General features: G+C 50.7%; 2 protein-coding genes across 3 annotated transcripts; both read right to left on the bottom strand.

Annotated features, from left to right (window-relative positions):
- Nucleotides 1-39,008: 39,008 nt before the first annotated feature.
- On the bottom strand, nucleotides 39,009-56,130 carry ASB1 (ankyrin repeat and SOCS box containing 1). Its single transcript, XM_081050673.1, has 5 exons — nucleotides 55,951-56,130; nucleotides 53,693-53,834; nucleotides 51,302-51,604; nucleotides 45,121-45,506; nucleotides 39,009-43,878 (listed from the first exon to the last, which is right to left on the bottom strand). The coding sequence occupies exons 1-5, from the start codon at nucleotides 55,997-55,999 to the stop codon at nucleotides 43,751-43,753; spliced, it is 1,008 nt and encodes a 335-aa protein (XP_080906799.1). The 5' UTR covers nucleotides 56,000-56,130; the 3' UTR covers nucleotides 39,009-43,750.
- Nucleotides 56,131-75,669: 19,539 nt separating this feature from the next.
- On the bottom strand, nucleotides 75,670-128,032 carry TRAF3IP1 (TRAF3 interacting protein 1). 2 transcript variants are annotated; one of them, XM_081050657.1, is made up of 16 exons: nucleotides 127,789-128,023; nucleotides 124,893-124,961; nucleotides 124,313-124,474; nucleotides 122,486-122,629; nucleotides 121,978-122,382; nucleotides 119,879-119,950; nucleotides 118,877-118,952; nucleotides 109,701-109,802; nucleotides 107,075-107,095; nucleotides 105,990-106,074; nucleotides 105,530-105,613; nucleotides 103,476-103,599; nucleotides 103,248-103,284; nucleotides 101,023-101,099; nucleotides 79,963-80,186; nucleotides 75,670-77,917 (listed from the first exon to the last, which is right to left on the bottom strand). In XM_081050657.1, exons 1-16 carry the CDS (start codon nucleotides 127,909-127,911, stop codon nucleotides 77,752-77,754), a joined length of 1,971 nt encoding a protein of 656 aa, XP_080906783.1. In that variant the 5' UTR covers nucleotides 127,912-128,023; the 3' UTR covers nucleotides 75,670-77,751. The 2 variants fall into 2 exon arrangements, with proteins under 2 accessions (XP_080906783.1, XP_080906784.1); XM_081050658.1 differs by lacking the exon at nucleotides 109,701-109,802 and having other exon boundaries at nucleotides 127,789-128,032.
- Nucleotides 128,033-143,840: the final 15,808 nt, after the last annotated feature.

Genomic DNA, 143,840 nt, shown 5'->3' with positions numbered 1-143,840 from the left:
CCACGCAGTCAGGTTCACGAGCACCCTGGGACCCTCACCTGCCCTCCAAGGGACCATCTTGTCCATCTCTACCTTTGGGAAACGCACGTGGGCTCTGCTCCTGCACTGACGGGTGCAGCGGTGATGCCCCAGGGCCTTCGGCCCCAGTGTGGAGATGGTTTCAGTGGTGCCCAGGTGATGAAAGCCGCTGGCATAGCAGCCACCTGCCAGCTAAGCACCATGAATCATCCACTTTCAAAGCCTGACGGAAAGACTATGACTCCACATACATACATTCACAAATAACGTAACGCTCTGTGCTCCATCAGCCTCGTGCCACGCCTCTGACACGGCTCCTGCAGCCTGGTGCCCCACGGGGGTCTCTCGGCGCTCCCTTTAGAGCATCTCTGGCTGCTGAGTGCCCGTTCTTCCTGCCTGTGACAGCGACCCTTCTTCGTGGGGAGTACCCTCTCCCCTGTTGCCTGTGGTCTGTGGCAAGTGTGTTGGTCAGAGTTCCCCAGAGAAACAGAACCAACAGGATGTGTACATAGAGATTTATTTTAAAAGATTGGCTCACACAGTTGTGCAGGTGCACAAACTCTGCAGGGCAGACACAGGCCGCACGCCCTGGGAAGTCGCAGCTCAAGTCCAAAGGCTGGCTGCCCACAGACTGTCTTTGTGTGGGGAGCGGGGGTTGGGTGGGAGTCAGTGTTTGTTCTATTCTAACTGTCAACTGATTGGATGAGGCCCATCCACATTACAGAGGGCAATCTGCTTTAGTCAAAAGCCACAGATTTGAATATAAACCTCATCTCAAAGCATCTAAAATACTGTTTGGCCAAATACCTGGGCACTGTGGCCCAACCAGGTTGACACGTAAAATTAACCATCACAGGAAGATAATCCTGGGTGACCAGCTCCCATTACAGAAGTGGCGGGGCCTGAGCACACTCCCACTACAATTGGAAAAACTGGAAGGCAGGGGTGGGCACCGACACCCTCCCCAAGGGCCGTGCGGGGGCGCTTCCTGCCTCCTGCTTCCTGTCTTCCAGAGGCCCCTTCTCGTCTGTTAATTCCACACCTGGCACCCAGCCCCCAGTGGATTCTGGGAGCATATCACCCCTCCCACCACCCTGGACATACACACACTCAATATCCTTCCAATAAATGCACTTGTGATGAGACCCAGTTCTTGAAGGTAATGCTTAGAATCTCTTTCCATTTCTTCCTATGCACTTCTTTCAACCTTTTCTCAGATCAACTGCTAATTTATACTTCCCAAGAAATCATTCATTCCACCTGATGTTTCCATGTTATTAGGATAAAGTTTGCAGCAAGGACAGCAACATTCAGAAATATTCAACCTGCTCCCCACATTGCGCTTGCCCTGGGTCACATGACTGGCTCTGGCCAATGGTCTTTGGGCAGGTGTGACATGTGTTGCTTCTGGGACAAAATACAGAAGAGCTGGTGTGTGACTCCCAGGTGTCTCCTTCCTGCTGTAATATCTCAGACAGCAGAGCAAACACTGGAGTCACTTGGACCGAAAGTGTTCTGAAGAAGATTAAAGGCATTTGCCGAACCCATTCAAGGAACAAAAGTGAGAGCTACCTGATGATGGACACAGAGAGGTGGTGACACGAACGCCTTGGGACCCCAGCGACCCCTGGAGGCCTCAGCTCAGGAGGGAGAAGTAGACTGCTGGAGGTCCCCTTCCTGAGGCCAGGACCACCCCCGCGGTGGAAAACACCCAGTCAGCCCGCTCTGCTCCCAGCGCCCTACCCTCGGTGCTGACTGGGGCCTGGATGAGAACCCCATGGGACCAGGTACAGGAGGAGCAGCTGTGATCACAGCCATGGTTCCTGTATCTGAGACACCACGTCCCGCAGCTCAGCATCGACGACTGACAACCGGGCTCCTCTTTGCAGTGTCTTCTCTTTCTTACGCCACGAATCCTCTGACAAAAGGGGTCTAAGAACCCCTGATGGCAGGAGGCAACAGGAAATGCGGGCATGTAGAGCCAGTTAATGTTTCAAAATATTATTCTGCCACGGTAAGTTTGTCTAAAAGAATCTGCGTTTGCAAGGTTCCTTGACTTTTATCCTCTTTTTCCTGATTTTAAAATTCACTTGACTCCCAGTTCAAAATGGCAGACTAGAGCATGTACATTTCCTACTATAAATCCCATTAAAGCGACAAATGTGGAAACAGGAATAGTCTTCCCGCAGGACTGAAAAGAGGGAATGGTACCGTAATTCCGAAAGACATAAAGAAGCTGGCCTATTTCTCCCCAAGGAGCCGCGGCAAAAGATCATGCTTGGAGACATTTGTGGCTGTGAGCAGGAGAGGGGCATGGGACAGCTGTGGGGGTGGCGCAAGACCTCATAGGACCTCTAGAATGTAATCAGAGCTGGGCTAAGACACCCGTCTCCTTGGCCAGGCTACAGCGAGTGAGAATGGCCTAAGTGATGGGGTGACCTGCCCCAGGGGCCACAAGAGCTTATGGCCACAGTCAGGTACGAGCATTTCCCCGCTGGTCACCAACCTGAGCAGGAAGAAAAAGGAACTAAGGCTCCGGAGGGTGGCAAAGTCACCCAGGATAAGGCGTCCCCAGGACACGCTCATATCCGGGACTTTCCAACAATGTCAGTGAGTAAACCTGACCGAAGAACTGCAGTCCAGGACCCGAGGCCACTCGGGGCCAACCTCCGGCCCGGCACCGCTGAGCTGTTGGCTTGGTAGGTTCGCTAAGCCAACACCCCGTCATTCCAGCCCTTGAGTGGCCGGAAATACACAAAGCTGGACTCTCATGCAGATCCCAAAGCCCCAGACCTTGGAACAGTCAGTGCAAATTCCCACGGTGCTTCCATGCTCCACATCCCCGTTCCCTCCCCAGGACGCCTCCCTTCAGGCCGCTTCCCCCCATGCCCTGAGCCTAGGGGGGCGCGCTTCTTGCTCCTACCACGTGACGGACTCGGCAATCCCACCACGCCCTGGGGTTGCCGCTCCTCGCCGAGTTCCTGGTGACTATTGAGGGGGATGACTGGTCTCCCCCATTCCAACGCCGGCCCCCTCTAGGGGCACCTTGCTCTGCTGTTCCTACGCCTGACCCCAGGCCCAACAGCCTGGGACGGTGTTGCTGAGAGCTGGTGGGAGGCCAGGGCCCCCTCCTCGCCCCGCAGCACCGCTGCAGGTTGGGTTGTCTGGGACAGGACACGCTCATCATTTGCACCCAACTAATCAAAGCGCACCCAGTGGCCTGAGCCCCCAGTCGGCACAGCCAGGAACCTGAACAGCTGGCTGCTTGGGTTCGCCCACCCACTCAGAACCAGAGGACACGCAAGTCCCATCCATCTGCCTCCCTCTGCCACGTAGCCTCCCCCGAGGGCTGGATCCATGAGCAGTCTCAGCGTCCCCAGTCATCTGTCACTCCAGATAGCCAAAAGAACCGCCAAGAAAGGGGAGCCACTGCCAGCGTTTGAGGTGGGAGGTGACGAGATCCAAACTGTATTTCAGGGAAATATGCTCTCTGAGAAAGGATCTGGACCAGCTTGGGTAATTCCTTCGCCGGAGATCTCAGGAGACAAGGGGTTCCAGAAAGTCCAGGCGCTGGTTGCCACGAAGGTTTGCACTCGAATTGCAGCTCTGACGAGCTGCAATCTTGAACAGCTCACCACCCTGCTCCTCAATGCCAGCTTCTCCTGGACAGTAGGGATGACACCCCACCGGGCCGGGCTCCTCCAGGGACGTGACCCCGGTGGGCCACGCCTGGCACATGGGAGACGCTCCGTAAATGGCACCGCATGCGGCATAAGCTGTGCCCAGTCATGGGCGCTTCCTGTAACTCCTCGCGGGGTGCGATTTGGGTAGCTGTAGAGTACAGAAGACAGGAGGCCCCTCTACTCACCCCAGCTTCCCCCCAACTGTACGTCCTGTCACTGATTTTATAAGACTACAGCTCAAAGAATCATGTGCACAAGAAACCAAGAAGCCTCCTGTCTCTGAAGCAAGACGTTACGTGCCCCCGACACACTGACTACGGCCACCATGTGACATGCCCCAGGCTAAGGCTCATCTCGGCTGCCCACGAGGGAAGTCTGCCGTGCTGTGGGGCTGGCTCTCCTCAGCCTCGAGTAATTACAGACATGTGTCAGCACATGACCCCGGCCAGCCTGCCATGACCCTGCTATAGACCCTAATTAACCCGGGGCCTGGGGGACGCAGCGAGAGAGAGCCATACCTCAGGAGGTTGGGCACAGCGGCATAAGAGAGGAGACATGCAAGGTGCCGAGGCCAAGGGCAGGCTGTGGCAGCGCAGATGCGAGAGGCGCCGCCCCCTGCCCTCCGAGGTAACAAAGGAGGGGCCTGCCTCCAGGTGGGCGCCACCTCAGCCGGCACAGACAGGCGCTTGCCTTGGCTATGGGAAGCCATTGAGAAGATCTGGGAATCAGCGCCCACCCGCGCCCCTCCCAACTCCCACCCAGGCACGGCCATTAAAACCCTTCTGGCCTCCAGATGCGCGCCTGCAAGCTATTTCCCTTGTGTTATTTCAAGCTCGGGGCCTTGATCTTCTGCCACTTTGGAAGAAGCAGAGAAACAAAGAGGCCTGTGCTATTGCTTAATAGTGAGGCCGGCTGTCCCGCTCGGGGCCAGCACTCATACGACCCTCCGGCCGATTACCGCACTGTCCCTTTGATGCGCTAGGGCTGGAGACCCGTAGCTCCCTCTCCTCACCCAGCTCACTGGACGAAGCTGGTCAGCCCTCTCTTGTCCTTCCTGCAGTGGCTGCTGGAAAACAAGAGGCAAATAACCATGAGCCTTCTGGTGACAGGGACAGTTCAGAGCAGGGGGTGCCACAGGCAGCGGCACGGCCGGGCCCGACCCCACTTCACTCACTGGAGCTGAGGTGGGGGATGCCCCACGGGGCCGTGTTGGCCCACAACCATCTGCACCTTGCTGGGAAGAGCACTGGACGAGGAGTCCACAGGCCTGCCTTCCAACTCCGGGTGGCAAGGCCTGTGCCTGCCGTGTTGGCTATAGTGGCCCAGGCTCTGGGCTCAGGTGAGAACACAGCAGACACTTCCTTATGGACAGAAATCCCAGCTCTGCCACGGGGAGGCTGTGCCCCCCAACACATCTCACTCATTCATACATTCACTCCCTCATTTATTCACTCCCTCATTTATTCATGCACCCAATCAGCACACAGAGCCGGCTCCGTTGTAATCGGGAGCTTGTAATTGGCTGTAATCGGGAACCAAGGGCTGGGACAGACTCATGGCAGGACGAGGACCGGGAACAGGGTGTGCTGCTTGCATGGAAAGAAGTCTCTCAAGTGAAGGAAAACGGAAGACTAGTCCAAGTGGAGGACAGAGCCTGTGGGTACCTGGAGACTCAAGAGAGTGGGGCCACTTGGGGACCTGTAGGAGTCCCGTGTGTTAGAGCAAAAACTGTGAACAGGCAGAAAGGAAGGGGCTGTTGGTGGAGGGGTGTTGTCCTGAGCCCAAGGACCCACCAGGGCTTACAGCAGGGTGTGACCTGCCTAGAGAATGTGAGGCACAGATTAGGTGGGGTACGGCAGGCTGGTGGCCAGTGCAGAGGTCGCCGTACCCCAGAAGAGTAGCAAGGGGCCCATGGGGAACAGCAGGAGGAGGCAACTCTGAGGACTACTGGGGGAGAATAAACAACAGGACCTGGGATTAGACAAGGAGGAGTGACAGCCACGCCACCAGCTCCCTCTGGAACGAGGTACAGAGCAGGGTGGGAACAGCATGGGCAAGGGGCTCAGCTTGGGGGTGTTCAGAGTAAAGGGACTGAAACAGGTGATAGGACACCAGGCAGAGGGCGGGTAGTGTCGGGAGATCAGGAGGGTGGTCTGGGCTGGAGACTGGGGGGATCTGAAGCCGCCGAAACGTGGGGGAGCAGAGGCTGGGACCGAAGGAATCAGGGGAGCACCCATAACCAAGGCCGGGCTAAGAAATGGAAAGGTAGGCAGACTGCCAGGAGAGGGTCCAGTGGGTGGCTCGGCCCACCTTAGGGAAACACAGCCACCTGTCCAGATGCCCTGTTACTGGACGAGAGGAAGGTCCCGACACGTATGAGCACAGGCTCCACCATCCTCATAGACTGGTCCCCCCATAGAAACACTCCTCGCCTCCGCTGCCTGGTCCCTGCAAACCTGCTCCTCATTGCACGTAGCCCTGGTCCTGGGGGCTCAGGCTGTGGCCATACTCCCTGAGCCTGAGGAAATGTGGTCCTGTGCAGTGAGGCCCACAGAAAATACCGTTCCAGATGCATTTAATTTGCACAAGGTGCCACCACTCTTGGATCAAAGGGGGGAAGAATACTAGGCTGGGAGTGAAAAATCTGGGTCCAGTTTTAGCTCTGCCTCTGGGTCAGCAGTAACATGTCTCAGCCCCATTCACTCTGCTGGGTAATGGCTATAACTCCTGAGGGCGTCTCCAGAGGCTCAGGCAAGTATTAGCTGGTTGTGAAAAGGAACGTTTACACACTGTCAGCATAACATGAACATAAAAGATTATATTGTCACTATCATCACCACCATCATCACCAACAGCAGGACCATCACCATCACCAGGACCATCACCATCATCACCAGCACCAGGATCATCACCATCATCACTAACACCAGGACCATAATCATCATCACCATCACCAGGACCATCACCATCATCACCAACACCAGGACCATAATCATCATCACCATCACCAGGACCATCACCATCATCACCATCACCAGGACCATCACCATCATCACCATCACCAGGACCATCACCATCATCACCAACACCAGGACCATCACCATCATCACCAACACCAGGACCATCACCATCATCACCAACACCAGGACCATCACCATCATCACCAACACCAGGACCATCACCATCATCACCATCACCAGGACCATCACCATCATCACCAACACCAGGACCATCACCATCATCACCAACACCAGGACCATCACCATCATCACCAACACCAGGACCATCACCATCATCACCATCACCAGGACCATAATCATCATCACCAACAGCAGGACCATCACCAACACCAGGAGCATCACCATCATCGGTCCTGCACTTGAAGTCCTGCCTCCACCCCTTCTCACCCCATCTCACCCATCTCCTGTGACAGAGAACACACAACCCTCTGAGTAAGCCATCCCATCTATGGGCAGTTTTGCTAATAGAAAGCTTTTCTTTTTTGTTTGTTTGTTTCAGTTATAATCACCTCTTCTTCCTCATCTGCAAAAAAGAAAAAGTCGATGTCCCTCTTTCATGGGACATTTATTCAGATATTTAAAGACAATCATTGAGTATCCCCAAGTCCTTTTTATTCCAGACCAAATAGTTTCTTCAACTGTTCCATTTTATTTTTAAGTAACATTTTAATTATGAAATTAACACATGCTCATAGTAGAAAGTTTGAAAATAGAGCTAAGCCTCCAAAAAAGAAAAATTACTTGTAAACCCCACCACTTAAATATAAAATTACTCTTACTGTTTTCATTCTTGCATTTCTTCTATTACATATAATCATTATATACGTATTTACCAAACTGTAAGATTCATTGTGACCTGCCTTTTTCATGTAACATATCAGTAACATGCCAAAGTCACTAAACACTCCCCTAAAATAATGTCCTTCTCTCCCAGAAACTAACAGTCCCGCCTGCTCCTGAATCAGCAGTTTCTTAGAAGCCACTGAAAGAGAATTCCCACGCCCTCCACCACCGCACGCTCCCCGTGTCTGTGTCCCCATCCTGGGCCTTCCCACCTGTCCATGCTCTTCCCTAATGCCACCCCACCTGGGCCCAGGAGCGCTCAGCAACCCCAGAGCCAGTGGGGCCTCCTGCAGGATGATGAGAACACCCTGACTTTTCCTTTGCTCCCCCTTTGGATAAGAAAGGCTGTAGGATCCTTGTCCAAACACTGTTGATTGAAGAATAGCTCACAGGGGCCCAGGGTGGAGACTGAAGCAATGAGTTGGCACTGCAGGAGCAGCGCGTGATGGGCCCACTCTCAAAGCCAGACATCTAATTGATGACCCCTCCGTGAAAAAATAAATAGACGACCCAGCTCTGCTTAGTGCCACAGAGGAGGGGAAGGAAGGAATCTGCTTCACACATGGTGAGGCCAGGAATGTGTGTGGGTGTGCGTGCATGCATGCGTATGTATGTGTGTGTGAGAGAGAGACAGCGAGAGAGTAAACACATCGGTGTGTGTGAAACATGCTTTAACATGAAGTGCTAGGAGCCTCCATTTGCCTTGGAGGTGGAGGTGCTCGGAGTGATAATCAGACGCAGCCTCATGGGACGGGAAGTCCAACCTAAACAAAGCAGCTTCCGGCCACCCCTTGTAGGGGATGAGGTGACCCCTGCAGATTTGCAGCCACTTCTGCAGGTTTGGTGTTTTCAGAAGGAGCTAACCATTATCCCATCAAGTACAGACAGTGAGCGCTGCCTGTTTCCATTTAAACCTCCGCAGTCTGAGAGGGTTCTTAATGCCATGAAAACCACTGAAATCCTGCAGGGCTCTGAGGAAACGGTCTGCTGATTCATGTCAGTCCTTCCTGAACCTCTGACAAGGCGGGAATTCTTTTCCGATGACTCTCTGGCTCCAAAGCCGGATGGAAGTTTCGAAGAAGCAAGAGCTTTGATGTGAGAGAAGAGCTGTCATTTGGGCAAACAGATGTGCTGCCCCGTGACTGGACCGAGGAACTTTTCCATGAATTAGCTTCGACAAACTCCAGGAATGAGGCAGGGTTCTGCCCCGTTCTGAATGGCTAAAGAAATAAAAATGGCATGATGATGCACATTTATAAAAATACCATATGTTCTTACACAACTCACGTTCGAAACACCCTCTCTCATCCACTACTACAGGAAAAAAAAAAAAGGAAGAAAAAGATCAAAGATTCTGAAATCAGGAAAAGCTGCAACCTCATGATGGGAGCCCTGGGGGGCTCCTGGGGCCAAAAGAACAGGTAGCAGGACACGGGCATGGAGGACAAAGGTTTGTGTTCTCACTGATTTGGGGCAAGTGGAAAGCCCATATGAAACTGCTGTCTTTCCAAGATGAGTAAACAGAAGAAATCAGCATCCTAACCTATGAAAATATTCAAAATCAAAATTAAGTATAGCAAGTAAGAAAGCAGATGAAGAGAACACTTCAGAGCACTTATTGCAAGAAATTAAAAGTTCAAAAAACACCTGCCTCGTATTCTCAAGTAAATGAAAGAAAATAGCTACCTCTTTTTACAAGCTACCTTTTTAAGTGTTTTATATATAAATCACTGTGCTAAGTAAGCACAGTACATACATCATGTTACTTAATCCTTAAATTAAATATTATTTCCATTTTACAGATAAGGAAACTAGACCCAAAGAAGTTAACTGATAAATATAACAACAATAAATGTAGAGGGACACATTCACTGTTCCAGTTTCTATTTGCTGTGTAACAAATCACCCCGAAACTTAACGGCATAAAAGCCGTCTTATTATACTCGCAATTCTGTAAGTCGGGAACCAGGGCAAGTGCGGTGGGGAAAGCTCATCACTGCCCAATGGTGTCTGTAGCCCCAGCCACTGTGGTTTAAATAGCAGGAGATGGCAGGGACCGTGTTTCTGGGCCTCATCCTCTGATTGTGGTATCTTCTGGGGCTAGAATTACCAAGATGACTTTTTTTTTATCACCTATCTGGTACCTGGGATGGGATGGCTAGGACAGGTTGAAATTTGTTATGGACTGAATGTCTGTCCTCTGCCCCACACCCACCCCACCCCCAAAAAACTCATATGTTGAGGCTTTAACCCCAGTGTGGCTACATTTGAAGATGGGGCTTCTAAGGAAATAATTAAGGTTAAACGAGGTCATAAGAGTGGGGCCCTGGTCCAAAAGGATTAGGTCCTTATAAGAGACAACAAAGATTTTTCTCTCTCTCTCCATACCATGTAAGGACACAGCAAGAAGGCAGCTGTCTACAAGCCAGGAAAAGCACTCTCACCAGAAACCAACCATGCTGACACCCTGACCTCAGACTTCCAGTCTCTAGAACTGTAGACAATAAATGTCCATTGTTTAAGCCGCCCCGCCTGTGGTGGTTTGTTACAGCAGCCCAAGCTGACTAATACAGGCCTGGTTATTTCTTCTCTCTCTTCAAGTGGCTTTTCCACATGGCTAGCTTAGGCTTCACACAGTATGGTGGTCTCAGGAAAGTTGGACCTTTTACATAGCCTCTGTCCACCCTAACCCCCTCCCAGGCAAACATGCCAAAATACTATAGCAAAATCTACCTACTTTCTTCCAACCCAGCCTTAGTAGTCACATGCAGCACCAATTCCAATGCATTTTGTTGGCCCAAACAGTCACAGACCTTCCAGATTCAGAAGAAGGGGAGCCCCACACCCCACCTCTTGATAGGAGGAATGTTAAAGAATCTGTGGCCATCTTTAACCCATGACACTAATCTTTTAAAGGAAAAAAAGTCACTCAGCAGGGAAGGCTGTAACCTCATACTGCATGCTCTAGAGGAAACGAGCTAAAGAAAATAAACAATACATTCCTAAGTAAGGATGAATCAAAGCAAAACCCACAGGGAAATTAGAAAATAACTTTGTGATGAATGAAAACAAAATACAACATACTATAAAGCAGCACCCAGAGGGAAATTTATAGCTGTAAATGCCTACATTAAGAAGAAAGATCTCTGGTGATGGCCAGAGGTGGGGAAGGAGATAAGCAAAACGGGTAAAGATGGTCAAAAAGTACAAACTCCCACTTACAAGACAAGAAAGACCTTGTGATATAATGTACAGCATGGTGACTATAGTTAACAATACTGTATTATATTTGAAACTTGCTAGGAGAGTAAATCTTAAAAATCATCATCACAAAGAAAAGAATTGTAACTATGTTTGGTGATGGATGTTAACTTATTGTGATCATTTTGCAATATACACATATATTGAATTATATTGCACACCTAAAATTAATACAATACTTATTTCAATTATATCTAAATTAAAAAGAAGAAAGATCTCAAATCAATAACCTAACCTTCCATCTTAAGACACTGGAAAAAGAAGAGCAACTTAAACCTAAAACAAGCACAAGGAAGAAAATAGTAAGATTACAGCAGAAATTAGTGACATAGAGACTAGAAAAATAGAGAAAATCAGTAAAAGCAAAGCCCGAATCTGGTTCTTTGAAAAGATCAACAAAATGACAAATCTTTAGCCAGATTAATGGGAGGGAGGTAGGGAGGAAGGGAAGGAAGACTCAAATTACTAGAATCAGAAATGAAACAGAAGACATTACTATTCACCCTGAAAAAATAAATTATTGTATGCCGTGTACTATGCATTATATATAATATGTATATTATGAATAATTATATGCCAATAATTTATATGACTTAGATGAAATAAACAAATTCTTAGAAGGACACAAACTACAAAAACTGACTCGAAAAGAAAGGCAATCTGAATAGGTCTATAGCAGGTGAAGAGATTAAAGTAGTCATCAAAAACTACCCACAAAGAAAAGCCCAGGCCCACATGGCTTCACTGGTGAATGCTACCAAACATTTAAAGAAGAATTACTACCAATAGAATTATATACCATGACTAAGTGGGATTTGTCCCAGGAATTCAAGGTTGGTTCTATATCTGAAAATCAATTAATACATATCAATGGAATAAAAAGCAAAAATCACATTTGTCATCTCAACTGATGCAGAAAAAGCATCCGACAAAATCCAACCCCCTTTCCTGATAAAAACACACAACAAATGAGGAACAAAAGGGAACTTCCTCAACCTGATAAAAAATGCATCTACAAAGAGCCCGCAGCCAAACTCGTACTTGACGGTGAAAGACCAACTGGATGGTTTGCCCCTGAGATCAGGAAGAAGACAAGGCCATCTGCTGCGACTTCTTTTCAACATTGTATGAGAAGGTCTATTCAAGGTCAACTGGGCAGATTAAAGATGGTCACAAATTCTTTGACTTTTTTTTTGTATCATGTCACCTCTATATAGTTTGACTCTTCCTCTCCTATCTGGGAGCCTTTTCTTTACTTACTTCCTGGCTGGCTGTGAGCTGGCGGCTGGTCTCTGCTCGTGAAGGCTGCCTGAATTCCTCCTCACGCTTTCCACGTGGTCCCTTCCAGTCCTTCATGCTTAGGGTTCTCTGACTTTGTGGAAAAGCATAAGACCTGTCAGGAAACAGGGCTTCAGCGCTGCAACCACAGGGACTGCGTTCGGACACCGACTTGGACGCACTTGGGAGCAGGTCGTTCCCAGAAGATCTGGCCTTCTCCTTAACTGCAGACCTTCCTTGAGCAGAGAACCCACTGAGCCAAACCAGACTTACAAACTACAGAACTGTGAGCTCACAGCCTTGGGTTTAAGCTGCTGCGGTTGTGATGGTTTGTTATAGCAGCAACAGAAAACTAATACGCACTGTCCCCCGTGACAGTCCACAGTCCCCTGCAGGACCCTGCCTCCATGGAGGGGGGAGAACAGGTCATGCCGGCCTCTGGAGGTGCATTCCTGCTCCCTTAGGACGACACCTTCCGGGGGCCTGTCTGGCCTCAGGACAGAGCATGGAAGAAAAGCGTGAATACAAAGAAGCAAGAAGTGAATTGGCATGATAAAGTTAGGGAACCGGGGTCCTGGGATGGGAGCTGGACCTTGGATCATTCACTTTGAGGGTATTTCCTCCCCGTGGGTCAGTTGCGCTTACCCCCAAACCTGCTGTAACTTTTGGGACACAGGACAGCCCTATGTTAAATGCATGTTGAGGAGAAGAAGTAGAAGACTGGTTTAAAGGCACAGCAGTACAGGAAATAAACCCGTGAGCAAGGGGATCCAAAGTCGGGACTGACTTTGGACCCGGAGGCTGGAGTCTTTGGGACGCGCAGGAGGCAGATATTTGGGTCATTTTCTCCCCCAGCTTGTTCTTGTTTAAAACTGTTCTTTGTTTAGTAACGTCCTAGTCTGTGGATGTAATATCTTTTAGTTCTCTCTGAGGATACTAATATAATTTTTATCCTAATTTTAATTTTTAAATTTAATTTGGCTTAATTTAAATGTGAATTCTAATTCTAATTTTTAATTACAATTTATTATTTCTGTTCTTCCACGTTTTCACTGAGGTAAAATTGGCGTATAACATCATGATACGTCCAGGTGTGTGACAGGGCGATTTGATGCTTGTGTGTATTTTGCAAGGACCACAACGACTCGTTAACATCGGTCCCCATACAGAGTTTAAGTTTCCTCAGTTATAATTTAAACATTTCTCAACGTTCCCCGAGCTGTGTCCACTTTCCGCAGAGCCAACTGTTCTGTCCCTTTCGGACTGGCTTCGTGCTGTGTGTCCCTCAGCATCGGGTTGTCCTTGGTTTGCGCCGAGAAGTGTGACAACTACTGTGGTGGAAGACGACAGCTGCTGTCGCGGAAGCTGAGAGGTCTCGGACGGTGCTCACAGGCTCCTGGCGTGGGGCAGGCCCCCGCTGCCTCCCGTTCCTTCAGGGTCTGAAGGGAGCTCCAGCCGCCTCACGCTGAACGGTGTCTCCTCTGCTTCCAACGCCCACACTAGGGCCCCTCCGCAAAGACTGAACATGAGACCCCCGTGTCAGGCAGTATGCAAAGGGGCCGTCTCATCTCAGATTTACCCGCGACTGACACCCCCACATCTCTAACCCCCACCTGCGCACAAGTCGCGCCGGATGTGAGAATCCGAAGCTGCTCTGCCCAGCCTCGGCTGGAACAAGGCTGGTCAGAATCCTAGGTGACCTTTCCTGGGATCCTATGGTCACAGGTCATGGCTGAGGATCCCAGAGAGTCACAGAATGGGGGAAGAGGAGGCCTCCTGCGCTCAAGGCCACGGCTGTGGGGAGCTCAGGCAGGTCGTGCATTGCGGCTGTCTCCCGCCCCTGGACACCCCAAGTGCAGCCGCAGCCAAGTCTTCTGAAACCCAGACCCCACAGAGGCACCCCCTTCCTGCACACTGCCCAGAACCTCCAGGAGGCCCACCCAAGCCCGCCCTGCCCCACTAGCGTCCAGAACCAGAATCCAGCCAGCACCCACTGGCCCATCAGCATTCCCCTGCCCAGTCTGCTGCCCCTGAAATTACAGCCACACTGCGTCCGCCCTCACCACTGGCCTGGACGCCAGGATAGAGTCCCGGCCACTTCCCAGGGGGGCCAGCCTGACGTGGCAGACACCGACTGTCCACCCTCTGTCCCTGCCAGAACCCCTCAAGACAGGGGCTGCAGCTGACCCCTCGGGCCGTTCCTTCCCAGGCCCCTCTTCTGCCACTGTCACTCCTGAAGGAGCGCGGGCTTCCTGTACTCTGGGCCTGGGCTCGCTCCAATGCTTCCCACAGGGCGAAGGCCAGAAAAGAAGCAGCTTGGGTTCCCACCTCATTCTTCACGCTGGGAAATGACACTGGCCGTAGTGGGACCCCAGCGTTCGGAGATGAGACCTTCTGATGGAGATCACGGGGCTCCCAGTTAGTGCGTCCCCTGGAATTCGGGGTCATATCTGGTTCCCTGCAGTACGAGTCTGCACTTAATGAAACCTCCTCCTTACACCAAGGCGTCTTTTCACAGCTCCTTGTGTCCCACAGCCCTGGAGAAAATTCCTTAATAAACTATGAGTGTTAATACCCAAGGCGATAAATAAGGCATGATTCAGTTCTACACGAGGGCAAAGAAGTAGGTCCTTCAGAATTGTAAAAACATAGCTTTTCCACAAAACTGTCAGTATTAGATATAAACAGAAGATAAGGGCACTCAGCTTTGCTCAGACGGGTCGCTGCATTTATGCTGAGTGCACACGACACAAAGGTCACCTACTCCGTTTGTAAAACCAGCCTGCTCCATCAGGTGCATGCAAGCTTTAGTTTGGAGAGTTTTGTTTTGGTTGATTTTTTCATTCTCTCCATGTGCTCCACCGAGGACCCAGGAGGAAACTAGCCACGAGGAAAGTGGGGAGCAGGACACTGCCATGCAGCCAAGACAGGGCAGGCGGGCTGTGGGACCGGCCCAGACCACTGCTGCAGCGGGGCCCCAGGCTCCAGGGAGCAGTCTCCCAGGAGACAGAGTCGAGAAATGTTTCTCTGGGAAAGTCTGTGATTCTAGTGGTATCACAGCCATAAAAGCTACGTAATCACTAACCCCAGGGAAAACACGAAGGATACGTAATCTTATCATTCTACATGGCTTAGCTGGGAATAGTAAACAGGACTATTCATCTAAGTGAAGTTATACTGGAAAGTCAGAGGGACAGGAAGAGACAGAGAGGAGAGAGAGAGACGAGAGAGAGAGAAAGAGAGAGAGAGAGACAGAGAGAGACAGAGAGAGAGAGAGCATGCGAGTTGGGGACAGGATATGAGTGAGGGTCAAGGAGAGCTGGAGCTCAACCTGGTGAAAAGCCAGCAGCTTTGCAGAATCAGGAAGAGCCACAGAAACATGTTTGACGACATCCGGGTCCAGACGACAGAAGAGGCTGGAAAGGACACGGTTTGGCTCCCGAGAGGCGCCGTAGCACACAGCCTGCAGAATGCCGGCTGCTCCACCTGTGTGACTAAATTCTGTGTGTGTAACTGACAGAAAGAACAACTAACTCTTTTAAGAAATAAAGTTTTGGTTTTTTTTCTTCTAGGAGAGTCTCAAGCTAGAGCCACAGCAAAGCCTGAGAATTTTCAGCCGTTGCTAATGAACGGGTCCTGCAGACGGGTGGGCTGTGGGTGTGGGGGGCTCAAGCACACACCCTGGATTTCCACCTCCCATGCACACGGCCCAGACCCTGAATTAGTACCAGTTTTAGGCAACAACAGTTCATGTGTTCTGTGCAGGCAGTTGAAACCAAGTCCCTTCACCCCTTTTAACTAAACTGCCCCTATGTTAGTTTCCTATTTCTACTGTAACAAATTACCACAAACTTAGCGGCTTATGACAACACAGACTGACTGTCTTATAGTCTGCAGCTCAGAAGCCCAAGGTCAGCCTCTGGGCTAAAATCCAGGTGTCGGCAGGGCTGAGTTCCTTCTGGGGCTCCAGGGAGATGCCGTCCGTGCCTGTGAGAGGCCACCTGCACTCAGGACAACCCAGGATACTGTCCCCATCCCAAGATCCTCAACTTAATCACACCTGCGAAGGCCCTTTTGCCACGTAGAGTCACATTCACACGTTCTGAGGGTTAGGCCGTGGACACCTTTGGGGGGTATTGTTCAGGCCACCACGGTCTGGTAGGAGATGTGACAGCCCAAGCCGGAGGTTAGGGTGACGTGAGGAGGGGGCCATGAGCCAAGGAGTACAGGCAGCCTCTAGACGCTGCAAGAAGCAAGCAAGGACACGTGTCTTTCCCTCAGAGCCCGGGAAGGGTCCGCTTTGACTTCTGATGTCCAGACTGGAAGAGAATCAGTTCACGCCGCTGCAAGCCCCTAGGATTGTGGCAGTTTGTGTGCTGTGCTTGCGCTCGGCTCTTCATTTATAATGGAGATCAATGCTACAGCGAGGCGATTGCCGTTGAAAGGCGGCTTTGAATCTTCCCAGTCCCCTGCAGGCAGAGGCACAGCAGCCCGCGAGGGCACACAAAGCCTGGCACACAGTGTCACTCACCGCAGACACAGGAACTAGAGCTGTGCCCTAGTGACAATGGTGGACAGAGGAGCCCAGGTGGAAACGGCCCCTATTGGCTCCGTGGTCGGGGGATCATGATAGGCTGCCCGCGGCCCACGAAAGCTAACAGCAGGGAAGCTGTAAACCACCTGGGTGGGTCGTCTGGGCGATGATACAGCAGACACGTGGGAGGCTGGGCTGACAGATAGCAAAGAGCCACCACCGGAGTGGCTGTGACTAACGCCTGAGGAACCCAGCATGTCACGGCAGCCCTAGGGAACTCACACACCCATCCGTCCTGGGAAGCAGCCCACAGGAGACATGACATGAAGAGGAGTCCTGAGAACACAGCAGAAGCCGGGAGGGCGGAGGCCGGATGGGCCCAGTGCCTACGGGGGCTCCTGATTCCTGAGTCCCAGACAATGGGAGCCACCACCATGACCACCATGGGCACTGCCACGCTGCGTCCACCAGGGGTGTCCAGGCGTCCTGGACACCTGGCACCATGCTTGAGACGGGCTCCTCCGAAGTCACAGACCCCCGCGTGGGCGGGGCTCTGCCTGGGAGACGTGTGAGCAGGACTCTGGCTGGACTTGACCTCACGCCAGCCTGCTGTGCTGAATGTCAGGCTCAAACCTGGGTGCCGACCTTGGGCTCTCGGGGCTAGGAGAGAACCCCAGGAAAGCAAAGCCCAGACCGAACCCCCGGAGGCCGGTCCCTCTGTGGGGAGCGTGGCGGTGGATGGTTCCAGGACAGTCCCCGGATTCCCACGCCAGCTCGACGCCGCATTCAGCACTCGACCTGTGACTGGCGGCAGTGGCAGGAAGAGTTACGACTTGTGAACTTGGAAAGCGAGAAGCAGCCCCGGCTCCCCCTGCCCCCATGAGACACTGGGGTGGGAAGTTCAGGATCAGTTTCAACTGCGAAGACCAAGGTGATTTAGAAGGTAAAACATTTGCGTTTGTGTCAGATTTCCACACCTTCCCCTCTAGCTCCCACCGCCAGTGCAGCCAGCACCCAATCGCTCACCCCACGCCCCTGACGACAGCAGGCCCCGGGGGCTCACGTCTGCAGGTTAGAGCCCTGCGGCCCTGCCTTGGCCTCAGCGGAGCCTTCCTGGGTGCTGCCCTGTGATGGCCTGGCGGCCACCCGGGGTGGGCCTCGCCCTCCCGCCTGTGGCCGAGTAGCCGGCAGGGCCCGCAGCACACACTGCCCCATTGTACGCAGCCCGGGCTGGCCCCGGGCCAGGCTCACCCGCTATTACATATTTTTTAAATCCCACCATTTATGCATTTGGTTTGGTAGCTTTAGGCTGATGATGTACTTAATTTCACCACCATATTGACTTTGAATGAACTGAAAGGAAAACACACAGATATAAAACAACGTCTGGCCAGTGTCAGCACGACAGGTGTTTCCTGTCCACAGCCCGGGCTGTGTGTTCCTCGGCCGGCCCCTTGCGGCCCCTTTCCTCCCGAGGAGGGAGCTGTGCCCCAGGCGTGTCTTTAAAAGAGCTTTGCGATATGTGCAGGTCCCCCGCCCAGCTGGACCCCCCTGGGGGCAGCTGTGTCTCGGGTCCTTTAATTGCGGCAATAGGTAGACCATCGGTGCCGGCAGTTCACTGTTTGCGGCCACCAAGCTGCCCTCCGGCTGCAGCTTACAGGGAAGAACGCCCAGGCTGTCGGCGGACAGAGTGAGAGACTGGTACCAAACACCACCCCTGCCACATGCCAGATTGTGCGCTACAGTTTTGCAAAAGTGATTTGAAAGAAAAAGGTAATAAACAGAAGAACAGCAAATAAAACGATCAGCCGGTAAATCCATGTTTTTCCAGGGCGCCACATAAGAGCGGGGCCTGGCTCAGGCCAATGCCGGGTGCCCGCGCGGGTCCTGAGCCTCGGCACACGGCTGTCACCTGCTGCCTGAGCTCCCTGGGCAGGTGACTCGCAAATGCCCACGGCCCCCCACGCTCACAGTGCTCAGCACTCTGCCCTCACGGCCTTGACCTTCTTCACAGCTGTCTTTGAATTTGTGTTTTGTAAATGAAATCCGATGGGACAACTGGAGCCTCCCCGTCTCCCCCACCACGACCTGTGTGGGAGGGCAGGGGGCGGGCAGGGGCAGGGCAGGTGCCAAGTGACAGGGTGGCCGGGGCTCCTCAGGGTCTGCACTTGCACTACGTTAAATAGCAAATAAAAAAACACTGTGACAGGTCAAGAAACCACAGGAAAAGCCTTTTTCCTGCTTTTGAACAAGGAGCCCTGTGTTTTCATTTGGCACTGAGGCCTGCCTGCATATCACACAGCAGGCCTCAGAGACCCGGGGTCCACCCTGGATGGGGAGGAAATGCCCCTCTGCGGGGGCAGGGTGTCAGAGACCAGAAAAGGCCCTGCTGCTGGCCAGTGGGTTGAGAAAGTGAAATGGAGTGGGGGTGGGGGCATCCTCCAGGGAGACCGGGGCAGCGGGGGCCAGGCTCAGGGACAAAGTCTGAAGTGGCCCCAACAATCCGCAGGCTGTGCAGAGAAGCAGCAGGCAGCTGGCACCTCTTCCTGGGAGAGAAGCAGACATGCTGGGGACCCCTGGCCCTCAGGGTGGGGAGAAGCGCCAGCACCTGCTCCTGCAGGACAGACTGCGTGAGTGTGAATGCCACGGGGTGGGGAAGGCTGGAAGAAAATGCAGGAGTCCCAGTGTTTGTCAGAGTGGGGAGAAACGGGGTTTATACTTTCTTCTTTACACTCCCCATGTTTACCGAATTTCCTAGAGTGACTAGGCGCTGAAATCCCTCTCAGAGAATGTATATGTCGATATCTGATGCAAACACACATTTGGAAGGCTAACGTCATGGCATCCTATCCGTCTGCACTGGCACCTGACTGGAGGCTCACATGTCAGTGTTTTACATCGCAGTTGAGATGTCTGGCCTCCTGTGCTTCTTTTTAAGCAGCAACTGCACAACCCCACTCAGGGTTAGGTAGTGAGAAATTCGGGAGAATCCATCTCCGGGAAAGCAGCCAGTGTGGTCTGCACACCTCAGAGCAGCAGTGTCTGTGACAGCCCCACCGCCAGCATCACGGTGACCACACGGACCACGGGCCACCTTCACAAACAGCCTTCTGCCGCTGGGGCTGTGCAGAAGCGTCCGCCATCCTCCCCAGAGTCCCCTGTGCTTGCAAATAACACCCATGGACATCCGGGGTGGCCCCAGCCGCCAGGACACGTTTATAAAACCTAAGACAGCCTCTGCCTCCTACAACCTCCCATCACGGTAGGTTGGGCCGAAGACTAGTAGGAGACCTTCGAGAAATCCCCGTCCCCAGACTGTCCATACCCCTTTCTTTCTCTGAAAGTCACAGCAGTCTGACACACCTTTGCATGGCATCCATTGTGATGAAATGGCCACACTGCAGTGACTTATAAGTCCCAGCTTCTTCTGGGCTCCATCAGTCACTTGCTGTGTGACTACAGGGGAGTATCTTAACCTCTCTGTGCCTTGGTTTCCTCATCTAGATGAAAGGGGAGAGACTCTCAGCTTTCAATGAGATAACGCAGGCGACGATCCTGACCCTGGGGCTGAGCTGACACCTAATGGGGCTCCTTCCGTGACCTGCCCCTCTCCGCACCCACGCGTACGTGTGCCTAGGTGTATGAGCACTCACACCTGCAGAGAGTGTGCAGAGAGGCACAGAGAGGCACAGAGAGCACACCCCAGGTGAGCACGACCCACACCTCATCCACTCACGTTTCCTACGAAGCCCCTGCTCATCACACACAAGCACCAGACATGTGTCATACCAGTACAAGGGTAACACTCGGTACATCACGGTTTTATTCCTCTTAAGCTAAGTCCCTGGGAAGCTGTACTCTTGTCCTGCCCTGTACCTGCATGCTTCACTAATCTAAACGTCCTCACACAGTTTTGTCTTACTTGCAACACACTCCATCTTAACAGACAAGCTGCAGCTAGAAGCATGTGTGACCTTTTACCCCTCCCAGCCCTGAGTGTACAGCAAAGAGGTCATAAAAGTGTGTAAATGAACGAATGAACGAACGACCGGTGTCCTGACGGCCAAGAGGACTCGCCTCCTGACGAGCTGAGCCTCAGCTGGACGCGTCCGAGGCCATATCTGTCCTCCCTGAAGGCGGGACTGCTCATGGACGGTTGGTGTGTCCTGGGCGTGGGAGGTGGTGGTGGCAGTGGGGGCTTCACTCTGGCTTAACAAGCCCTCCCCCTAATTTTACAGATAAGGGAATGGAGGCTGGCCCCAGGCTGGCCCCAGGCTGGTTTGAGTCAGAGAGAGTGAGGAGAACCGCTTCCAGGCAGGTCTCTTGGGAGTGAGGCTTGGCCACTGCTTGGCCGGAGGTGGCGACTGCAGGGAAAGACTCGACGCTACCCCGCGGCCCCCCCGCTGCTACATGCACCTCGAATCTGAGCCCTCGAGGTGCGCCTTTGCCCCGGCCAGGAGTGGTCATATGGCAGAGTGGAGTTTAACAGAGAAAACGATCAATAATTCTTTCAATATCCTCCACCTACTCGGCTGCCAACACAGCAGTGTGCAGAGTATTTTCAATTCTCTTGCCTGACCCCACCCCCCGCCCCACTTACTGGGAAACTATAAATGAGATCTATATAAAGACGTTTTAAAAGCTTGTTTTGCTCTGACTAGGACCCCCATAAATAGACGTATCTGTTAAATAAATCAGCCCCGGAACGTTTCATTAAGCATCTGAGTCCTCTAAATTCCTTGCCAGGCCCAGCCCTGCAAAAAGAACAGAATTTAAGAGCCGCGAGAACGTCCACTTGGCGGGGCCTGCCCCCCGGCCTGTCATAGGGCCCTTTGTCGGACAGAATATTTTTTGGCTTGGGGCAGAGAAAACACATTTGCCAAAAGGTTATTATTGCCTTAGCAGTGATTCATTTAAGCGGTTTCCCGGGAGAGGTGTTTTATTATGATTTCTCGGCTCTCGGCTTGGCCCTTTCCCCGGCTATGGAACTGGGCCTTCTAACACACAAATGGCCCATTCACTGTGCCCTGGGGGCCTCTGCAGGATGCCCCCACCTCCCAGCCAGGCCCCAAGCCATGGCCTCTGCCCTGCCCCCGCCCCAGGTGAGCTGACCCCCAGGTCTCAGAGGTGGGCTGGGCTTGGGAGCATTCCACATCCCGGGAAGGAAAGCCAGGCCACCCTGTCTGTGTTCCCAGGCCTCATGGAGGCCCCCGGGCCGGGTCACACCAGTGCGGTCAGCCCCCCCACCCCCACGGGTCCTGGCTGTCCATTCCTTGCTCTGACCCTGACTACACCAAAGGAAGACGTGGAGGTTGAGAAAAGGGACTGTCCTTGTAGGTAAGGTTTGCAGGAGAGCCAGGCTCACCAATAAATACAAGACATGAGATTCCCAACACTACCAAGTTTGCAGCGAGTCTGTTTCCCGGGTTTGGTAGAAAAAACAGCAAGTTTTGACATGACTATCATATCTGAACAATCGAAAGAGATATTCCGACATCTGCTGGCCCTGCGGGAGCTGGGCCATGTCGGGAGTCAGCAACCTACAAGAGACCAGATGCCCTGACCTGGGGGTGGCACTTCCTCCATCCTGCGGCTGCCTCTGACCCCCAGAACCAAGTCCCTGCCCGGCCCCATCTCCACTGTGAGACCCGCCTGTGCCACCCGGCAGCTGCTGAGACTTGTGTCAGGGATTACAGGGAGACATCACATTCCACAGAGAGTGCTTTACATAAAACAGGATTCAAATGAATGCCACCTGCTCCTTTTTACTGTTAAAATGTGGCATAGGTGTAATGCTAAATTTCCTAGTAGACACATTTTTAAAACGGGAACAGAAGCAGCAAGCTGGCTGACAGAGGCAGCGGCCTGAGTGGCGGGTGTGACGTCCACTGCTTCCTAGACGGGCCATCCCTCTCGATGCTCAGCTCTGTCCTGGCAAGCGGTGGCCTCACCCACCAACTTAATGGAGAACCCCCGCGCTGGCCGGTGGTCTGGTCTGAAAAGCCAGACACCCCCTTAGCTGAAGCCTGGCCGGGGCGGGCTCAGCACCCCTCACCAGGACAGTCGCCCCCGGTCAGCCCCCCTCATGGCTCCTCAGGCCCTGACCCAGCTCTCACCTCCCTCATCTCTTGCCTCCCACTTTATCAGAAACGGGAGCCACCAGGCAGACCCCTCCAGAGTCAGTGGCCTCTTGTACACCCGGGCCCTGCCTGAAGTGTCCCCACACCTTGTAGGGTCGTCCCTTCCCTGGAGCTCAGAGGCCTCCCCAGGCCACACCTTTAAGCAGCACCCCACAGCCTCCATCCCCATCCCCTCGCCCTGCTTCCCAGCTGTAACGCTGCCTGCTTGTCATGTGGTCACCTGTAGTGTCCTTCCTGCCACAAAAATGGAAGCCCTGTGCAGGCCCAGACTGAGGCGGCCGTGTTCACTGGGCCGAGAAGTTGCCAGCACGTCAGACCTAAGGCGTCTGCCGAGTGACAAACTGCTGAGCCCGCCCCCTCCCGCGTGCAGAGGTACCGTCCGTGTCTCAGGCTGAGGGACTTTTCTGATGGATGCGGACCGGAGCTCCCGACACCCCCCAGGCTCCATCAACTGCCCCAGCCTGCTAACTGCCCCCATTTCTTCCTGCATCTCCCCCCAGCTACCTCCTCGCCCATCACCCCGTCTTCTGGGTGAAGCTCTGTAAGTGACGGGGCGCCAGGCCCACTTCACATGCTGCCCCATTATATCGTGGTTTAAATCGCTACTATACTGAGGAGCGTTTAAAGGGGAACAACTCCCTAGGTTTAGGGGGCACAGTGTAGTGACCGTAAGGGACAGGTCTGAGGTCAGCAGGTATTTTGCCCCCTGCCCGCAGCTCCTCCCCCCACCAGTCCTCACTGATGGGCGGGGCCAGCCACACCTCAGGGTCCAAGGACCAAATGCCAGGAGCCCACCCAGGAAGACGCAATGGCAACACCACACCGCAGGACAACAGCGTGTGAGGCAGACAAAGGACATGGGGACAGGCTTGCCACTCCCTTGTCTCCTCCACAGAAAGGAAGGGTTACATGGGGCACCTGCGGGGTCTTCAGAAACCTCCTGGAGACCTTCCTCCCTCCGTCTGGGACTGAGGGGCCTGGAACCTCATCCCAAGGCACAGATAGGTGCTCATAGGTCTGTAACCTCGCCGGCTCTCATGCTGAAACCCCCAGGCCACACGCTGGGCCTGCTGCCTCCCCTCAGGGTCAGGCCTGGCGGGCTGGCTGTGCGCCAGCCGCCCTGGGCCCCCCATCACGTGGTAGAACCAGCACGCATCCTCCGTCGGGCCCCAGCGCTGCTCCTCACCAGAGCCCTGTCTCACTTGTCTGCTTTGTCATCCAGACTAGAAACATTTCATCTTCAAACCCCCAAGCCCTCACTCAGCCAGTCTCCAAGGCCGTAAATATCTCTGGAACCCCAGGCCACCCATCCTGTCCTCGTGTTGCCCTGGCCTGAACCCTCCTAGCGCTCGCCTCCCGTCCCTCCGGGGCCTCCCCCCAGGCTGTCATCACAGAGACCCCTGAAGTAGTAAAGGGCCGGGCAGGTTGGGGGTTACGCCATCCTTGAGGCCCCCATTCACCCATGGGATGAAAGGCCAAGTATAATAAGAAACAAGTCTGTCAATATCTCAGGGTCAGAAACTGATTCTGTCAATAAACCTTGTGTTATTTGAGGGTGCTCCTTGCTGAGAGCACACTGCCCCAGAAATGAGACCTCCATGGGGGACAAGAGACCGGTTCCTGCAGGCACTGGCGAGGAGAACACGCCTGAGGTGCCTGCTCCAGAGCCTTCCGCCAGACGCCTATAGCCCCTGGAGCGCAGGCGGTCCGCTTTGCTGACTCCCACCGTGTCCCTGGGGGGCGGGCCCCCCACTGGTCCCTCAGGAGGACCTCGGGGGACCTCAGCCTGCCCCTCGGGGGGACCCCATGCGTCCCTCGGGAACAAGAGCAGGCAGTGTTCTTAAAACCTGTTGGAAGTGAGTCCTCAGATCAGAAGACATTCTGTGCACAAGGAAAAGTGCTGCTAACTTTTCGGTCTGCATCCTGCGAAAAGAACAAGATGGAGGGATGCCCAGAGTCAGTGCCCTTTTGATGAGCTGCCATAAGGACCCAATCCTTCAACTGTGACAATTAGGAAAGTTCAGGAAGGGGGAGGGACTTTCCCGAGGTGGCACAACTAGCTCGGGGCCGAGCAGAAATGACAGCCAGGATTTGGGCTGATTCACTCTTTTGTCCTCGTGTATTGGGCACCTCATATTACAGGTGCAAAGAAGGACGGAAGAAACCAGAATGCAGTGCTAATCTGGTTTTGTCCAGATGGGAGAGGAGACAGATGCAGAAGGAGCAAGTGGAAAAGGACAGCTTCCGGAGAAAACCATAATCTAGCGCCTCCAGTTATGCAGGTGAGTGTGGGGGGAGGGGGTCCAGGCACATACTCCCCTCGCCCCGCTCACCCGGCCTTTTTACAGCAGCAACCCAGTCTCTCTTTGACCACCAGGCTATGAAAAGCCCCATTGTGTGGCTATTAAGTGGGCAATTACGTGTTTCCCAAGAAGCTATCAGCAGAGGGTGTGGTAAGAGTCTTGTGGAAACTACAGGCCAGGTGCCCAGACTTTGGCTGAGTCAGCACTCGGTGCATGTCTGAGGAGTGAATGAATGAATGGGTGAATGAGTGGGTGAAGTGAGAGTATCCAAGAACCCAACTATATCATTTCCCCGCAGAGCCAGATGGCATTGTCCCTATGACCGTGACAACGAGAAGAGCACGAACAGGAAGGCTTCTCTCCCCAGTGTCCCAGACGAGAGTGGAGGCACCGAGGGTGAGAAGGTGGGAGCATGAAGCACAGGCCAGAGAAGCAGGGACACTGCAGGCCTGCCGCCTTCCTCAGAACACGCCGTCTCCCCACGGCCACCATCGAGGGCTCCAGTGGTCCCCAGCCTCTTCTGAGGCTGAGACCTCATCCCTATCTCCCGTCTAAGGGGGAAACGGTGTGGGTCAGAGAAACAGATAGGACATCTGCCGCCAGGGACAGGCGCCGCAGGCAAGGTGGGTCATGGCGGAAACTGCCCACGCGCCCACGACCTGCTGGAACACTGTGGGACCTTTGGGAAGGCCGTCCGGTATCTTGCCATCCCCATTTCAGCTCCAGCCTGAGCAAAGTAGGGAGGAGGCAGGAGCCGAGCATCTCAGGGACTGACTTTCTGAAGGACAGGGGACGATCTTTCCTTGCATTAGCCTTCCTGTGTCACAGGTGAATGTAAACATATGAAACGTCACTGGAATTCCAGTCAAACTGTTTAACTAGAACAGATCCTGAGCAGAAGCGTGACTTTCGGATTCGGCACTGTGACGACAGCCCCTGCCTGGAGTTTGCACTCAGAAGACCTGCTTCGGCTCCAAGCAGCCTTCTGTCCATTCCCTAATCTTCAACCCAAGGAATGTGCAAACTTGATGAAACACTGCAGTGTTTTCCTTTCTCCTTCTGCTTTTGGGAAGATGAGGCAGACCTGTTCCCTATTTCTCCCACTAAGGACGAATGGAAACCCTGGACATTACATGCAGAACAAACATAAGATACCCTGAAAAATGGAGAGAGGACAGTAGACCAACTAGGGACATCAGGATCCAAGGGACAGCCCAGTGGAGGTTCCCTGGCTTCTCTTTTTGCCTCATCCGAGTATATTCCAGACTTGGGGATGAATGAGGCTGCAACTCAGAAAGGTCAACGGCAAAGACCCCCAAGGTGAGCAAACACCTGCTCCCTCCGGCCAGGGGTCAGCAAAGGAGCGGCCTAGCAGGACTGAAAACGTAGACAGTAACTTTTCTGCTCCAAGCAGACACCACAGAGAAACCCGGCCCCACCTTCACCCAAGGCAGCAAAGGCAGGAGCCCAACTTCTTCCAACCACCGGGCAGCACGCTGGGCAGCATCCGGACAAGGCAGCACCTTCCCCACCAGGCAGCATCACAGGCTTCAGCTGAAAGTCAGCCACCAGAAGGAAGGTCAGTGGCTGCCAGGGTTTTATGGGGAGGATCGCTGATGGGGGAGCACAGAGGGTCTCAAGGCAGGAAATTCCTCTGTGTGACACAGGAGGGGGACACTTTTGTCCAAACCATGAATGTACAACAACCGAATGGCCCCAAATGGCCCCGAATGTACGCTGTGGACTCTGGGTAGTGATGAGGTGTCAGTGTGGGTTCCCCAGTTGTACCAAATGGACCACTCCGGGGAGGGCTGTTTGTGACAGGGAGGCTGTGCATGAGTGAGGACAGGCACATGTGGAAATATCTGTATCTTCCGTTCAGTTTTGCTGTGAACCTGAAACTGCTCTAAAACATGACTGTAAAGTCTGTTAAAACATATATGTACACATGTAGACAAGTTTTATATAAATGAAGTTGCATCATACTTTCTAGTTCATCATGTTTAGAAGATTCCTCCAATGTCGGTTCCTGGATATCATTTCCAGTTGTTTCTCCGATTGCCCACATTAACAATCTAGTATAACAATAATAGTGACTAATAAATAACCTTCACTGAAAACTCAAAAAAACCCACAAATAAACAAAAAACAGGAAAGAAAAGAAAAAGAAAATCACTCACCATACCAAGAACCTGGTGAGTCTCAAACTGAATGGAAAAAGAATAAAATCAATAGATGCCAACAGTGAGATGACAGAGACATTAGAATTATTCAAGAAACATTTTAAAGCAACCAGGATAAGAATGCTTCAACAAGCAATTACAAATATGACTAAAACCAAAACAAATTGAAAGCCTCAGAAAAGAAATAGAAAGTTTCCACTAAGAAAAGGAATGTATTTTCAAATGGAAATTTAAGAACTAAAACGTTCAGTAAATGAGATATAAAGCTCAGCGGATAAGCTCAACAGAAAAATGGGAAATAGAGGACTCTGTGAACAGGAAGTCAACTCTAATTTTAAAAAAAGATTCAGTGAACCAGGAGACAGAACAAAACATCATCCAAACTGAACATGGAGACAAAATGTTCTGAGAAATACTAAGAAAGAGTCTGAGACCTGTGGGAGTATAAGAAAAGATCAAATGTTCATGTCATGAGAGTCCCAGAAAGAGGGGAAAAATAGGGAGGAGCTGAAAATATTCAAAGATATAACGGCTGAAAACTTCACCAATTTGGCAAAAGACATAAACCTCCAGATTCAAGAAGCTGAGCCAACCCCAAACAGGATAAACCCAAAGAAATCTGTGCCAAGACACATCATAAATAAATGTATAAAACTTCAAGAGAAAGAAAAGATCTTGAAAATAGTCAGAAAAAAACAACATCTTACTATAGAGAAAAAACAGTTAGACTGTGGCCAACACCCCCACTGGTCCCCCAGAGGGCCCCCAGACACTGAGAACATGCCAGATAAATGCATACTCGTTACCCAGGGGCTGCATGGCCACTCAATCTCTAAGGTCTGCTGAGAGCTGGCTGGAGTCCAAGGGAGCACCAGGGGCCCTCAATGTAAGCTCCGTGACGAGAGGACCTAGCCTACCTCATTTTCTACTGACCCAAGGGCTTAGCATAGTGCCCAGCAGTACCCAGCATAGAGTTGTGGGTGGAAGGATGGCTGGATGGATGGCTGGATGGATGGATGATGATGGATGGATGAATGGATGGATGGATGATGGATGGATTGATGGATGGATGATGGATGGATGGATGGAGAATGGATGGATGGATGATGGATAGATGATGGATGGATGGATGGATGGATGGATGGATGGATGGATGGATGATGGATTGATAGATGGATGATGGATGGATGGATGGACGGATGGATAGATGGATGACGGATAGATGGAGGCAGGGAGGCAGGGAGGCAGGGAGGAGAGACAGGTACAAGTAACCTCAGGAGAAAAGCATCACGGCACAAGAGAACATTCCTCCCTAAGCTGTATTAAAATGTTACCTGGGATTTTCATTTTACTCAGGTATGGTGAGGCCAACAGATCAGGAAATGATTGCCACTGAAAAAAGATAGTTCATTATTGATGGTTCCCAAGAGAAGGGGGACACACCATGCCACATGGGGCCATAACAGAAAACACTGAGGCCAGTCACAGGCAGAGAGAGTGACGGGAATTGTGGGAATGTCTTCATCAGGGTTGGCAAGGGAAGGAATGGACGAGACAGGGTGAAGGGCTGGGCAGGTTAGGCCCGGCCGGTTTGGGTAGTCTTGGAGGGCTCTGTAGGGGCTGCCCCTAGTTGTCTGATGCCTGCCTGGCCTGGCAGATTGGGGAGGAGACGGAGTTAGTGTCTCACAAGTGTAAGAGCCCAGATAAAGCCGGTGAGCTGGGGGCGTGGCTTCCAGACTGGCTGGTGTGCACTTGAGAGCCCTGCTCACCAGCAAGCAGCTTACTGTCTTTAGGAATTAGCTAACTGGGGAAGGGTGATCTCTCCCAAGTCAACAAGGCCCCAGATGTTGAAATAGCAGAGACAGAAAATATGGTTAATACATAGGCCAAGAGTGGATCTCCCCTACGTGGTCTGTGCCAGGCCCTTTGGAGGCTGGGGAAGCGGAGGGGAGGCCCGGCCTGCTGCTTCACGTGGCAGCACAGGGCGCCTGCAGAGGGGCAACCCAAAGAGAAGAGAGAACCAGGTGGCCTCGGAGGAAGCTGTGCCGTGGGCACTACTGCCCCACGAGGAGGACTGTGGTGCAGAACTGGGCTCGGAACCCCGTCCAAGCGTCTCTGGAGGGTTGGCATGGGCACAGGATGGAGGGAGCCAAGAGAAGGCTGTGCCCTGCCCAGTGTGGGCATGCATTGCACCCAGTGAGACGTCAGCACCTTGTCCAGACCCGGCTCTCACCAGCGTCGTTCTGTGTTGAGGGCCGTCCTGGGCATTGCACGGCATCCCTGACCCCGCACCACCGATGCGACCCCCCAGGTGTAACCAAAACTGCGTGTAGCCATGCTCATTGTCCCCTGGGGGCAGAGTCACCCCGACTGGAAACCACTGTTTCAGAAGCATCTAAGTAATGTTCAGCGTTGTCTTTTAGCTCCTTTCATTTCTCCAAAACCACTTTTGTTTTCTGTATAAACACACACACACATACACACATGCAAATGCACACAGGCACACACCACAGAAAGCCAACTTCCAAGAGGTCCAAATGAACACACATCCTCGAGAGCAGCCCAGGAGGGTCCGCCAGGTGGGCAGACGTGAGTGGGGACAAGACTCGAGGTGATGATGGCCAGCCAGGCCCCGTGAGCGGGTAGAGGGTGGGGTCCGCAGGCTCAGGGACACTGAGACCTTCCCCACCCTGCACCTCTGAGTGGAGCCCTGGGCCCACAGGCTGCTTGGGGAGGCCCTGGGGCGGCTGGGGGCACTCACACAGCCCCTGCAGAGCTCCTGGGGACAGGACTGCCTCCTTTCCGCCACAGACACAAGAAGAGGAGTCGTCCTTGTGGAGAGGGCCACACGTGCGCTCAGGACAGGCTAACAGACCAGAGGTGCTCGTCTACCAACTGCCAGCCCTTTGGAAGAATGGCTACAATGACACAGACATCAGCCACGGGACCACGTTTTCTACCTCAGGGTCCCTGCCCACCTGAGGGTTCCAAGGGCCCTGCCACATCCCCAGGGCCTAGAGCAGAGCCTGGCACACACCAATGCCCATCCAACCATGTACGGTTGGAGAAATGCCCACAAGGGAGGACAAGGCAGAAATGTGGGGGAAATCCTGTGCAAAATAAAGACACCGGGCCTGGGAGCAGGGGTGGGGTGGGAACACATGAGGCCACGAGGCCAGGGCGTCTGCCTTCCTGGCCGCATGCTGCGAGGGCCCAAGACGGACGCCGCAGGTCCAGCTGGTGCTTCGTGCTTCCCGGAGGCTGCAGGCCCAGCCAGCCGCTGCCCAGAGCGCAGCTGAGAGCTGACCTCACCACGTCACTTCCATTTGGTCCCACAAGACAGTACACTTTAAATCTCTGGGTACAGCTGGAGGAGTTGGACACTTGGAGAACTACATTCACAGCAGGGCATCAGGCTGTGGGAATGTGCTTGGGGGCTTAAAACACTGCCCCCCAGCCTGAGTGGGCCCCCAAGCCTCAGTCTCTGAAGAGAATTTTCACGCCCTCTCCCCTCACTCACTCGTCCATTCCTTTACACTCACATCCCTCCTGGTTCCACAGAGGAGCAGAGGCAGGGAAACGAGCAGTAGTACCAGAATCCGGAACATTCCGGGGTCCCGCACCTACCCAGCGCCCCTCTCTGGATCAGCCATCAGAAGGGGTCACACCTCAGGTGGGGCCAACACTGGGGCCGAGGGGCTTCTCGTTTCAAAGTCCTCCTCTAAAACACTGCTGGCAAGCGGTGCGTTTCTCCTTAGAGGAACCAGACCTTCTGTTCCCCCGGGGACAGGCCCTGCCGGGGTCACTGCAAGTGGAAAGCAATATTCTCTTGAAGATGGTTAGTCATCGCTCATGGTCACCAGCACCCCGGTGAGGCCGGACTGGAGCCAGGCTGTGACAGGAGCCACCTGGGCAGGGTCACCAGCCCTGCACCCAGGACTTTCTGAGGGGCGGGCTGGGCCCACTGGCCTGGGGGAGGGAGGGAGCAGACCGGAAGGAGAAGTTGGTCAAGACTGACGATTGCCAGAATGTAGTAACACACTCAAACTATGAGGAAAGGGCGGCCTCTCCCGCTTTTGAATAACTCTAAACACCTGCATAAAAGAATGCGGACTCCACCTCAGATCTCCATCCACGCAGGCCAAAGGTGAGGCGAATTAGAATTATTTTTGGAAAGACAGCGGAATGTGTGGGTGGAGGTGCAACACAGAGGCGCAGCTGGGGTTGGGGGGCCCTCAAATGTAAACGCCCCCCGCCCCCAGCAAGGAGCACCTGGGCAGTGGTCCATTGCCCAGGTGATTCAGGCCATGTCCAGGTTCTGTTGGGAAACTCGGACCGTAAAGCACACCCTTTCGCCGCTCTGGGCCTACGCACAGGCAGCCTTCGGCCCACCCTCCGCCATCCCCAATCTTCTCAGTTGTTCTGGAAAAACCCTCTGCTCATGAGGCTCTGGGACCTATCACCAAGTAACCCGGAATCCTGTGGGCACGTAGCCGAGCCCCCTCCTCTGGGGCCCCCGTGACAGCCAGTGAGACGCTTCCCACTCCACCTCATCACCTTTTTGCAAGTCACCGGGCTGAAAGTCCCAGGAAGGCAGGACCAGGTCTTTCTCCTTCACCAGGAGCCAAGAGCAGTGGCTGCCACTTAGCTGGGCTCATGAAATGCTTATGGAATTGTATTCATGTCCTGAGGCCAGAACCCCAAAATCAAGGCGTCGGCGGGGCTGGTTCCTGCTGGAAGCTGAGGGAGAATTCGGTGCAGGCCTCTCCCAACTCCGGCAGCTGCCGCAGCCCTGGACGTTCCTGACCGCTGCATCCAGCCAATCTCTGGCCACATCCCCACGGGCCTTCTTGCCTGAGTCTCCTTAGAAGAAGCACCTGTGGGGAGGTGCTGGTGCTTCTCTCAGAAAACGAGCACTGCATGGTAGGCATTCTGCTTGTGACAACAGTTTGCCAACCACCAACACCAGTCAAGTCGAACCGTTTAAGTCACCCTGAAATGCTGCCCTTTGCCTTTGAAGAGGCGTCCTCAACAGCCGACCAGCAGAAGGCGCCCCGCAGTCCGGAACCTCAGCGCCTCGCTCACAGAGACTGCTGGGGGCCCGCCCACTGCCCCCGCCGCAGGTTTACTTCTTGCTGGGACTTCCCCACCACTTGCAGTGAAATAACTGCATCCACATGGCATTTGTTTATAGCGAATTTCACTCATGTTTCACTGAGTGTCCTCCCGTCAGCTCAGTGACACCACCACCCACCGGGCTCCTCTGCAGTTACTGTTTCTTATTCCCTGAGCACAGCCTGGATTCCAATGGATGGTGTCAGAAACCATGCAAGTGGATTTCAGTGTTGAGTGAAAGGTTAAAGAAGGTGGTCCGCCACATATTAGCTACAGAAACACCCCCAACCACTGTACCCCTGAGCCTCAGTCACCCCCATCTGTAAAGCTGGGACAATAACTCTGCTAAATACTTTTCAGGACAATTATGAAAATCTAATTTTAAAATCATCTCAAAAAATGCAAACTGCTACTGAAACTAGTGGTGTGGAATTATTTCATATATCTGTTCAGGCATGGCAGAATAGGTTGGATCAACCAAACTCCTTGCCAAAAAAGAAAAAAAAGCTAGATAAAACACAAAGATCTCAGGGAGAAAGGAACTGACTGAGATGAGTCTAACATTAAACGTTGCTTCCATCCTCCAAGTGTCTGAAAATTCCTAAGTAACATGGATTTGAAGGATTAGAAGCCAAGCAGAAAGTGGTTACTATGAGTGAGAAAAGTTAAGCAGAGTTCATCAATCTCACAGGGATGAGGGAATAAAGAAATAACTAAGGCTACCAAATCATCCAAAACTTGAGGACCTTAAGAGACAAGGGAAATGCACAGAAGTGAGGGCAACACTCTGTATTACTTATCTCCTCAAAGTGATTGCTGATTTGCAGACAGTGGGCCAGAGGCTGACAGGCCCCAGAGAAAACAAGGAGTCTGAAAAGCCAAGCAGAGCTTTGGGCACTCTCACTGCGCTGTGGGGTAACTGGAGTTCAGGGGGCACCACGGAGTCATCTGTGAACAAGGATGATCCAGAAATAGACTTGGCCGTACAAAAATGAAAATCACCTCAAATCAGCTCACTACCTGATTGCATAAAATCAGTCTGCCCCTAATCTACCTGCCTTCCCTAAGCAAAAGTAAACCCTATCTAAAAAGAAAATAACACCATTCAGAGCTATATTTTGTGATCACGATGGCTAGCATTCAATCAAAAATTATCGGACACACTGGACACAGGACCAAGAGAAAGGAGTCACAAGAGAATAATATTGTGGAAACAATTCAAAGGTCTATCAACAGAATGAATAAATATATGTGTATAATGTATTGCTACACAGCAATAAAAAAAACTACTGTTACACAAAACAGCATGGATGAATCTCAGACATAATTTTGGGCAAACAAGTCAGATACAAAAGGGTACATACTATGGGACCAATTTATAGGAAATTCAGAAATAGATTAAACTAATCCATGGTGACAGAGGTCAAAAAATTGGTTATCTGTGAGGGAAATAGCAAATGCAAGAAACTTTGGGGAATTAGGAACATAAAACATCCTGATATGGATGATATTTGGATATGGACATGACAATATAGATATAGGTGTGTGTGTGTGTTTATGTATAACAATTCATCAGGCTAAATACACGGAGGATTTGTGCACTTTACAATATATAAATTATATCTTATTGAGAAAAGGAGCGAACCAATCTTCCAAAATAAACAGCGGAATTCAACATGACTTTACAAGCAGATTATACATAGCCGAAGAGAGGGAAATGAAAGATACGTCAGTAGAAAACTAAATACAGAAAGCAAATTACAGATGAGAAATACAGAAAATAATCTTAAGAGAAATCTGGAACAACAAACATTTGACATGTGAACTAAGAAAAAATAAGGTGATAGGTACATGTAAGCCCAAATAGATCAGTAATTGCAATAAATGTAAATTTATTAAATATACCAATTAAAAGATAAATTCTCAGATTGGATAAAAATACAAAGCTCAACTCTATAATACTTACAAGAGATACACCTTAAACATAAGGACACAGAGAATGTGACAGTAAAAGCATTTTCAAAAAAGATACACTATGCAAACACTAACCAAAGGAGTCAGTGAAGATATACTAATACCAAATTAAACTTAAAAGCAAGCATTAATAAAGAGGGATATTTCATAATAATAAAAGGGTCAATCCACCAGGAACACATGACAATTCCAAATTTATATGCACCTAATAATGTAGGATTAAAATATATAAAGCAAACATTTACACAAATAGAAAGAAAAACAGATAGAGCCACAGTCAAAATGGAGTACTTTAACAAATATCTATCCAAAATGGATACACTAAGCACATAAAAATATTAGTAAACACACAGAAGATTTGAGCAACACGTCAAAAATCTCAACAAATTCAAAGAACTGAAAACATACTGATTATATTCTCTATTTTATGACTATAGTGGAATTAAGCTTCAACTGGGAGGAAATTAAAAATTCCAAATACTCTTTTACATAACCTATGAGTCAAAAAATATTTTAAAATGAATAAAATGAAAATACTCATATACCATATGAAAATTTATGAGATTAAAGCTAAAGCCATGCTCAGAGGGAAATTGTGTAAGTTTAAATGCACATAAAAGGATTGGTAAAAATCAATTACCAAAGTTTCCACTTCAAGTATTTTAAAAGACCAGCAAACTAAACCCAAGGAAGGAAGAAACAAAGCTTAAAGGTTTATCTAGAAAAGATCTATGAATGTAGCTTCTGGCTAATGGGGTAAACCCCAATGAGATTCACAAGTGACCCACAAACTTTTTGAGAGATTTATATCAGCAAAAACACCGCCAGCCTAAACCGAAAGGAATAGCACTAAATTAAAGGAGCCAGTTTGATCCCCAAGGAGTAAGGCTGTGAAATCTACTGCACTCTTAATGTGTACTACCTTTCACAAAAAAGGAAGGATGACACAGAGGGTGGAACCAAGAGGCCAAAGGGCATAGCCAGGAAGAACCATTTCTAGAGCCTTGATTGAGACCTAATCAAGGAACTTTCAAAGTCTGCCCAGCTGGGCGTCAGAACTGTTATGGACCAGGGACCGACTTCCTCGCACCTCTCTTCCCCCTTTTTAAAGAGGAATGTCTACAGGGGTTATACCACGCGTGTCCCCCTATTGTATGTAAGGTACAGGGAGCAGGTCATTTTCTCTTCAGTTTCATAGACATAAAGACGGAGAGGAACTAAACTCGAGCAGCTGTAGTTAAGGAACTGTATTTGAAGAGCCTCACGGTGGAGGCAGCAATCTTGGAGGAGTCTGAACCAAGCGTGGGAGGGAAACGATAAAGTGAATACGGCTGGAGGGGGGTGAGGGGTTAAGAAGGATTTGGGTTTTTTTTTAATAGAAGAAGAGTTGAGCCTCTAATTGAGGGTCAGGAAAGTTTAGTCTGCTGTGGGGACAGAACCAGGAGTGCAGTTTCCAGGCTCTCGGCCTCACGTGGAAAGGTGCTGGCTCAGGTAGTAAATGGCCATCAACTGTGATTGCATGGCCATCAGCTGTGGCTAGTTGGCCGTCAGCTGTAACCAGTGAGCCATTGGCCACTAATATAACTGCCGTGGCTACGCTAACAGAAAATGGGGGCTAGCAAGAAGACGGTGGCTGAGCTAACAAGCGGCGGAGTGTGGATTGCAGATTGCAGAGAAGCAGACAGCAAGTAGCAGATCCTGTGGCTCCTACTTCCTGTGTCTCCAACCCAGCCGCCAGCGAGAATACAGTGGTGTGACTCCCCTACCTATGGCTCCGTAGGTGTTCCTTTTTGGCCTCACCATGTCCTGCGTTCTTACGTGGGGAGCGGGAGCTGAGACCCTGCAGGCTGCCCTGCATGACATCTGCCTCTCAAAACAGGAACTGAAAAGCCACATGGCAATTGGTGTGGACAGGAAAGGGTGAAAAACGGGGCCAGAACTCTGAATTGGTACTTCCAAGTAACCTAAACCACACTTTCACGGGGGTGTCTCAAAGGCACCTCAAATTCAACATTTCCAAGACCAAAAGTCAGCCGGTAGCTTCCATCTTGGAACTATTAATACAAGACTCCCTACCCAGGTGTATGAGATAGAAATCGCATTACGGCCTTGATACCGCCCTCTTCCTCACCCCTCATTTTTCCACTAGTCGCCAAGATCAGAAGGTCCTACTTCCTAAACGGCTCTGAGATCAGCCCACTCTCCAGCCTCCTCCATGACCAGCTGCCTGTATCCAAGCTGGCCTCAGGAAGTGGCCTGCCCTGGACACGGAGGCAGGCTCCCACAGCAGGTCCACTCTCCAAAACGCATGGCCCACTGTGACTTTCCCTGCTTAGACCACTGAGGGGCTTCCCCAGGCTCCTGGGCTGGGGATCAAAGCGCGGGCCTGGCCCAACAGACACTCCATGGTGTCCAGCGGCCGGCGCTCCAGCCCCCTTGCCCCTTTCTCCCGGCAGCCTTTCTGGCCTGCCTCCTCGGGTTGCTGGGTGCTCTGCACGAGCTCCCATCCTTCCTCCTGGCTCAGACCTGCCCCCCACTCCGGTAAACTCCTCCAGAGGTCAGACTTGGGCTAAGTGCGCTTCTTACAGGGAGCCCTTTCCCCACCGTCCTTGAATGCTGAGCTCCCCTCAGCATCCCTTGCTTGGGTTCATTTAACCCCAGATACCAGCTACGACGTGGACGACACTCCTGTCTCCCTCTGCCCATATGTCTGTGAAGAGACACAGACCCAGACACCTGAGAGGAAATGGCCAAGGTCACAGCGCCAGAGAACAGGAGGCTCAAGCCACCTCAATTAATGGAGAGGGATAACTACCGGGCAAGTACACCTACTTGGGCAATTCTGATTCTCAGGACAAGCAGAGAGGTAAAATGCTGTGATCAGGGGTTCCAGACTCCTTCCTTTCCTCCTGCATTTCTCTGTCTCCCTTCCCCTCACTGTTTCCGTCTTCCCTGCATTCCATAGCTGACCCATCTCCCCATCTTCCATTCAATACTTCCTAAGGAACAATACTTCTTAAGGAAGCAGCCTGGACAGTCTTTCCCACAGATTTGAAAATACCCTGCAGTTCTGTTCTCAGCCGCCCCCTGCCCCCCTGCGCCACAGTAAAGAGAGCCACCCCCCTCCCCCCATGAAAGGTGGCTTCATCATGTGCACGTGGGCCTTTCCCAGTGTGAACTCTGTGAGGCTGGACAGCAAAGCCCTTGCCTGAAGGTTTTCTCCCACTGGCTGCCCTGCTACAGCCGTTCCCTCTGAAGAACATTCCGGTGCGAAGTGGGAGCCTCTGGCGGAAGGCCTCCCCCATCTCTGAGCTCAGGAGGTCTTCCTCCAGTGGGAGTGTGCCAGGGTGGATGAGGCTGGACGTGCAGCTGAATGCGTTCTCACGCTGGTCACTCACAAGACTTTCACACAGCACAAGCTTGAAGCGTGAACACGTTTTCCCACGTCTGTTGCATCCCTAACACCTTCTGGGCTGTGAACTTCCCAGGGCTAAGCCAGAGCTTCGGCAAAAAGCTTTTGGTGGAACATTCAAAGGGACTTTCTCTAGCGTCAACTTTCTGATGCTGAACAAGCTAGGAGACCTGGCTGAATGTTCTCCCAGGAGGCGGCACACACGAGGCCTTTCAGCCGTGGACCTGCGGGTGCTGACCAAGCATGTGCCCCTCGCTGAAGCCCTTCCCACGCCGGCTCACACACAGGCTTTTTTCCAGCGTGGACTCTGGTGTTGAGTGAGGCCGGAGCTGCGACTGGAGAATTTCCCCCGCTCCCCACGCTCGGACCTTCCTCCTGCGTGGCCGCTGACAGCTCCCGCACCTCTGCTGTCCTCCCAGTGGGGAAGGCCCCCCACTGTGAGCGGCCCGGAGAAAGCTGGCGCGCGTGTGGAGCCAACCCCCCAGCACTAAGGGCTGCTCTGCCACGTGGACTGTGGAGGCCCGCCCTCTCCCCTCTGCAGGGTTTCTCACCTTCTGGTCTTACCTGTCAGGCTGGCGAGATTCGCCGAGAAGTCTTCCTGCTTTGCTTCCTGCCCGGGGGAGACGAGCCTGATTACTAAGCTGAGGAGCCCACTACACACTGGAGATGGGAAGGGGAGCCCAGCACAGCTCCTTAGGTCTCCCACTGGCCCGGGGCATGGGGTGAGCGGAGCTCGCATCCGAAACAGGCTTCCAGCCCGTCCCGGCATCCCCCTTTCCATAGCCCCTTGGAGAGGTGCCTGACTGGGAGCTCTGCGATAAAAGCACTCATGTTCGCGGTTCTCCCTCACAACGCCACCTTCGAGGGTGTTCTGAAGTCAGTTACCGTTCATCGGTTTTCTTGAGAAGTTCTAAAATTTCGTTGCTATTTCTAGTCATTCTAGTGGATGTAAGCTTTTTTAAATAATAAAAATTCGCTGTCATTTTCATGGCATTTCAGGAAATAGAGATGGAAAGCAGCCACATCTGGTTATATAGAAGACCGGGAAATAAAGGCTACTGCAGGTTCTGTCATCCTAGATGGAGACAATGGATACTGAGGGAAAGCCAGTCATCCCAGCCACGCCACTGTAGCTGTGGGGCAGAAAGCGAAACCACCTTTTCAGTAGCAGGAACAGGGAGGTGAGGATGTGAGGAACGAAGGAAATATCTGGAACAGCAGACACAGAGACAGGCTACGGAGTCACAGAGAGATAAATAAATGTCTTTATTTAGCTCATTCATTCCTGGGTTCACCCCCAAGCTTCACACTTCACCCTCCCATTTCGAAATAAGTCACACATAACGAGGGCCCGGAAACAAGACTCTTCCCACAGTCTGTACCCCCCCCCACCCCCAGAGCACTGCAGGGACAATGTCATGTCGCTTTCAAATACTTTCAGGGGCACACTCTCTTCTAACCAAACACCCCACTAAGGCAGACAGGCCCGTGGGGCCGTTGAAGCCTGTGCCACCCTGGGTGCCTCCCTAGAGTGCAGGGCCCCGCAGAGCAGCTCCAAACTCCTGCGTGACACACACCCTCCTCCCCAACTCCTCAGACACAGTCCAGAGCGCCAGTAGCTTCCACCTGAAACGTACACCCATAGACGCCACATGACCGACTTTCCACCCATGGAGATCGACGGCCCGCAGAATTAAGGCATGTGGGAGGGATTACGGGAATAAGCATCTGTTAAAGTTACAATAAATATCAAAGGTGTCCATCGTGCCTTTGAAGGTGCAAGAACAGCGGGTCCCAGCCACGCTCGTTACCAGAGCAGGCGCAGCTGCGGGTCTGTGATGAGCGTGTCCAGGCACAGGCCCAGTGCGGGGCGCACGTCGTGTGCCAACCCCCCGCGGGCTCCATCGCAGCAGCCAACGGGGGCTTTACACACACGAGAGCTGCGTGAACAAACGCCACACTCAAAGCGGATTGTGCACATTCACAGATTACTCTGAAATCAAAGCAACTTTAAAAAGAAAAGGACGCCATGCACTCCAGACACTGAGCAATGACATCTGAAGGCAACGGAAGTCCCCCCTTGTCCCCAGCGCACGTCTCCATGCCGCTACCTGCCCAGAATGGATGGTAGATGTCCCACACATCACAGCACTTCAAAATCGGCCTGTCCCTCGCAGTGAATTTCCCTGGGACAGAAAGCCGCTAACCATTCATGCACACACATTAGTTACGGTATTCCACACCAAGGGTGCCAGGTGGTGGGGGGTGTAGGGCGAGGCCTCAGTGAGCCAGGGAAAGAGAGCAGGTCACGAGGCCAACGGAGGCACTTGCAGGAGGGAGAGCCGAGTGGGCGGGGATCCAGGTCACTCAGCATGGTCAGAGTGCCTGGCAGGTGTCAAGGGGACAGAAGCAGAGGCCGCAGCCCATGCCAGAAAACCCACCACGAACACCGTCAGTGACATTCAGGGGCCAAGTCCCAAGGTCCCAGGCTCTTCCAGCACCATCAGGATCGAGCGCATAGCCACTGAGAAGGGGGACAGCAGTCACAGCAAAGCCAGTTACATGTCCCAGGGCCTGCTCAAGTACAAAGTGCTTTCACATACATTCGGTGTGTGCTCCCACGAGCCCCGTGGGAAAGGCACGGCCGGAGCCCGCCCGGCTGTTACCGGGACCTGCCCAAGGCCACACGCCAGGCAGCAGGCGGCAAAGCACCGCCAGAGCGCTTCTCTGTAAGGCTCACTGTCCTCCACTCTGTCCCGTGCTCGCTGCCGAGCCCTCTTCCTACTTCTGCAGGAACCTTTTATTTGAAGGCTTAATCCCAGGAAGACGGAAAAAAAGCACTTAAAATGCTGGCGCTCAGGCCTGATAACAGAAGCAAGTCAATATTAGGAAACTGCTCACTGTCCTTTCCTTTTTGAATGACCTAAAACAGACCCAAGTTCAAAGCAAAACATCAGACTAAAGCATCGCTGCCTTAAACCCTTTTCTGGAACAAGACGGCATAAATAAATAAATAAATAAACACATAAATACATAAATGACATAAATAATATGAAAAGGCACACCCATGTGACACGGTCAGGTTTGGGAAACACATTCAAAACCCACACCCAGGACGCCAAAGCTGAGCTCTCGGAGGGGACAGCCCTCTGCCCCACCCCCTCGGCCTGGGCCAAGTGTCCACAGCAGCCACAGCCCAGATGCAGGGCTGTGCTCAATAGCCAGCAGGTGCCTGGGAATGGCAACAGTCAGGACACACCAGGGACAGGCTGGGGACACGCGGGCTCCTTCCCATGGGACCACCATGTCCCTCCCTGGGGAAGGCTCGGGGACAGCCAGCTGCAGCCCCGGCAGGTTACATATCTCCTTGCTTCCTGGGACAGTGCCCCGGGGCTTAGGGACATGATTTCATAAAGTGCTCTGATTTCAGGAGAGACTCACTCTTTCCTACTCTATGGGCTCCTCGCCAACAAAAGAGAGCTCGAGTAAAGTATGTGTCACGCAAACCAGCAGGAAGGCCCTAAGAGCCACCTGTCTGCACTGCCTTCAGACTCACCGCTGGCAGCTGCGACGCCGCAGACAGGCTGAACCTCCCGTCCTGGATGGTGACAGCATCGCTGACGGCTGGTGAAGGGAGCCGCCCTGCCGGGAAGGGAGCTAAGGCCCCGCTCGCACAGCACACTGGGCCAAGGGCCTGCCCTCGCCTCAGACCCCTCCCAGATCCAGGAAAGACAGCTCGATGCCCAGAAGTTGCTTCAGTGGCAAATGAGCCTGATGTCCCCTGTGGCCTCTGTGCTGAGCCCTGGCCCCATGCAGCCCGAAGGTCACGCCCACATGTGCGGGGCTCCTGGCCGGCAGCACCCCAGAAGGTCCAGAAGGCAGGGCCGACTCAGAGTGCACATCTGCATGACTCAGCTGGGCCACCAGGACAGCACGAGGGGACTCAGAGCTGGGAGAGCTGAGAAGTAAGGGGAGCTAACCATCCACGCGACACCTCTCTCAATTCTACCAAGGAGGTGACGAGCCATGCTCACCCATGTGCCGTGACATGACGTCCCCTCCGGGGGCCCCGTCCACCCACGGGCAGCCCACCCGGTATCCAGGCAGAGCCCTAGCTCCCCAGCTCCGGCCGCAGCCACGGCCCAGTTGTGGTCCTAGCCCCACAATGAACACAGCTCACCCTGTTCCTGGGCTGATGCCCTGACTGCATGGCCTTCACCAGTCACCCACCACCCACAGCTCTTCTCCTGTCAGAAGGCTCTCCTGATGGCACAGCCGGAGCCCCAACTCTGGAGGAGCCCAGCCAACCAGGCTCCCGGCCCTTCCGGAGCTGCACGCAGCCCAGTGCCAGGCCTCGGGGGCTGCCCCACTTACCCCACGGCCAGAGCTCGTAACTGGGGAGAGACTCCACCGACTGCAGCTCCCCTCCAACTCATCTGATGACGTGCCCCCTCAGACCCAGTCGTGAGATACAGGTTAGAGCGGCTTCCCAGCACACAGCCCATCATGACACGAGGCTTACAATTCTGTCCGCAGGCCACAGAAGACAACGACCAGAACTGCCTGTCTGGTCAGCTAAGACGCATGAGGACATTAATGAAATAAACCCATACCATCAGTTCAATTGTTACAAATTCCATTTCTCTTATTGCAGAAAGTCTAAACTCAGATTTGAAATCTGCTGAGGTCTGAACACTCTGAAGGTCGAACCACCATGTCTCCACACGTGGTCCTGAGGGCTCGAGTCACCAGAACGGTTTCCCTAGAAGCGGCAGCTCCTGGAGTGCCCCCCAAGGCAGCACTGGCACAGCTGGGGGCACCGCCCGCTGGGTGACAGTGAGCCCTGGCCACAGACCCGGACATCACACGATCTCCCGCTCAGCCCTGTCCCCTCCCAGCAGCCCCGCAGGCCAGGGGATGACCTCTGACCTCAGTGCTAGCCACTTTCCTGGCTTCGAGGAGCAACTACCAAGACACGAGGCCCAAAACATGAAGCGCAGTTGCCCAGCCACCAGAGGTGCTGTCCCCTGGGCATCGAACAACGGCAAGCCTGGCCCATCCAGAGGACGCGTGAGTCCCACCTCCTGGCATGTGCGGGGCACAGACGAGAGCGCCACAGGTCTCGCCTGTGAGAACTGGCAGTGAACGCTGTGGGGCAGTCCTGGGTCCAAATGTCGGCAGTCGGTCACTGGTGCGTCCGGCGTGACCTCCTAAAGGCAGTGAATATCCGGAAGCTCCCGAGTGGAGTGGCAGAGAACTCACGGGCGCTGGGCGTGGGGCTGGCACAGCTGGGTAGCAGAACAGCAGGGCGCTGTGGAGCTCAGCGTTACCGTGTCAGACAGACGCTGAGACAACACAGCCAACCCATGCAGCCAGGAAAGCATCTCGAATAAAGACAATTCATATGACACGCCCACCACAAGGAGAGAAGGCTGAACTGGCAAGGAAGCGGTGTGTATGACAAATGCCACATGTCAACCCCAGGAGCCGGGGAAAAAACTAGCAAGCTCATGAACAGCGTTTCTATACTCCACTTTTTTACCAAAACTCCCTTTTCTCTTAAGTATTCAAAGGCTTGACTCAAATAATTAAATTGAGAAGTAAAACTATAAACAGAAGCACAGTTCTGGAAAGCGCTAGACTTCCCTACTGGGAATCTCAGCAGGCCTCCGACCTCAGCCCGTGCGTGCACTCACGGCAAGGCCCGTTGCATTAATGTGCACTGAGAAAATCCCAAATGGAGAGAGTGAGGAAGGACAAGGTGAAGTTCTGCATGAGCCTCTCAGCTGGTAACAACCCCAGCACTGTCCAGTGCCCCAAGTACCTGACGTGGGATCACAATCCATGAGGACAAGGCCCTTGTCGCTGCTTTACTGACAGCCAGACGGGATCCGGTCAGCACAGGTGTGGTGACAGGACACATCGGCCCAGCTCCCGCCACGATCACCTCTTCCTCACCGCCGCCGACCCTGCACTTGGCTTCTTTCTACTCGTACAGCAGGAACTTCTTGATGGGGTCCGGCAGCGGCAGCGAGGGGATCAGATGGAGCCGGTATTTGCCAAGAGCTCTTCTCACGGCCACGCGGCACAGACTCAGCAAGGCCCTCGGGACACCTGGAATGCATGGGAAGAAGGGAGATGAAGGAAAGGAGGTGAATTCCTTCCCTCCTCAGGACCGAAGGCGGCTCTGGCTGACAGAAACCCCTGCACACACACCACTGCCATCGTCCCAATTCTGGAGCCAGGAGAGCAGGCGAGGAAGGCCTTGTTCTCCGCTCTGCCCGCCTGTGGAAGGAGCAAAACGCTCACGACCTGGGGCACCTGCTCAGTGTGACAGCACCCCCTCGACTGTTTAATTCCCTAGCCAGAGAACGAGGAGTGACCCCCGAAAGCCCCTGCAGGTATGAATGACTGCCTCCTGCCCTCCGTCAGCTTCTTCTCTCGGTCAATCCCGGAAGCCCCCGTGAGCCTGGGAGAGACAGGCGGAGCAATACATGAGGAGGGCAGGTGACAATTTTGCTTTGGATCAGAACAGCCACGCCGCGTCTCTGCCCCGTGAACCAAGCATGAACATGGGCAGCTTCATTGTATCAGTCTGGCTCCAACCAACCACCAACCAGCTCGTTTGGGGAAGGCGCGACAGGAGCCATGTTTTAATGGCTGGTCCAGGGAAATCCAACCACAAAAACACAAGAGACTGAAGTTCTGTGAGATGTAAGTGTTCAGCGAGAGGCTGTCAGTGCAGATGCGGTGAAGACCCCCAGGGAATGGGGCAGGGCCCAGGCACAGCGCCGCCTGCAGAGGGCGCAGCAGAGAAGTCCTGAGTGGGAGGGAGCCTCTGAGGAGACCAAGCCCCTTAACTGCAGACTCTCTGCTTGCCTGCCACGTGACGGAGTCATCGGCACAATGCTTCTTCACCAATAAGCAAACTATGGACTTTATTCCAACAAAAATTAGACTTAACACACAGTCCAAGGTAATGGTGTCACACGACCCTAAAGAAAAGGGGTTGGAAAGTTCTAGAGAGGCTCACAATTCGTTGTAAGGTAAACATTTAAAACTAAATATAAGCAAAAGAATGTGGGGTCACAAAGCAGAGCAAGGGGGTAAACAGAATGTAATCCTAGGAGCTGTGAGGACATGTGCTTTTGTGGGTTTCCTGGTACCAACTCTTGGTGTCTAGGAATTTTAAAAGAGAAGACAGACCTGGAAGACCATTCTGGAAAACCCCTTGCCCTAACTGAAGATTGTGACTGGGTGCCTAGTCGGAGGGTTTATCTTTTTGAATTGGAACGACTTGGTTCATTCAGCTGAGCCGAGCCGATGACAAGCCAGAGCTGCACACAGACCACTCACTTCTGGCTTCTCTGAAGACCTGCAGGGCCTCGGGGTCCACCTTCCTTCTGCCTCTGGACTCTGGGCCCAGGGACTCCCACTTCACCAGGTTCACGTTCGCGCCAAACTCCACAAGCAGGCTCACGAAGGCCGCCTCACAGCCGTGACGCAGGACAGCATCCAGCACGCAGCCGGGGGAGCCCCTGTAGAAGCCCTGCGTGTTGACAGGGCCGTTGCAGTTGAAGTCGGGGTTCGCCCCAGCCTGGAGGAGCAGCCTGAAGCACTGCAGGTTGTGGTAGGCCGCGCTGATGTACAAGGGGCAGACCACCAAGGAGGTGAGGCGCCGCGAGAACGGGGGCTGGGTGTCAGGCGTCATGTGGTGGTTCACATCGACGTCAGCGCCGGACCTACAGGGAGACACAGGGACGGTCAGACCGTGCGGGGGCCTGATGGCACCCCCGGGTGCCCACAACGCCCTGGGCATGGGGAGCCACAGATCACCACAGTCTCAGAACTTCCAGCTGGTTAACCTATAATCCACGCACGAAATTCCTAAAGGAATTCTTTCAAACCTTTAAATACCTGCTAATCCCACGGCTACTTAAACAATTAAAGGAAGGAAAACTTCCCAATTCACCTTATGAAATCAGTAATCCCAAAACCTGACAAAGGCCACACCATAAAGAAAAACTACCAAGGCGTTTCACTTCTGAGTATCAACTTCAGTAAAATGTTAGCAAAGCGAATTCAAAAACATTAAGAAAGCAATATGTCTTGAGCTCAGGAGGGCTATTCCAAGAACACAAGGATAGTTCCAATATTAGAAACTCTAGTAACATAATCCATCACATTCACAGAGGTAAGGGGAAAATCATGATTATCTCTATAGATGCAAAAAAGGCGTATGCGAAAACTCCACACGTATGCCTGTTTAACAATACTCAATAAAAGAGGCAGTGGCAGCCATGTCCTTAACATGATACAAAATATTTCCTCAACCAGAGGCAGCATATTACCTCATGGGGAAATGCTAGCGGCTTTCTTGCTAAATTAGCCAGGAGCAAGACACGCACCCCCACATTCTTGCCCACTATTTCTAAAGGCATGTTAAATAAAGGTATTAGTGCGATTAAACAAGAGAGAGAATTAGCTAAGATCGGAAAGGGATAAAACTTCCTATTGTAGGACATGACTATGTCTGGAAAGCCCTAAATAATGAATGAAAATACAACTAGCAAGCCATGAATTTATTCCAGTGGCAAGCTGTAAAACCAATAGCCTTCATACATACAAACAAAAACAAGTTCAAAGATAAAATGGCAAAGACCTCACTTATGGTAGCAAAACAAATTTTAAAGTGGGATAGCTAAACACAAACTTAAAAGTAAGTGTCCAAAGTCTGCCTGAGGAAAACTATAAAGTTGACCTTTGAACGTGTGTTTGCACTGCGCGGCCCACGCACACACGGTTTTCTTCAGTATACACTTGGATCTCCACATCCCCAGCTGCGCGTCTGCAGATTCAATCCACCGAGGTTTGGAAACGGAGTTTCCAACCCACGGGTGGGACCCTCAGCGGGAGGGTCGGCTGTTCTAGGTCGTTTTATGTACGGGACTTGAGCATCCGTGGATTTGCTATCTGCAGGGACCCTGGAAGCAACCCCCAGAGACACCAAGGGACAGTACTGCTGAGTTCTGGGGATCCCAAAGTTACACGTGCATTTTCTACTGCACAGGGGTTAGCACCCCTTTACCCCAGGGTTGTTCAAATGTCAACTGTACTCTGATTTATAGATTTGACTTTGGTACCATGTAAATATATGTTGTAAAACAAATTAAGTAAAAAGCAATCCCTAAAAACGGAAAGCAAAACGCAGCCCTTTAGCCCAGCTGGGTACCAGTTGGTGCCATCGGGTACACCTACCAGGCCACTCCTCCCAGCGTCAGACCCACCTGGAAGGACACACAGCTGGCCAGCAGGGCCCCGGGGGTGGACTCATGCAGTCCCTGAGCTAATCCCACGCTGTCCGGCTCCTCTCACCCGCAGTGACAGCCCACATGTGAGGAAACGAATCTCACATGGGGCATGTACAGGTGTCACCTGACCTGGAACCTTCATTCTGACCAGAGCCAATCTCTCAATGACTCCACAGGCACAGCCTTCAGGTCCCCACGAGGGACTGGCCCTTGTCACTGTACTCAGGGACACCCAAACCCACAACTTTCTGTTGGCCATTTAGAGTTGTCCCGAGCCAAGCAAACTACCGACCTGGGTGATTTTACTCTAAGAAGGGCCGCTGCCCACAGCAGGGAGAGAGACCAGGCTCGGTGTCAGCGCTGTGGGAAAAGAAGGGGGGCCTGCCAGGAAGCTGCCTGGATGGGGCGTTGGAGCACGTGTGGGAGCGGCCAGCAGGACAGGAGGCTGGTGCTCACGGGGTCTGGGTGACGACATACCGGGTGAGGACCCAGGTCCCTCAGAGAAGGGAAAGAGAAGAAAGAGGAAACTTGGAAAGAAAAGCAGGATACAGCCCGGGGTGCTGGCTGGACAGAGGCTTAGGGCGAATCTGTAACCCTCGACGTACACAGACGCAGGACCGCAGGACCATGTGGACCTCAGCTCTGTCCCGGAGGAGGGGATGCATTCACACCCACAGCGGTGAGCGCTCCTAGGGTCCGGGCTACGCTTCTGAACACATTCTCCACTCAGAACCAGGACTCCTTGGAGAAATGACTAACTCCAGGCCTGACCCGGGGAAGTACAAGAGGAGTGTAGAAGGTCTTGTTGTATGAGACAGTGAGGAACTGCTGGAAGAATGATGGGGCCATGTCAAAGACAGAGCTGGCTTAGGGCTTCCCCACAGCCAAAGCGGAGACAATCTGAGCGGCAAAATAAGTAACAATGATGTGATTAAATAATAACATCGGATAATACAGGAAACCAAGACTCTAACATAAACAGATGAATAAACTAAACATCTGATAAGGAATAGGATACGTGTTTGCAAAGTACCTCTCCACAAAATACTAATAACAGAGGGAAAGGCCTAACTTCACACTGGAGACTCTTGGCAGACACCAGCCACCTTCACCAAAGCATCGGAGAACATCAGCAGTAACAGGAGCCACTGAAACCACGAGCAATCTCGCGGGACATGCCGAGAAGAGCACGGCCTCGTTCCTGAGACTGCTGCCCAGCACACGTTACCTTGCTCAGACCCGCTGGCCTGAGCTGCCAGGGCCCTGGACAGTCCTGTAGTACCTCCCGGCTTTGTCATCGCATGTCTCATTTGAATTAGGGAAGGGCGAGTTGCAGGCAGTACTGCTGACGGGTCCGGGGCAGAGAGAACAGCACCGTTTCCCAGCTTTCATAACAATGGCTGGCCCACGTCATGGCCAGTCATCGCGCTTTATCATCTGCCTTTTCAGCACTATTCCGAGTGTCCAAGGGAATGTCCCTCTAGAACCAGCACTGCTGCTGTCGGGTAGCACAGGCCTGGGAAGGGAGGGGACAGTACGCAGATCGATGTGCTCATGTGACAGTCAGCTTCCCCACTGACACCGTGTAGCAAACATCACCCTGCTCCAAGATAGCCTGCGAGTGACAAGAGAAACATTCCAGAACACGTACCAAAACAGGCAGAAACTGTGTTTCATTTCACACACCCAACCAATTAAGAAAAGGAGAACTAGGTTTCACCCAGTGATTTTATTTCCCCTCCTCATTCTTAAGAGGTTTATTTTCCAAAATGTTTGTAATTTTGGGCAATATGACAATCTAGTGTTAGCTGAGCTGTGGGAAAGACAGCCCTGCATCCACTCATAAAAATATACTGGATGGGATCCAGTTAATTTTAATCCTGAATATTTTCCAAAATTCCCCTACTGCTTTTAATATCACTGGCAAGGAACCACCAGGACAACTCAATAAATCAATATAACTTTTGCACACAGAGAAATACCAATCCTTACCTTTTCTACAAAAAACATCAGCAATATATATCAAGGGAATTTACAAGTAACAAAACAGGTTTACTTGTAGAGGGATAGCAAATTGCGACCGTGACAGAAGCAAGCCCTGCCTGCGAGGGAAAATGACAGGGGAAGGCAGGAGTTGCATTTAGACTGTGTTTAGATTGTGTTATCTGTTCAGTAATTAACCACGTCCCTCCCATTTTCCAAGTCAATTATCAGATAATTTGGAATAGAGGAATAATCCACGTTCGTGATACCTCACTGTAAAAGTCAAGTCCCGTGCTCCAGGGAGGGAATGAGATGTCTTAATAACCTTTTCTCAAGAAGGGCATCTGTGTCTGTACCTCTGAAAGTCAAGCCTGCAGTTAATTCAAAGCAGCTGTGCACCATGAGCTGATGGAAATGCCCAGAGGGGTTTCTGGAGCCGAGATGAAATTTCAGCGATTGATCCCACTCAGAAACATTTCCAAATGAATGACTTACATTCTCCAAGACGCTGAGGTGGATTCAATTATCAGGCCTTAAGGAGCAGAGGAAAGCACCACCGCTTTATTGCTCTTTACTGCGACAGCCACCCCACCCTCTTTATCTTTCCAAAAGCCAGTTTCAGAGCCCGTTAGTACAGAAAAGCTTTTGCCAGACGAAGTATGTTCTCAGCGCCGAGTTTAAACACCATGTTCTGTGCAGGGCAGGGGCAGTGCCAGGTCCCGCTCCTCAGCACCAGCCCACGGCTCTGACACAAGAGAGCCTTTCCCTAATCGTCTTCAACACTGAGAACAGGGGACCAAAATGACACTGGGTCCGCCACAGAAGGAGCTGCCTCCAGAGAAAGGGAGGGAGGAAGCATCTGTGTTAGAAAGAAGTCACTGGAGACACAGAAAATGAGAATGCATCTGGTTGAAATGAGAAGAAAGGTAACCATCAGTACGATTAAAACAAGACCATAAGCCATCTAATAAGAGAAAGGGAAAGCAAAGAAAACAGAGACCATGGAACAAAGAGATCAAATAAAGGAATAGTCAAAAAACAGAAAGGTAACAGACATAGACCTAACATCAGCTACAGCACTAATGGTAATTGTATTAAAAACAAACAAGGCCAGACAGTCAAATACTAAAGGTGAGCACACAAAAAGTTACTTAAACCCAGAAAATGAAAACTAAAAGTTACAGAATGCTGTGTAAACAAGCCTCCAATAAAACCAACAAACTTTTCATTCAAAACAATGTTTTGATAACGAGTATAATCAAAAAGAACTTTTATGAGCTCAATTAGCATCAAAACATAGGAAGCAAAAACGACTAGAAATGTAAGGGGAAACTGACAGGTCACAACAGTGATTAGAGACTAACAGTTGCCTGAATCAGGGGCAGCTCCAATGGTTAAAACGTAGAGAGAGAGATGCGGAGCACCACGGCTGAGGCTGCCCCACTGACTGTGCAAGTGAAACACCGGGCAGAGACTGCTGCATCCACCACAACGAAGTCTGGGGTTACAAACGTAATTAAAAGGGCGGCCGGACGGCTCCGGTGGTCAGAGCGCGAGCCCGCAGCCACAGGGTCGCCTGTTCAATTCCCGCAGGGATGGCGGGCTGCGCCCCCTGCAACTAAGACTGAAAACGGGGACTTGGAGCTGAGCTGCGCCCTCCACAACTAGATGGAAGGACAACGACTTGGAGCTGATGGGCCCTGGAGAGACACGCTGTTCCTCAATATTTTCCAATAAAAATTTTTTAAAAAGTAATTTAAAATAAAAACCTGAAGGAATCCCCAAAATGGAAATCAGATGGTCCTTATTATCTGAGCACAATATAATAAATTAGAAGTCCACAGACGTTTCTATTAAAACTTTGTCCATAAGAACAAAGAGGAAATCAACTTCAGTTATACTACTTAAAAATAAATAAACAGCTTATAGCCAAAGCTATAAGCAAAGGTAAATTAACAGCCTTGAATGTTTACATTATTAATCAAGAAAAACTGAAAAAGCATTCAATTCAAAAAGTTAGGGAGAAAATAAAGGAAAATAGAAAAAAAGATAAAAATAGAAATTAATTAGTAAGAAAAATAAGAAAACCGATCAAGCTAAGAAGTAACTCTTTAAAAAGACTAAACAGAACAGACATATCCTCTAACAAGGCTAATTTTAGAGCGAGAGGAGAGCAAGCAGGGAACCCAGGGAGAGAAGGTGGCTGCAGGACGAGCAGACGCACCGGGCCCCGCAGTACTGACCTGATGAGGGCCTTCAGTATGTCGGCCCTGCCCACACGAGACGCGTGGTAAACTGGGGTGCTCCGGTGGTGCCGGCTTCCGTTGGGGTCGGCTCCGGCCTCCAGGAGGATCTGGGCGCTCTCCAGGTGTCCGTTGACCACGGCCACGTACAGGGCCGTCTGTCCCTTCACATCCACCAGGTCCACCTCGGCGCCCTTCCGGATGAGGAAGTCCACGCAGTTGCCGTGGCCGGCAGTGGCCGCGATGCGCAGGGGCGTGCAGGGCAGCCAGCCGCAGCACCACACAGACTTCTCGTTGATGCGGCTGAGAGAGAGCACAGGGCAGCCAGGCGCTGGGGGCGGCTCCACGGCCGAGCGCTGCTCCACCCCCACCCCACACCCCGAGCCGAGACGGAGGGCAGGCTCCTGAGACAGTCACCCTTCCTTCAGTGACGCTCCCGCGGGCGTTCTGGTGTGTGAAACGCCATCACAAACTCGCTCTGCTGGACCTGTGCACGTGGCAGCACAGGACTGAAGAGCACACTTCACAGAGGAAGACACTCCACTCGGGTTGGGCACTAGCACTGAGATCTTGGGGTTCCTGACTCGCAGGCCAAAGCTCTCTGCTCCACCCCCGAGGGAGTGCCTGCCTCGGGAGGCAGCGCAGGGGGTCGGGGGGAGAACAGGTCAGTGCACTCACTGGGGTGGGGATGGGGCTCCAGGCCCCTCCCCACCAGCCACCACCTCTGAAGGCTGAGGCTGGAGGGCTCTCTGGGCCTCAGTAACCTCCCTGGGACGAGGTGACACTGTGGTCCCTCTGATCTGACACAGCACCAGTGACAGTCTGCAGGGATCACTAAGGCCGCTAAGGCCTACGCTCCTGCAGCAGCAGCAGAGAGAAACTGTCCAGACTCAGCTCTCATCAGAAGTGACAATCAGACCACGACTACCTGTCAAGAAATGCCATGGCTATGCAGTCCACTGACCCACCAAGCCACCAACCGAGGCACAGTTCACCTCAGGCTCCCAAGGCAGCTCTGCACAAAGCTCGGGAATCCAGACCACGGAAGCAGTGACCCAGAAATATTAGTGGGTCAGGGGTTCCTCCTTCAGCTCTGAACTAGCTTCACAAGGAGGCCAGGGAATGCTCCGAGGACTCATCACCAAAGAAATATGTCGCAACAAAATAAATACCGTCAAAAAACAGGAGAGGCCCTGAATTGAGTATAAAAAGAAAGAAAAAAGTACTTGGAAAAGCAATGTGAAAATACTTGGTTGAAGACAGCTGACTTCTAATTTATTCTGTTTTTATTCTATTGTTACATCCGCAAATTTCAGGTTTTCTCTGGGCTTGAGTCATTCACATTAAATACTACTGTATAATCCATCTAACGTCTTTGTATGACAATCCTTTCTGGATATCTGTAGCTTCTTTTTTTATTTTAATACTGATACCTGTTCTGACGGATAATGATAAGACATTAGAAGGAAAAAGAAGAAGAAACCCATTTCTATACTGTTGGAAATCCTTCTCGGGGGACCTATCCACAGAAGGTGGTATTAGCATGCCTTCTACCCACTCCCTGCCATCCTAACCCTTAGAGGGAAGCAGAAACACGAAAAAAGCACGGAGGAGTTTCCGGCAGCAGGTGAGTTTGAATCTAGTTGGGCTCCAGTCTTAGACACACATGCAATCGGAGAACACCCAGAGAGAACACCTGCTCTCCCAGGTGTCCCAGGTGGGGACAGGTAACAGCCAGGCCCTGCGGCTATAAGGGAAGGGCCTGAGCTGGTTTGGAGGAACCGGCAGGATTTGGCACAAACCATCCACAAAGGGAGCAAGAGACTGAGCACCTGGCATTTGCCTGGCTGAGGAGACAGCTGTCCCTAGACCCTGGCAGCTGACGACTGAGGGCCTGAGAAGCCACAGAGCGGAGTACAGCAGGAATGATGTACAACTATGGCACATCAGGAAGTCCAGACACCCAGGGGAATAACCAGATGAAAATAAACAAGGAAGGCGAGTGTATGTGTACCGCTTAGGATAAAGAGCCATGAGAGACTGTCAAGGGGCAGGGCCACCCACTGCTGAAGAGGGTCACAGTGCTGCCTCAGGGGTAACATCGAGGAGCTGACACCCAGAGAGGGCCAGAAATTGCCAGAAAATATACAGCTCAAATGACAGAGCTGGACTTGAACTCAGGTCTCCCTGCCCTCACTCTGGCACCTCCTACAAGTGGGACCATGCTTCCTCAGTCTCCTTTTTCCCCTTGTGCTCTAACACTGCAAGGCCTCAGGCTCCTAGTCTGCAAACCAGAGTGCCATGCCTCCGTCACAGACCATGAGCCTCAGCGGCGTGCAGAGCCCTGGGGGCCCAGGCACTGGGCCAGCCCCCGGCAGCGATGACGCTCACCTCCGGTAGCTCTCCTCTTGCAACAGGCTCCTGAGGGTCTGGAGGTCCCCCACGTAGGCTGCGTCATGGAGCCTGGTGTCCTCACAGTGCTCCAGCGGGTGGTCACAAAACTGCTCCCTCAGCCACTCCTTCAGATTAGGACCTGCACTGAAGAGAGGGGCTCCTGTCAGCTCCGGGAAACTTTGCCACCACCAACCAAAAAGGGGCGCCAATGCAGCGTCCCCTTCCTCTCTAGAAGAAATCATTCCCATGCTCCAGAAACTTCCAGAGCACAGAAAAATACAGAAAGTTTCCCTTAATGAAAGTAGCACATTCCTGACCCCAAAGCTGACAAGAATAAAAACATTATAAATGTTGGTAGGATGGGGGATGGCGAACCAAACCTACCTGAGAACACAGAAGACCCTAAATGAAATACGAGTTTTTCGTAAACATAATTACAGACAGGATCATGAGGAAAGGAATACAGTCTGCCTGTGTTCACGTCCTGTGCACGCACCACACTGTCCCCGCGTGACCCCGTGTGTGACCCCGCGTGTGACCCCGTGTGTGACAGCACACCCGGCCACAGGTAGGCTCCTCCCAATGCGGACGTTGCTTTTTATGTTCAAATCTCTTCTGAGAACCTTCTGTACACAAGGCTCAACCACAGCACAACGGGGGTGCCGACTAGTCCCCTGGCCCTCCAGGCTTTGCTGGTCCATTGGCAGAGGTCAGACATAAAGGCCACAGGCGGGTGGATGGCAGCAGGGGTTCACACACACAGGGGTCACCCCCGCTGATCCCACAACCAGACCTGCAGCAGATCAACAGGCGGGCATCAAGACTCTGCTGGGGCCACCACCCCAATCCCCCTTCAGTTCTTACCCTCCACAGCAGTCACCCCAGAGTTTCATCCCAAGAGTGAAAAAGTTCGAAGCGGGAGTGGATAAGATTCTGGTGCACCGCAAGGCCCGACAGGTAAGCGGGAGTCTGGGCCTCCCTTGCTGGCCTCATTTCAACCTACTGTGTGCTCGAGTCAGTGCAGCTCAGTCCCCTTCCCCAGCTCCAGATCCTCCCAGGTGACTTCAAGTTTGCGTGTTTCTGATCAGCTTCCCCAGTGACAACACAATTACCATGCACGGACCTTAAGCTTTCACTGGAAGTCTCCGTGCCCCCCGTGCCCCTGCCCTCCCAGGCCTGCAACACACTAAGTGACAAGACGGTGCTGCCCGGATACAGGGCTGCGGAATGTAGGGCAGACCGACCCTTGCTTCCCCAAGACTGTTCTCTGTCCTGGGAAGCAGCTGTCCGTCCTCTTTTCCCAACTGAAAACCTGTCATTCCAACGCTCACTCTCGCATGAGGTGACATCCCAGACCTGAAGGTCCTGGCTGTCCCTGGGTTCAAAGTCAATAGCCACCGACCGCAGGATGGGGGGCTTCGTCTGACTGGCTGTTGTTCACTGCGGTGTCTCCTAGCCCAGCACGGTGCAGCCTCCCAGGTCCTCAACGAAAGTCTGCAAACGAGTGGCCCGGTGCAGGGACTGCAGGGACGGAGGGACGGATGCAAAGTGCTACGTGACCGGTCACCAAGCCACCACTGTGCCCTAAATCACGCTCAGCAGAGAGGCAGAGGAATCAACTTCTTAGTTTGTTACTAAAACCTAGTACGCCGTGTGGAAGGCGTCTGTCCCGGAGCGCACGGAGCACGGGGCGCACGGGGACGCTGGGGGCGCGGCAGGGGGGCTGCCCCGCGGGTGGCGGGGGGGGGGGGCTGCCCCGCGGGTGACGGGGGGGGGGGCTGCACCGCGGGTGGCGGGGGGGGGGGCTGCCCCGCGAGTGACGGGGGCTGCACCGCGGGTGGCAGGGCCGCTCCCCGCGAACACGTCCGCGGCGGGACCCGGGACCCTTTCAGGAGGGACCCCCCGCAGGCGGCCCAGCTGCCCGCTGTGCCGGCGGCCGGGGCCCCTGCCGTGTCGCGGGCCGGTCCCGACCGCGCCGGGGACGGCGTCCTCGCGGCCCGCGGGGGCCACGCCGCCTGGAGCTGGCCCTGGGGGCTTTCCCGACGGGCGCGCTCCCCGCTGCAGAGGCCCGTCCCGCTTACACGCGGGCCGCACCGGCTCACGGGGGGCCGTTACAGCGCCAGTTCCACGGGAGGAGAAGCCGCGCGCGGGCTGTGTCCGCGGAGCCGGGGACACAGCGAGCCGCGGGGGCCCGACCCCGCACGAGGACGCCGCCGCCCCGCAGGCCCGCGGCCGGGCGGCTGCGCGCACGTTACCTGCGGGCCCCGGCCCGGCCCGGCCGTCGGGGCCGCCGCCCTCCGCCATGGGGTCCCTCGGCGCCGCCGGAGCGCGGCCCGCAGAGCAGGACCCGCGCGGCCGCCGCCACTTCCGGCGCCGCGAGCAGCTGGGTCGCGTCGGGGGCGCGGCTTCCGGCGGGCGCGCCCCTGCCTCCCGGGCTTCCGGCGGCGGCGCGGGGCGCCGGGCCTTCCCGCCGCCTCACTGCCCGACGTGAGGGCCGAGGGGGCCGGGCCCGTGGCCGGCGCAGGGTTCGGGGCGCGCGCCGCCAGCCCCCACAGGGCCGTGCGTGCTCCACGGGAGAAGCGGAGGAGTCTGGGAAAACGCGTTGACCTGGGGGCGGAGCTCATTTGCATGGCTGTGGGCCCTCGGGTTGGTCGGCCCGGCCCCGCCCACACTGGGGGCGTGGCCAGCTGCCGCGAGAGTGCGGCGGGGCCCCGGGAGGTTCGCGGTGCGGGCCTGACTTTGACCTCAGCCCGGCGGAGCGGGCTTCCCGGGAGTGCGGCTGAGAGGAGGCCGGCACCGGGCGGCAGCGGCCCGGCGCACGGTGTCGCCGCGCTCGGGCGTGGGCCCGGAGCAGCCCCGGCAGGGCGTGCGCGCGAAGGTGCGGAGACTTGCAGCTCTGCTCCGCGCCGCAGGCTCTGCCGGAGGGGCGCCGCGGGGCTGGGCGTACATTGATGTGGTTTTGGACGGACGCTCCCCGAAATTCCTTCCACGAAGGCGAGAGCCGTGTGGGTCAGTAATAGCTCGGTGCCCGACACCAACGCAGCGTTTGTGGAGTGACCGTGCACACGCGCGTGTTGAACTGCTGCCAATCCGTGTGGACCGAGTTTGGGCTCTCAGCACGGATTCCCTTGGCTGCTGCCGTGCTCCCCCCCGGGTTAGAGAGAAGGTTTCTGCAGGCGGAGGAGGAGGAGGGCCTCGGCCGGTGGGCAGGGAGCGGACGCGGGGGACAGGGGGAGGCCCGTCCCGTGGGAGGAGCGGAAGCAGGACACCCAGCAGGGGACAGCCGAGGGGGGGCCCGAGCCCCCACCGCCGTGCCCGCCACCCGCTGGCCGCTCTGCTCTTGTAATAACCGGGCCAGGCTGGGGTGAGGGGAGCCCCGCAGACGGGAACCGGTGCCGCGGGAGGAGTGCGCTGGGGCCCGGGCCGAGACGCGCGGGCTGCTGGGTGGCACGGCCCTGGCGGCAGGCCCTGCGGGCTGCTTGTTGGCGGAAGGGGTTGTCGTGCAGCGCTGTCAGGACTGGATAACGGAGAGAGCACCCTTGGCTCTCCGCCGGGTGACGCCCACGTGCTGCCCGGCTGGGAGCCAGGGCGGCCCAGCCCACTGGGCTCCACCAAAGCGACACAGAAACACCTGCGAGCTTTAAAAACACGGAAGTCTGGGGAGTGCCCATCCCGGGGTGAAGGGATAAGCAGTGTGGTCTGTGTATACGATGGGATACTATTCAGCCTTAAAAAGGAAGCACATTCTGACACATGCACGCGCGCACACACACACACACACACACACACACACGACATGGATGAACTTGAAGACATTATGCTCCGTGAAATAAGCCAGTCACAGAAAGACAAATACCGCGTGATTCCGCTCATATGAGGTTCCAAAGGGAGTGAATTCGTAGAGACAGAGCGGAGCAGGGTGGGTTCCCGGGCTGGGGAGGGAGGACCGGAAGCTGCCTCGTGGACAGAGCTTCAGTCTGGGAAGATGAGGAAGTTCTGGAGCTTGGTTGCACTACAGTCTGAATATACTTAACACTACGGAACGTTATGTTCGAAAAAGATTAAGATGGTAACGTTTATTGTGTATATAATATTGCAATACAACAAAAAGGAAACCTGGTCCCACCCGACCCCCACCCCAGAGGTCTGATGCCGTTGGTCTGGGCTGTGGCCCAGACATGGTGATTTTGAGTCTCCCAGTTGATTCTAACGTGAAGCCAGTTTGAGTGCCCCATCCCGCCAGCTCCTGCAGCCAGCTCCTTTGCCTCGAGGGTTAAGTGGCCTGAGCAGAGGTCCAGGTGCTTGCACCTGGCTCTGAGGTTGCCCTGGGGATCCTGTCTCTCCTGGAGAAGACCAGGGGCACCAGTCGGCCCATGGCATCCCCAGCCCCTCCTGAATGCCCGCCCACCGGCCACGGGGCAGTGCTCCCACACCAGCAGGTGCTGAAGTGCTACTACCCCTCACCCTGTTCTTCAGGACCCTGAGGTCAGGGAGGTTCAGTGCCATGCCCCAAACTCACAGTGGCTGAGATGGGACTCCGACCCAGGATGGTCCAGCCCTGCAGCCGCTCTCTTTAGACCTCACCTTCTGTCCAGGGCCCCCCTTCGTCCAGGTCCTTTGAGCACAAAACACCCACCACAAAGGGAGGCTCAGTAACTGCTGCAGATAGAATTCACTCAGGCCACAAGGTCCACAACCAACAGGAGTTTGCCGGTGCCATCACAGCTGTGGGCACACTGTGCTATCAGCACCAGTGCTGGATGGACCAGGGCCAGTGCCACCTCAAGCAAAGGGGGCTGTCCCTGCGCCCTCTAAGTCCCGGTGGCACCCTCGAGTTTTCCCACCCCTGTCACTTCCTCCCACCCTGAAATCACCCCTCAGTCCTGTTGCGGTCTGACAGCTCAGGCCTCCCCCATAGCAGCCCACTCATCTATGTCCCCAAAATAAAACACCCCGTGTCCCCAAATGATCCCTCCTTGGAGTCTAGCCCAATCTTTCTGGAGGATAGTTTGGCATAAAATGTCTACAATCTGTAATTAGAAATTCCTCTTCTAAGCATTTATTCTAAGGAAATCATCAGATGTGAGAGATTTAGCTCCAGTGGTGTTCAGTGAACATAATTTTATAGCAGAAATGTCCAACAGCAGTTTTCCGGCTCAGGAGCTCTGGGAAGGGCCAGGCCACCCCATACTAACCAGCCTCTCATCCCACCCCGGTTCCCTCCGTACTGCAGGGATCCAGGGCCCCTCCTGGAAACAGCCTCACTGCTGCACGTGGTGAGGCCCCTCACCCCAGATTTCAGGGTGCCAGGGTGCTGGTGATGCTGGCAGTTCCGTCCCCACGGCCCTGCTCTGAGGATGGGGCAGCAAATGGCCACCTGCCTGGTAGGAACCAGGCAGCTCTCCTGGTCCAGGGCCCCTGTGGGCCTGCATGTGGGACAGCCCCTTTCAGGAGGCCTTGAGTCTCCCTCACTTTTTAGAGCTCTCCTTTGTCCCCCAGGGGCCAGGGGCCAGGCCCACCTCCGCCCACACCCCATCCTTAGGCAGGAACCACTCCATTCACAGCCCCCGCTGGGAGAGAAGCAGGGATCAAAGCCAGAGGCGGTGTCCAAGCCAGCCCTCAGCCTGGCGGTGGCCGGTCAGTGTGGCCTGCGGAGCCTCCCACACAATGCTCTCACCAGCCGGAAGCAATGGAGAACAGTGTGGACCCCTGAGCCCATGGACCTACCAGGCTACCATGGGAAGCCCTGGCAAGCGGTGCCCTCTCTGTGTGTCCCTACAGGTGGCTCCATGGGTGTCGGGAGACCACAGAGCTCCATGAGACCAGACGAGACTCCTGTGTGAGCACCAACTGTGTGGCAGTCTCTTGGGGGGTGGGGAGGGGTGTTCAGAGTCAAAGGTGGGAGACGCCTGAACCTGCGTCCCAGGAGCATTGCCTCACAGCAGATTTGGCCAATTCTTAGAGATGAGTCCCGCCCCAGGGTGACCAGACACCCGTTTGCCCCAGGTTGGAGGGGCTCCTGAGTGAGGACTCCCAGTGTTACAGCCAGAGTGAGTTGGGTCCCTGCCCCACCCCTCAGGATAGCCCACCACCCTGCCTCACCCGCCCTCTCACTCTCCTTCATGTCATTCAGCTGGGTTGCTGTCACTCAGGCTGACTGCTCCTGAATGATCTGGAACTCGTCTGTTCCTGAGCCGGCTTCTAGGCCTTCACAATGTACATTCCAGCCTCCTCCCTGCAGCTCCCAAGGCTCCTTCTAGAACCCAGGGTGCACACACCGGGCCCTCAGTCCCTTCCCCCCCACCAGACACCAGCCCCAGAGCGCCAGATGCCTCCGAGTCCCTGGGGACCTGCTGGCACCAGGGCTCCCTGCCAGCCTCCCCTACTGTCTCCAGTCTGCACAAACATCTCCGCTCACCCTGACTTCCTGCTGGCCGGGAGCTGTCTTATCTGTCCTGGCAGATGTCTCCATTCCTCAAAAGCTGCTTCTGGTCACACAGATACTGTGATTCTCTCACCCGAGCTGGTCAGGGCTTGTTATTGACAACGGCCACCCCAGCCACGCGGTGCCTGGTCCAGATGCAGGGCTGAGCCTATGGTCCAGCAAAGGGGGTGAATGGTGGTCCCCCGAAAGATAAGTCCACTTCAGAACCTCTGGAGCCTCATTTGGGAAAAGGGGTTTTGCAGATGTGATTAAGGATCAGTCATCCTGGATTTACGGTGGCCGTATGACGGTGTCTTTATAAGAAAGCAGAGGGAGATGTGAGACTCAGACGCACAGCGAGAGGACGACAGTTAAGCTGGAGGAGAGGAAGGACCACCCCCAGAGCCTCTCAGGCTGTGCGGGACCCCAAGCCTCTATGACTCTTTCTATGTGTCTCTTTGCCCTGCTGTGTGTGCCTGTATTATCTCTGGCTCTCTCTGAAACAGTCTCTTTCCCTTTGTGTCTGCCCCCCAACCCCACCTACTACCAGGTAACAAAATACTTGGTGGCTTCAAATATCAGTTGTCACGTGTGTCTCCCACGGCCTCCGTCCCCAGGAGTTGCAGGGGGCACAGCAGGGCAGGCTCTTCTCTGCTTCACGGCTGAGGCCCCAGCTGGGAGACTCAGGCTGGGGCTGGGGTCAACTGAAGGGACCCTGGTTCCCAGGCGTGTGCAGGCTGTTGGGGGGCCTGGCTGGGCATGTGGGTCAGAACACCGCCACGTGGCCTCCCCACGTGCTCTGGGATCGACACAACATGCTGGCTAGATTCCAAGGGGAGAATGGAGGCAGGAGAAAAGATGGGGGGGAGCGAGGGAGGGAGCAGGGAGAGCCAGGTGGCCGCATAGATGTGACACCTTGGAAGTCATGCATCATCATTTCCATGGCATTCTACTGGTCAAACAAGCTACAAAGGTCTGCCCTGGTCCAAGGAGCAGCACAGACCCCGCCCACCACTCTAAGGAGGAAGGTCAGTGTCGCAGGAAGGAAAGGATGTGGGCTGTGGGATGGGATGTATATTGCTGCAGCTATTTTGGGTGATAGTCTCTCTCTGTCTACCTTTCTCTGTGTTGATCTCTCCCTGTCACTCTGTCCCTGTGCCTCTCTGGCTTCCTGTCTCTCTCAGCTCACCAGTCTCTCCCCTCTGCCCGTCCCTGTGCAGTTAGTTGCCCAGCCCTCGCTCAGATGGAGCTCCTTAGCCCGCCCTGAGCTTCTGCCCATGCCCTGTGACTGGCCCTTGGTCTCACTGAGTCAGAGACTCCAGGCTGATCCTGGGTGACCATGAGGCCAGCCATCACCTCCACCACAAGTCTCCATAGTCACGTTCTGGGTCAGGTCCCTCTGGGCCAGGAGCCCGTGTTTCCAGCCCGGACCCCAGGCTGCACGGCCAGTCTTCATTTTACTGCGTTAAGCGTTATTGCGAAATGCAGTAAAATGCGTTTTCATCCACAAGATGCAACAGACTGCATTTTCGTCCACATCAAGGGAAGGCTCTCCGCCAGCAAAAAGATTATGCCTCGCAGAAGGCTCAGATGATGGTTAGCGTTTTTTAACAATAAAGTGATTTAAAATGAAGGTATTTACAGGCGGACCTTGGCGATAGTGTGGGCTCAGTTCCAGACCACCGCAGTGAAGTGACGGGCACAGAGAAGCCAGTCTCATGAATATTTTACTTCCCAGTGCATACCAAAGTTATGTCTATGCTACACTGTCATGTCTGAAAAAGCAACGTATGTGCCCTAATTAAAGAGATTTATTTTAAGGAATTGGTTCATGTGATGGTGAGGCTGGCAAGTCTGAAATCCAGGTTGACAGGCTGGACACTCGACAAGAGATGACCTTGTAGTCTTGGGTCCAAAATCTGTAGGGCGGGCTAGCAGGCTGGAAACTCGGGCAGGGTTCCTATGCTGCAGTCTTGAGGCAGAAATCTTTTTTCTCAGGGTAACGTCTTATTTTTTTTTTTTTAAGGTTTTATTGTGGAAGAATAGGACTTTAATGGGGAACAATGTATACTTCCAGGACTTTTTCCAAGTCAAGTTGTTGTCCTTCAATCTTAGTTGTGGAGGGCTCAGCTCAGCTCCAGGTCCTGTTGCTGTTGCTAATTGTAGGGGGCACAGCCCACCATCCCTTGTGGGAGTCGAACCAGCAACCCTGTGGTTGAGAGGACGCGCTCCAACCAGCTGAACCATCCGGGAGCTCAGCAGCAGCTCAAGGTGCCGTGTTCAGTCTTAATTGCAGGGGGCGGAGCCCACCATCCCTGTGGGACTTGAGGAACTGAACCGGCAACCTTATGTTTGAGAGCCCACTGGCCCATGTGGGCATCGAACCGGCAGCCTCCGGAGTTAGGAGCACGGAGCTCTAACCACCTGAGCCACCGGGCCGGCCCAAGGGTAACCTCTTTTTGCCTTTCGACTGATTGGACAAGGCCCACCCCAACGATTAAGGGGAACCTCCTTACAGTCATCTGATTGTAGATATTAATCACATTTACAAAATACCTTCACAGCAACACCTGGACTGGTGTCTGAGCAAATAACTGGGCACTGTGACCCATCCAGGCAGCACCATCACACCCGCTAAGATAGCTGAAGAGCAGGGATGTCAGGATGGCATGTTTTCAGGCATAGCTGGTTCCAGAAGCTCAAAGTCTGGCCCGACGTCTCATCCACCTCCAGGCTGGCTTTCTTCTGTGAGCAGTTCCCACTGTGATAGTTTTCTTCTGTGTGGCACCACCACAGGCAGTGACACTCATATCGTGTCTCCCCGAAAATAAGACCTAGCTGGACAATCAGCTCTAATGTGTCTTTTGGAGAAAAAATTAATATAAGACCTAGTATTATATTATATTACATATTATATTATATAAGACCTGGTATTAAACCCGGTATTATATTTATTATATTATATTATACCTGGTATTACATATTATATTATACCTGGTATTCTATATTATATTATATTACATTACGTTACATTACATTACATTATATTATATTATATTATATTATATTATATTATATTACATAAGACTTGATCTTATATTAATTTTTGCTCTAAAAGACACATTAGAGCTGATTGTCCAGCTACGTTTTATTTTTGGGGAAACACGGTAGCTCAGCCACTGCAAGACAAACCACCTCTCAGCCCACATCACATATCGACCCCGGGGAATACTGACCGCCTTGCCCCCCCTGTGCCCATCGCAGGGCCTCCCCCATACACTGGGCTGAGCGAGGGGCCCGAAGAGAACGGGCAGGAAGACGGTCAAAGAAGACGACACCCACATCGCTCCCTCTTAGCCGTGTTACCCAAAAGCAAGTGCTTTGGTAACTTTTCAGAAATTTTTCTGATGTTTGAAAACAAGATGAATTTATTTTATTTTCTCAAAGGTCTTAAGCCAGGAATCACAGGCCATTCAACCGTTGACAGAAGCTGAGACGATTGCCTCCCTCCCGGTGACACTGCCACCTCGCTGCTGTCGCCCTGGGCCAGCGCTGAGGAAAGCCTACTTCTGAACCCATAACGTAACGGAAGAATCCCCGGGTTCCACTTAATAAAGGTCATTGTTACAGACGTGAACAAAGCCAGCCTTCATTTCTCTATTTGGTGGCCCATTTGGTGAAGCACTTAAGCACCCAGGCCAACATACACATATCGTGGTTTTAATTACATCCTGTGAATTTATTTTTCCAGAGAGAAATATTTCTCAGGGAAATGTCCATAAAAGCGACTTTAGCAGCAGTGTGATTGTGCGTGCGTGTTTCCTATAGGAAATCTGTTTAGTTTAAGTCCCAACGTTCAGCACACCTTCTTACAGACAGGGTCCCCAGAAGGCTGCCCACAGCCCCGGAGATGGCGCTGGGGTGGCCTGGGACCGGAAGCACGCTGGGCATGCAGCCCCTCCCGCCAATGGAAGGCAGGCGGGCTGAGGCCACTCGCTCCCACTGCCCACCATCCAGGCGCCCTTTTGTGCGTGTACACGAAGTGGTGATTGCCACCCCAGCCCCCAGCGGCATCATGGGCTCCTGAAAGCACACTCCACAGGGTCCACCTCGGAAAGAAGGAAAGGATCCCAGATGGAAGGTCTGAGACGCAAGAAGGAATGATAAGCAGATACTGCTAAATACGTGAATAAATTTTAACAAAGTTCGGCTGCCTAAACAACAATGAAACATTTGTCAGCTAAAATCAGGATAGAACTAAAACACCAGATAATAAAGCATATAAGTTAAGTGGGTAGTACTTGTGTTATTGCAATAAAGCTAAAGATGTTGATTAATCTTAAACTGTAAACTACCGGTATTAAAGTCACTAAGGTAACCATTAAAATAACAACCATACAATGCATAAATTCCAAACAAGGAAGTTCTAAAAAAAATGAATAAGAAAAATAGGAAAGAAAAAACTTCTCTTCCCAAAACAAGGCCAAAACAAGAAAAAGAAAAAAATGAGGCTGAGAAAAAACAGTGGGAAAAAATAGAGGCTAATCGTAAGATAGTACAATAAATCCAAGTGGAATAAAGTCTCCAAAGGATGAAAAACACATCAAGGAGAAGTCCGTTCGTCTTCCCAGTGGGTGGGAGACTTTAAAACACCTCTCTAAGTGATGAATCAAGTAGAAAAAACACTTCTGCCGACGTGGATTTGGATGTGACAATCAACAAGCTTGAGACGACGAGCGTATACAGAGATCACATGGTACCCAATCATTTGAAAGTAGATTCTTTCAAACTTACATGCAACACGAAAATAACAAGTGTGGAAGGATGTGGGGAAATTGGAACCCTGTGCACTGCTGGAGGGAATATAAAAAGGTCCAGCCGCTGTGCGAAACAGGATGGTAGTTCCTCAAAAAAAATCACACAGAGAAGTACCATGTGACCCAGCAATTCCAATATATATCCCCCAAATGGAAGCAAGTACGCAAACAGATAACGTGTACACCATGTCCACTGCAGCAGCAGTCACAATGGCCAGAAGATGACAGTCACCCCGTGTCCACTGGCAGATGACTGGATACACACGTGGTCTGTCCATACAGCGGGATGTCATTCAGCCTTGAAAAGAAAAGAAATGCTGACACAGGCTGCAACGTGGATGAGTCTTGAGACATTGTGCTGAGTGAAATAAGCCAGTCCCAAAAAAGGACAAATACTGCATTTCACTGAGATGAGATAGGTCCCTAGAGTTGTCACATTCAGGCAGGAAGTAGAAGGGTGGGTGCCAGGGGCTGGGGAGAGGGACGGGAGTGTTTCACGGGGACAGAGTGTCAGTCTGGGAAGATGAGAAAGTTCTGGAGATGATGGTGGGGATGGTTGCACAGCAGTGTGAGTGTACCTAATGCCACTGAGCTGTACACTTATGATGATTCAAATGGTAACTTTTATGTGATGGGTATTTTACCACAATAAGAGGATAATGACATGTCAAAATGTTGCTTGTTAAGCCTAATAAAGTGATACATTGTGAAAAACAATTACATGGAACTTTTATGAAATTGATACATGCTGGGCCGTAAAGGGTTGGGCTTAGGTGACTGGGTCAAACCCGAGATCAAGAACAAAGAGGTAACAGGTAGGGGTGGAGGCCGGGGAGGAGCATGTGTTTGGCAATGGGCCAAAGAATAAACCACATGGAATGAGAAAACATTTGCAACTGGACCAAAACAAGGTATCCATTCCGTGAACTAGCATGCTGCGGTTAAACAGTGGCTAGAGGACTGTGTAAGTATGTGTGCTTATGCGTAGGTGTCGTATATGCAGAAAAATAGGCGAGATTGTGGAAAAATAATTTTTAATATTTGAAAATTTAGGAAGAGACACACCAGCAACCAGCACACCAATCGTGGTTAACTTCTGAAGGTGGGAATACGAGTCTTGTTTGTTTCCTTCTCGGTGTTTCCTAACTGGACAAATTTTAAGTACGTAAGCAGAAGGCTAAAATGATCATGGTCATTGAGTACTGGCGGCGGTCCAGCTGGGCAGAGGGGTGGTGCCAGCAGCCCTGGCAGCCAGTTTGGTCCACTCAGTGATGCTGCCACTCAAGCAGGATCAAGCAAAGGGCATTGTGTGGGCAGGGAAGGGCACCAGAGACCATCCCCCACCTGGCCTCCCCAGGTGAGCGTGCCACCGGGCAGGACCCTGGATGGGCAGCCTGGGACCTGCCCCTGGAGTTGATGAGGCAAGTTCTGCTCCTTCTGCAATGCCTCCCACTCCCCCTCCTCCCTCCACACGCCACCCACAGTCCTCTGGCTCCGGAGTCCCTAGCCAACGGTGCCAGACCCCTGGGAGACCCTCAGTACCTTGGAGCCCGCTAAACAGAGGGGGAGAGGCCACATCCGAACCCCCTAAAAATGTCTGTTTGAGAAAACAGAGTCTGAAGGAGCTGTAACCTCAAGAGGCTGTTTGTCGGGAAGCAGGACAGGTGTAGCGACTTGGAAAGTAATCAGCACCCCTTCCCGCTCTCCCAGCCGCAGCCCTCCCAGACCTGGCACACCTGCCCTTTACAAGGGCCTGGGGACGGCTAGCAGTGTGGCTCCAGGAACCTGTTAAGGAAGGAAATGGGCTTGGAAGGGAGGACACCCCCCCAGTTACACTTCCAGGGGCTGCCTGGAGTGAGAGGAGGGCTTACTTTTTCAGGGGCCCAGGTCCCTCTGCCCGCCCACAGGGGTGAGGCCTTCCTGCCCCAGCTCCCAGTCAGAACCCAGAGCACCAACGCTGGAGACTGTTTCCTCCCCTGGTCTGGGGGAGGAGAATTAGAAATGTTAACAGTGATATAATCTATAACATATTTTTAAATATTAGGGATATAATTTCCAAGTAAGAAAATACACAATGCTCTTTTTTATGAATTCCACGTAGACAGTTGATGCTCATAGAACGCTTTTGCTGATCTTTGCTGAACTCTTGTATCCGTAGCCAACCTATGTTTGCAGCTGAAAAACAAGTGTAGTTCTGACATCAATGTCGGTGAATAGTCTCATTTATTTTAACAAGTTAAAAAGGGAGACCTACAGGGAAATGCCCCTGCTTGGCAGTGACGTAAGTGACTTCTTTGCTGAACTGAGCAGCGTCTTTAAATCCTGGAAAGAATTCCCTCCGTGTTTGTGCTGCTCAGCGTGATGCCTGCAGACACTACACACTTGTAAGTTTAAGGCACACCACTGTCCCTTTCACTCTCGCAGGCGCCAGCTTCTGTGGCGTGACTCCCCCACCTTGGCTGGAGACACTGAACCGGACCCAAGTTAGGAAGCCACAGGCTGAGGCAGCGACGGTATTTCCACCCTAAGACACGAGATCCAATGAAGTGATGACTACCTTTGTTTTTAACATAATTGCTCAAAGCACTCCTGCAAGCGTAACTCCGTAACTCCGGCTGGTCCCGACAGTGCCCACCCTGCCCCTGGACACCTGGCGCTCAGGCCCTCAGTGAGCCAGTGTCGCGCCCAGGGGCTCAGAGGCTGGGAGGGGGAGCCATGTGTGGACTCGAGGGGCCCACAGGCTGGGCTCTGCCAGGCTCATGGCGGGGTGAGGGGGACCCCTTAACACTGACTGTCCAACTCACCCCGGGGACCAATTCACTTTTTATAAATAGTGTCCTGTGCGTTGCTGAGGAGCCCAAGAATTTTAGTGCCACGAATGGTTGTTTTGGCAGGTGTATTGGTAGGGGACTACCGACATGGGTGTGGTTTTACAGGCGACAGGAGGGGCTTTCGGAGGAACCAGGCCTGTGCCCAGGCCCAGCCCCGGAGCCCATGCACTCAGCGGGGCACAGCTCCCACCACAGCCTTTGTGGCACCACAGGCTGCAGGCGCCAAGTCCGGTGCCACTGCAGATTTTGATTTTGCAACTATCCAAATGAGCTTAACACGTAATATCCCTGGTCTAGGAGTTTTTATTTGAAAGTGCTGCTTTTGAATGCCTCTCGGTGTTTGTACTGAAACTGCCCCAAAGACGCTTTCCTTCTGAGCCCCAATCCCTGGAAATGGAAAACCCCACTGGAAGAATGCAGGCTCTGCTCCCCTCCCCGGGCTCCCCTCCCCCGTATGTCCTATGGAGAGCAGAGTGAGGTCACCTTCGAGGTGGGTCTAGCCACACAGGGGACAGATGGGTGTGAGTCCCAGTGACCAACTGAGGCTGCATGACAGACCATGGCATTTGCGCCTTCACGGGCCCTTCCTCCACAGAAAATATTAACCATTACACTTTACAACTGCATTGATATAAAGGCAAATATAGTAAAACATTTCCTTTGACCTAAAAGTTCATTTTTTCCTTCTACTTATAAAAAAATTACACTTTTACAAGCCCCTAAAGTGCCGTGGGCCCTGGCATTGTGCCCACTGGGCCTTTCCTATGTGAGGGCGTTGGCATGTCAGTGGAGTCAGCAGACAGAGCACTGTGAGGGTTGGGGGAGACCTGGGAGAGTGGGATGGTCCCTTCCTTGTTGGGGGTCGACAAGGTCTGGAAGCAGCAGAGGGAGTATCCAGTAGAACCCTCAATAGCGTCCCTGAGAAGCGGTCACCCAGCCTCTGCTTGCACACCTCCTGTGACAGGGAGCTCACTCCCTCCCCAGGTCATCCACCCCACCTTTGGGCCTTTCTGTCTGAATGGAGACGTCTTCCTTAGACAGAGCCAAGTCTCATCTTCCTCTATTTCTCTCCCATGGGTCGGTCCCAGGCCCACCGGAACAGGTTCAACCCCACCTCCTCTACCCACCAGACCTTTCATTTGAAGACACTGGTCAGGTGCCTGCTCCGGCTTTCTCTTCTGTCAGCAAAATATTGTTTTCAATTCTGAGACGTCCTCCTGAAACACCGTCTAAACATACCGGACAATTTCCACCACCACATCCTCAAGCACACTGTGCACTGTTGTCTTTCTAACGTGTGCCAGTGTGAGGTTGACTTACACACAGAGCACAACCAGCCAACACGTCTATCGAGAACACTGTCAATCACTGGCCTGCGTACTTCACAGCGTGACACACTGACCCTGACATGAACTACGAGGTCAGGGCCAAGTGGACGGGGCCAAGTGAAGCTAAGCGTTCAGGCCACTTGTCCAAAGGCACGAGCTAAAGGATGAGCCCTCCAGGGGCTGAGGGCAGGGCCCCCGACCCGGCAGGATTCAAACCCAGGTCTCTCTCTCTCGCGTCTAAATTCCCAAACGCTCGGCCACGTTCTCTCTCTCGGCAACGCAGTCGGATGCGGGTTCACCTACTTCTTCATCACTGGTCTCTTCTATGAGCTGACGACCTATTGATATTTCCTCCCATCATTCAATGGGGCTATAAGTAGTTTTCTTAATTCAAAAGCCTTTGTCTATTATGAATAACTCTTTGTTAGAGATGTTGCAAATATTTCTCCCCATGTGTCATTTTTAACTTTTGGTTGGCTATATAGAAGTTTTTACATTTCTGTAGAGCCAAGTGTTACTGCCTTTCATCTATGCCTTCTGAAAAATCATACCTTTTTTGGGGAAGTCCTTCACCCTAAAATGTATGTAGCATTTCCTATGCTCTCTGCTGCGTGCTTTATTCCTATACACTACATTGCCCCTCGTAACACACAACTATTATAAATCACAGAACTGTATATAGTGTATCATAATACAAACATTACAAACATAAAATGCACTCCCTCCAATTACTTTCTTCAAGTATTCTCATATTTTTTAAACTCTTTAATTTTGGGAAGTTACTCTTGCATGTGGTATTTTTGCCGTAGGGGTAACCACATGTTCCAGTAACATTTGGACAACAATCTGAAACATTTCTGCTTTGAAATACCGCACTTATCAGAAACTAAATTCCCAGTTATGTATCTGGTTGGGGCTGTTTCATTAATTTACATTTTTCTATACCACTTTGCTTTAATTTCTGTACCACTTTGCTTTAATTACCATAGCTCTCTTTATAGTATCTTAGCTTAAATTTATTCAATACTCTCTCATTGAGATATTTTTTACGCTGTTCACTTTACAGATTAATTTCGGGGAGAAGGTCAGCCTGTGTCCAGGAGGTCTGACCCTCCCTGTGCTCCCCCAGCTCTGTGGGGTCTCCAGCACTGGACCTCTCCCATCCTCCTGGGCACCCCTCCTCCATCTCCCTCCAGGGGCAGCTGAGGGTCCTCCAGAACTGGACATAGGGACCAGGCTGTCCTCGCTGGAGTCCTGTCCCAAGTGGGGTATCCTTCACTTTCTCAGCCTCCTGTTCTAGGGGGCCAGCAGCCATCCTTGCCTGCACCCCACTCCTGGCCCGGGACAGCATGACACCCAGGCCCAGCGAGACCTGTTCCCACCGGGCCCCATCGTCCATCCATCGGGCAGGGTGGGCGGCTACCTGAGGAAACCCGCAGTGAGGGTGGCACTGGCTTCTCCCTGCCCAAACCAGAGAGTTTTATGGACTTCATGAAAACAAAACCAACACTTCCCAGAGCTGTCGAGCCCATCAGCTCTGTGGGGCTCCACGCCTGGCTCTGAAACCACAAACCCCAGGCGGGCGTCTCTGAGGGCCACCACCCAGGAGGCCGGAGCTCACCAGCGGCTGATGCCCTGTTTACGGCCAGCAGGCCGAGGCCACCTGCGCCCGCGTGTCTCAGCCCTGTCTCTCCTCAGGCCCGAGGCCTGGGTAAGGCTTCACTATGAGACCTCAGCCCAGGAGGGGCGTTTGTCTTTAACAAGCAAATTCTACCGTGTTTCCCCAAAAATAAGCCCCAGTTAACATCGTCAGCCAGACGGACGCATTTAGTACGTTATGACGATGTTGCAGAAGATGACATGACTGTGTTTGAATAAATGTAGATTGTTGCACATGAAAAAATAAGATAGCCCCAGAAAATACGCCTGAATGCCTCTTTTGGAGTGAAAATTAATATAAGACCCGGTCTTACTTTCGGGGAAACTCGGTAGTAGCAAGCTATCTAAACACAGGAGGAAAATGTTTCTGGACTTAATGTGCATCTGTGAACATTTCAACAGAAGTGTCCCTGTGGTGAGACCTGGAAAAGGGAGCACAACTCCTTCTGGAACCTTCTGCCCTAAGTCCCCAGGGAATAAAAGACACCCTGGGATGGGGGCTGGGGGGCAGCCACAAGCGCTGTCAGCCTCAGGGCATTGCAGGGATGTGCTAGGCCCCGAGCTGCAGCCAAGGGAGGGCGGAGGCCACACTGGGGACAGGTGCCACCAGAAGCCTGGGCTTAACCAAACCAGAGGGCACCCCCACCCCCACCGCCAGGCAACACGCAGCCGTAACAAGGCGCAGCGGACTGATAACTCCTAACAGAATTAATCAGTGAGTGAAAAGAACAATCGACCTCAATCGATCGAGTTGGAGTAACTCTTAGCCAGTAAGAATATGTCGCGTGCCAGGCTAAGGAAAAACGACGCGATCTCCATGACCAACGAGACTAATTCAACGTTCATCCCAGCTGAAAGCTCCCTGTAAGCCAGCAGAGAAGAATGTTTCTAAGGTGACAAAATTACCTCACCACGGGGCGCTGGAGACACCATCCATCGGTCAGTTACAGAAGGACGATGAGAACCATTATTTGTTTAGCATCACTTTGGGGGTGGGGGGAAGCCATACGCAAAGTCAGAAGGCAAAATGGAGTATTTGCAACTCAAACACAAAGAGCTTCCAGAAACAAACCCAAAAGAAAAAGACCGAGTCCAACAGAATAAAGGGCAATGATCTGAACAGTCAGGTCCCAGAAAAGAAAAATGGCCGTGAGCGTAGAGGTGCTGCCACTCACCAAAAACAAGAGAAGTGGAAGTTAAAACCTGAGTCCTTTCTCTCACTCGTCAGAGTGCAAACTGCACAAGTGTGGCCACTTTCAGAGAGAGGAGTCTGGAGGCCACCCAAGGTCAGCCATCGGAGCTGGGCGGGGGCAACAGGGCACGTCGTTGGGGACGTTTGCGTGGCCTCTGCAGAAGGAGGGCCACCTCCGGATGGACACGTGAGGTCTCCCCGACAGTAGGTAAGTTTAAAACAGCAGGGTGCAGGACAGAGTACACACAGAGTACACAGCACGCAGTACACACAGAGACGCTGTGCACAGTGGATGTAAAAATGTGGACTCACACCTCCTGTCTTCCCCTAAAGAGGGACAGAGGGGATTTAGTAAGAGTGGCTGCCCAGAGGGGCAGCAGGCAGACAGGTGTGGGAGGAGGGATGCCACTCGGTGGGGACCTCTCCCGTCACTGATTATCCATCCATGTGAGTATACATTCAAAAGACAGCACTTTAAAAAGTAATGAAAACAGAAGCAATATTTTAAAAATTATGCTTATGCCACATAAAAATCTGGGATGATTAAGGGTACTGACACATAACAGTACGAGTCATTTTCTTTTTTTTAAAGGATAGATTTTTTGTTTTGATTTTTTTTTTTAATTTTATTGGGGAATATTGGGGAACAGTGTGTTTCTCCAGGAACCATGAGCTCCAAGTTGTTGTCCTTCAGTCTAGTTGTGGAGGGCGCAGCTCAGCTCCAAGTCCAGTCACCATTTACAATCTAGTTGCAGGGGGCGCAGCCCACCATCCCATGCAGAATTGAACGGGTACACTTGTTGTTAAGAGCTCGCGCTCTAACCACCTGAGCCATCCGGCCTCCCCTCCGGAAGCTCAGCGGCAGCTCGTTGTCTTCAGTCTAGTTGTGGAGGGTGCAGCTCACTGGCCCATGTGGGAATCGAACCGGCAACCCTGTTGTTCAAAGCTCGCGCTCTAACCAACGCAGCCGCCCCAAGAGTCACTTTCTTAAAAAAAAAACACCACTCGTCAGAGCCCTGCTGGGTGTCACGCAGGCTGTAGCGGGGGTGTCCCAGGCCACCACACACACACCTGTGGCCTCATGTCCACAGCACGTCCTCGGTCTGCAGCGTCAGCCTCATCACACGACACCCACACACTCCATGTGCTCCCACCAGGGGGCCCCCCCACATGGGGGGGGCTGCGTCCCGTCGGCGATGCCCTCAGGCTTATCCCTGCTCTCTCCGAGTCAAGGCCGGCTGGTTTCAAGCTTCCATGTCCTGAGTCACCTCTAGTGTTCGTCCTGCCCTGTCATTCTCATGCCAGCTGCAGATGACGGAGACCCACTTCACGCAGTTTCATTCAAGTCCGTGGGAAAGATGTTCACGGGAAGAGGTCGGAAATTCCCTGCGACATCTGCGAGCAGACAGGCGCCTTTTTGCTCAGGTCCTTCCACCAGGCACGACCCAGACAGGGAAGCAGAGACAGTCACAAGTGTGAGGTTGGGACGCATCTGCACACCCCCGACCTGGCTGCAGTGTCACGGGCTGTGTGACAGTCGTGCTCACACTGGCCCTCGGTGGGCACGTCTTCTCAGAGGGGCCTTCTTGTCCCTTCAGTGACACCACGTGGCAGGTTTCAAATAGGGAGAGGGGCCAGGCCATTTATTGTCCAAATAGGGACCTGCTGGAGATGGGGGAGGGAAACCTCGAGCAAAGGCAGCTGCAGCCATCCTGAGCCCACCCTGCGAGAGGGAGTCACCGCGCACCCGAGTCTTTCAAGAAATGAGCCCCACACACTCGCTGTGACTGCCCAGCAAAATGCAGCTTTGACGAAGACTTTAAATGACAAACTTAAGTGTTTTGGGACCTGTTCCATCGTTGATGGCAATACGCAAAAGCTTTCTCTAACAATAGAATGGGGAATCTGAGAGTGCAGCAAATAACAAAAAGATGTGAATTTAGGGGCGGCCGTTTAGCGCAGCTGGTTAGAGCTCGGTGCTCTTAACAAGGTTGCCGGTTCGATCCCCACATGGGCCACTGTGAGCTGCGCCCTCCACAACTAGACTAAAACTAATACTTGACTTGGAGCTGACGGGTCCTGGAAAAACACACTTAAATAAAAGTTTAAAAAGATGTGAATTTAACTGGTAACCCAGAGTTAAGCTGGGCGTGCAGGCCCAATGTCCTCTGAGCTGGTAACTGGCTGGCAGCTTTGGGACATGGCTGCCGGGAACCTGGGAAGAGGAGTGCGCATTTTTATCACACTCATGTGCAAAGCCCTGGGCCTCCCTGTGATTTATGGACGTTTTCTTCTGAATGCCATTTTCTCACCAGAAAGACCAACTTGCTTGGTTCAAGGAGCGGATAATCAATTTGCAATTCAGCTCTAATCATGGGCTTGAAAACTCCCGTTAAAGTTTAAAAAGCCATTTAGATTTCTTCTCTTGCTGAATTACAAAAGGTCCTTCTGTATCTCCCTTTATGAACACCGTCATGCAGGGTCTCTGGTCACGTTCCCCGCACCAGAACGCAAGATATGGCGAGACCAAAAGGGAACAGCAACAGAGCCATGGATGGGGGGGGGTTCTTACCACTGTATTCTCAATGGCGGCTGGTCGAGACACAAAAGCAAACATCTGCCAGTACCCCAACAAGGGGTCTTCCTGCACCCCAGTCTCTCTGGCGGCCGGGCGAGACCCAGGAAGTAGGAGCCACATGAAGCAGGATCCACATTATCTGCAATCTGCTATCCACGCTTGCTAACCCCACTTGCTAGCTGCATCTGCCACCCCTTCTCTGCCAACTAACCAACCCCTTGCTAACTGCAGTCCACGCTTGCTAGTATAGCCATGGCAGTTATATCAGTGGCCAATGGCTCACTGGTTACCGCTGGCCAACTAGTCACAGCTGATGGCCATCTACTACCCCAGCCAGCACCTTTCCATGGGAGGCCGAGAGCCTGGAAACTGCTCTCTGGGGCTCTGTCCCCACAAGCACACACAAAACAAGCACCAGGGGATTCTCCCAGGGGCTTGGCTTCCACCCTACTGCAGCACCTGTACAATCTCTCCTCACCAAAATGCCGTTTCATTAATAAAGTGCATCGTAGGACAGAGTGAAACTCGGCCCACCTGCCGACCCCAGATGTCCTGCAGTTCTACCCCTCACACGCTTGCTTACCTACATGGCACGTTGCTGGAGCCGCTGAGGGGGGTCGTGGGGGCTCTCAGGAGTAGACGACCTCCGGGACGTGTCGTGCTCTCTGCATCTCTGCGGGTGGCATAAGATTCCACAGCTGGGAGCCGAGTTCTTCAAGGCGGGCACGTGTGAGCACACGATCTGTGTAGGAGGCCTCATTTCCTAGCCATCCTTGTGGAAGCTCGAGCAAACTGGCCATCCTAAGCCTGTGGCCGCTGCCATCAAGCTCTTATTCAAAAGCTGGTAGAGGTCCGTCCGGGCCATCTGTCCTTTCACTCGTGTGCCGTGCCACTGGGCACGTCAGTGGAAGACAAATCTCACTCAGTGCAGCGGCTTAAAAAGAAGTGCAGGCACGTTTCAGGCGCCCTGGCAACAGCCGCCCAGCGGCCAGACCACGCGGAACCCTAAACTGCACGTCGTCACGTAGTGACATCAACTCTTCACAGATTGCAATCATTACTATTTTTCTAAACTGCTTATTGAAAAGAAAAATAAGTATGAATATCAAAGAAGAAAGCTTGAATGTTAGCCTTGAATTATTTTTCCAAAGGTTTGTGTATTTCCTTTGAATATAAATTAGCGTCAGCTCAACCTTTAAATTAAAATTTCTGAAGTATGACTAGTACTTCCTGAAAACTGATAAACCAAAGTAGAGAAAACATTTAATAATCCCATTTGTGTTTTATCAAAATAATAAATAACATCAGGATTTAATTTGTGATAAGATACAGGAAAAATCACATGGAGACTTTCTAAAACCTCACGAATGATCAAATTTCTAATAAATGCCTATCTGTCATATAAACTTTCAATTTATACAGGAGAGATAAGTGTCACAAGAAGAAATAAATTTCCCTGAACTTTCTTCAAAGTGAAACAAAATGCACAAATTTGAAAATAAAAAAATACAAATGCTTATAAATTTTTTCCACGTGTCAACTGAATTGCACAACCGATACATTTATAGAAAAAATATGTGATTATTTTTAATGATTTATGTATAAAAGAAAAAATAAGTTTTATGATACAATTTGATAGACTACTTCATACAAAATTTTACCCACATACAGTGCATGTAATTTTTTGCAACATAAAAATTCTAGTCATACATACAAATTCATAAAAGGCAGATATCTTAACTTGAAGCAAAACAGAGTCCATTGAAGGCTGTGGCTAAGTCATTTGAATTTAGTGGAAGAAAAGATTATAAGTGTATGAAGGGCTAGTAACTAACATACCTCCCCTCCCCCAATAAGTATTAAGTATAATCTGATCAAACAGAATTTTATGGTGTATTTTATGGAGAAGAAGACCAGTGTTTCTAAATGGTATGTCTTAATAATCTGATCTTGTACTTGGCTTAGAAAATCATATAACTACCTGAGTAAAAGATTCATTTTGGAAATCACACTAAGAAAAAACTAAACTGGGCCATTTGTGCTGATCCTTAAAGAAACAAAACCTCCTCAGGCAGTTCTAACACTTAACCTGGCACTCTTGGTTTACATAATAAGCACGAGATGTCAGAACCCAGACCTAAGACCAGTAAACATGTCTCCAAATAGTGAAATCCTTTGAAACCACACTTGAAGACGTATTTACAGAATTATATGTATGTGAAAAACTAAATACAAACCATGTTTTAAAAAAAAACAAACACTTTTGCTTTAAAAAATAATTTCCCCCCCAAAATGGTCCTATCAAAAAATGTTGTAAATCCATGCATCCTTGTAAGTCTTCCTTTTGCCATTTTCCCTAAGCTACCTGTCTCTCAGGTGCACAGGTGCACACACCTGTGCGAAGGAAAGGACATGGCACCAGTTCCTTGGAGAGCAAGCCCTCTTCTTACAGAGAACAGGGACTCCTGCCGAGCCCCAACAGCACCGCCGTGGGGAAAAGCAGGGGCAAATGCTGAAGAAGGAGAGGATGGCCGGGGACAACCTCATGTCCAGACAAGGTCATGAAGGCCACCTCTAATCTCCTTTTGAAATTTATGAACTTTGAGGGCTAGAAACACAAGCAAAAGATAATAGGGACCAATAAGAAAATTACACAAAGAAGCACACGCAATTATAGAGAGGCTAAAAGAAAGTTCACATGTCCCTTTATAAAGGTATAGGCTGAAATGAACGCTTTGCAAGTGGAAATGAACTACAAATACAGTTCGTGCATTTTCAGGCCTCACTCTATTTATAAAATGCCTATCCTCCTTCATTCAGTGCTTGACTTATGGAAGTCCTGTCACTAGACCTGAAACCTGAAGTCAACGACTACGGTTTGCCTTGGTGTGCCAAGGCCACTTACTGCCTGAAAATTCTGGTACAGAACTAAACGCAACAGTCTACTGCAGAAACACACAGGACAGGCTCACAAAGAAACTTCTCACACAGACGTTTTGAAGAGCTATTTATAACTAGCAAGTATTCTAGCTGGAGGAAGGTAGGAACACACACGGTCTTTTCTATACACTAATACATCTACAGTTTTAAAGCTCCGAAAATTAGTTGGATAACATTGGAAACCATTCATTTTCTTAGCAAGCTGACAGTTCAAAAGGAATGACGTTCTAGCCTCCTTTTTATTTTCCAACTGAAGATGACTTCTAGTCTTTGAGATTTCTGAGCTTTCACCTTCTCGAACTCAAATTGATGCTGTACACCATTTTCTGAATTTTCTCCTCGTTCCTCAGGATGTTGGCCTTCACAGCACAGATCTTGTCCTGCTGGTCTTTAATCAGCTGCTCCAGCTCCGCGAGCTGGGCCCGTAAGGGCTCCACGGTGCCGTCTGTGATGCTGCCAGAAACACAACCAGTGGCTGGTAAGTATCCTGGCTCATTTTAGATTTGCTCCTTCATTATACACTGAAAGATGACAAAAGGAAACTACTGATCGCATCCAAAGAAAAAGGGTAAAATCAGAAACATACTACAATAATGATATAAAGAGAAAAACCTCACACCTGGGAGAAATTTAGATTATTTTCCACAACCCCCACAACCCAAAATGAAGTTGAACATGAAATTTAAACAGCGCGGGCTGATATTTCTTCAAGTACTTAAGTCACAGGTGTCACAGAGAGCCGGGGGACGGCAGGGAGGTGAGCAGCGAGACCCATCAACACGTGGACAGCCCAATATGCCCCCCAACCCCCTTCCTTGCTGGAATCCCAACCTCAAGGGGAGGCTCACCCAGCTTCAAAGGCTTCCCAGAGGAAGTCTCCATGATTCACTCGCTCAAGACATGACAGGAGGCCTTTCACTATGGGTTAAGAACTGGGGTGACACTAGAAATACTTGGGAAAGCCAGGTCAGACTTAATCTTTCCCTTTAGGTTTTTTAAGCACATAAACACAAAACAAACAAACAAAAAAACACAACAGCTTCCTACCATCCTACTGTAAAGCAAAACCAGGTTTTTTAGGGAGGAAATGTCTGCAGTGATACTTTTTAACACCTTACATCAAAATGTTAAGAGCTAACCAATTACGGGCATTCCTGCTTTTAGAAAGTTCACGTTATGCCACTTCTCTTTCACAAAAGACCTCTGTTAGTACAGGTTTGGGCTAACCAGAAGAAATCCAAAGGGTTCTTGCTTTTACAAGAAATGCAAAAAGTGAAAATAACGGTCAGCGCCTGTTTGGCAGCCGCCAGCTCCTCCAGGAGCCAGACGCTGCGTCTCAGCGCCAGGCCCAGCTCTCCGACCCCGTCAGGGAGCACCAGTGCTTTACCCGGTTACTTTGTGCATTCATTAACAAGTGTGTCCTACGGCGGCAGAAAAGCCAAAGGGAGCTTCTAAGGGTGTGACACTTAGCATAAAAGTGGATGGAATTGAGCGTTTCTATCACGGTGAACGATATAAACACCTGTGTGCGTTGAACCCGCAACCACGCATACCATTTACACACAGAAAAAGAATCCTGAAAGCTGATGCAGTTACTATCGGTTCTGCAAGTAGCAAAGGGGTCTTAGTCAGAACCCCAGTAATAGATAAAATGGGCAGTCTGTTGCTTGAGTGGACTGACTGGTGGGTGTGTATCTATCGTATGCCTCCTGCTTTGACCACATGACAGGGTTACGTGAGGTTTTACGTGTTACTTGGGATGATTCGGTGGGTGATTTTTTGGGGTCTGGCAACGCTCAAAAATCTTTGCTTTGTGCCATTTCGGCTTACGAAAGGTTTCAGAGGAACACTCTACTTTTGGATGGGGGTGACCATAGATCATTCTAGAATAGGCACCAAAAAGTTCTCAGTGATTTCTAACTTCTTTCATGCTTACATTTTAAAATTTAAGGGGCTTTTTAAGAATAAGCAGACTAATAATAAAGAGTAGGACTTCATTATAATATAGCTTTTTATTATATGGGTTTGGGGATATCATTGAGTCATATTAAGTGTTTTCTAAAACACTTAAGAGTTGATATAAAATTATATGCACCCCAGATTCACTGATTATAAATACAGAATGTCAAACACTTCCCTAAAATAAATCTCTTTTTAGTGACTATTATATTTCTTTCATAGGAGCAATTTCAAAATACATTCATCAGCATTTCTTTCAGAGTAAAAAACTAAAATACTTTCCAACTATAAACAGTTATAAAGCTTTGGGGATTTTGATAAAACACATGAAAAACATGGTAGCCAAACTGCAAAGTTCCCTATATTTTTTAATGTCTGAATCTGTTATGCGTGCGAACATGAACTCCAAATCTTCTCCAATTGCTACAAAGAAATGCACACTAGGACTGGAAAGCAGCAGCAGCAGGTTTCCTTGGGGGAGGAGGGCTGGGAGGTGGTGCAGGCTTGGCCCCGCCCCCTTCTGGCCCCGCCCCGCTGACCTCTGCTCCTCCCGCAGGGCCTCTGCGTGCTGCTTGTTCTCGCTGTGCCACAGCTGCAGCTCGTGCTGCATGGCGTCCACGTCCTCCTGCAGGTAGTCCATGGTCTTGCCCAGGGGGAGCGCACTCTTGCACAGCGTCTGGATGGACACGCGGAGCTTCTCTATCTCTTTGGAGACGATGTCCTTTTCCTTCTTCCACACAGACTCAAAGACAGGCAACTTCTCCTACAGGCAGTGGGAAAATATGGAGAGAGAGACAGAGACAGAGACAGAGAGAGACATCCTCAGTACTAAGGCAGGATGGCAGGGGAGTGGGGACAGTGCTGGCCCAAGACCCTCCAGCCTACGTGACACTGCTTTGCTTCTGCGAACGTGAGGCTCGGGCCAGCAGCAGCCTCGCGGTACCAAGCGCTGTGTGAGCAGTAAGCAGTGCGGGTGAGGGTCCATTCCTTCCCTTGTCAGAGGGTAGAGGATTCTTTACTTGGAAGGCTGTCGGAGGGGCAAATTTCTATATGTTAAGGTGTTATTTCCCAAATGACCAGAAACTTATAGTAGCTATGGTTACACAAGCTTAGGGACACCAATGATTTTCCCAAATGCACTGCTGAAAAGGAAGTCTGAGCCTGCATCTCACTACTTGAATGCACCACCTTTGTACCTCAAATGACTCTGAAACCCAGCTTGCCAGGTGGAAGGAGGAAAGGAACCCGCAAGAGAGAATACTGGTGATGGGGAAGAGAAGGGTGAGGGTGTGGCCCATGGCACCAGGCAGGGCCCCGCGGAGCTCAGGCTGACGCTGCACTGAGCCGCTGGTCAAGACGGCTGGTACTCGGAGGTCTGGGGCCCTCGGGGGCACACTGGTGCAGGGTCGGGCTGGGTGGGGTGGGGTGAGGTCACACAGCAGGGCTGAAGGAGGTGAGGACCCAGAGGCCACTGGGAAACCTGCTTTGGTTTTGGCCTGGTGTTCATTGACAAGCAACTTCAGGATTCTCTTTATATAAGCTTTTATCACAGACATCTCTGAATTTCAAAAATTGATGCAAGTTGATAATAATGAATAAGCAGTTTGCTTGGGACACCTTTCCTGGGAAAATGAATGCTGTTTGCTCAGGAATCCCTCCCCAGCGCTCCTGCTCCTCAGCCTGCTTGTGGCCTGCCGGCGTTACCCACTCCAAGTCTGAGGCAAAGGCATTCAGTTCTAATCAATGGCTTATGTTTTACGTTTGAACTTGCTTTACTACTAGAAGTAACCACTGTGTTATTTCTAATGCCGGTTTCATACTGCAGGCTCCAGGAGGGCAGGGACCCTCTCTGGATCCGCTGTGGTCCATACAGGGGCTCCTTAAATATTTGTCAAGTGAACAAATGAAGTGAATAAATAATTCACCTGCCAAGACCCTAGCCCCACCACCTGCTGACTTCTAGCAAACATATGGAAAGCCTGAATATAACACCTGGCACATTGGAAATGTTAAATGAAAATAAAAGGTAAAACTCATAGAGCTAATGAGTGAGTTCATCAAGGCTGCATGATATAAGATAAACATACAAAATCAGCTGTATTTCCATTTGCTCAAAAAAGGGAAAATACTAGATGTCAATCTACCAAAATGTGTATAGAACTTGTATACTGAAAACTACATAATACAGATGAAAGAAATCAAAGAAGATCTAAATAAATGGAGAGACATACCATGTTCATCAATTACAAGATTCAACATGGTAAAGATGTCAATTCTCCCCAAACTGATATACAGGTTTAACACAATTCCTATAAAAGTCAAATTTTGTTTTAGATATAGAGAAGGTTACCTTAAAATTTGTGTGGAGAAGCAGAGGACCTGCTAAAACCTTCAGAAAGAGAAGACTAAGGAGGGAGCAGCCAGTCTACCCAATTTCAGGACTTAGGAGGTAGCTACAGTAACCAAGGCAGTGTGTGCTGGTAGGACAGACACACAGACCAATGAATCAGAACAGAGAATCCAGAAATAGATCCACGCCAATAGGCCCAACGGATGTTTGAGAAAGGTGCAAAAGCAATGCAGTGGAGGAATGGAGTCTTTCAACATATGGCACCTGCACAACTGGACATTCACACGGGGGAACGTGAACCTTGACCGAAGCCTCCATATCTTACACAAAAGGTAGTTCAAAATAGATTGTGGACTTAAATGTAAAATGTGAAACTATGAACCTTTTGGAAAAAAGGAGGAAATCTTTGGGATGTAGGTCCAGACAAAGAGTTCTCAGACTTGACATCAAAAGCACAATCCATTAAAGGAAAAAGTGGTAAAATACACTCTCTGAAAATTTAAAACTTTCATTGTGCAAGAAACCCTGTTGCGAGGATGAAAGATGAGTTAGAGAGTGAGAGAATATATTTTCAAACTGTAGATCTGACAAAGAACTAGTATCTAGAATATATAAATTTTCCAAACTCAACAGCAAAAAGCAAACAATCCAATTAAAATATGGACAAAAGACATGAATAGACATTTAACCATAGAGGACACACAGATAGAGGACAAGCACGTGAAAAGATGTTCAAGGTCATTACCCTTAGGAAAATGCGAACTAAAACCACACTGAGATGCCATCACTCCACACCCATCAGAATGGCTAAAATCAATACAGTGACAACACCACAGGCTGTGAGGACGCAGAGAAGCCGGATCCTTGTACACAGCTGGTGGGACTGTAAAATGGTGCAGCTGCTCTGGAAAAGAGTGTGGCAGTTTCTGTAAAAACTAAACATGCAATTAGCACAAGGCCCAGCAAGTATTCTCCTAGGGAAATGAGACTCATGTTCACACAAAAACCTGTACACAGATGTGTACAGAGGCTTTATTCAAAGCACCCAAACCTGGAAACGGCCCATGGCGCTCAACAGGTGAAGAGTTAAATGAATGGCTACATCCATACCATGGATGGCTCCTCGGCCATAGAAAGGGGTGGACCGCTGACTCCCACAGCCGCCTGCATCTCCGAGAATTATAATGAATGAAAGAGGCCCGTCTCAGAGGATTACACGCTGTATGACTCCACTTACTACAGAACATCCTTGAAACGACAAAATTAGAAAGCTGGAGAACAGATTGAGGTTGCCAGGGGTTACAAAGGAGGTGGGTGGAAGGTAGCGGGTGGGTGTGGTTGTAAAAGGACACAAGGGATGCTTGCAGTTATGGAAACTGTATCAAGGGGAGCACGTCGAGTGTGACATCACACTACGGTTGTGCAAGATGTCAGCAGTGGGGAAAACTCAGGAAAGGGACCTGGGATATCACCGTTATTTCTCACAAGTGCACGTGAACCTACAGTTACCTCAAAATAAGTTTAAGGAGAGCAAAAGGGTAATGGTAACATAAATGCCTTTAAAATGCTACGTGACGAAAATGACTCTGATACAATTATAAATTACTTCCCAAGAAAACGTGTTGACTTTATTATAGGCAGATGAATAAATCTCTCATTGACTTAGTTGAGAAATTGACAATGCTATTTAAGCCCATTCATAATGATTACTAAGAATTCTAATGTCTTCAGCACATGTGGCCTCTACTGTAAAACTGTTTAGGGCTCAGAACCCAGGATGGGAGACGAACATACATAAATGTCGTAGGGATCCCTGAGTTACAAGGTGGAGAGGATGCTGTGGCTATGCGGTCAGGCCCCTCCATTCCACGTCGCCTCATCCAGCTCCATGTCCCTGCACCGCAGAGCTGAGCAGAACTTGGAACGCTAATCCTAAAGTTAATAACTTTATTTTTAAGAGGTCAAGAATTTAAAATCAGATACATCTGGGCTCGGGTTCTGATAGTCAGGAGAGACTTATTGCTGCAAACTCGTTGCTGCAAAACCTCAAAATTCTGGCATTTTTCAAACTTTCATTTGAATGGCCGCGGCAGGGTGGGGGTGAACAGGTCAGGCGGTGATTATGTGCTTAGAGAAGCACACCCTCTGACGACAGACTGATTTATACACCGCTTATGCCGCTCCATCAGCAACTTTCCAGGAGAACGGAACCGTTACAAACCCGTTTCATGGACTTAAGATGTACAATAAAACCTGAGAACCTACTACCACACTCACCACTCAGGAATCAGTCATATGCAATATGCTTAGTTTTTGAAAACGGAAGACCAAAAAATAATGAAACTACGTAATGACAGAAAACACCACCTAAAAACCCCAGAACACGGGAGGACTGGTGGGAAAGGCAGCGCGTGGCCGGGAACAGGCACTCTGCAGTCGTGCGGCCAGTGCCAGCCCAGCTTCACCACCTCCTCACGTGACGGCCTCGGGAGCCTGACCAAGCACCGTGCCTCGGTTTCCTCACAGTAAAATGGAAGTAAAAACGTTCACCCTGCAGCTAAGATTAAATGGGGTAACATGAAACAGGCAGCTCAGTGCCTCGCACACAGGAAACCCTCCCTAAAGCTGACCGTTGTCCTAAGTTTACCCACACGAAGAACAATGCCACAAAGCCCCACATGGGGAAGCGTCAAGCTGGCTGCAGTGCGGAGGCAGCTCGCACCGCAAGGCACCATGGCGGCCATGGGTGCACACGGGAAAATACGAGTGTGGTTATATATTGTCAGCACCAACGAACAGGTGGTTATGTCCAGCTCCAGGAAGACAAGTCCTGTCATCAAAACACTATTTATCTTACTTACTGACACAGTCCCTGCCCATCTCCACTTTGTAAGTATAAACAAGCCACACCATGAAATCAGACCTCAAAACTTTCCTGAAAGATGCGATTCTGAGCTCAGACACCGGCCCAGAGCCATGCTGGCCGGCCCGAGCACGTGGCTGTGGCACTCTTGTCATGGGATCGGTTTCTACAGGCGATAGGGGTGGCAGCCATGTGTGTTTCACGGGACATGTGTCCACCCTCCGGTGCCCTCCTCCTCCTGCAGGCTGCAGACGATTTACTCAGCTGGTTTCTGGCAGGACGCCTCTGGCAAAGCGTGTCAGCGTACAGAGGGGGCCAAAAAAACTATATAGATTTTAAGAAAGGAAAGAACTGTATCAAAGTTGTAATATATACTGATAACGAAAGGTGAATACAAGTCATATGTATACTTTTTTTTTGGCACCCCGGTATAAGCATTTTAGAAAAAGTGACTTTCCAAGAGTTTTCAGCTAGTCACTTTGGGATTTAATCTTATTTGTATTTACCACATCCACACTTGTTCCCAGAGTGATTTTTAAATCTAAAAGTATTTCTTATACATCTCTCATTGACCTGAGAGATTTGCTTCTCTAAGTTTCCATTTCAATGCTTTGGGAGAAGAAAGTACTATTTCTAAAATTATACCTTCAAGCAGGACCCTCAGATACTGCCAGCCATCTCCAGGAGCAGGACCTGGGGCACAACGGGAGGGCTGGTGGCTCCTGCCCCTGCCCTCCACTCTGCCTCTGGATCTGAGGGTCCCGCACACCAACGAGCGGGGCTTTCCCTACAGGAAGCAAACCCAATAAACAAAGCTGTGATTAACTGGGGGGTAATAAATCAGAGTGAGTATGTGCTTTAAATAACATACTCTCCTGTGACCTCAGGCACTAACCTAGACAATCTGTCAAAAGTGCCTTGTTTTCATAAACCGAGGAATGCCTACATCCAAATTAGAACAGAAAAGCAGAGACCAACAGAGTAACAACTATGTGAGTGTTCTGTTCACCCAGAAATATCACAGCGCCAAACTCCTACGGAAACCATACATTCACCTCTGACGCAGGTCACACCGGCTATCATGAACGCAAGGTACAACAGTCTGCAATCAAATGCGTTAACCTTTACACACACACAGAAAAGCACCCAAAGCAGAATGCACGGTTTAACAAAACAATAGAGTGACACCTGCAGCCTGGGTCAAGAAGGCAAGGCCTCCGGGGTCCCCGAGGCCCAAGGTCACCACCGTGATGCCCGGAGCTCAACCAGCCCTGGGTGTACAGCACGTCCTGCTGTTTGGTCCCCTGCTCGCCTGCTGTATTCGTACACGGCAAATGGCATTGCAGTACCCACCCGTGTGTGTCAGCCTCTCCTCAACAGTAAATTTAAGAATCAACCATGAGTCACAAGCATGTGCATTTCATTCACTTGCTCTGCTGAATGGCATTTAATTTTATCTGTTCATCCTCGCTACTGCCGATGGACATTTACAAACGATGCAACTCTGACTACTCTTGTCTACGTCCCCTACACACGGGCACAGGTTCTGCAGGAAACGCACCCAGAAGCGGTGCTGCCGGGTCACAGGGCATGTGTGTCTTCAATCTTAGGACAATGTCAAACAGTTTTCCAAAATGGGCATACCAACTTACAACTTATTTTTCTGAAACATTTTATTTCTATGTGTAGGAAAGGACATAGACTCCTACAGCACTTCCGCAATCCAACAACTGTGGGTAATAATACTGAACCATTCCACTGGCAGCAGAGAGACAACTAACGCTGCATGTCGGGGACATGCACGACAACATGTGAACAACCTTCCAGGTGAGAAACTGCTCACTGCAGCAACTACAGATAAGAAATCAACATGAGCAGGAAGCTTCTAGAATGCCTGTATGAGAAGCTACACCATGTGAGGGTTAACTGCTCAGACCGGGCCAGATGGGTCTGGGGTGCCATCCTACCTCTGCTACTTAATGTAACATAACCTTGGACGAGATGACCTCTGTGCCTCGGTTTCCTAACCTAGAAAATGGGGGTAACCTATCTCACAGATTACTTCAAGGATTAAATGAAGTGACGCATGCAATGCCCTAATCGTAAGAAGTGCGCTATAAATGTTAGCTAATTGTCCACACTGACGGGGAAGCTCCCATGGAAGAAGAAATGCATGTAAGCAGCCCTTGAGCTAGTGCAGAACACAAGATCTTAACTGTTAACTACATCCACGAACATTACTCCCTGGAATAGACCTGAGGAGCCCTCCTGGAAGTTACTGTAAGGTCAGAGGAGGCCGGGCTGAGACCCAGTGGCATCGCGGGCTGAATGAAGCAAGGTTAGTTATAGAACACAGAAGACAGTGTACAGATTGGCTTTCTCACTGACCCGAAAAATGGAAATAATTTACAAATCATCTGATCACACGGAGAACTGGTCATACTGACTTTAACAGAGCAAGTGGGCAACAGGGAGGCAGAACTCAACTTCTCAGCAGAAACGCTCCCTTCTCTACGCAAAGTAACGCAGTAAGAATGCGACCTTACTGGCCTAGAACTGGTCCTTTAGGGCATTTTTATGAAAACCTCTTCTCATACGTTTATCTTCTAGATGAACCTTAAAATACTCTCTGTCAAGTTCCAAAACATCCATTGATTATTTACTGGAATCGCATTAAATTTATAAATAAATTTGAGGGAAACGACATCTCTGTAATATTCAGTTTCCCATCCAGGAACACAATGTCTTGATTTTTTTCCAGACCTTTTCCATTTCTTGGTAAATTTCCTTGGCTTCTCAATCCAGTTACTAGAAACGCCTTGTTAGGCGCAGACATGCCCCTATAAGTGACAATGTTATCTCCAGGTCTGGAGGAGACTTTGTGGTTTCCCACTGCTTATTGCTGACATGCAGGAAAAATACTGACTTGTGTACGTTTATTTTGTCACTGGTCATCATTTTTTTTCCTAACAGTTTTAACTTTGGGGGGGTTGATTTACTCGATAGGCTGCTGTCATCTTCACAAAATGATGATCCTGTCTTCCCTCTGGAATTAAACCTCCTTTCTTTCTGCACTGGCAGAACCTCCAGAAATCTAAACAGGGTGACACTGTCCCTGATGCGGGTCCTCTTGTCCCCAACGTGAGGAAATACCTTTCTATTCCTAGTTCACTACGAGTTTCTAGTCATAATGGACGTTGAATTTTTATACGTGCCATTCATTCCTAAGAGACAGCACAGTGGTGATTTTATTTGGTCAAGAATCATTTTTAGGTTAAATGTAAGATAAGTAAGCCATGTTCAATGATGCTACAACAACCAACCTGAATTTTTGTCAACTGAAACAAGTGCCATTTTACTGGATGTGGCAGCACAGATGAAGAAGAAACATCGATTACTAACGGAAACAGACGGAATTACACTTACCTAATAGGGAACAGAGTATTCAGAGCTGGAATACATTCTATTTCACTATTAACTATCTGTTAAAATACATGCTTTGAAAAAAAAATGAGATCCATAATTCCTCACCATGAAGTTTTGTTCTTACAGAATAAACACAAAAAGTAAAAGGAAGGAAATTTTAAAAATTGGAGATATCAGTAAAACAAAGATTCAAAGAGAAGATCAATAAAGCCAAAAGTTGGTGGTTTAAGAAGACTGACAGACAAATTACTGAAAAAAAATGATTTAAGGAAAAGAAAAAAAGCACAAATAAGGAGTATTATTAATAAAGAGAGAACAAAACTAAACTATAAATAGAGATGTTTAAAAGAATTCTATCAAGACCTTTTTACAAACTTGGACATTTTAAAAGAAACTGATAACCAGAACTTAAGATAAAATATAAAGGCTGAATACTCCCATAATTAATACAGAAATAAAAGCAGTGGTTTCAACTTATCCCACAAAAGAAACACGGTGTTCAGACAGTTTTACAGGTAAGTCCCCAACAAGTTATCCACAAACAATATCATTCCATCATCTATTCTAGAGAAAAAAGCCATCAATGTTATTTAACAAATTAAATATCACAGAATCATTTTAATCATTGCAGAAAATGCATTTAATAAAATTCAACACGCATGCATGACAAAGCCCCATACTGGGGGGGAAAATCAAACTTTCTCCATCTGTTTGCTACAACAAATATCAGAAAAGGGTAAATTTCAGAAGCATCCCATTCGAAGTCAGGAAGGAAACTCATTCCCATTAGTTGCCAGAGCAATCAGACAAGAAAAAGAAAAGCATGAGGACAGGCAAGGAGGAAGTGAATCGCCAGGACTTAGCGGTGACGAGAACAACAGGGTGGCACTGGGAACAGCAGGGCCCCTGCCCGGGGTGACTGCCCACGTGCCCAGGTGCGCCACCGCTCCCCATCCCCATGGCCTTGGACCAGCCCCTCAGCATCCGGGTGTCCCGGCCCGTTTCTCACCAGCATCTGTGTCAGTACTGGCTGCTGGTACAGTGTAGAAACACAAAAGAATCAACACACATTTTGAAAAGTTTATCAAGGAAGCTGGTTGTGAGTCATGGACATTCCTACCTACCAGCACCAAAGAATTAGAAAACAAATTTAAAATAGACAGTATTTACAACAGCAGGACAAACTCCAGAGCATCCAGATGCAAATCTGACAAGAGACGCTGGCATCCTCCACCGACAACAGCGTCAGTGTTTACTGAGACACTAAAGAAGGCCAACAAACGGCGAGTCTCGTGCAGGAATGCTCCCACTGCAATCCAGGGGGCTGGTGACAGTACCTGCATGGAAGCGGGGAGGACCACTCCCTAGCCAAGCTACCAGAGGGGCCTGATTATAGCGCTACAGTGATGAAAGCAGGGCGGACTGGGAATGGGGGTGGGGAGGGCTCTGGCCTGCAGGCTGGTCTAATTCCCATTGTTTTTGTGCAGCCCAGGAGCTAAAAACAGTTTTTACACTTTTAAATAGTTGCAAACATTATTTAAAGAGTAATATTTTGTGGCATGTGTGGAAGTTTTATAAAATTCCCATCTCAGCACCCATAAATAAAGTGTTTTTGGAACCCAGCCACACTCATTCCTCAGCATGTAGCCTGCAAGGGCAGCACTGAATACTGGAAACAGAGAGTACGACGCTCTCTCCGCTGAAAATACTGACTACCTGCCCGTTTGTAGAAAACGTTTGCTGACCGCTGGTGCACAGAATGTGGAAAAAGCCCCACACATGGCAGATCAGTGTGGAAACGAGGAAAAGCTGGGTATCCATACGGGGGAAGAAACTGCACCTCTATCTCACAACAGACAGGAAAATCAATTCCAGGTGGATTAAGGACCTGAATGTCAAAACAGAGCTTTAATTTTTTAAACAAAAGAAATATCTTTCTGACCTTAGAGAAGCACTTCTTAACTAAGACACAAAAACCAGTAATCATAAGACTGCGAAATTTGACGAGATTAAAATTAAGACTCAGTCATCAAGACAACTTAGGAAAGTGAAGAAAAAAACTTGAGCATAAATGATGATTTTAATGTGGGTTTACCACCTTCGACCCTCCACCCTACCACCTACAACTACAACGTTACTTTTCTATACAACTTTTTTTTGAAACCCGGTTTAGGGCTTTTCCACTCAATTCTGTAGAAATAGTTATGCTCAGTTCTATTTGCTTAACTGGCTTTAAGGCTCCATTTGAACTCATTTCGTCCATACCACTGGTGCACAATAGAAACACGAGAGTCACATATATAATTTAACATTTTCTACCAGTTTCATTAAAAAAGTAAAAAGAAATAGGTGAAACTAATTTCAGTGAAGTTTATTTAACTCAACTTATCCAAAATACTGTTTCAACATTAGTCAATATAAAGAATACTGACGAGATACTTTATGTTGCTCTTTTCCTTCTAAGTGTTTGAAGTCCGCTGTGCCTTTCACACTTAGAGCGCATTTCCGTTTGGACCAGGCACTTTTCAAGTGCGCCAACACCCCCTGTGACGAGGGACGGCTGCACAGGTCACAGGGGTCTGCACACAGCCTTTCCAGAGGGGTGGGCTTGGACTGCTTGTTCATGTTTGCTTTCTGATCTCTCAGCTATCCAGACAGACACTATTTCGGGCAACTTTTTTTTTCAAGAATACAAGAGCAATGTTTTTTGAGCCCTTGCGTCAACCTGGCTATGTCTTTCACTGTTTCTACCTGTGAAACACCAACCTGACTAAATAATGAGGATCTGGGGGTCAGTCGTTTTTCTCCAAATGTGGCAGCTCCTGTCCCACTTTCTTGAGCACCTGGGCTACAGACAAGTATAAAAGCAAATCTGACCCTGGTTCCCTCGAAAAGAACCTACTGTCCCCTGCCCTACAATGTACTCATAGGATGGTGCTTTGTTTTGTTGTTTTTCTAAAACCCTTTTATCTCAACAGCATTGCCAATATTTTGAGTTCCCTTTTTGCCCAGAACATGAAAGTACTTTTGAGAGCAGGCTCATAGCAGGTTAAGCTTCTTGCTTTCGTGAAGGTACCAAGTGCCTCTAAAAGGAACACATTCATTTAACAGCACACGAATCGACGTCAGAAAGCTATGCAAACTACATTCCTATCACACTTGCCTTGGAAATTGGTATTACTGTCCAAACCACAGGGCAAACAGCTGTGCCTGCTCCCCAAGCTCGGCGGCCTGCGACCAGGCTGAGCCGCCAGGGCCTAGCACCAGGACGGCGACCCCAATGGCTGTGACGGGTTCACCCAGGCTATAGCCCCTCCTTACCAGGCCCCTTTCCTCCCTGAAGCCTCATGGAAAATGTCCGCTACTCCTGTAACGCTCTGTTCCAATTTCTTCATTCCTGCCCAGTGCTTCCTCACGTTTTATCACGTGTTCCCATCCATTTCCATCCTTCTCTGCTAACTCTTGTTCAGTCAACAGTTAGTGACAACTTACTTGTGTGCAGTGCTATGTGCGCAGGAAAGGGAAATGAGACACACTGGTCCGTACCTCACGAGAGTCCCTTCCGAGGGCAAGTCAGGAACGGTCTCTTTCTGCCCCTTTTCCTCCTGAAGCCCCCAGATGGGCAAAGCCAGGGAAGCATCAGGACGAGGGTGCAGGGTGGGGAGTGTGGGGCCCAGCGTGGGGAAGGAGGGAGGTTACCAGGGAGGAGGGGGCCGCAGACAGCACAGGCTGTCTGGACCGGGAGTGACTGGGAGCTCATCCCTGGGAAGTAAGGGGTGCTCTCAGAGCCCAAGGTGGGTGCACACAGCATCCACACCAGCCAGGGGGGAGAGCAGCAGAGAGAGACTGGTTACCAGGGGTACTGAGCCAGGGTTCACACTACTGGGGGAGGGAATTACAGACACAGAACGGGGGAACTAGAGTGAACCCTCTGGTGTATGTGTACACACACACACAACACACATGCACACGTGCGCACAAACGCACTATTTTCTCCAGCTCTGACCACTGAGAGGGCCTGAGAGCCGAAACATTCCAAAAGCAGGGAGCACATGTTGCGAACGTACCTGGGTTCTAAACCCCGTCTCCACTACAAGGAACCAGGAGAAGCGGCGAGTGGGGGCTGAGGCAGTGGAAGTACATGGAGGCCACAAAGGAAGGAGAGCTAAAGGAACGCTGGTGACTGAAAGGACGCCGGAGCCGATCTGAAGGAGACCCCACCGGCCAAATAAAAATAATGAGTGAGAGTATGCAACCCGCTGAATAAAGTTGGAAACCATGAGCCCACAGGGACAAGTAAATGATTAAATTGAAGGTTAGAGAAGAACAGGACACTTACACTGCTTCAAAGTACTTCCGAACAAAATATTAGTAATTACAACATGAGAAGGAGTAACCTGACAGTGGTGAAGCTGGCAGGCTCGTTCTAATCAAGAGACCCAGGCGAGAGCCAGCAGCAGTGGGACACAGGCGCGCACGGGATTCTGCGATCAGAGCTCCGTCTGGATCTAACCCTGAGGAAACATCAGAGACCCAAACTGAGGGACCTGCTACAAAGTAACTGGCTTGTAATCCTCCAAGTGGTAAAGGTCCTGAGCTAAGGAAAGACCCACAGACTGTTTCCCACTGAGAGAGCGGACAGAAGACTTGCTGGAGGGTCAGCTGGTAACAGTGTATCGGTGACCGTTTCTAGTTTGGGGGCCCTATGGTAATGACGCAAAAGGTCCCTGTTTGTAGAAGTTAGTCAAGTATTTGGCAGTGATGTCAGCAATTTGTTCTCAAACAGTTTAGGGGAAAACTCCTTGTACTGTACATGCAGCTCTTCTCTGAGTGTAAGATGCCTGAGTGAGCTGTGGCAGCAGCCCCAGGCCTGGCATATCACAGAAGCTCACCAAACTCTGGGACCTTACGGTCCCTGCTACCACCCCCAGGATGGTCAATCGGAGGCTGTTCCTCCATAGTCCCTGAGCCGACTTCACTTACTCGACGGCTGAGGGCTGAACCAAGACAGCACCCAAGGAGGCAGAGGGACAGACCCTGTGAGGACGACGATTACACACACTCCCCTTTCACACTGAACATCCCGATCGGTAATCTCTGGAGTAGCTGAAAGTTCTCAAAAGCGCCCCTCACAACTTTAAAGGTTTGACCTGCTTCTAAATCTGTTTTTCTTCAAAAGTACCTTTTTAAAAAATGCTCCAAAGTATTTACTTTATTTGCTTGGCTTAGCTGTCACTATGAAAACATCAGTGTCTATCATTTTTCACTGCCAGTAAACTCGACTTGTGCATTAAAGCTTTTGTAAGCTAACTGCAAACCTAACCAGTACCCAATATATTAATATAAGGGAATGACTCCTAAGTTTCAAAACCTAACCAATAAAACTTCTAGAATACATCTTGTTTGTATCATAAAGTACACACGTAAGAGTGTTAATATATAGTGTATGTTATTTATAAATAACTTATTAAGAAATTAATGTCTAAACACATTTCTATTTTAACATCGCTTTGTGTTATAAGGGATTTAAGAATGTTCTCTAAAATGTAAAGCTCACACTGAGTAACCCTTTTCTAAGTGGCTGTCGTCCTGGCCTCGGTGACAAAGGGTGACAAGGGCTGTCAGGGGCTTCATTAAACATTAAAGGCCCCCCTGGGGGGTGGGCGGGATCTTTGGCCAGAGGAACAGTTGGGGGGTTCCCATCAGAAATCCTAGCTGATGCTCCAACATGAAAAATTACACGTGCGTCACTGCTGTAAGGACGCACGTTTTCTAATGCCAAGCACCTTGGTTTTTCTTTCCTCTAAAATACCCCTATAACCCGTGCCCTGGAGAGAAGTGATAAAGCTGTCACTGGTCTGTCCATCACGTCCCTTCTGAGCCCATTCTACCAGGTTAAATTAAAACCTAAGAAAACCTAATTTTTCAGCCACGTCCGGTCTGATCCTCCAGCTACAGCACTTCCTTGAAAGCAGCTTTTCAAGTCAGAAATAAATCCAAGGAACAGTAACAAGATGGGAGCTAGAAAAACAAATGTGTTTCTCACTCACAGCAGGGGGCTCAAGTAGGCATGTTTTGAAAAGAACAAAATAAACGATGAATTAAAAAAAAAGTACCAGGAAATAAATTTCTTGTTTAAAGTGAAGCCAAAGAAATACGGAATTTCAGGATTAATATGGTTCTGGAAATATGCTGCTCTGCCTAAAGCCAAGAGATTCAAGCGAGAGTCCGCTCCAGAGCGATGGGCCCTGTGTCCTTCGTAATGCACGGGAAATCTGGGTCCCCAGGTAGCCCATGTGACCTCCTCCTCCAGCCCAGAGCCGGATGAGGGCTAAGACTCAGGTGTGGGGCGTGAGACTCCCGGAACCTTAATTTCCTGGGCAGTAAGTGGCCACGGCTGGCCTCCAAGCGCCCCGGGGAGATGAGAGATCGCACATGGGAGACGCGGCACAGAGGGTGAGAAGCTGCCGAGAAGCTGCCAGGCTCTGCTCACTGTTGACACTGCTGAGCCACTCCCCACCTGGGACAGCCGACACACCTGAGGACCCAGCTCAGTGACACTGCTCCATGCCGAGGACAGCCACGCCAGACCTGTGGTAGCGGCCGGCCAGGGCAGGCTGAGCTCTGCCAGGTCGTTGGAAGCCCTGATTTCTGATGTTCTTTTCTTTTAAAACAAGTTCATGCTGTCTCACTGGGGACTTTCTAAGTCTTCAGACCTCTTCAAACGACTGAATGATTCTCCAGTCGGGGCAGCGTACCACGGCTTCCTGCCGCTGGGCGGCTGCAGCATCTGTAAAGTGTGACGAAGTCCCTTCTGTTTCTCTCTTCATTGCTCTCCAGACAACCTGCACTTTGTCCCACTGAGCTTCACCCCTTTTTTCACAGTCAATTTGACTAAATTCAATCTGAATTCTAATTTTTATCAAGTGCTTTTCATCCTGCGGCTACTATAACACTGACCCCTCATGCATCGGTTAACTCTCACACTGAACATATTTAAACACCGGGTCTTCCCTACTTAGTGACTGAATTTATGTCTGCAGACTTAGGCTGTCAACGTTAACCAAATTAAAGCTAACTTTTATGCAAAGCACAGAATAGGGTATTGATGGCACTAAAGCAACGTGACTTATGGGGCCAAAAGTGACTAAAATCTAGAAAAGTGATAAATGTAGCATAACATGAATTTTGAGTTGAAATTTTTAGTTAAAATAAGATGTTTATTAATCACATTATCATTCACTGAGTAAAAATATGTAAATGAAAACAATATTCCTAGCAAAAGGACATCCAATAACACTAGGACCACAAACGTCCAAACTAAAAATACTTTTATCAGGTGCAGAATTTCAGCTAAGAAGGAATTGGGAATAGCGTTTTTTTTCCTAACAGGATTAAAGCATTTGTGTTGAAATTGCACCATCTAGCTACCAAAAGAAGAAATAATTTAAAGGTCTAAATCAACAAAGTGAAAGAGAGCAAGACTGCAGTCCCTGACTTTCACATAAGAATTTAGCTATTTGCTACATACTAACTATTATAAGTAAAATGTACCATGTTTGTGAAAAGGTTGCTTTATCTATCGAGAGGCATTACAGCACATGACAGGTTCTCATGGTCCAAACGCACGTCATCTACAATCCCTACCGACACTGCATGCTACATTTGGCCCTTGTTACAACTTCCATGGCGAAGGACAGTAAAATACATACACACAGGTAAAACCCAGCACGAAGTACTGAGACCAAAGGTACACCACAACTCCTGAAAAGCAGAGAAAACATCTCTTGAATTTTTAAATGAGACAGAAGACAAGCAGCTAGCATCATGACTCGTATGCACACGTACCGATAATGACCATAGGCAGATGCAGCCCACAGGCTTTGATACATATTCTTACAGCTGCCTCCCCACGAAGCCCAAGTTCTCATCAGAGGAGAGGGGTGACCCCAACTCTCCCCGAAGATGCACCATTTACGTGACAAACAAGCTGAAGAGAGTAAAATCACAACTTGAAATACACTGAAAGAGAAATAAATCTACAAAGGGAAATACTCTGAGACGGTCTATTTCAAATTAAAGAATTTAAATGAAAAGAAAAATCATCTGAAATTTACATTCACTTAGAACAGATATAACATGAAAAAAAGCTGAAAGAAGATAATATAAAAGGAGATTGAAAACTCAGGACTGAGAAATCTCTAACCAGTACTTTAAAGTGAGTGAACTATCTTTGAAATTGCTGGCTATTTCTCTAAAACATCTTTAGTTATAAAGTTTAAAACGCAAGTAGTTTTGAAGCATAAGAAACGCTAATAAAACTGCTTTTCTGGTTGTTTTTCAAAACCTTCATAAATCTGAAGGAAAAAATGCTGGCATGAACTAATATCTTACTATTAACAAAGTTTAATATTTCCTCTTGAAAAGAGAACAAATAAGTCAGGATAATGAAAAAAATGCTCAAAGCAGTCGGATTCACATATTTATTCTATAATGTATTATTCAAGTCCATTAGCACAATAAGAAATGGCTTTTCTTCCAATGCAACTTCAAAGACAGGCTGGAGAGATGCCCAGATTACAAATATGTATTTCCTTAGCATTGAAAAAAAATGCTCCCTCCAAAAAACTAAAAAGTACCGAGACGAAGGGCCCACTACAACTTATGTGAAAAGCAGAGAAAACATCTATTCAAGTTTCTAAGCAGACAGAGAGAAGACAAGTAACTCATATCATGACTCATACGTATAAATCAATCATGACGATAGGCAGGCTTGGCCCATGGGCTGAGCTCACCTTCTTACAGCTGCCTCCTCAAGAAGGCACTGAGGCCAGGCCCCAAAGTGTGCAGAGCAGACGGCTGTGCAGGCATTCTGAAATATTTACACACAACAACCACAGACCAGGCTACAGAGACAGGCGCAATTCCAAAAATTGGTATCATACAGACCATATCCTTTGAACATGCAATTATATTAGATACTGTCAATAAGACTTTTTAAAAACCCTTATGTTTGAAATCTAAAGAACAGACTGCCCAATAGCCCATGTTTAAAAAAAATAACAACAAAGTACTTCACGTTAAAATTCAAGAATTTTTAATATTGAATGTTAACTCCTTATTCACGGAATTTAACATTCAAGTATAAAGCATGCTTAAAGAGAAATGTATAGTCTTAAATATATTGCTTTTTAAAATGACAAAGACTACAAATAAATGAGCTAAGTATTTTACACAAGAGGCTAGAAAAAGCAAACACCCAAAGAAACTAAAAGGAAAAAGAAAGAATAGAAATCAATGAAATGAAAACAAAATTGAGTATCTACAAAACCAAAAGCTGATTCTTTGCTAGAGGGTGTCTATTTCAATAGCTTTTTTAAAGTCTCATCAAGGGGAATAAAAGATAACATTTCTGGAAGGAAAGGAAAACTATAACTGTAGATACATTTTTAAAATCATAAAAGTATACTTCAAACGTCTTTGTGCCATGACTCCGTACACGTGAATGAAATGAACAACTTCCTAGGAAAGGCTGTGGAAGAGACTGTGGTCGACCCCAGTGTCTGATCTCCCTTCTTTCAGCAAAGCTTCCTGTGTCCGAGTATAGCCCAATGTGGTAGAAACGCTAGTTGCAGAACCCTCAGCTCTTGGCCAACAGGCGGCCTCCTCCACATACCCACGTGCCTTGCAAATATTGTCATTTTTTGAGCGTGCCAGGCAGTGAGAAAATCTGGCAAGTTTTAGTCTGTGTTAATGGAATCCCTGATGGTTAGCCAAGCAAACTGATGCCTGGAATAAAGGTTTCTCTTCATGGTCCCCTCAGTGACAAAGATCCGGCCAATATAACGTAAGTGGAAGTCATGTGCACAGCTTCTAATAAATAGCCTTTACTTCCCTCTTCCTCCTTCCTTCTGGCTAGAATGCAGGTCTGGCAGCTGGAAGCGGGCAGCCATCCTGGCCCCTGAGGTGCCCTAAGGCATGAAGGTCCCGAGAGTGCAGGCATGAGACAGAAGGCTTCTGGGTCACTGCCAGCTCCAGACTTGGACTCGTGGGCTACAGCACTTCCTACCTCATGGAAGCCACTATTGTTTCAGACCTTTCCTCACTTACATGTAAGCCCAATCCTAACTGATTCAAATAGTAATTAACAAAAGAAACTAAAACAGAAATAGGAAAATGGGGTACACCCGCTAAAGAAACTGACTTGGTAAAACCAACAGAAAGGATAACCTGAGAGAACAGAACAGCCAGCAACATCAGACTTCAACGGCACTAAGAGTGAGAAGAGGGGGAGCCAGCAGTGGACACAGGTAATCATTCCCATTAAGGACATGCCACTTAAAACCACCAAACATCCCAAAGGCTGACATACCAAGCGGTGATGACCTCCTGGAGCCACTGGACGTCTCATCACTGCAGGCAGGATGGAAAATGGTGCCACCACGTGGGAAAACAGCTTAGCAATTTCTTACCACAGTAAACACACGTTTACCACGTGTCCCAGCAGTCCCACTGCCAGGTATGTACCCAGAGGAATGGAAGAAGTTGTCCACACGGAAACCTGTATGTGAACGTTCACCGCAGCTTCTCTTGTAACAGGCCCACACTGAAACAACCCTCGTGTTCATTAAATGACAAATGTGGCCTGCCCACAGCAATGAAAAGGCATGACATGGGGCACATGCTGCAGCACGGTCACGTCTCAAAGTCTGACAAGTAAAGGAAGCCAGATGAAAAAAAAGCACGTCCCGAACGAGTCCATTCACATATAATTGTAGGACAGGCAAAGTGCAAAGCAGCAACCAAAAGCGCACGAGTGGATGTGGGCCTGGGGCTGGGGGAGCATGGAGAGAGTGGGCACAGGCCGCCATCGTGGGCGGCGGCCATGTTCGCTGTGTCAGCTGGCTGGCACACACGTGCGCAAACAGACTTCCACCCCTTTAGGGGAGCAAATCTGGACGGCCACATTGGGGACGATGTGGCACAGCAGTTTGTCTGGACACAGGCTCCGAGGCAGGGCTGCACACTGCGGCCCCAGGCGGGGTCCTCGGCTGCGAGCCAAGTTTCACGGGAACACATCCACACTCGCTCACCGTCTGTGTGCCCGGCCGCCTGCAGGCCAGCTCACCCGCAGAGCTGAGAAGCTGCAGCCCACAGACTGTGGCTCTGAGCCGGGAGTCCTTACTGCCTGGCCCTTCATAGAAAACGTGCCGATGATGCATGGCAAGGGTGCTGGCTCTCGGACGCCAGGAGACACGGGCAGGAGCCCACAGAGCACTGATCACAGCGAAAGGCTGAGAGACCGAAATGCCCACCAGTCAGTAAGGGAATTAACCAACAAATCATGGGGTGCCCTCACCAGTTAAAGTGAACAAACTGGATCCACAAGTATGGAAACAGGAGGGGCCCAGAGACAACACACTGCCTGAAGAAGCAACCCGCGTCACACACGTGTAGCAGGGAAACAGCACATCTCCCAGAACAACGCACAGAGCAAGGGGCACAGCAAGGGGCACACCGCATGCCTTCCGGTGGCTGCCCGGGGACCGTGGGGCTGGGCAAAACAGAAAGGACTTCAACGTTTCCTGTACATTTCAATTTCTTTTATTTTAAAAAAATCCAAGATTTTCTAAAAGACCAACAAGTTAAATGTAAATCTGAGGTGTATCAATCTACTAAAGAAAGCTGAGCAGACAGGCTTGCCGGCTCCTCCCTGCTCGGCTGTAAGACCCATCATCCTGACTGCAATCCCTTCCTCTGCAGACACTTCCTCGCTGTACTTTTTCAAAGGATCAAATGTTCACCAAATGAGGATTCTTTTCCTTTTATCTTCTAATGTCAAAAGATCCACTACTCTGAAATTTACTCTTCAGAGGACACTTGGAAACCCCAGCCTAGTATGCTTTGCATAAAAGTCAAGAGCTATAAAATTTAAACCAACTGAAGCTTCCACGGTCACCTACAATAACAGCCTGGAGGCACACAGTGCCTCCACTGGGGGCAGACAGCCAGGGACAACAGGAGCCTCAGGCCCAGGAAAAGGACTCTGACAAACTAGCCTTGCACAGCCTGGGGCGAGCAGGCCACACAAACCCATCCATCCCTTTCAGAAGAGCAGCGGCCTCAGGCACAGCCTCCAGCCACGTCAGCCTCGGGCATCACTGTTCTAAGGGCCCCTGTAACTTTCCTCTCACTGCACACTCTCTTCAGACCATGTCTTCATGACCAACCAGGATATTTTAAGCAGAATTATCTAAAACAAATAACCATTAAATTAACTGGGGTGAGTGGGGGAGCATGTGTGCAAGTGTGTGTGTGTGCAAGTGTGTAAAACTTATTGGAATTGTTGGCTGCTGATAAAACGAGCCAAGAAACTTCCGTCTATTAAAAACAAAACAATAAATGAGTATTTATTCCTATTTTTTAAAGTGACTACAACAGCAACCCGGCTGTGACATCGGAGGCACATCCCAACCTGGAGGTATTCACGCCAGGGTCACATACCAAGGGCAGTGTCTGGCTTGAGGCTGGGGTCCCAACAACACACATCACACAGCTGTAAGAAAGGCTGCTGGAAGCCCAGCTACAAAGAGCGCCCGCAGTGAAAAGCCAGGCTCCAGAACTGCCCCATCTCTTCCTTTGCCACCGGCCACCTCCCCCGCCTCCCGACTCCGACTCCGCATGGAGGGAGAACCAGGGTCAGAGCAGACAGGCTGTTGGGCCTTGACTCCTGCCCCCCCCCCCAAGGCTGCTGCCGCCCTCAGGACAGGGCTGGACGGGTCCAGGGGAGTCACAGTACACTGAAAGAGCCCAGAGTTTTCTATCCCCCCAACTGCGGCTTTTAAATATAGAAACAGACGCTACTGATAATCACAGCATTTGAAAAGTGCTCTAACTTTTCAAAGTAAATGTGTGACACACATGGCTAAAATGTTACTGTTCATAGAAATCGTTCTTTACCTTCTCTCCAGGTTTGGGTGACAGCTGCAACTTCTCATAATCTTTCTTGGTCTCCAAAATTTTTTTGACAAGTCCTCCTGTTGGAAAGCAGTGGTTTTATGTTAAAGTTATTCTCTGCACAAAGAAGCTGTTCTATCTCAAGTGGGTGGCAGGATGGGAAGAATAGTAAGTTCTCATTCTTCCTCCTTTCTACTGAAAACAGCTTCAAATAATCTTTATCTGATAAAAGATAGCCTACACAGACTGATAACAGCTGCTGTGGAAATTAACTACACAATTCCAGAGTGTTTCAAAGAAATCAGCTCCATGAAGGGTGAAAAAAAAATTTTAGAAATAAAATAGATTTTCTTTTCTACTTCCAAAGATTAAGAAATAGAGTAACATTCAAAAGATAACCACCTATTACAAGCAGATATGACAATTCTGAATTGCTTCTAAGTTCTAATACTTCTTTCATGGGGCAAGAGTCAACTTCTTAAAAAACAAAACAAAACAAAGCCGAATAAGCCATGGGGTAAATGTCATATGAAAAACTATTTTCTTTAAAATACTGGTTACCCAAATGTGCATCAGTATGAAAGCGGCTGACTAACCCAGGCCCGTCTACGGGGGGGACGACACAACCACGCGTGAGGACCGACCACTCTGCATGGCTGTGGGATGGGTGCCAGCACGTCATCAGGTAGACGAGCAAGATGGAGAAGCGCTCATACCGACAAATCCACACAGGGGCATGTACTTCTGCCTTTCAAAGGGAAGTGTAAGCCTTGTATTTTACTGTTGCCTACCAGGGGAGGAGACAGGATGGAAGCCCCGCTTCTCTGAGCTCACCTTGTTTAATCCATGTAGCCTTGAAAACGCAATATTTTACGTAAATAAAACAAAATTAAACCTAACTTTCAATGCCTAAGAACTGAAACAAAAATGGAACTAATAAACTGCACTCTGCAGGTGAGGCCAGCGTGCACGGCCGATGATGGGGCCAGGACCGCGGGCATGAGACGCAAATGTAAATTCAGAGCACTGAGGAAAACACTGCAGTTGTGAGAAGCTGGTTGGAAATACCAGTGTGAACTCAGGATATACTTTCCTATTAAAAAAATAAGAAGGAAAGCCCTAGCAACAACGACCAATGCAGAAGCCATGCGCGGCCAGGCTCCTCTGATGGGTGCCAGAGAGCCGAGTGACCAGTAACGGGAGGGTCACCGCGGGAAGGAAAAGTCTCGCTCCCTGGGTGTCCAGCTGAAACCTGAGGAGGGAGGACGGGATGAGTGTCGCCGTGCTGTGGCCTTCAGGAAACCACCTGGCCTCACATCACAAGCAGACCTCAGCAAGAACACCACCTGCTACGAAGCAGTCCTGCCCCAAACACCTGAACCTGATCAAGTCTCTAGAACCAATGGATGGGAACGGAAGAATATGGGAAAAAAAGACCTATTAGTGGGTTGCCAGTTCGATCCCCACGTGGGCCACTGTGAGTTGTGCCCTCCACAACTAGATGGAAACAACTACTTGACTTGGAGCTGATGGGTCCTGGGAAAACACACTTAAAAATAAATGAAAGTTTAAAAAAAAATACAAAGAAAACACTGTGTTTGGGACGAGAACAGATACTATCACAGAACTGTCAATCTGGGAATGACCTCAGAGGTCATGCAATTCCAAATCTAACTGGACGGGTGACAAAGGGAGTCACCTACGAAACAGCCCACAGCTGATCTCGAGGGTCTAGGGCTTCCCTCCTTGGTCCTCTAAGAACAGGGAGCAGTAACCATTGTCTCCTAGAATAAAACCCACCAACCTCAGAGAGATCCATGCCCATGGCGTTCCCTCTACTGCTGTGAGACTGCTGACCACAATGGGTACACATAGCTCGTGTGCACTAGGTCTTTCTCACACACGCACACACGTGCGTATACACACATTCACGCACCCAGTCACGCACACACGCATACACACATGCACGCACACAGTACACACATGCACACATGTGCAGGTGCACGTACACGTGTGCGCACACATGCACACACAGGAGTACACATGTGCACACACGTACAGAGGCATGCGCGCACATGCACACAGGAGTACACACATGCATACACGTGCACACAATGGTGCACATGCATGCACACATGCGCACACACATGCACACACACAGGAGTACACACATGCACATGCGTGCACGCAATGGTGCACATGCACACACACACACACCCAGAACTCACCGTGCTTCTCGTCGCCCTCCAGTTCTACTGCTTGTACCTAAACAGGAAAGGAAGGAGAGAAAAGGAGATTGGGGTTTGTGGTTTTCTCAGCATGATGCTCTTGTCCATCAGAGGAAAGATGCAATTAGAGAGGGGGAAACTAACGGAGGATTAAAGGAAAATATCCACCCAAAGGCAAGCGCTGGGGTTGAAGTACAATTACAGAAACAGCCCGTCCGGTTGACTAACCACGTCAAGCTCTGACGTCTCAGAGAGCTGGGGGGCAGCCTCCACCATGAACTGCTCATCTTCCTCATTATCAGAATTCTGTGACTCCACGATCACATTTGAGACGGCTTTCCCACTCCCTATCCTAAACAAAAAGAAATCTGACTCAATCACAACTGTTACTTGGCCACAGGTTTCCATCAGCCCCACACACATGGCCCTGCGTGCGGGGTATCGTGCGGGGTAACGTTACCACCGACCCTCTCTACATCACACAGTGCCAGTGGCAGCTGAGTGAAGGCCCCAGGCCTGGGTCCCAGTGGGCCCTCCCCCGCTCCCCCCAGACCTTGTGCCCTCTAACAAACAAACAGAGGGCCCGCTTTCATCCCTGGCTGGGCTCTCTGGGACACCAGGTCTCCACCGGCAGCCCCTCACCTAAGGGGCCTATTCTCCCAAAAGACAAACCCCAGGGTACGGGGAGGCTCAGTGTTTTCCTTTTGCTTATTGTAGCTTCCAGATCATTCTAAAATCTGCCCACTCTGAATTTCATGTCATCAGACTCTCTTACCCTCAACCCCACCACTGCCACCGCCATCAGCCAACCCCAAGCCTCACCCCTGCACTCCTGGCTCCCTGCCAACACTGCGCCAGTCTGAACTCCATGATTTCTTGTCCTGGGAAATGATCTTTCCAAGCCCTGGCCTCTAAAGTTCCTGATCTCTTCTGTCATGATCCTGTGTCAGTCACTCAGCCACATTCCTGGGGTCATAGCTTGTCACTGCCACTGACAGGAAGCCCCCAGCCACAATCCCAGCACCCCCCTCTGACCACCAGCACCACGCAGCTGGCCACTGCACACTGACTCTCGTCACTTCACACCACGTGCCTGCATGCAGCCCCGCCATCCAGCCCTGCTTCTCCGGGCCAGCTGCCACACTCTGCACGGGGGTCCTCTGAGCGGGCGGTGGGTCTCCGTGGGGGGCTGCCTGTCCACCTCCCGGTGTTTAGCCACATCCCTGGCCCCGACTCCCAGGTAGATGCCAAGAACCTTCCCTCCACTTTCTCCACAGCCATGAGGTGAGAAAACGTCCCAACGTGGCTCTGATGTCCCAAGATGCCCCCGGAAGGGTGGGGTGGCCCCTAGATGAGCACCTCTGCTGTAGCCCGTGGGTTTCACACTGCACCCCGACCCCTGAACCCCTGCTCCTCTTCCCCATACTCTTCGCTCCCAAGAATGAACTGCAGAGAACGTACCTCCCAGAACCTCACTCGAACGCCAACGCTCCACGGTCTTCTGTAAGCCAGTCCCTCCACGTCCCCTCACCCACTCAGGGCCTGTCCAACAACTGCCCTCGACCCTGCATCTCCCAGGTCACCACAGTCCCCTCCCCAATGGATCACCCTGTCACTGGAAAAATGCGCTCGCTGTCTCACCGGCACTGCCTTCTGTCCTGCTCCCCACGACCCTGGCTCTGCTTCTGCTGGCAACGTGTCTGCACCTGCTGCCTCGGCTCTCTGCCCCCAATTCTATCTGCTACCCACTCCGAGCCAGCCTGCGACCGCTGTACTCTTGGGACCCCAAAGTCCCACAGGCAGGACTGTAAACTTACAAAAGCCCTGTCTGTGGCTTGTCTTTACACTGTTTAGGTCTTTCTGACAACCTCTTGTTTTCTATTTTTTGTGCAGCTAAGCCTCTAAATCTTTTCTTCCTATTTTTCCCCCTCATTGTTTTTATGCTTAGAAAATCCACTATCTAGAGATCAGAGAAATACACCCCAACACTTTCCCTCATATTTTAAGATTTAATTGTACAGGCATGAATACTTATGTTTTCTCTTTCACTGACCTGAAATGTGAGGCAGGTATATGGGTTGAGGCGTGGGCCCAACTGGCTCTTTCTTTTCCTTAATGGTAAGTTCCCCCAGGACCATCTGCCACTCTCTGCCCCACCCCTACCCCCGCATGGGCCCGACTGCCATTCAGCCCATAGTCTGACACACCTGGAGAAGCCCCGGGCGCCAGAGAACACATGTGCGCCTCGATGACGAGACCCCCGTACCCCTCAACACCCTCACCTGTCTGCTGTTAACACCTCCACGCTGTCTTGCCGCTTCACCCGGGGAGGCGCGGGTCTTGCACTCCCAGGACGAGAGATTCTTCTGAACCCAAAGAGTGAAAAACCACAACAGGATAGAAAACATGTACACATTTCAAAGTGGACAAAAGAGAACCCAGGTCCATGGCAACACTCATTTCCAGGCCGCCATCGACACGCTAATAATTAGCACATAGTCTGCAGAATATGAAGAACATTCCATTAACCTGACAATTTTAAAGTACCCATTTTTTTAATCTTACATTTTCATTCATTCTAAGGTATAAAAAGTAATGACTACCAGTAATTAAAACGTAACACACCCAGGTACAGGAAAACTAAAGATATGGTTTTTAAAGATCCTCATGATTAAGCCCAAGCATGAGATAAACTCAGGAGGTACAGAGAGAAGCAGGAGTGTGCGGACGGCGTGCACGCACCGGATGCGGGAGGGAGGCTCGCTGGGGGTCGCAGAACTCTCGGACACCTCTGACTTCTCGTGGCCGACAGGTCCTGCTTCTCTTTCTGAATGATGTCAACCCATCCGCAATTCACAAAGGAAGAAACACAAACGATTCATACACGTTTCAGATGACAGAGTAAATAACTGCAAACTCAAGGACTTTGCACCTATCGTTTTGATGAAGATGAACCAGAAATCTGACACTTAAATCTGCTGAAGACTGGGGAAATGGGCGCCCTTAAACCCTGAAAAAGCCCTTAAACAAACTGGTTCAACTACTCAAGAAATAGAATTCAAAAGGTAGCTCAATCAAGTCAGCAATTTCACTTAAAGGAAATACAACCAAAAGAAAAAAATGGACACGTGTAAATACACACGTCAGAATGTTCACCCATCAGAATTTATAACAGTGACAACAGGTAATTTAGTAAATGATGGCATCATCACACGTGAGAACCTTTTGTGTAAAATGACATCATTTTAATATGTAATTAATAGAGTATAATAATATAGCTAATAATTACATATACATGCATTGGGTTCTAGAAGGAAATTCATTTAACATATGAGCAGTAGAATCACCAAGGCTTTCCATTTTCTTCTTCATATTTTTCTATATTTTAAAAATTTTCTATTTTGGGTATGTCCCATATTACATTTATATCCTGAACAAAGTTTTCTTCACTTTGATAAAAACATTTAATCAGTAAACAACCAGTTCAAACTATTAAAATAATTAAATTTACTCCACTATTTAAAGTAAAAGGGCTTTATACTTTGGAAAATAATGAATATAAATCAGAATTTGAATATTGAAAATATACTTTATATTCTGGGGGGAAAAATCCTGTAATGTATTCTTTTGAAACATAAAACATGTAAATTAAATCTTAAATTGGTGTAGTTATGTTTCCTTAAAATAAATTACTTCCACTAACACAATTTGTAAAACATAAATCTGAGGGCGTGTGTTTACATCTATACTCACACACACACACACACACACACACACACACACACACAAATCTGTAACAAACACACTTATTTAAGACCACTCCTTACCTGTGTCACTAGGGGAGTCACCTAAAAATAAGAAAAGGGAAAAAAAGAAACGCATATTAGAAATTCACTTTTGTGTCAGTAAAGCTCAGTATATGAAATGAGCAAAACAAAATTAGAGAAAAATACATAATACATAATTTTGGATGTCTGTTAGGGGCAAAAACGGTCATTTCTTTATAGCCTCTTTCCTAGTTTCCTCCTCCCACTGTTTTGTTTTCAAAAATAGAACAGCAAAGAACAAACAAAACCATGAGTTATAAAATGTTATCGCACAAAAGCAGGAAACAGGGACATGAAGAGCGCATCACAGAGACAAATGAAACAGGCAGACGGGACAAAGGGCGATAAAGCCAGAAGCCGGGAGCCTGACTCGGGAGGTTCGAGGGTGCAGGACAGCTGGGAATGCGGCAAGGGCGCCTCCAGGCCCCTGTTATGGCTCCGGGGAAGACCAAACAACAGCCTGCCTCACACAACGGTCGGTAAGGATTTGCTACCAGCTCCTAAGTTAGGAGAAACTTTCCCAAGCTCCCCATGGGCTGACCTGGGCACTTTTCACCCAGGATCCTTTTTCTTCAAGTGCTGCTCTTGGGGACAAATGTGACCTATGGGGTCACAGGTCCCCAAGCAGAAGCTCTGTTGGAGTGAGGTGGATTCACACCCGCAGGTGGACCATCTTTCTGCATCACACCCTTAAAACTCACTAGCAGATCCAAACCGCACACAGCCGTGGGTCAGGCCCTGCGTTATTCTGAGGACTGGCCGCGTGCACGTGAGAAGCGCTCACAGACACTTCCGTTTGTCCGCAGCAGGACTTTAGAACTTTCCACTGACTAGGGAACTCTACAGGAGAGAGCTCACAAACGGTGCCCTCGAGGGAGCAGCTCTGGGGAAGGGGGACCAAGCTTATGTGGCAATGGGAACCGGGAGGCCCCACAGCACCCTAGTGCATGGAACACAGGACCTCCCAGAGGTCGCACCCCACGGAGTGACACAGCAGAGGACAGACCTGGCACTGGCTGGGGGCAGAGTTAAGAGGGGCCTGGAGAACGTACAAGGATAGTGTGAAACAGCCATGCTGGCCAAAGGCACCAAGGCGTGAGAATGTGCACATGGCAGTTTCAGAGGCCCCAAGAGAGGGACAAGGCAGATGGGAGACTTGGGCTCCACCCTGCGAAGGAGGGTTGCTGAAGAGAGGAGCAGGTGACAGCAGACCCGCTCCTCAGTGCAGTGCCTAATGGGAGGTGCGCCCAGGACAGAGCACAGAACAGCGGCTGTGACCCAAGCCCTGGACCGTCGGTATTGGGGACAGACTGTGGCTTCACCAGCTCAGAAGGGTTCCTGACAACAGGGAAATTGAGTCATGAGACCACAAGTACGCACTGCAGTTCTCACCCATCACGGACCAGTCCCCGAGCCCTCGGCACCCCCACAGCTCAGCCGCCTTCTGGCTCTCCGCCCCAGGACCCTTGCACCTACTCAGCCTCTTCCCCAGATTCCAGGGCCAGACACCAGTCACGCAGGCCCTCCTGCCCAACTTCCCTCGAGCTGTTCTCTGTCCCAGCCATAGCAGGGCCCCCACCATCGTCTAAATGCCAGCAACCCTCATGTGTCATCTCTGGTCCAGGCCTCTCCTGAGCTGGGCTGTGTATGTCCTTAGATGTGTGAGCCCCTCTAGAATCTGACTGTCCCTCCCCTCCCCATCACACCACACAGCCCAGGCCACTCTCTCCACCTGACTGCTGGCTAAGCCTCCCAAACTAAAACCATCTAAGTATGATTAAGCCACTCCTTAAGCTTCCTGCTGCTAAACTGCCTAACACAGCCAGACGCCTGGCGGGAGCTGGCCCGATGCTCCGCTCCACCCAGCGGGCTCTGCGCTTCCACAGGACCCAGGGTGCCCCCCTCAAAGGCTCTCCCTTCCCACCCGACAACCGCCGGCCTCCCTGCGGCATGGTGCCATTCTCCAGTCTGACTTCTGCTCACTGATGCACTCACTGCCCTAGAGCCTGACACACACAGTGAGTCTTCAACAAATGTTTCCTGTTGGAGCAAACAGACAGACACCAGCCCTCAGCTAACCACGCCCCTGCAGCCTGATCCCAACGTGCCCGTGGTTCCTGGAGTACAACAGGCTCTGCAGGGAAGCACTGCTCCCCTCCAGGCCTGAATCAGCAAATGCGGAATGTGTGTCTGACCACAACTTGCGTTAAAATGCTGAGAAAATTGGTGCTGAAAGCAGAGACTAACCAGGTACAACTTAAGACACTAAAAGAGAGTCACAGAGAGAAAATTGAGGCAGTGGCGGCGTCTCGTGCTGTTTAAGCATTTTCTCTGAACGCGAGATCCGGAGGCGTGCGCTCAGCCCACTTGTTCCAGACCATTCCTGACACTGTCGGGCTCTGCCACCTCATCTCGCTGAGAAAGAATGCGGGGACCCAGGAGAGAATCTGGCGCTATCAGTGACTAGTGTATTTCTGTAAAGAGCTGGAAGGGAGTCCCTGGGCACGTCCGCCTGACCTGAGGCTAAGGGCCTGGACCCCACGTGGGCTACAGACCCAATGGCACACGCTACACCTGAGCTGCTCATCTCCCTGACCCTGACAGCAGCGGGAAGGGGCGTCCTTACCTTTCTGCGGCACTGCTGGGACGGGCTCAGTGCTGTCACGCCACAGACTAGCTGAATGCTCGTCTGACACACTAGCTGAATTAGTATTAGCTTCTTTTGTTCCTGACACAAAACAGTTCAAAACGGGCCGTTAAGACTGTACAGGGCAGGCGGGTCATCACAGCACCCACCGATCTGTGCTTTCCCACGCAGGAAAGTTCAGGCTTCCAAAGGACGACCAAAGGCGGCTTTTAAGAACACGCGCCCAGAACAGTCGTCCGGGCGTGGCCCTGGGGTCAGGACAGTGAGACGTGCGCAGGCTCCGGTCCACTCTGCACAGGCACAGGCCTGGGCCCGCCAGCCCCACCCCTCACCCCCACCAACACAGACAGACTGAAAGCTCCCAAATACCTGTCTGCTGATGACTGACGTGCCGATGGTTATAAAGATAGAAATCAGTACCAAATGCCTGAGAAATGCTTTTCCGATTGAAAACAAAAGAGGGGCAGGGTGCTGGGGGAACAGGCTTTGAATTGTGGCAGGACCCTGGGCTGGAAAGGGATCCATCACTAAAGGACCCCACTGTCTAAAAGGAAACTGGGAGAAAAAACAAAATTTGAAAAATGTTCCCTCTCCTGAAACACGTTTTATAATTTCTTAAAAGTATTCAAAGAAATACTTTTTATCAGAATCAACCTGTCATTAACTATCAAAGGACTGCTTTAGTTTATGTAATAGAACTACATAAAACATGAGTATATGGCAATTTTCTAAGGATATTTTTTCTCAATCTATAAAAATGATGTAACAATTGTCACCGCAATAAACTTCAATTAAAAAAAAATGAGGCAGACTTACATACTATGGGTCAATGTGTGTATTTATTGTATCTTACGGAGGGCAGCCAAAGAATCAATTTGAAATATTAAGTTCCAAAACAAACAAGTCTAAAAATAAAATAAGTATCAGCTTGGTAGCTATAGACTATCAATTTTAGAAGAAAACACTCCAATAATTTGAAGTTCTATTTTATTTAAAAGTGTCAAACCTTTTCCATACTCTACAAAACCCACTAGCACAATAAATAAATTATTAATACAAATGTATTATCTTTCTCTGCAGTTCAAGGAGACCAATGACACTTTGCACAATTTTATCTTTTCAAAGTTCTATGGGTATTCTTAATTAAGTATGCTTTACTAAGTCCCAAATTCACACAAATAGAAAGAACATAAAAAGGCCATATATTCGGGGCCGGCCCAGTGGCTCAGGGGGTTGGAGCTCCATGCTCCTAACTCCGAAGGCTGCCGGTTCGATTCCCACATGGGCCAGTAGGCTCTCAACAAAAAGGCCATATATTCACTAACACTACTACAATCAATTCTTACTCATAGAGGGCAGGTTAACCAATTTGCAAAATGATAGCTTAAAAATAATGCACTCATAAAACATTAAAATTACTATGAACTGGCAAAAAAGTCGGTGCATTAGCGCAATCTGCTGTCAGGGCCAGTGGTAACCAGGGAGAACCTGCACCTGGAGCGGGAGCCTGCCCTTCCTGAGCTACAGGCGCCCCACCCTGTGGAGCCACCATAGAGTCCAGTGGCACCGTGTGCATAAAGCGGGGAGCGCCGTGTGCATAAAGCAGTGTGTCAGTCCCTACCCCTGAAACTCACCAACTGCATGTAGAACCCACCACACAGCCACAAGCAGCCTGCCATCCCGCCAGCGTTCTGTGCAAAACACTGTACCCAGCTCTAATCGGGCCTTTAGATCAAACAGAAAGATGGGAGGGGGGCAAGGGTGTGGGGGAGTTTCGTAAGTTAAATGACACTACGAGGAAACAATCAGACAAATCCAGAAGGTGGCACATTCTACAAGACAACATAATCTTGCTAAGAAGTCAGTATGCTGGAACACAAAAAGGGCAAGGGGATAGAGAGAGGAGGTTATTCCAAATTCAAAGACATTAAAGAGATCATCATCATAATAATAATAATACAGTGCATTAATCTTAACTAGATCCTGCTTTAAAAAAGAAATAACTTTTCTGAGGCAATTAGAATACAGCCTCGGTTTCAGATGCTATGAGGACCAAGAATCCCACGGGCACAACAGTAATTCTGTGGCTACGTAGGAGCACATCTTTTTTATTTTTTGAGCTGCATACTGAAGTATTTTGAGGGACGTATTTAGAGGTAAAGTGTTAGGACATTTTCAATATACTAAGACATAGTTCATAAAAATGTATGTGTAGATGAAGCAAATATGACAAAATGTTAGAAACACTGGGCCTATAGTTTAATCATTGTATTCTTTCTACTTTTCTGTATTTTTCATAATGAAAAAAGTTTAAACAATAAAATAAAATGAAATGAGGGAACCCAGGCAAACTAAAGATATGGATGGCTTCATGTGCCAGGAAAACCTGGACTGCCAAACCACTGGTTCTAAATGTTAATAGAACAAGGACTCTCAGGCAGCTCGCATTACAACATCAAGTGAGGGAAGAAACAGGTCATGTCTTAAACAAGAAACAGATAAATTCCGTATTGAATTCTTCAATCCATCCGAAAAAGCGACCGGCAACAACCAGACCCACAAATTGTCCTGTGATGGCCCTGGCAAGACAGGGCCAGCGGTCTCCACCACAGGGGCTCGTTTTCCTTTGAAGTGCTAGCGGTGAAAGGGAACTGTGAGGAAAGGCTCCTTAGCCAGGCCCAATGTCCCTGGATCTGGAACTCACACCCAGGAGAGAAATTAAGGAACTGTAACAGCTGCGGACAAACCCTGCGCTCCAGAAGTTAAATGACTGCCAGGACAAGATGCCATTTGTGACTGGAGTGAGGGTGATCACTGGGACACAGGGCACGTCCAGTGGCAGAACCCAAGGGGAGAAGCGTCTGGCGGGGAGAGATGGGAAGGGCCAGGTCACCAGGACCAGGACCCAGAGACAAAGAGCGAGCAGACGCTGCTTACGGCCACCAGGTGGCGCCAAGCTCCGTCCTAATCTTGCAGAGCTCAGCTGTCCGGGTTCCGTGCTCCTCAAACCGATTTTTCACCTTCACACTGCAGGTCATATGGACAAAGTGATGCTATACGTCTAAATGTTCCAGTTTATGTAAATCTATCGTACCATCTGAGAGAGCTGTCTCACCCTGACTGGGGTTCTCAGTAAACTAAAGCAGATCACACACGGATGGCATCCTGTGGCCGGCCGGCCACTCGGGGGACATCACCTCGTCCTCTCAACCCCTGTGCCAATGAGCAAACTGCCTCAGAGAATGACCCACGAGGCTCGCTCATGGCCAGGCGGCTGGTAAACGGGAGAGTGGAATTCTTCCCACTGCCCGCCACTGCCCGGAACGGGAGTCTCCGGCTCCCGCTTTCCCCAGCCCCACTCCCCTCCCTGTGGTCCATGCCTGGCAGCTGCCCGCCTCCACCCCTGCCCGCAGCTGAGAAAAGCTCCTGCAAATCCGACACCCATCAGGAGATGTGGTGCGGCTGCAACCTGGGGCTGTTGTGAGGCGCATTTTCACTAGAACCTCATTCTGCTCCAGCCCAGTCACCTCTTACTCAGTCGTCCCTCAGTGCTGAAGACCCAGCTAAACGACCCGTAAGTGACCTATGTGGGATAAAGCGTGGGTCACCTTTCACCCCGTCCCTGCTGATCCCAGACACAGAAGGGCACACAGCCCTCTCAGGGGGGTTCCCAGAGAGGAAAAGCACATGGAAAGGTGGCTGGCATCACCCCGGCTACAGGTACACAATTTAAACAACAGACTTACACTATTTTCTCCCTTAAACGTGACTAAGAATTCTAATATTTCTGAAGAGTTTAGTTTAACATCACAGAAGACTACAATTACTGGCATTTAATCGGGAATCGACCCATTTGAAATTCTCAATTCATGCAGCGAATTGCGGAATTGCAAGGCAGCAGCAGGCGAGGGTGTGAGCACAGGGCACACTGCCGACCTCTAACATAAAAGGGCAGGTCGCAGCGCAGCTGCCCCAGGTGCCCAGCAAGTGCGGGAAGTCATTACCGCAGAGCACTTCCTTCACGGAGGAGAGCAGGGCTGGACAAGAACAGAAAGACACTTTCCTAACCGTCCACATCATTGGCTAAAATGCCAACAGCGAGATGGAGAAGGCATTCTGATTTAGATGCCAGTAAGCTATACATCAAAAGGCATGGAAGGGTGAACATACAGCTGTGTTAATATTCTGTATCGTATAGCTTAGCACATTAAAGCAAGTACAAATTCAAGTCATCTCTGATCTTCAGGACCCTGGGCAACAAATCTGGTGAACATTAGTCATTAAAATAAAAAAAAATGCATAACACTGAGATGTAAGTATTTCATACCAAAGTAGTGAGGAATTTAAAATAAAGAATATCTTTTTCTTACCTATTTCTGAAGTCGTAGCTTCCTGATCTGGTTCATTATTCAGTCCAGACACATAGGTAAAATACTGCAAGGGTCTTTGTGTTTGGCTGCTTCCATTGGGACTTATAGGGGTTTATGCCAAGGTCACTAAGAGCCTCCATAGGACTCCTGCTCAGAAGGGGTCCACAAGACACCCCTCTCCCTCCTCCTGAGCTGCCTTCCTGGGCTTTCAGGACACCTCTCTCCAAACCTTCCTCCAACCTGCTGGCCTTCTGTCTCCTCTGCCACAGCTGTGGCCTCCTCTTTCGACCTGGCAAGTTTGGTGGCCCTGAGAGCACCTTTGTACCCTCCCCCGCTTTCCCCCTCCCCCAGATTATCACACGAAGGGCCATGGCTGGAAAGATCCCTTGTATGCTAAATGGTCCTAACTTTTTCGTTTTTCACCTTCAGTTTCTCCAACTGTCTCCCTGAACCCCAGGCCTACATATCTGACTATTGCCTTGACGCCCCTGCTTGGCTGTGGCACAGGTATCTCCCAAAGCCTTCCCACTTCAGTGAATGGCACCACGCAGGTACCGAGACCCTCCCCGAATGGACCTGATCTTTGATTCCTCTCCTTTCTACTAAATACCGTCCAACCCATCGGCATAGGTACTTGTCATCCCTTCCATCAAATCTGTCCCAGCCCAACTCTGTTCTCACCAGTGACACTCGGGTCCCAGCAGCCGGTCTCTCACCTGGATGACACGACAGCCACCTGACTGCTCCCCGGCCATCCTCTCTCGCCCTCTCCAGTTTTAAAAGGAGATGCTTCTAAAACCGAAGTCAAACCATGTCCAGGGACCTCTGCCCACACTTACTGGAAACGCTGGGCCTGCCGAGCCCCGAGTATCTCGTCCCATCACCTCCCCTCCCTCTGCTCCAGCCTCACCACCCCACTTCCTGTCACTGAAACAGGCAAGCCTGCCCCCAGCTCAGGGCCTCTGCCCTTCCTGGAGCCCTGCAACTCTTCCTTCACCCAGTCAGCTCTCTGTCCAGATGTCCCCTTTTCGGAGGCCCTCCCCGCATCATATACACTTCTCCTGGCTTCACTTTCCTCCAAAAGACTCACCGCTAACTAACATCAGTGTATACACCCTGTGTTCTTCTAATTACCTGTCTTCTCCCTCTAATTATACTGTCCATGGTTAATTACTCCACAGATATTTGCACACTAGAGAGAGGAAGGTTCCAATGGTAATCTCGGCCTGTGACTGTCCTGGCAGGAAATCCGCATGTGGCTTGGCAGCCCTGCAGCTCTGGCAGGGCTTCTTCTGCCCCTGTGCCCTTCTGCCCCTCCTCCACTCCCGCCAGAGGCGGTGCTTTGGAGCCCAGGCCGAGGTCATGCAGGGCTGCACCACCCAGAGCTCCACCTGGTCAGTGATGACCAGGAAGCAGCATTCCCATCAGGCGCTAAGATGTCAGCTGTCAAACATCACACCAGCCTCTGCGGGGCCGGCCCGTCACCCAGCTGCTTTTACCAGGCCTCTTCTCAGCTGTATGTAGGAAGAGCTACGTGCTTTTTCAGGGGAAACACTATGTTCAATGGTCCTAGAGTCCCTCTTCCTGACATGAAATTGCACAATGAAAATATGTATTAAACTTAATTTATGTAATGCTGCATAGTTAGCAAACAAATGGAATTAAAAAGCACCAACTCCAAGTGATCAGCTCTGCTATAATACACTATTTAAGGACAGGCAAAAGTTACCACATATATTCTTATGCAGAAGGTTCTTGGGATTCTGGAGGAGTTCTAGAATGGCTTTAAGATTCCAGATATGTCTAAAACATACAATCCCTTCACACTCGAGTACACGCAGGGCTGATCCCCCAGGAGAACACACAGCCCCGTGGTTCATACACCCTCTGGAGGCTGGACAGTTCCCAGGATGGTCCCCATGAGCGAGGCAGGATGTGAGGGGCAGTGCCAGCCTGGCTGGGTAAGAGTCCGTGGGGAGTCGGTGCCCCAGCTAGCAGGCAAGGAAGAAGAGTGCAGCTCAGTCATATCGTAAAGCTTGCAAATCTCTGATAGTCAAATCTGTTAAAAGACCGTATAAAGCACCCCACAGCACAAGCTCCCCAGTCAACTCAGATGCAACTCAGATGCAAACATCCTGAGCATTAAAAAAGAAAAGCAGACAATATGACTGTGAGCTTAGAAAACCAAAAAAAAAATCAACAGAAGAACCTTGGATTGAGTCCACACACACTCACATGTGAATAACAACAGTAAGGCTTGTTGTATTAGATGGGAGAATTCTTTTAAAGTGCTTGTGAAGTTCTTGGTACATAGAAAGCATTTTTAAAATTGGCTGTTTTTAATACTTTTATAAGATGATAATTTTTTCTTTGTTTTCTGGCACAGATCAGAACAAAGGGGAGGAATCTAATACTCACTGGCCATCCTGTAGGTTTCAGGAACTTTACATATTATTTCTTCCACTACTACCCAGAATACAACGCAATGAGAATTCTTACTCCTATTGTACAGATGAGCAAATTGAGACTCAGGTCCAGCAATTTGTTTAGGGCCAACAGAATTAACAAGCTGTGGACTATAGATTTAAACTTGTTGTATGTGACCCTAAAGCCCATGCTTTTTCTACTTAATTGAACAGGATCTATTAAATTAGACTAGGAAAAGAATGGGGGAAAGAACAACCTGGTGAGTTATTCTGAGAAAAATTAAATAAAATCTAGATCCTCATCTTATACTATAAATTAAAGAGATAAAAAGATTAAATATAAAAATGTGTTACAAAACACAAATCTCCATCTCTTCAATCTCTAGACAAACTGCAAAAAAGATACACTAGCAACTTCCAGTGCATAAAAATTAAACACTCAGGCAAGTCAGAAACCAAACATAATCAGTAGAAATTAACTGGGAGAAAAAATATAAAAAACAAACACTTTCTAAAAAATTGGCAATGTCCTCAAGGTACAAGGAAGTCGTGCAAATTAAGAAGAAGGCAGGGACTTCCAGCAGAGCAACAGGGGATCAGACAAAGAACAGACAGAAAGTCAATAAAAATTACTAACAGGCATAAAAAAACATGCAGTTTCATGAGTAAATGAAGGGAGACAGCCTTGTCTATTTTTCATCTATTGTCATCAGCAGCCTTTAAAAACTTGGAGAAGGTGTGGGCAGAGGGTACAGTCAGAGGTGCACTGCGGACAGAGGGTACAGTCGGAGGTGCACAGCAGGCAGAGGGTACAGTCAGAGGTGCACTGTGGGCAGAGGATACAGTCAGAGGTGCACTGCGGGCAGAGAGTACAGTCAGAGGTGCACTGTGGGCAGAGGGTAGAGTCAGAGGTGCACTGCAGGAAAAGGGTACAGCCAGAGGTGCACTGTGGGCAGAGGGTACAGTCAGAGGTGCACTGCGGGCAGAGGGTACAGTCAGAGGTGCACTGCGGGCAGAGGGTACAGTCAGAGGTGCACTGCGGGCAGAGGGTACAGTCAGAGGTGCACTGCGGGCAGAGGGTACAGCCAGAGGTGCACTGCGGGCAGAGGGTACAGCCAGAGGTGCACTGAGGGCAGAGAGTACAGCCAGAGATGCACTGTGGGCAGAGGGTAGAGTCAGAGGTGCACTGCAGGAAAAGGGTACAGCCAGAGGTGCACTGTGGGCAGAGGGTACAGTCAGAGGTGCACTGCGGGCAGAGGGTACAGTCAGAGGTGCACTGCGGGCAGAGGGTACAGTCAGAGGTGCACAGCAGGCAGAGGGTACAGTCAGAGGTGCACTGTGGGCAGAGGATACAGTCAGAGGTGCACTGCGGGCAGAGAGTACAGTCAGAGGTGCACTGCGGGCAGAGGGTACAGTCAGAGGTGCACTGCGGGCAGAGGGTACAGTCAGAGGTGCACTGCGGGCAGAGGGTACAGTCAGAGGTGCACTGCGGGCAGAGGGTACAGTCAGAGGTGCACTGTAGCCAAAACCTTAGAGCAGCCATGCCCTCTGTGCCAGCACGCCCACTTCCGGGAACCTATCCCACAGAGATCACACAAAAGAGAGAAAAAGTTTCTGGCACAAAGGTGTTCGTTAAGGCATTACGTGCTATTGTGAAAGACTGAAACTTACCATCCAAGTTTAATTTCCAACTCAAAAATTACAACATTACGTTCTTGTCATATTTCTTTTAACTTTTACAATTCATGAAAAGGATGGTCTTTTCCGAAACCGCTGCTCATTCAAAGGAACATTACACTTAATTAAAACCTCCAACACCACTGGCTTTCAACAGCACCTCCTGTCCCCACTGGCCCGACACTCCCTTCTCACTGGTCTGTCATAACGAGGTCTGTTCTTGGGCAAAGCCCAGGCCAGGCCTGTACACGGGCGCTTCAGCGTTTAGCTTTTAGCCCAATTCCCAACGACAACTTCTGCTATTGTTTAAGTGCACAAACCCGTCTGTGTTAAGCGCAGAATGCTCCTGCATGAGGATTAGCTTCCGCCTACTGTTCAAAAGACAAGAGTCAATGAAACAGGAATGACTGATACACATTTCTGAAAACTTAAAATGTGATCGCCTCTTTTAGATTGCAACACAGATCTCCAGACAGAGGTGCTACTCTGCCCCTGGTGTCACGAGCTCACACACGTGCGGACGTGTGCAAGAGCCACACACACGTGGATCACTTTCACACAGTCTGTTCTTTCCCCCTAATTGGCAGATCTAGCCACAGAACTATTTTTATGCCAGATATTGTGATTAAGGCAAAGGAACGAATCTCCGCATTTTTAGCTACTTATATAAAATTCACAGTACCTTCCACCGAGGTTTTGGGTCGCCGTTTGGATGTTTTTATCGTCATTGACTTGGATGTTTTAGTGGCAACCTCGGTCTTAAAGAAAAGAGAATGAAAAAACTTAATGCATCACGCAGATACAACGAGCAAATTTATTATTCAAGCTCTGCTCGAGGAAGAACAAACAGATCATCACCATCCACACACTTCAGAGGGGAACTGCCGCCAATGGGCGCACCTAACCCTCCAAACCCGAGAGCAAATCAGAGGGAAGCGGAACCCTCTCGCTCTAAATTGAGAATTCCACCTTTTTGTACAGCCCCAAAAAGGTCAGAGTCTACCAACCACACTTCGGAAAACACTGTTCTATCAGGTGAGTTTAGAGGACTCGACGTCTGTTGCTAGATGTAAATAGCTCTGAGCCCAAATTAGAGCAGACAGCGAAGCCCACCCCCCACCTCTCAACCTGCCATGCTGGCCTCCCGGCCTCCACCGCACACCTCGTCCCTCTTCCCGACAGCTTCCCGGATGCACTTTCTGACATGTAAGTCAGATAATGAGAGTTAGGGTGAGCCTAACCTCTCTCAGATACCGACACGGAGATGATGGGGCTCAGCCTCGGCTGTACCCCAGATCGAAACGCATTGCAGGGTCCCCCAGACCAGGCAGAGCTTGGAGGAGTCCCTCCAGCTGGCCCTCCCTTTCCCTGACTGCCTGGTGCCTTTCTCCTCCCCCACTGGCTTCTGAATGACTACCTTATGTCTTTGTACATCACACATATTCGATAGCCAAATAAAGCTGTCAAGAAACCCGGGGTCCACCACAGGAAACCAGAGGACAGCACAGCCCACCCACGTGACCAGGCGCTAAACCATTCGAATCACTCCTTACACCCGTGTGAATAGGGACCTATAGTGTGTGAGCCTACGCTGTGTCCTCCCACTTCGGGGACCAGCAGAGGCCCCCAGCACAGCAGCTCGGGTTTGCTTCTTTTAAAGGTATTTTTAAAAGTTACATTTTACCTCTGTTTCAGCTTTGGAGTCTTTAAAAGTTCCATTTGATAACTTTTTAGAAACCTCCCCTGAGCTTGATGACTATAAAAAAAAAAAGAATATTTTGTTTTCAAATTCTAGAATTATTCAGATCTGTCACATATAAAAACACATCAAGATGAAAGACGTCCCAGCAAGACATCCCTTCCCACATGGCACCATGGCACCATGGCACCCTCTAGGTCCTACTCCGCTGTCGTCAGGCAGCCTGGATTCCCAGGACCTTCCAGACCACTCCCCGAGGCTCCAGGCTGGGGGCCAGGGCTCAGAGGCAGTGTCCCCCCCACAGGGGTCCTGATGCCCAGCCAGACTTCTGAGGAACGTCCCGGTGAAGCTCAGGGCATCTGGAAACTGGGGAGGGCTGAACAGAACCCCAACACCTGGGCAAGGCTGCCCCTCTCCTACCTCCGGGGGTGGGTCACCTTCAAACGGATTGGCCCTGTTCACACAAAGGCTTCAGACTGTGTCAGGAAAGCACCCTCAAAACAAATGACCTGAAAACTAAGCACCACCTCACACCTGGACTCGGTTCTTGGCATGAGGAGAAAAGATGACGACGGCTGAGGTTTTTCCTCCGAAAAGCACAGGATGACTGTCCACGACCTCAACGACACAGCGTCCTCACTGAATCATGAAGGGACAGCCTGCGTGGATGCCCCCACCCCTAGCGCACCCCGCTGTCCCCTCAGAGGTGACAGGGCGGCGTGCCCACAGATGGCGCTCTGATCTGAGGCTGGGGCCTTAACCCCCACACATGGCCCACTCCTGACTTCCCACAGCACTTTCACACCTACTATTTCACCTTTTCTTCACAAGGCCCAGAGGGGAGCTGAGAAGGCTGTTGTCACTTCCAAATGGAAACTAAGTGGAGGTGAGTGGATGGCGTCACCGGGGCGAGCGCTGGCACAACCGGGTTCACCCGCCTGCCCACAGCTGCCGAGCCCAGCGCTTCCCACGCCCACCCCATGAAGCAGTCCCGTCTCCACCAGCAGAACCTCCCCGGGAGAAGGCAGCAGCTCGGAGCAAGAACACGATCCCTTCACCCTGGTCCGTCCTGATCAGGGCCACCTCGCACAGTAAATGATACGAAAATGTGCCAGCGCCTCAGAGGAACAAGGTCGGTGAAAACCGTTTTCCTCAGACCTCGAAAGGGGGGCAAAGAGGGAGAATGTCTCTGTTTCCCAAACTCCTAAGGGAACCCCGCTTTTTGTGACATCTGCCATAGGTTCCGCTACTCAGGAGGTTTGTGGGAGACCCCAAACCCCTAGGAGAACCCTTCAGTTACTAACCAAACCAGATGTGCGCTGCCCTGCTCAGCAAGGTCCAGTGTGCGGGGCTCCCGCAGGGCATGCCACAGAACTGACGCCTCTCCGGAGGACACTGCGAGCTCAGCCAGGCCTTGCCCCTCACCGCCCCGCATCACCTGGACCGACCGTGAACCTTTCCAGACCTGGACTTTCTCCTTTCTAGCAGCTGAGGCCAGAAGGTCCCCGGGACCTTCCAGGGCACTTTACAATCACACAAAGCCCCACGAGATCGGGCACCTGGAACACCAGCCCTGACAGAACACCTGTACTACCCAGAGTGAGCCCAGAGTAACTGCACACTTAGAAAACACTGTCTGAAACAAACGAATGCTCTGGCCAACCCTAAATGTACCTGAAACTTTCCTTCAACAAGAGTTACAGTAAGCCAAGGTCCTACTGCACTTCTCCGCTAATGCCTAAGACTCGGGAAGGAGCCCTGGTCCTTCATAAGCACACCGTGTCCAGGCTCCAAGAGCCCACATACCACTGAGCCTGCCTGTGGCACTGCTCGCGACACTGCAGTACAGGCCACCCCAAAGCGTCAGGAAAATGCCCGAACGCGCACACACAGCTCAGAGCAAACCTTAACTCACCTGGGAAAAGCTGCTGTCTCTTTGGGTTTCTACTGGGACCCAAGATTGTCATAATCTTAAATTGGCAATTGAAAAACTACTTTCCTAACCACACTAATAAAGCCAAAATCGCTTTAGAGAACAGCGCCGACTCTAAGTGAAAGGCACAGGTTTTCAAAGAGGGCCTCACCTTTCTCTCGGGTTTATCGTGCTCTCTGCTCTTGTCCCTGTCGGGGTCCCGGGAATGCTCCCCACTTTTCCCCCTCCGCCGGTCCCTGTCTCGCTCACGCTCTTTCTCCCTGTCTTTCCACCTCTCCTTTTCTTTGCCACCCTCGTTCTTCCTCTCTCTCTCGCGGTCCAGGTCTCTGTGGCCTCTGTCCTCGTCCCTGCCCCGCCTGGCCCTGGGTTTGGCCCTCTCTCTCTCTCCTTCCTGGTACTTGTCTCTCTCGGGGTCTTTATGTCGGTCGCGGTCATTCTCCTTGGTCTTCTCCTTGTCCCCTTCCTTTTCTCTCGGTTTGCTTTCTTCTTTCAATTCTTCTTTCTGTTTTCGATCTCTGCTTGTACTTCTCTCGTTTTTTTCAGAGTTTCTTCTATCCTGAAAAAAAAAGTCAAATAACAGTATCACTTACAAATGTCTTTGCCAGAATGACACACAGACTCCGGGCTTCACTTCCCAGGACGTGCAACTTGCACCTCACCTCTTGATGCTTGGGCGCCCGGGGTTCCTCGTCTCTCACAGTCCTGCTGTCCGCCTCCGGAGGTCTGGACGTCAGCGAGGTCCTTCCCTTCCCGTCCCCCTTCTCTCCAGCTAACACTCTCTTCACCACATCCTCACTGGACAGCTTGTTGTCCCAACGGGAGGAGATGAAATGCAAGGTGAAAATGAGGTCAGCACAAGTGACAAATACGAAGGGCAACACTGCAAGGCAGCTCACTAAACAGAGTCCGGAGCTCGGACAGGCTGTCACCACGCAGCACGTCTGCTGGGCACCCTCACCTCCAGCCCCTCCACGTCCCCAGCTGAGCCCCCCCACGCTACACAAATCCTGCCTCCGGGCTGCCCCAGCTGTCAAGTGTAGACACGTGTCGCTCAGGGACAGCAGAGCTGACCCCGCCACCCGGGAACACCTACCACTCACTCCCCACAGGGTCCCAGAGGCCTAAGAAATGATCCAACTCAAGCAAATGCGAAAATCCCTCTGCAGCCTCACTGTCCGCCGGCCTCAGCCTCGGCACACCTCCGGTCAGCCCCCAGAGAGGACGCGGTGACTGCTGCCCGCCAGGACGGGGGCCCAGGCCGAGGACACACTGCGTACTGGGGAGAGCCCTGAGTGCTACGGGAACACAGCGGGGCACCGAGGTCAGCCTGGGAAGAGGAAAGGCCAGGGCTCCAGAACGACCAACTCCACTGCTGCCAGACGAGCTGCGAGGAGGGGCGCAGCTCTGGCACCGAGGAAACGGGCGGCAGGAAGCAAGGGAGCACGACCAGCACAGGAGACGGCGTGGCGCAGGCTGGTGGTAAATGAGAAAGGAACTGGAGGGCAGGGAGCGGCAGCAGGTCACAGAGCTGGCGGTGCCCCCCAGCCCAAGGCAACAGGAAGCTGGCAGTGGCTTCAGCATGGAAGACATGAGTCAGATTTGCTTTCCAGAAAGAGGAGCAACACGGAGAGTACAGGTGGGACTTAAGGACAGCGAGCAGTGCACCTGGGGAATCCGGCCGGCCGCAGACCAGGGCGAGGCTCTCCGGGGGCCTCCTGGGAGCCCCCACTCCCCACCCAGCCCCCACTGCTGCGGTGACGTCACAGCGTCGCCACCGGCCCACAGCCCACCGGGTACACGAAGGGCTGTGTTAGCTACGCCCTTGATAAAGGTCCAGCTCCACTCCTCTGGGGCCCACTCGGTTCCCACAAGCAAGGCAGGCCCCGGGATGACCTTCTCCAGCCACCGGGATCCACTGAGACATGCCCACGTGGCAATCTTCAGTGTTAGTAACAAACCCAGTCCCTGTACAACCGAAAGAGGATTTCTTTGAAGGCAGCATAGCTCTGCAAATGACAATCAGGAGAAAGGGAGGAATGGAGCAGAGAAGGGAATGAGGGAGAAGGGAGGAAGCAGACACCGGAGACTGGAAAAGAAGGCGGAGAACAGGGATGGCCCACAAGCCCTAGAGGAGAAAAGCAGCCTTCATCCACCTGGTCCCCGGGTGGAAACAGTCACCTGCCCTGAATGGAGGCCTGAGAGCAGGAGGCATGCAGGGCCTGGAAGCCTGGCACCTGCTCCGGGCAACTGCCCCCAGATCCAAGAGCCCGCGAGGTGCCTGTTTTAAGAAGCATGTAGAACTGGTGTGTCTGTGTTTACACTTGGAAGTTACTTCACCCGAAACGCCAAAACGGCGATGTTCCAGGATAGGTGGGATCAGATTCCGAGCTCTGCCTAAACCACCGTGTGCACGTTTGGGAGGTGCCCCCACCCCCACCTGCACTCTTCAGCACCGGCAGGTTCAGGGGCTGGCGCTGCAGCATTACCTTGTTGAGACAGCATTTTCCAATTTTCTGCAGCAGCTCATTTGTCCTTTCAGGCTCGTGCCCGGCAACGATGCGGGCTGGTTTTGCAGACAACGGCTCTCCTGAAACCATCACCACCACGTCTATGGCCTTCTGAAGGAAGCTAATTTTGGCATCTTTATCCTAAAAGATTTCCATTTAAAACACAAATAATAAACTACTTCGAAAAAATTGTTATCTTCAGTATGCTCAATAGGCACACACAGTTCCTGTTTAAGTAAAAAGCTATGTTCATTTGTCAAATTTAGAAACACCGACTCTTAGAAGAAAACAAAAACAGCTCAGTAAACCTTTTAACATTAGTTGATGTACCGGCATTAACCTTAAAAATACTAATTCCATTTCTCAATGGATAAAATTAGCATGATACACAATTGCTAAAAATGAGAAAATGAAATGAAAGGGTATACAGCATTTCAGAAATTAATCGATTTTGTATTCCCACCATAGTCAGCATATAACTGCCACACAGCACGATACACAGTTTATAAAGAAAACCTCATTTATTAAGGCAAGGGGGTGGGACCTCCCTCAAACCCACCTTCACATTATCTGACTTCATCTCGGCGTCCGTGTAGAGGCCCTTCATGAAGCCAGTCGTCCTGATCACCTTCAAAAGGTAAAGCGAGGTCGTGGTCAGCCCCGTGGCCCCAGCCACTGAACCCCACACCCATAGCCGTCGGAATCTGACCACACCCAGGGGCTCAGCAGACGCGCGTGTCTCCTATGACGAGGCCCTGCGCCGGGCGGGACCCAGCTGGCTGTGGGGACAGGTAGATGCTACAAAGACTTGCAGAGCACTAAGGGAGCACACGATCCATCCCGAATCCAAGCTCAGGAGGGCGAGGGGTGTCAGGGAACATCCCAGAAGAAATCATATCTACACTGAGAGCAGAGGCTTCAGGAGAAGAGTTGGGGGACGGGGTACCGAGGAAGAGCGTGCCAGGCCAAACAGCCCCCGAAAGGTCCAGGGCCAAGAGGGGTCCTGTTCGAGGGGTCATAAGGCGTTTGGGCCAGGAGGAACCGGCCAGAGTCAGGCGGGGGCCTCACCCAGAAGGCCTTCGAAGCCATTCAGGAATACGGACTTAGCCTAAGGACCACACGAGGCCCTGAGACGTTCGAGAGCTGGGACAGCACCTTAAAAGGGCCACTCAGGCCCAGTGGAGAGAATGGATTCTGGGAAGGAAAGGAACAGCTCAGCCTGGGTTTCTGACACTGGACGGAAAGGTCTTTCTCCTCCACTGTTCCCCACCTCCTAGGGCAGGAGAGCTCGGAGCCACATTGCTTCTGCTGTCTCCCTTCAGTCAACCTGGACCTCCCGATGACCCCTAAAACTAGCTTTTGGGGTGGTGATTTCCTCATTCCTCCCCACCCCCTTACACAGCCAGGGCCCTGGCTTCTCTCAGACCAGAGCTTTTCAAAATGTGACAGGTCAACACAGTGGGTAGCAACAGCATTTTTGTTTTTCAAATGAAACAGAAAAAAAAGTCAGACTGCACTGTATGTAGTAAGGATGAATATGCCTGTATGTGTGTGTCCTGGGTGGATATAAAGCAAATGTATTACTGCAAGCCGTGTTTAAAAACGAGGACAGTCGCATGCTAACACCAGGCTTCTCTGAGACGAAGCTACAGCAAGTTATGAACTAAGCTATCTTTCATTCCTCATCAAACTACTTAAGAGCTGTGCTACTATTTTTAATTAATTAAGAGCTATGCTATTATTTTTCCTGAGAAGACAGGTGAAATATTAAGAGTAGCCTACACTTTATATTCCTGGCAACTTTTCCCTTGTTTCTTTCAAGGTTTTCCCAGTTCATTGAAAGTTAAAATTGTCAGCAATAATTTTGAGCGACAAGAGATATTGATGTCACAAGACCAGTGCTTTGATTCATGAAAGAGGCAAAGTTGGTTTAGCTGTAGCTAAAATACTAAGATGGTGGCTTGAATACAACACTCAGGGGCAGTAAAGAATTTTCACACAAGGCTCTCCACCTATTATCTGAAAATGCATTCGAGTATGTCTGCCCAGAGCACAGCAAGACGCCCAGGAGGAGGCATGTCCCCCACTCCCTTCCTGACTCTCCTTTCGTGGGCTCACAGGACCGACGCAGAAGACGACAGCATGAGGCTGTGGCTGCGCTCGGCCAGGCCCACGTCCTGGTGACCACCTGTTCCCTCCTGGGTTAGAGCGCGCTACCTGCCTACTGCACAGGGCAGAGGTGACGCGGCACGCGGCCCAGCACCCGCCGGGCTCCCCACAGCCACGTCCCTTCCGCAGACACTGTCCAGAGCAGCTGGAAGTGCCGGACTAGCTGCAGGGGGAGGAGGCCAGGCCAGACAGCCCTTGGGGTGTGGGTGAAAGTTTTCAGCACAACTGGGGTTTTTAATACAGAGGCACACATTAGAAACCACGTTAGGATCACAGAAATGAGTAAAGCAAAGTTGATGGAAGAGTAAGGTGTCCAGCCCACTGGAAAGAGTGAGAAGTGAAGCTCGAGGACCAACACGGGGAGAGAGCAGGAGCCCCGGCAGTCTCAAGCTCAGCCTGATTCCTGACTCCCCAGGAGGACGCACTAGTTCCCAAGTTCAAGACCCACCTGAGATGCGCCCTAGGAGCGGGCAGCGCCTCCCGGAGCTACCGGGAGCCTTGACAGAGTCCACTCAACAGCGACTGTTTGTTGTGCCGCTTCTGTGTACCGTACCCAGTGCCACCCGGGACATGGCAACAACACGGTTACGGTCTCGGTCATGGAGGAATTCACCTTCCACTGGGGAAAAGTCAACAGCCAATCCCAACTGAAGGCAGCTGTGCCGTTTATCAGCGGATACTAACCTGCTCTTCCATAGTGTCCCTTTCCAGATCCCCTACAACCACAGGCGTCCATTAAACATCCCACGTGTGGTGACCAGTGTGCAGAGCCCCGTGGAGGAAACCCGGGAGCGGAGGGGGCGTGCTAGGCACTGGAGGAAAGGCAGCGCGAGACAGCCGTGGCAGGCGGACGGGAACCTGCTCTAACCGTACGTGGCGGGTGAGAGGCCCGGGGACGCCCCAGGAAACGGGGTCCAGGGACGGCGGAGAAGGGAGAGCGGCGGCGAGGGTGACGAGCGTCCCCGCAGGGGCGGCCCCGCGCTGGGCCCGCGGTCAGGCCCCGGGCGGGGGCTGCGCCCAGCTCCGCGAGGCCCCCCCCGACGCGCGCTGACTCTGCCCCGGCCCAGCCCACACCTGGGCCCTGACCCCGGCTCGCACCGCGCCCGGGCCCCGACTCGGGCCGCTCCCCGAGCCCCACCTGGGCCCTGACCCCGGCTCGCACCGCCCCGCGCCCGGGCCCCGACTCGGGCCGCTCCCCGAGCCCCACCCGGGCCCTGACCCCTGGCCCTCACGCCGGCCGCGACCCGCTCCCCGCGCCCGAGCCCCGACCCCGGAGCCGCACCCACCTCCGTGATGATGTCGTGCAGGTAGCGGAACGGGGGCTTGCTCAGCAGCTTCTCCGTCAGCGGCGGCCTCCGAATCACCTTCCCCAGAGCCTCCTGCGTCCGCTTCACCACCGCCGCGTTCATGGCGGCGCCGCCCGCGCTCCCGCCGGCCCGCCGAGTCCAAGCCCCGCTGTCCCGCCGCTCCGGCCCCGCCGCCGCCGCCTGCTCCTGCCCCGACGCGCCGTTCGGGTTTCCATCCCACAGTGCACCGGAGTCGGTCAGGGCGCGTGCGCGGGGCCGCGAGGGCTCGGTCGCCAGGGCGGCGCGGCCTTAGCAACGGACGCGCCGCGGCGCTCCGCCCCCTGCCCGCCTGCTGCGCGCGCACGCTGGGCGGGGCTGCCCTGCCCACCGCCTCGCGGCGAGTGCAGTGATTGCGTCCTGGCCCTGGGCCCGCCCACCGGCCTCGCGGAGCAGGGAGGTGCTCGCCGCGTGTCGGAGGGGCCGCCGGGGCTGCTTAACAGCGACGCCACGCCCGAGATTTGTGTCGCCTGTGTCGCAGGTTCCAAGGGGACTAAGTTAACTCAAACAACACGGAATAGAAAACGCCCAATCCTGTTACTTAATGCGGCTTCCTGCTGAAGTGCAGTAGAAGTAACTCGTCTTCTCTGAGATTCCGTTTCTGTGCCTACAAAGTAGGGTCAGCGTGTGCCAGCCTCCCTAACGCCCAGGGAGGTGACAGCCAAACGGTGGCGCCAGCGCTCGTTGTTGTGCCAGGTGCCTGTGCCTTCGTCCCACCCGTGTCCACCCACCACGCACAGGCGCACTGCAGAAAGCCTTCCGGCAACCTGGAAGCGAGTGGTCCGCTCCTAGTTGTAATGCATACCTTTATAACTTCTATTTACTTTTTTCTTTTTCTTTTTTTTACCCTTTTCAATGCTCTTCATTGCTGGTGTAGATCGACATTTCCATCTGGTGTCAGGCTCCTGTCTGAAGACCTTCCTGTACTGATTTCCTTTAGCACAGGTCAGCTGGCAATGAATGCCCTCACCTTTTGTTTTCCTGAAAGTCTATATTGCACCTTCACATTTGGAAGACCGTGTCAACAACTGTAGAATTCTGCTCGTTTTCTTTCATTCGGTACTTTTAAAGATTTTGCTCCGTTCCCTTCTGGATTACAGAGTTTCTAAAGAGAAGTCAGCTGTAGTCATTTTTGTTCTGTCTGTTGTGTATCTGGCTGCCTTGAAGACTTGCTTTTCACTGTTGGTTTGCGTAAGCTTGCCCATGATGTATCTAGGTGTGGAGTTTTTTTTACTTAAAATTGATATTCGATTATTATTGACATACAATAAAATTCACCCATTTTAAGTGTGCAGGCTGGTGCATTTTGATAATTACATACAATTATGTTACCACCACCACAATCAAGACACAACATTCCTGCGCCTTAAAATGCTTTCTCCTGCTCACTTGCAGTCCATCTCTTTACCCCACCCCAACCCAAGCAACCGGGGATCTGGTTTCTGTTACTATAATTCTGCGTTTTCTAGCGTTCCTTATAAATGAAATCGTACAGTACGTATTCTTGTGTTTACTTGTTTCTCTTATGTTTTTGAGATTCGTCCATGTTGCTACATATATTAATGTCATTCCTTTTTATGGCTGAGTAGTATTGCATAGAACACCTTGTTTATTTGTTCACCAGTTGATGGACATTTGGGTTGCTTTCCATTTTTTGTTATTTATGAATAACACAACTAAGACCATTTACATACCAGTCTGTGTGTGAACATAAGTTTCCATTTCTCTTGAATACTTAGGAGTGGGATTGCTGGATTGTGTGGTAAGAGTAGGTTTAGTTTTATAAGATACTACCAGACTGTTTTCAAAGTGGCTGCACCATTTTTCATCCCCACCAGCAATGGCTGGGATTTCCAGTTGCTTCATATCCCTGTGACACCTACTATGTCAGTCTTTTAACTTTAGTCAGTCTAGTGGATGTGTAATGGCATCTTACTGTGATTGTAATTTGCATTTCTCTAGTGTTTGGAGCACCTTGTCATGTACGTCTTGGGCATTCATACAGGTTTGGTGACGATAGCCCATAAAGTGTCATTCAGGCACTTATGGAGTCACTGCTCTGTGCTGAGTAATCTAGGTGCTTCAGATTTCAGGGAAAGTACATACCTTCTAGTAAACAACTTCTGCTCCTGGGAACGTCAGTCTCCTGCAGTGAACAGTGTCCGGGGCTGTGTGAGCTGTGGCCACTAAACGGAGGCCAGGTGAACAGCCAGGGCTCATCCCCCTGCAGCAGTGAGCACCTCACTTCCTTCCACACTTCACTGTGCAGGTGGGCTGGCGGTGGGAGAAGCCTGAGCATGACACCCATGAGGGAAGGAATTTGACAGCACTCCCTGTACAGAAGTGTCCCACGGCCCATCCATGGGAAATGACCCTCAGAGAGCTTCCCCCTGGGTGGCCCTCAGTTATTAGCCCTGCCGCCCAGCTTCCAGGCCCAGCCCCTTGGTTGAATCACCGCATCCTCTGAGCCCTGCCTTGTCAAATCTTCCCGGCCTCCTGGAAACCCCATACTACCCCTGGGAGCTTTTGTGTCGTTGCCCACCCCCACCACCACTTCCTCTCAGCAGGACATTATTTCCCAGGCCAGACTCACAGCTCAGCAGGACAGTCCCTGTGGCATTCGGCACATTGGTCCCTTGGGACCGTCCAGGGTGTGGTGGACACTGCATCAGGCTCCTTCTGAAGCTCCCAGCTGCCTGCTGCTCTCCTGCTTGTCCACACACTTACCTTTGTCACTCACACATGTCCTGCTTCCCAAGAACAAACATTAATTCGCAAACAGTTCATCAAACCCCATAAAGAAGAAGGAAATCGCCACCCACGTGCCTCATGCTGAGCATTCTGCCCACACTGAAGCTAACACTTCACATCCACACGGAGACCAGAGAACTGCGTTAGTTCTTTCCCCACCCTGGCCTGCCCACCTGACTGCACCTCTGACCCCCCAAAAGTCATTTTAAAGGAGGGGCACAGTGAGACTGCGTGCTTCTCCTTGGCTGGCCTTACCCAGGAAGGTGGGCCCTGAAGCGACTCAGCCCTTAAACAACACTGTACCATTGTGTAAATGTACGACAGTTTCTTAGTCCAGTCATGTACAGACGGAGTCAGTGGAATTGTAACAGCCATACGACGTCAGAGGGGTAGTAGATTGGGGGAGGGGAGTTCTCACTTTGTGAGGGGTGTAAATGTCTAATACATTGTTTTGGACACCTGAAACTAATTTTAGAAAAAAAAGACTGTACCAGCTTCCTGCCCTTGGGTGTTAGGGAGAGAGGGGCCTCCTTCTCACCTGCTGGCCAGGTTTGGCAGCCTCGGGAGGCACCCCATCCAGTGGTGTCTGAGGACTGGAGCTGTGCTCACAAGTCTTCCCTGATCCGCTCACTGTGGCCCAGCGGGGAGCCCAGAAGCTCTGTGAGGACTCCCCCCTCTGAGCTCTGAGCACTGGCCGGGGTGGCCTGAGTGGGGGTAGAGGGAGAACTCAGGTGTCGCTGATCCTGGCCTCTGAGCCCAAGTACCTGCCTTCACAACAGACAATCCCAGCCCCTCCCCAAAACGTTCACGCTGGGAAGACTCACCCTCTGGGCCCAGGCTGGCCTGTGAGCAGTGGGCAAGGTGGGTGGAGCCATGGAGTCACCTCTGGCTCCTGAGGCCCCACTGAGGACCCCAGCCAGTGCCACACGAGGGGGCAGCCTGATTCCACAGCCTGTGTAGCTCAGGGGGCGTCCACAGGGGGCCTTGTGGAGCCTGAGGGCACAGGTCTGGCAGCTGTGGGACCGGGGGGCCAGGAGAGAGGGTCTGACAGGATCCAGGACAAGTGAGCAGGGCCACCCGAGGGCCTGGCTGGAGGGAAGTGGCCATGGAGTGGACACTCATCCTAGAGGTCACAGCCTTAACTACCCCTCAGTGAGGCCACACCCTCCACACAGGCCTTGGAAAGCAGGGCTGAGAAGACGTAACTTAGGATTTCCGCTGCAAGAAAGGGACCCAGAACCAGGGCTTCAGGAGGGTGGGGGCCCCAGGCCAGCCTGGCACCTCCAGTTCTGGGGGCGGGCGAGGCGGGGGTGGGGGTGCGGCAGGGGCTGCAGCCTGAATTACCCCTGAGCTTCTGAGCGTCATGAAAGGATTAGAGAAAAAGGCAGAGAACATAAAAAAAGAGTCATTCATAAAAAAATAATAATTGATTAAATAACTATAGAAAATCATAGCAAAGAAAGTGTTTGAAACATAAAAGGCTGGCAGGAGATGTTTTTGAAAGAAGTAATTTCTGAATGAATGAAGGAGATGACAGTGACCATGACTCACCCCGGGAGAGAGAGCTCCACAAAGAAGGGTGGCTTCCAGACCCTACCTGCCCTCACCCAGGAGACAAACATCCCCGGAGACAAAGACCTGGGGGGCTGACTGGGCCAACTCAGAGCGCCACATCTGTGAAGAGCCCAGGATGTGGGTCAGCCTGCAGGAAGGGCTCGGGAGGCAGGTGCCAGGTGGGAGGAAAAGTGGCCCAGAGCCTGGAGACAGCCTCACTGGCCCTAGACGCAAGACTCGACTCCCTGACAGGCTCAGAAGGACAGGCCACAGTCTGTGAGGCCGGCCAAGTGCCATCTTCCAAGCTGGGAGGTGACTGACATCATTCTGTGAAACCTGAGGGGCCTGCACATAAGGCCTTCTCTCCTCCTCTCCACGTGAGCCTAAAGACAAAGCCTTCTGTCCCTAAACTTGCTAAGGTTGTTTCTGCCTCAGGACCTTTGCACTTGCTGGTCCCTTTAGCTGAATAAGAACACTCATCCCCAGATCTTAGGTTGGATCCTTGACATTATTCAGGTCTTGGTCATATGTGACATCCTCAGAAGCAGACCACATCTGAACTCTCCAGCCTGATATCTTTATTTCCTTCAAAGTAATTGTCTGTTCATGTCTACTTTTGTTTTCGGTCTCCTCCTCCACTCCACTCATCCCCAGAAAGTGAGTTCCATGGGTAGAGAGGCCTGGTGGATTTGCTCACCCCTGAACCCCTTGTACACAGGTACAAATAGGTACTCAGTAGCTATTTGCTGAATGTTGAATGGATTATGCTTTTGTTAAAACGGCTCTTTCCAAAGAGCTCTTAATATGGTTTGCTTATATCACAATTTTAAATTTAAAAAATCAAACTCGAATGTCATGAAGACAATATGATCTCGGTGATATTAAATGTCTACGTGTGTGTGTGTGTGTGTGTGTGTGTGTGTGTGTAAGTGTAGACAAGTCCAGCAGTTTCAACATTTCAGGGATTATCTGGACTTTGGGATTATGGGACGTTTCTTCTGCTTCTTTCTACCTCATTGTATCTTATATTTATTTCTCAGTAAATAATAATTTTTAAATCAAAAGCAAAAGTTAAGTGTCAGAGGAAAGCCCTCTTAGGGAAAACTACAGCATTGATACCCTGCTGGGAGACCATTTCCCGGGTGCCCACTGTGCCCCATTTATACATAACTGCCTCTAACAGGATCATCAACGAGACTGACATTTATTTACCTGGCACTGCGACAAGCTCCTTGAATTGGCAGCAGGATAGCTGTTACCAAGTGCGCCCTTTACCTGTAATTAGCTGTGTGACTTTGGTCAATTCTGGCCTTTACAATCTTCAGCCATCTCTCCAGGAAAGTGAAAGATCAGAACTCAATCAGCGTGAACCTCTCTTCCAAGAACCATCACTCACGGCAAGTCCTCAGAGCACCTCCCCACGTGCTCACTGCCAAAGCCCGATTCCAGCAGTGTCCCCTTAACCCAGGGTCTCCCCGATCTGATGGCGGGCCCTTAGGCCCCTGAGAACACAGACAGAAGGCTTGTTTAAGGGTGCTTTCCTGGAGTGAGCACCCACGGCTTTCATCCTGTTTGCCCAGGGGGCTGCTTCTCAAACACAGGGCAAAAATCACCCACGGTGGGAGTCCCAAGCAAGCCCTTTGCAGTCGGGTTAGCTGGTGTCCAAAGGCTGTCAATACATGCCCTTTCCGAAAGTGAATGAGACAAGACACACGTGTGGACCGGGAGCTTTCTGCCAGAGCAGGTGTCGGCAGGCAGGCAGACGGGCAGATGCCCACCTGGGCAGGTACAGTCCTCCCACCTCCCTGTGCCCAGCCCTGCCCCGAGAGTGCCCCTTACCAGCTGCCAGCATACCAGCCAGGCCTCAGGGAGCTGCTGTCGAGCCTCCATTTGAATTACGTAAAACCTGAGTTCTGCCAGGTGGGAGGTTAGGTTGGGGGGCTGGGTGAAAAGGGTGAAGGGATTAGAAGTACAACTGGCAGTTACAAAATAGTCGTGGGGACTGTAGTCAACAATATTGTAATAACTGTATGGAGTCAGGTGGGTACTAGACTTATGGGGGATCACTTTCTAAAGTATACAAATGTCATAAATCACGATGTATATAAATCACTATGCTGTGCACTTGAAGCTAATAAATATTGTATGTCAACTATAATTGAAAATAAAAGAAAATTTAAAAAAAACTGAGACCCCCCCCAAAGTCATCAGCACCTGCCACCCCTGCAACCCTATATTCTACACCGAGGGGCCCCCCTCACCTCTGTCTGTCAGGTGCCCCTGGTTCCACATCAGGCTTCCTCCAGACACGCTTAGGTGAGAACTGTGTAACGGCTCATATGAGGTTGGTGCAAAAGTAATTGCGGTTTAAAAGGTTAAAACTAATTGCAAATACCAGTTACTTTTGCACCAACCTAATACAATGCCTCGTCCCCACTGGAACAGGCTTCAGAAAGCAGGAGCCAATCCCACTGTCGACTCGGAGCCCACGCAGAATATTGGCTGAATGAGCATGAAGGAGGAAGGCTTAACCACTGAGTGTCTGCTGTGGGTGGCCACCCAGCCGCCCGTGGGACCAAGGCCCACTCCACAAGGAGTACTGGTCTTTGTCGGCTCACTGGAAGCTCCTCTCTGGGGAGACTTAACAAAGACGCCTACCTTGCCCCTGCTCCCCACGGCAGTCCACATGGGAGGACTCATGGAGATGGGGGTACAAATCCAGTTTCCCAGGGACCCCCCACATAACAGAGTTGCTCTCAGGAGCCGTCTGAGGAAGCCGCATCTAACCTGAGATTGTTGGAGCTGAGTGACCCACTGGCCAACTGAACCAAAATCCCCAGGAGGAGTGTAAAAGGGAGAACTGAGTTGGTACAACCTTGGAAACTTCCCCAGCAGTGAGGTGGGATGGGAGCCCAGTGGGGGTGCCCCCGCCATCCCTGGCCCCCACCACGGGGCTGCGAGCCTCAGTGACTGTGAGCCTCAGTGACTGCCAGCTGCTCAGATATAAGGGCCCAGGCCCCCGCCCGGACTTAGGAGATCCCTTCTAGGCCATGCACAGCCCAGAGCCCCCAGGGTGGGGGTTCCTTCAAGTCCTGAGCTGCACCAACCCTGCCTCCTTCACCCCGTATGGGGGCTGCTCCCAAGGACACTCCCCTCCGTTCCACACACAAACCTGCACCTCAGACACCATGTCCAGGGAGCCTGACCGGAGGCCACCCCAAAGAGAAAACCCAGCAAAACAGCACAAACGAGAAAGCCACTTGAAGCCATGTGAGCTAGGATTTTGTAATAACACCGTACAAAAACAAAAAGTAAGTCGATCTCTAGAAAGGATAAGAAAGCCCGGGAGAAAATCAGGCAGGCAGCTGGCGGCAGGGCAGTGGCCCAGGGAGGTGGGAGGGGGTGAGGAATGGCACCCCGGCTCTGACCAGGGCAACGTGGCCACCTCTGATCTCTGGTCCCCGTTCGATCGTGGAGATAGAGCATGCCCAAGGCTGGCAGCTGCTCCAGCAGTGGTCCGCAATATTTGCTCTTTCTTTTCTCAGTAGCAGCTTTTTGTTTGCATTATAGTGAACACTGAGAGTCGACATAAATATTATTTTCCTGTGTCTCTGGCCTGTGTTATTTTTATTTGCACAATGTTGATTGGATTTGAAGGCAAATGCATCAGAAGGAAGGGAATACCACAGCTTGTTCAGAAGGCAGTAAACAGGCTTGTTTGCCGGAATCAGAGAAAACCCAATGGGCAAAGGGAAAGGAAACGGCGTGGGGTGGCTGGGAAGAGGCAGTGCAGGCCAGGAGTGCAGGCTTGTGGGGCTGGGGAAAGGAGGGGGTGAAGGCACATCAGGGTGTGACCACCAATGTGATCCCTGGGGTGTGGCCTGAGAAAGGGGCTGAGTGGGTGGCAGCTGGGACCAGCCAGAGTGGGAGTTGGAGTTCTGTCCAGAGAAGCAACCCCCGGGCATCCTTTGGTTTGTTTTTGTTTTTTATCTTACTGAAAAAAACGTATGCCATATGTGCTGTACAGGACAGTGGCTTGGGTTTTATAATTCATGTTGCCAACTTTACTGTTTATTTAAAAGGTTATGTAAAAAGTTCAATCACGTTTCTTGAAATTCCCATTTTGTATGGCTCAGGGGGGGAAGACATGCCGTTGGGACCCGCTGCCCCCAGATGCAGAGTGGCAGCTGTGTAACAGGAGGGGGCCGAGCCAAGACTCCTAGGGCAGGTACAGCTGTCTAGTCTGAGGTTATGACTACGACGTGAGAAGCGTGAGACTGAAGGATGACAGTGAGATGCAGGGACGGATACGAGGCCTGGGAGGCTGCTCCAAGTTGTGGTGAGGAAGGAGAGCCTGCCGGAAATTTCTTTCCTCCATTCTCCATTAAGCAGTGTTTGAAGCGTGACTGTTTCATGCCTCACTAAACAGAACAACTGACATGAGTCGAGTACTGGCTGCGTTTGAGATACCGTGCGAAGCACATTTCATGTATTTTCTCATTAAATCCTCAGAACAACCTCTAAGACAACTCAGCAACATCAAAAACACCAATTCGATTTAAAAATGGGCAGAGGACTGGCAGACATTTCTCCAAAGAAAATACGCAAATAACCAACGAGCACATGAGAAGACTCTCAATTCATTAATCGTTAGGGAAACACAAATCAAAACCACAATCAGATACCACTTCATATGACCCGTCCTGCGCAACAAGGGCAGTGAGGATGCGAGAAGGGATGGTTTGGGTTAAGTTTTTAAGCAAAAAACAAACAGAGACTTAATGCAGTTAAATCTCTCAGAAGGCCAGGGAGGACTGGAGCCCAGAATAAAGCTGGCTGGAGGTTTTTATTGATGGGTCTACAACTATAAGAAAGCAACATTGTTTCTTACATGGTCTGTGAGGCTCAGACCTCATAACAGAAAATGTTTATTCCAATCACCCTTTGCCTTTAAACGGCGGAAGCACAAGGTCCCAGGATGTTTTTACCTAAAGCATGTACCTTTTCAGGATCAAGTCTTTCACATTGTAACAACTCCGTTGAGAGAAGTGGAAACAGGTGCAAGGGGAAAGCCAGAGCCGGCAATTGACTTTCCCAGGCAGGGGAAAGGGGAGGCAAGGCCCCTTCCCATACCTGTCCAAGGCAGCTCGTTTGGGGTCCCCACTCGGCTCCGCCTGGCTTAGGTTGTATCTCCTGTGAGATATTTTACCCGTCTTTGGCTGCAAACCATCTTTTGGGGACCAGACAGAGAGACATGAGGTGTAAACAAAGGATGGAACAGAGCCCCAGAAAGGCACAATCTCACAAACTCTTCTTTCCTTAAGGAAAGACATGAAGGAACAGTTGGCTAGGCGTTTGTGTGACTACATTCATACTCATTAGGATGGCTACTGTCCAAAAAATAAAATAAAAAAGCTTAGCAAATAACAAGTATTGGGAAGATGTGGAGAAACTGAAACCCTTGTGCCTTGCTGGTGAAAATGTAAAATGGTGCAGCTGTTGTGGAAAACAGCATGGCAGTTCCTCAAAAAATTGAGAATAGAACGACCATGTGCACCAGCAACCCCACTTCTGGGTATTTACCCCAAACAACAAGAGCAGTCTTTCAGGACACGAGCTCAGAGCAGTAGCATTCACAACAGCTATTCACTGAGGGCTGAACAGACAAATGAGTGTGGTCCGTCCGCACAGGGGAGGCCGGTCAGCCTTAGAAAGGAGGGAGTCTGACACCTGCTCCAACGTGGAGACCCTCAGGACACCGTGCTGAGGAAAATAAGCCAGTCACAGGAGGACAAACACCGGCGGATTCCACTTCTGTGAGGGACCTAGAGCAGCAGATTCATACAGACAGAGGCAGAGGGAGGGGGTGGGGGTTGTTTACTGGGTGCAAGTGTTCAGTTTTGAGAGACGACGAGAGTCGGAAGGTTGTCACACAGCCACGTGCGTGTGTGTCACATAGTTGGACTGCACCGTATGCCTGACAATGGCTGAGATCGTAAATTTCGTGCCGTGTATTTCACCCCAATTTAAACATTTCTAACATTTTTAAAAAACAACCCTCGGGGTAGGTGCTGCTGTTAAGCCTGAAGCCCAAGAACTCTTCCAGTACGTCGGGGCTACTCGATGGCAGAGCTGGGCTTGGGTCACGCCAGGTCTGTGCTCTCAGCACCGCTGCAAGGTACTGACTGGCTCTCAGCTGACGAGCATTTCCCCGTAGATGGAGAACATTTCCCAACAGACGGAGAACACACCCATTTCTGGGTCCTTGCTGAGACCGAAGTCCAGGCATGATATGTTTCTTCAGAAAGACCATATTTGGCCGACAGGGTAGCCATTAGTCTTGTCCACTCACTTTATTCAGTCCACTAGATGGATTTTATATTATCCCCAACAATTGCTGTATATTTAGGATGGGTCATACTCCGCACAGTGCCAGCCAGCATCTGGAAGGAAGCGGGTTGCATCATTGAACAGAGCTGTTAAATGGGGCCAGGCCCCTCCCTGAGACTGGGGGTCCGTGTGCAGGAGGAACATGGGATATTTTAAGAGTTGAAGCAACAGTTTTTACTGTAAATGCAATGAAATTTTACAAACAAACCAAACACAGTTCAAGTTGCTGGGCTTCAGGAGGCTCGCGACACAGGCTGAGTGCACTTGGCTTGCCTTGCCTGGGAGCTCTCTTGCCAACGCGGGGCTCAGCCACACGCAAGCACTGAGCCAGGGGCCTGCACGGCACCCACCACCACCCAGAGGCTTTGACAGCCAGGTCTGAATGCCAGTTACCAACCGGGGTATTCCCATTGTCCACTGTTGACTGTGTCTGAAGTGAGGTTTAAATAATAACTGAGAAAAAGGAAACCAGAGTCTTGGAAATTTTCCGGAAAGAAAGGTGAGATTTCAATGGAGAGCCATGGTCGAGCTTGCTTCCCCCGGCTTCCTTCCTCCCCACCACTTCTTGTAAACACAGCCCAGGTCAATGCAGACACGTTTCAGGTCTCTATACAAAATGAACAAAGGCTTCATCGGCTGCAAGGAGGTGGTTACTGAAAATGGGTCAATCTTTTGATGCTGGTGAAAGATGCTGGTCCCTGGTGATAGGCACACACACACACACACACACACACACACACACACACACGGCCATGCAGCCAGAGGCCCAGAGCCACCAGGTGCCACATGGCCTTGGCCTCTGCACCCTCCAAAGACCTGGGTGGGGCAATGCCCAGTTCTGGAAGCTCTACTTGCAAACTGCAGCGCCCTGCTCTATAGGCCAGCCAAGAGTGGCTTAGATGACAGTTCAGCTCTGCAGTTACATGAATGTGGCCTGAAATCTTGATGACCTGAATATGGAGAGGGAGGGAAAAGAAATGGGGATAAAAGAGGAAAGAAACATAAAAAAACCTTCAATAGAATGAGGTGCTTACTCAGCCTTGGCTAAGGGGGAAAATAAGTCTTATTTTGAGTGCATTCCAAAAGGATTTGGAGAACCCTACAAAACCGAGAGCCCGAGGTGATAAGAACTTAGTCCCTAAGACTAAAAAAGCCTCCATGATCCCAGGTGTGGATGCCATTCAAAGTTGCCTAAAGAGGCAGTTGGATGAGGAGTTCTGAGACTTAGAAGAATTCTGGAGTCCTGAGTGGTGAGGACAGAGAGGAGGGCAAGAATGGAAGCTGGGACCAGAATGAGAGGCGTGGGTGGACAGCGTCCCCACCTCAGGCACGGGCAGAAAGTGAGAGCTGGGGACAAGTGCAGACTTTCAGCATCACTCAATTGCCGGGATACTCACCGAGTACTGACTGACATCGTTATTTTGGCGCTCAGTGTCTTCACCCTGATGACACACGGGCCACGCCTATTCTTCACTGATGGAAGATAATGAGCAGAGCAGCCCCATGTTCAAACCCGAGCGCCTGTGGGTTGCCAGAGGAGGAAGGGTTTGCAAAGTGACCCAGAGGCACACTAAAGCCTCACGGGGCAGCGGGGGTCCAGAGCTGTGAGCAGGAGGCGGGGAGGGGTGAGCCCACCCACGTACTGACACTGCCCTGGCTGTTCCAGGAAGGGCCTCATGCCAGAGCCCCACCTCAGCTGCCTGAAATCCCACTCATGAGACATACACGGCCTGTAAGCATACATCCTTAGAAGATTTCCTAAGAATGCAGGAGGGCCCAGGGATTAGCAGCCTGGTAACCTGGATTATTTGTGCAAACAAAACAAAACCACGCAAGAGCCTGGAAGACTCCATCCGTCTGGGCAGAAGTATATTCCTAGTCTATTAGCCTTCCCAGCATCTTCCGCTGGCGTGTATGCTTTACACGGCTGTATGTGTAAGATACATACCCAAAAAGCACAAATTCTGCTTGATCTCCAGCACTGGTGGGAGGCCTTCTGTCTCTTGGTTTCACAGGTATGTTTCCATGGCTGCATTGTATTTTTTACCTCTGTGTAGTGTTTGTGTCTGGCGTGACTCCCAGCCCCCATATAGCAACTATGTCCCCACCTGCGAGCTCACAGCTCCCATTTCAGCTCTTCATTGCCTCACGGTCTGCCTGGTCCGCATCTGCCGCCTGGTTTTCTGGGGTTTGCCTATTGTTTTATCATCTTACTTTTGCTCTGTAGACTAATTGTTTGTAATTTCTGCAAAGGTTTGGACTCTAAATATACACTTGATAAATCTCCAGCAGTGGTTGTGCAAAGTAACATGAAACTCATGTTCATCTAATTATTGAAAACAAAACCTGGAAAATGAAAAGAAAGCAAATCAACTACAAAGTAAGAACTTCACAGTATGAAAAATTCAGTGCTTTTGACTTTTACTGCCCTGAGTCTCCATCTCTGTTAAGAGAGCCCGGTCACAAAGCAAGCCATTTTAAACTGATACTAAACATCATATTCCAAATTAATCTTTTACTTTAAACTTAGGTTATAACATTTGAAACTGTTTTCTGCTTATACAAATGTTTATGATAATATACAAATGCAGGTTATATAGAATTTATACTTATTATAGGATATCTGAAGAATGCTGAAAAATATAAAGAAGACAATATCACCCATATTCCACAATCCAGAGAAAAATTGCTGTAAAAGTTTTGACATTCCTTTTAGTTGTTTTTCTAGGTCACATTCACACAAGCACAGTCCCCTAAAAACTCTTAATTTATGCAACTCATCTATAAGGTAAATCTATTTTCTTTTAATAAATTGCAGGTCTGGGTCTCTCGGGGCAGTATTGGACATCAAAAGCAGGACATAGCTCATCTGTCTGTGGCTGGGATGCTTACTGTCCCCGCCACTGTGGCACAATCTGTCAGGGACATGGAGACTTCTGCTTACCTCTTCCTGGCCTTTAACTCCGAAGGCTGGAATTGGTTTGGAACCGGAACACTGAGCTCAGCCCAGACTGTGGCTCTCCAGATTCAGCTGGTGAGAGGCGGGGCCAGGAGGAAAGGACACAGAGGGCCCGGGTCATTCCCGAGGAGAAAACAGGGATGCCTGGAAGCCATCTCTCCTTCACTGGAGCCCTAATGGCCTACCCCAATACTTGTGAGAATGACACTGCCCTAACCGGGGCCCTCACCCAGGGGCCAGAACGTGAGCAGCCTCCTGTTAGCTGACAGTAGCTTTTATGGCCACGGAGATGGGAGTGCCTTGACTGAGGACTGGTCCACCCCCGCCACGACCCACAAGAGCCACTACTACAGATCCAACCAGAACCAATGTATAGCAATCCCTTCCTACAAGAAGCCAACGGTCTCCATAACCTGGAAACATAACTTTACAATGAACTTTATTGAGATTATTTGGTAACAACGGTCCCTTTTAAAATCTTCTAAATAAAGAGTTTGGAAAAGTCACCTCCTCTTCTGGGTGTTAAACTTTGGGAAACCCATTTCTCCCTGTAAATGAGGAGATCCAGACCCTACTGTTTAGAGCTGGGGTGTCCAAACTTTTTTCAACGTTTTTTACCAAGGGCCATATGCGGCAAAATACACAAACAGCCGGGTCACTCGCTCGAGGTGAAGTATGTATTGCCTCACCTGGTTTATTTAAGTAAACTAAATATATTTTTGGAATTTGCTCGGGCCAGTTAAAAATGGATTGCGGGCTGCAGTTGGACCGTGGGACGCAGTTTGGACACCCCTGGTCTAGAGAGATGCTTACACTGGCCGTGGGGGACTGAGCCCAGGGTGTGGAGGGGTGCGCCTCTTCTCGTCACACATTCGGTCTTGGTATTGCCACTTTCATAAGAGAGTCAGGTTGGTGGCTTACAGTTGTTCGCAGTGGGCATATTTACACCCCAGCAATTGGCAAAGGCTGCGCATTTTGTTTCCACTTCAGGGAGCCAATTGTCACACTTTTAGTAGCATACCTCTGAGGTAATCCCAAGAAACGAACAGAGCCAATTCCTGGTGTCCTTGTCAAAACACTGAGTTCTACACCACAGACGCGTGCCCCATTACCGTGACTTCTCCTCTAGCCAGCAAGCCAGCCTTGCCGTCGCCCCTGCAGCAGTCTGCAGGCCCATTGTCATGTGTGTGCCTCAGGTCTGCTGGTCCATACGAACCAGGTGTGTACTCCCTCTGCGGTGCAGGCTGCTTCTTTCCAGACCAGCGCTTACACTCTGTTCCACCTCTGCCAAGACCTGACCCTGGCCTGGAATCAAAGAGGGGTACTGAGAGCAGGTCTAGAAGAGGACAAGCATCCTTTCGGCAGACGCCTGCTCCAGGTGAGGCATCTGGGAAGGACAATCTGTTCTCTGGCATGGGGCCAGTGATTGCTTCTGTCCACCAGGAGGCCCCTAAGAACGTGGGGCTTTGAAACTCTCAGCTCAGAGTGCCGGTTGCCCACACCCACAGCCCAGGCTCACTCCCTATCTGACCCCTGACCTTGGCACAGGGACCTGTCAAGGCCGTGACTTTGGTCTCCTTTGTAGCTCTGCGAGTCTTATCGTCAGAGAGTAGGCCTGATTTCTGACAGTCTGCCCAGTGTCCGTAGCAATGAATCTGATGCGCTGCCTCCGAGGTCCTCAGGCTTGCAAAGTGTCTGAGGTTGGCAGTGTACTGTCCTAAGCCTCTCATTCTCTTCTTTCAAGGTCTCCAGCATTAACGTAAGAAGCCATCCTCCTCCACCATCAGTGCCATTACCGTTGTCCCCACTGATGGAGCACCCCCATCTGCTGCATCTCCCAGGCTTTGCTCTCTACCTGCGCCCATCATAACTGAGCACAGGTGCCATGCACGATGGGTGATTATCGGGATGGGGGGTCAGCAAGCTCTTTCTGTAAAGAGCCGGATAGTAAATAATTCAGGCTTTGTGGGCCCATGTGATCTCTGTAGCAGATTCTGTGGCTTTTTTTTACCCTCCCTTTCCCCTTTAAAAAATGTGAAAACCATTCTTAGCTCAAGGGCCATCTGAAAACAGGCCGTGGATGAACCCCAGTTATTACAGGCCCACTTACCACCAGGAATGGGGCCCCTATGGCTTTGAGATAGGTGGGCAGTTTAATTCCAAAATGAACCCTGGGGGTCCACTTTCTAGAGCCATTTTCAGCATCTGGGTCTCAGCTTAGGTTCCCTAGAAACACAGCCTGAGGCTTGAGAACTGTGTTCTCAGGACGTTCCCAGAGCAGCAAGAGTGAAGGAAAGGGGAAGAAACACGAGCTGAGGCCTTTCCACGTGAGCCACTGCTT

Source organism: Rhinolophus hipposideros, assembly GCF_964194185.1.
Source record: "Rhinolophus hipposideros genome assembly, chromosome: 6".
NCBI lineage: Eukaryota > Metazoa > Chordata > Mammalia > Chiroptera > Rhinolophidae > Rhinolophus > Rhinolophus hipposideros.
Note: the sequence above shows the minus strand (reverse complement) of the source record. Positions and strands in the feature narration are given on the sequence as shown.

Excerpts from the sequence above, each read along its gene's own strand:
- TRAF3IP1 (XM_081050657.1), bottom strand. The coding sequence starts at position 127,911 with ATGAACGCGGCGGTGGTGAAGCGGACGCAGGAGGCTCTGGGGAAGGTG. Across the intron at positions 122,630-124,312 it reads GAAAATGCTGTCTCAACAAG|CTGTCCAGTGAGGATGTGGT; the intron begins GTAATGCTGCAG and ends TGGGACAACAAG. Across the intron at positions 77,918-79,962 it reads GCCCTGCGGGAGGAGCAGAG|CATCACAGACGGCACCGTGG; the intron begins GTCAGCGGGGCG and ends TGTTTCTGGCAG.
- ASB1 (XM_081050673.1), bottom strand. The coding sequence starts at position 55,999 with ATGGCGGAGGGCGGCGGCCCCGACGGCCGGGCCGGGCCGGGGCCCGCA. Across the intron at positions 51,605-53,692 it reads CAAGAGGAGAGCTACCGGAG|CCGCATCAACGAGAAGTCTG; the intron begins GTGAGCGTCATC and ends GCTCTCTCTCAG. Across the intron at positions 43,879-45,120 it reads GGTCTTCAGAGAAGCCAGAA|GTGTCCCGAGGGCCTTGCTG; the intron begins GTGAGTGGTCTG and ends CATGCATTCCAG.